This window comes from Dermochelys coriacea, chromosome 2 (genome assembly GCF_009764565.3).
Source record: "Dermochelys coriacea isolate rDerCor1 chromosome 2, rDerCor1.pri.v4, whole genome shotgun sequence".
Lineage (NCBI taxonomy): Eukaryota > Metazoa > Chordata > Testudines > Dermochelyidae > Dermochelys > Dermochelys coriacea.
In genome coordinates this window covers 271,356,322-271,492,313 of record NC_050069.1, presented here as the reverse complement: position 1 = coordinate 271,492,313, position 135,992 = coordinate 271,356,322, and the positions used below count along the sequence as shown (strand labels likewise).

At 58.7% G+C, this 135,992-nt stretch overlaps 7 protein-coding genes and 1 long non-coding RNA gene across 16 annotated transcripts; 2 read left to right on the top strand and 6 right to left on the bottom strand.

Moving 5' to 3' along the window:
• Positions 1 to 24,250: 24,250 nt before the first annotated feature.
• Positions 24,251 to 29,591, bottom strand: LOC119851587 (gastrula zinc finger protein XlCGF71.1-like). Of its 2 annotated transcripts, XM_038391660.2 has the most exons (3): positions 29,503 to 29,591; positions 26,451 to 26,698; positions 24,251 to 25,469 (listed from the first exon to the last, which is right to left on the bottom strand). In XM_038391660.2, exon 3 carries the CDS (start codon positions 25,240 to 25,242, stop codon positions 24,448 to 24,450), a length of 795 nt encoding a protein of 264 aa, XP_038247588.1. In that variant the 5' UTR covers positions 25,243 to 25,469; positions 26,451 to 26,698; positions 29,503 to 29,591; the 3' UTR covers positions 24,251 to 24,447. The 2 variants fall into 2 exon arrangements, with proteins under 2 accessions (XP_038247588.1, XP_043363036.1); XM_043507101.1 differs by lacking the exon at positions 29,503 to 29,591 and having other exon boundaries at positions 24,251 to 25,558.
• A 1,761-nt stretch (positions 29,592 to 31,352) lies between these two features.
• LOC122458454 (protein ZNF783-like) lies at positions 31,353 to 43,201 on the bottom strand. Its single transcript, XM_043507102.1, has 4 exons — positions 43,093 to 43,201; positions 41,248 to 41,374; positions 40,770 to 40,883; positions 31,353 to 32,046 (listed from the first exon to the last, which is right to left on the bottom strand). The coding sequence occupies exons 1-4, from the start codon at positions 43,114 to 43,116 to the stop codon at positions 31,883 to 31,885; spliced, it is 429 nt and encodes a 142-aa protein (XP_043363037.1). The 5' UTR covers positions 43,117 to 43,201; the 3' UTR covers positions 31,353 to 31,882.
• A 2,452-nt stretch (positions 43,202 to 45,653) lies between these two features.
• Positions 45,654 to 60,236, bottom strand: LOC119852248 (tigger transposable element-derived protein 3-like). The gene is made up of 5 exons (XM_043507100.1): positions 59,768 to 60,236; positions 59,548 to 59,692; positions 58,005 to 58,131; positions 56,752 to 56,865; positions 45,654 to 51,406 (listed from the first exon to the last, which is right to left on the bottom strand). The coding sequence occupies exons 2-5, from the start codon at positions 59,569 to 59,571 to the stop codon at positions 49,809 to 49,811; spliced, it is 1,863 nt and encodes a 620-aa protein (XP_043363035.1). The 5' UTR covers positions 59,572 to 59,692; positions 59,768 to 60,236; the 3' UTR covers positions 45,654 to 49,808.
• Positions 60,237 to 60,932: 696 nt separating this feature from the next.
• On the bottom strand, positions 60,933 to 62,883 carry LOC122458453. The gene is made up of 3 exons (XR_006278507.1): positions 62,622 to 62,883; positions 62,361 to 62,362; positions 60,933 to 60,975 (listed from the first exon to the last, which is right to left on the bottom strand). It is a non-coding gene; the product is annotated as an uncharacterized LOC122458453 (long non-coding RNA).
• A 3,562-nt stretch (positions 62,884 to 66,445) lies between these two features.
• On the bottom strand, positions 66,446 to 78,980 carry LOC119850719 (zinc finger protein 773-like). Its single transcript, XM_043507145.1, is given in 10 exon segments — positions 66,446 to 67,621; positions 67,624 to 67,933; positions 69,907 to 70,109; positions 70,933 to 71,031; positions 71,962 to 72,073; positions 72,570 to 72,719; positions 75,120 to 75,615; positions 77,462 to 77,528; positions 77,531 to 77,552; positions 78,852 to 78,980. Coding segments are annotated over 10 exon segments (2,169 nt in total). The 3' UTR covers positions 66,446 to 67,040.
• A 4,540-nt stretch (positions 78,981 to 83,520) lies between these two features.
• LOC119852063 (transmembrane protein 176A-like) lies at positions 83,521 to 89,121 on the bottom strand. Its single transcript, XM_043507144.1, has 5 exons — positions 88,885 to 89,121; positions 87,404 to 87,514; positions 86,796 to 86,852; positions 84,303 to 84,622; positions 83,521 to 83,867 (listed from the first exon to the last, which is right to left on the bottom strand). The coding sequence occupies exons 1-5, from the start codon at positions 89,086 to 89,088 to the stop codon at positions 83,744 to 83,746; spliced, it is 816 nt and encodes a 271-aa protein (XP_043363079.1). The 5' UTR covers positions 89,089 to 89,121; the 3' UTR covers positions 83,521 to 83,743.
• A 21,516-nt stretch (positions 89,122 to 110,637) lies between these two features.
• On the top strand, positions 110,638 to 118,253 carry LOC119852218 (zinc finger protein 92 homolog). Of its 5 annotated transcripts, XR_006278506.1 has the most exons (9): positions 110,638 to 111,200; positions 112,307 to 112,433; positions 113,484 to 113,617; positions 114,430 to 114,556; positions 114,819 to 114,917; positions 115,210 to 115,338; positions 115,577 to 115,710; positions 115,747 to 116,782; positions 117,872 to 118,253. XR_006278506.1 is itself a non-coding variant. In XM_043507096.1 (8 exons), the coding sequence occupies exons 1-8, from the start codon at positions 110,853 to 110,855 to the stop codon at positions 116,677 to 116,679; spliced, it is 2,031 nt and encodes a 676-aa protein (XP_043363031.1). In that variant the 5' UTR covers positions 110,638 to 110,852; the 3' UTR covers positions 116,680 to 118,253. The 5 variants fall into 5 exon arrangements, 4 of the variants coding, with proteins under 4 accessions (XP_043363031.1, XP_043363032.1, XP_043363033.1 ...); XM_043507096.1 differs by having other exon boundaries at positions 115,577 to 115,712; positions 115,749 to 118,253; XM_043507097.1 differs by having other exon boundaries at positions 110,639 to 111,200; positions 115,213 to 115,338; positions 115,747 to 118,253.
• Positions 118,254 to 119,977: 1,724 nt separating this feature from the next.
• On the top strand, positions 119,978 to 125,237 carry LOC119851652 (oocyte zinc finger protein XlCOF26-like). 4 transcript variants are annotated; one of them, XM_038391837.2, is made up of 4 exons: positions 119,978 to 120,098; positions 122,239 to 122,365; positions 122,976 to 123,089; positions 123,809 to 125,237. In XM_038391837.2, exons 1-4 carry the CDS (start codon positions 120,075 to 120,077, stop codon positions 124,804 to 124,806), a joined length of 1,263 nt encoding a protein of 420 aa, XP_038247765.1. In that variant the 5' UTR covers positions 119,978 to 120,074; the 3' UTR covers positions 124,807 to 125,237. The 4 variants fall into 4 exon arrangements, with proteins under 4 accessions (XP_038247765.1, XP_038247767.1, XP_038247771.1 ...); XM_038391839.2 differs by lacking the exon at positions 119,978 to 120,098 and adding an exon at positions 120,122 to 121,406; XM_038391843.2 differs by lacking the exon at positions 119,978 to 120,098 and having other exon boundaries at positions 122,235 to 122,365; positions 122,933 to 123,089.
• The last annotated feature ends 10,755 nt before the right edge of the window (positions 125,238 to 135,992 follow it).

Here is a 135,992-nt window from a genome sequence, read left to right as displayed (position 1 = left end):
CTGGGCAATTTATTCCACTGCTCAACCACCCTGACAGGTCGGAGGTTTTTCCTAATCTCCACCATGCTGCAATTTAAGCCCATTGCGTCTTGTCCTGTCCTCAGAGGTTAAGAAAAACAATTTTTCTCTTTCCTCCTTGTAACAACATTTTAGGTACTTGAAAACTGTTATGTCCCCCCTCAGTCTTCTCTGCTCCAGACCCAGTGTTTTCAATCTTCCCACACAGGTCATGTTTCCTAGACCTTTCATCCTTTTTGTTGCTCTTCTCTGGACTCTCTCTAATTTCCTGAAACGTGGGGCCCAGAACTGGACACACTGCTCCAGTTGAGGTCTAATCAGCGCAGAGCAGAGCGGAAGAATTACTTCTTGTGTCTTGCTTACAACACTCCTGCTAAGACGTCCCAGAATGATGTTTGCTATTTTTGCAACAGCATTACACTGTTGACTCATCTTTAGCTTGTGATCCACTGTGACCCCAGATCCCTTTCCGCAGGACTCCTTCCTAGGCAGTCATTTCCCATTGTGTATGTGTGCAACTGATTGTTCCTTCCTAAGTGGAGGGCTTTGCATTTGTCCCTATTGAATTTCATCCAGTTTACTTCAGTCCATTTCTCCAGTTTGTCCAGATCTGTTTGAATTTTAAGCCTGTCCTCCAAAGCACTGGCACGTTGCCCTGCCTGAGTGCTGGGGATGGGACTGGCTGACCTACGGAGGTCCCTTCCAGTCCCACACATCTGCAATTCTGTGCCCCCTGCCAGGCCCTGCCCTACAGCCCAGATACTTGCTGTCAGGATTATCCACACAGTGCGGCCCGGGCTTGCTAGTAGTACAGCAGCCAACAGAGAGGAGCCCAGGGCTGGGCTAGCAGGGGCTGCAGGTCGGGAGTGAGGGGCTGTGACGAAGCGGGACTGTTCTTAATGTTTCCTCTGAATATTGTGGGGGTGCCTCAGTTTCCCCTATGCAGTTCTTAAGTATGTAGGTGGTGAGATAAGGGTGTATGATCGTTGCAGAGCCCTCGAGGGCAGGTGTGTGCAGGGGTCTGGACATAGAGAATGGCCGACACCCTGTTTCCTGGCACCTGATGGCCTGGGCCCTTCCCCCCCTGCAAGGTGAGAGCTAAAGGGTTAAAGACAAAGAGATCCGGTGACCTCCTGGCCCGGGAAAGGGACAAAGCCCAGAAGAGGGGTGGGCTGGAGAGAGTCAGTTTGGGGCTGGCTGGGGACGAGGAGTAAAGTGCAGATGTGGTTGTCTGGCTCACTGCCCCCCAAAATGGACCCAGCTGAGGGGTCCTGTTCTCTGCACCTACAAGCTCTGTGTTAGACCATGTTCCTGTCGGCTAATAAACCTTCTGTTTTACTGGCTGGCTGAGAGTCACGTCTGACTGCAGAGTTGGGGGGCAGGACCCTCTGGCTTCCCCAGGACCCCGCCTGGACGGACTCGCTGTGGGAAGCGCACGGAGGGCAGAGGATGCTGGATGCTCCGAGGTCAGACCCAGGAAGGGGGGAGCCGGGTGAGCTGTGTGTCCTGCAGACAGGCTGCTCCCAGAGAGGAGACTCCCCCAGAGTCCTGACTGGCTTCGTAGGGAGCAGGTCCAGAGCATCCCCCGGGGACTCCGGGACAGGGGCACTGGCAGAGCTTGGGGCTTCACAGGGCAGCTGTACCCAGAACCCTGCAGGGTGCTGAGCAGCAGAGCTCCCATGCCCCCCAGCTGGATCCCCACAGCCTCCAGACTCACCCCTCTGGAGCTGCTGGCAGCATTAGCCAGCCCCTGCCCCCACCCAGCTCAGCCCTGAGACTCCCCATGTGGCCAGTGCCAGGGGCACAGGCAAGTAAATGCCCAGAGCTGCCTGGCCCGGGGGCACCTGCTGGGGGACCCTCTGCCTGCCCCTTCTGGGCTCCAGCCCCCCAGCCAGTGTAGCTCCCCCTGTGTCCCTCCCGTCCCCCTGCCAAAGATCTCAATCCCACTGCACCCCCAGCCCATGGGCATCTTCTACCCTGTGCACCCCCTCCTCACCCCCATGCACCCCCTTACCCGTGCACCCCCCATGGACCCTCCCAGCCCAGCCTGTGTTGCTCACCTGCAGTCCCTGCCCTGCTCTGGCTCTGTGGCTGAGGCACCCACTCGGCTCAGTGCCCCACTCCGCCCACAGCCTCCCCCCCCCCACAGCAGGGCCGAGGGATGCCATTGGCTGGCTTGGGAGGGGGGTGCGGCAGCTCCTGGCCCAGAGCCTGGGTTGGGCGGGGGGTCCAGGCCCCCCCCCCCCAAAAGGGGAGAGGAGATAATGATGATCTCAAAGAAAGCGGGTATGGAGGGGAGGAAAATACCCACCCTGGGCTTCTGACAGTGTCCCGGTCCCCAAGCCCCAGGCCTGTGCCTTGCCCTGCCCTGGCCTTCCCTGGCACACTGTGCCCTGCCCTGCCCTGGCACACTGCGCCCACCCCTGCCATGCTCTGTCCTGCCCTTTCCTGGCATGCTATGCCCACCCCTGCCCTGGCACACTGCGCCCGGCCATTTCACATCTTTAACCCTTTGTTCACAGAGGCTCCAGCCTTGGGCCCCACACAGCAGCTGCCCCCATGGCTCTGTGCCCCATTTGTTACCCTAGAGGGCAGATCCCAAGGACCCTGCGTCTGACCCACCCCCCGCCTCCCCCCGTCTCCGAGGGGTCTGTGCTGGTGAGTTCGAGGCCAGGGCTCTGGCACATGGCCCCAGCACCAGCCCTGCCCCCAGCCTTGGGCCCCCAGCCCTGCCCCCCCCCCCAAATGAGAGCCGCTGTCCCCAGGGCTGCTCAGCCAGGGCAGCCAGCATGGCCTCAGGGTCTCCATTGCCCACTGTGCAGCAGGGGCTCCAGGGGAAGGGCACCAGCCCCTGCCAGAGAGGCCAGCGGGCACCACAGGCCCTGCCCAGCCCCCACGGCCAGGACCCCCCCTTCAGGCAGAGTCACGGGCTCTGGGCAGAGAGGGGGGCATGGGTGCCCCTAGGGGTCACTCCCCCTCCCTGCCCGGGTTAATGGGTAACCCGCTGGAGCCAGGCAGTGATGCGGCCCCTATGCTGGGATTGGCGAGTCCTGCCCGCAGGGAGGCTCTGGCCCCACGGCCATTGTCCTCACCCCATGGGGAAAGTGTTAAGCTGGTCCCTGCCAGCAATGCGCTGCCCCAGCTGCTCTGACCCCTCGATCAAACTCCAGGGCCACCCAGTGCTGCTGGGAACAGGCCCCGAGCCTGCTGGTATGGGTGGCCAGCGAGGCCAATCCTGCCTGGGGCCTGGGCTCATTCCAGCCCCGGCCACCCCTCAGGTGATAGAGGCACGAAAAGCCTTCCCCTGCTGTGGCCCCGCAAGCCTGTGCCCCATCCCCTCAGGGCCCCTGCCCCCTCCAGAGCCTGGGGTCCTGCACCCCCTCCCCAAGGGCACAGCCCTTGCAATCCCACAGGCAAGGAGACCTGGTGCCCGGGGTCACTGTGTTCCCTGGCCAGGGAGCCTGGATTGGTGGCTCTGGATGTCGGTCACCAGGTTTGACACATGCCAGGTGCTTGTTGGGTGGCCACTTGGTGCCTGCCCTGGCTTGCCAGCGTTACCTGCAGCAACCTGGGTTTTACCACCTTGCTTTGGCCACGCTGCTCACTGGGGGCTTAGCGGGGGTGGGGGAAGGGGGTCACCAAGCTGCTTGGCCCCGGCCCCACTGAGCCGAGGGGCGTGTTCTGGTTGCCTGTACCAGGCTTGCAAGCCGGCAGAGGTGGGAGCCCAGGCAGGCAGCACCATTATCCCGTTAGCCTGCCAGACACTCTCCACTGCCACCCAGCAGCTGCTCGGCGTGACACTGAGCCATCTCTGCCCAGGAAGGGACGCATGAGCCAGAGCAAGAGAGGGTAGCTGGGGTCTCCCCGAATACCAGGGCCCCCAAGACCCCCTGATTCTTGTGTTGCTTGGAGGGACTAAGGACCCTGCTCGTCCCCACAGGTAAGCCCTGAGCTGTGCCAAGCCCTGGTGCCTGCACCCTGCCAGCAACACCCAAGCTGGGGTTTAAACCCAGCCTCTCTGGGCACCCAAGAGCCGTACCCTTCGCAGCTGGCAGGCGCCTGCTCCTTGAGCGGGCATTAATGGGCACAGGCCTGGCATCACTGTCCCTAATGCACCAGGGCAGCCCTGTCTCAAAGCCAGCCAGTCTTGTGGGCCCATTGTCTGTGCCCACCACCAGTGGGTGCCCCGCAGTCCTGATGGACTCACCAGCAGCAGTGTCCAGCTCACTGGCTGGCACCCACCTGGTCAGCCCTGGCATGGTACCTGTGTGGCGCAGTCTCCCTCCTGCACATGCTCTGGCCCCACGCTGCTCCCAGTAGGTCTGCCGCCTCCTGCCGGTGCTCTGAGCCGTGGACGGTCAGCCCAGGCCTGGGTGCTGAGGTGAGCCCAGCAGCATGCGCTTTGGCCAGTCTGCAGGGGGAACCTGCAGCGAGGGTGCCAGGCCCGTCTGTAACGAGGCTGGTTCTGGCGGGACCCAACTGAGAGTGCCAATCCAGGACAAATTGCTTAAAGCAGAGTAGTTACAGCCCAAGGCTGGGGTTTCTGTGCACACCAAGGCAAACCAAACCAGCCAAACAGAGAAGACTTTGGTCTCACCCCACTGGCTGACCACAAGTCACACAAGCAATTCCCTCAGACTCTCCAGTTTCCCAGTATCATCACCAGTGCCACTCGTTATGGGGACAGATGGTTATGAAAACCAATACCCCAGTAAAAGAAGAAAGGTTCTCTCGATCCCAAAGGACCAAGTCCAAGACCCAGGTCAATATACAAATCAAATCTTACACACACATCATGCTGTTGCCAATCCTTTAGAATCTAAAATCTAAAGGTTTATTCGTAAAAGGAAAGAAATATAGATGAGAGCTAGAATTGGTTCAACGGAATCAATGACATACAGTCATGGCAAAGTTCTTGGTTCAGGCTTGCAGCAATGATAGAATAAACGGCAGGTTCAAATCAAGTCTCTGGAGAACATCCCCAGCTGGGATGGGTCTTTCAGTCCTTGGTTCAAAGCTTCAGTGCAGCAAAGTCCCTCCAGAGGTCAGAAGCAGGATTGAAGACAAGATGGAGGAGCTGCCACAGCTTTTTATGGTCTCTTGCCGTGTGGTCTCTGCTTTCTTTGTCCCAAAGACAAGCTGCCCATCTCATGGCCTGGAAACCTTGCTGAGTCCCTAGGGGTGTCTGCCTTCTCTCAGTGGGTCAGTTGTGTAGGTGATGGTCCTTAATGGGCCATCAAGCAGGCTAGGCTGAGTTGACACCAACTTGTCTGGCGTGTCACCCAGAAGCATAGCACAAGTTTGAAATACAGACAGTATAGAGCCAATATTCATAACTTCAACTATAAAAATGATACCCACACACAGACAGCATCATCATAACCAGCCAACCATAACCTTGTCTGAGACACCTCATTTGACCCCCTTTATATAAGATTTGGTGCCACTACAGGACCTTGGTTGCAACGATGATCTATAAGGTCCCAGATTATGTCAATAATGTCACATCATCCCTGAGAGCCGCCACGCCCTTTGAAAGGGCAGAAATGACCGCTTGCACCGGGGCGGGCGTGAGCAGGGGAAGCTCCTTCAATGCCAGTCCACGAGCAGGGTAGCAGCGCCGGGGTCCTCGGCTGATGTGATGGGAGGCGAGGAACGCTTCACCCCCGGTTTTGGGGTGGGCAGATTAGTTCTCCCACAATATACCAAGCCCGAGAGTGACTCCAGCTAGGGAGGCGCTAATGACCCTGTCAGGCAGAGCATGACTCCAGGAAGGGTTTTGATACTGTCCCAAGTGAGTTTCTCAGAAACAAAGGCAGGAGCTCCAGCCTGGGCAAACTACTGCAAGGTGGGTGGAGAACTGGTTGGAAAACCGTTCCCAGAGTGTAGTTATCAGTAGGTCACAGTCAGGCTGGAAGGGCAGAACAAGTGGGGTCCCACGGCAATCAGTTTTGGGTCTGGTTCTGTTCAATATCTTCACTGATTTAGATAACGGCATAGAGAGTACACCAAACTGGAGAAATGGTCTGAAGTAAAGAGGATGAAATTCAATAAGGACAAATTCAAAGTACTCCACTGAGGAAGGAACAGTTAGTTGCACACGTACACAATGGGCAATGACTGCCTAGGAAGGAGTACTAGAGAGACAAAGTGGGGAAGGTGATATCTTTTACTGGACCAGTTTCTGTTGGTGAGAGAGAGACAAACTTTAAAGCTACACAGAACTCGTCTTCAGGTCATATCCTGGGACCAACACGGCTGCAACAACACCACATATAGAAAGGAGTTCAGCATAAAAGGATCTGGGGGTTATAGTTAGGGCCCTAACAAATTCACGACCGTGAAAAATATGTCAGGGACTGTGAAACCTGGTCTTTTGTGTGCTTTTACCCTCTACGATACAGATTTCACAGAGGAGAGCCACATTTCTCAAACTGGGGATCCCGACCCTAAAGAGGGTTGTGGGGGCTTGCAAGGTTATTGTAGGGGGGTCGCGGTATTGCCACCTTTACTTCTGCGCTGCCTTCAGAGCTGGGCGGCTGGAGAGCGGCGGCTGCTGCCTGAGGGCACAGCTCTGCAGGCCGCAGCTCAGAAGTACGGGTGGCAACACCAGACCCTGCCATGCTGACTTCTTCACTGCTGCTGCTGGTGTCTCTGCCTTCAGAGCTGGGCTCCCAGCCAGCAGCCGCCACTCTCCAGCTGCCCAGCTCTGAAGGCAGCACCTCTGCCAGCAGCGCAGAAGTGAGGGTGACAATACTGTGATCCCTCTACACTAACCTTGCAACCCCCCCCTCACTCCCCCTTGTGGGTCAGGATCCTACAATAACAACACCGTGACATTTCAGAGTTAAATGGCTGAAATCATGACATTTATGATTTTTAAAATCCTATGACTATGAAATTGACCAAAATGGATGTGACTTTGGCAGGGCCCTAGTCACAGTGGATCACAAGCTAAATGTGAGTCAACAGTGTAACAAAAGGCAGAAAAAGCAAACATCATTCTGGGCTGTATTAGCACAGGGGTGGGCCATGAATGCTCACGAAATTGGAGTTGGGGTGCGGGGCAGGGGTGAGGGCTCTGGCTAGAGGTGCAGGCTCCAGAGTGGGGCCAGAAATAAGGAGATCAGAGTTCGGGAGGGGACTCTGGGCTGAGGCAGGGTGGGGTTCGATGCGGTGGGTGGGGTGAGGGCTCTGGCTGGGGGTGCGGGTTCTGGGGTGGAGCTGGGTGAGGGGTTGGGGTGCAGGAGGGTGCTCCAGGCTGGAACCAAGGGGTTTGGAGGGTGGGAGGGGGATCAGAGCTGGGGCAGGGGGTTGTGGTGCAGAAGGGGTTCAGGGGTGCAGGCTCTGGGCAGCACTTACCTCAAGCAGCTCCCGGAAGCAACGGCATGTCCCCCCTCTGGCTCCTACATGGAGGCGTGGCCAGGTGGCTCTGCACTCTGCTCCGTCCGCAGGTGCCGCACCTGCAGCTCCCATTGGCTGCAGTTCCTGGCCAATAGGAGCCACAGGGGTAGAGCTTGGGGTGGGGGCAGCGTGTGGAGCAGAGTTCCCTGGCTGCCCCTACGCATAGGAGGTGGAAGGAGAACATGTTGCTGCTACTGGGAGCCAACAGAGGAGCCCCTGACCCTGCTCCCCAGCTGGAGCGCCAGAGCGGGGCAAGCCCCAGACCCTGCTCCCTGGCAGGAGCTCAAGGGCTGGATTAAAACATCTGTTGAGCCAAATGCGGCCTGCGGGCTGTAGTTTGTCCACCCCCGTATTAGCAGGAGTGTTGTAAGCAAGACCCGAGAAGTAATTCTTCCACTCTACTCTGGTCTGATTAGGCCTCAGTTGAAGTATTGTGTCCAGTTCTGGGCACCACATTTCAGGAAAGATGTGGACAAATTGAAGAAAGTCCAGAGAAGAGCAACAAAACGGATGAAAGGTCTAGAAAACAGGACCTGTGCGGGAAGATGGAAAAAAATGGGTTTGTTTAGTCTGGAGCAGAGAAGACTGAGAGGGGACACAAGAACAGTTTTCAAGTACAAAAAAAGTTGTTACAAAGAGGGAGAAAAATTGTCCTTCTTAACCTCTGAGGACAGGACAAGAAGCAATGGGTTAAAATTGCAGGTTTTAAAATTGCAAGGGAGGTTAAGGTTGGACATTAGGAAAAAATTCCTGTCAAGGTGGTTAAGCACTGGAATAAATTGCCCAGGGAGGTTGTGGAATCTCCATCATTGGGGATTTTTAAGAGCAAGTTGGACAAACACCTGTCAGGGATGGTCTAGAGAATACTTAGTCCTGCCTTGAGTGCAGGGGACCAGATTAGGTGACTGTGAAAGAATACACCTGTGTGATCACACACTACACACTACTGTAATAATCTTTGCACAAGGCATGTCTTGTACAGTAGCATTTGAAAACTCATGACTTGCTGGTCAGTATTGCCTGGTAAAATGTGGGGAAACATCTAATGTGAAGTGATGAGTCCCCTGTGGGGTGCATTACCACGCTCCAAAGTCCAGAGCCCCAGGAATGTGTGCTTGCCTTGATTTGCATTTGGGCAGTGAACAGAGTCCTCGAGCAGCAAAGAGAGACAAAGGAAGCCCAAACAGGAGGAAAAATCTGGCAGGGAACAGCCTTCCACACAGACTTTGTCTCCTGGTGCCCAGCTGCCATGGGTGGGGTGGGGGGGGGGACTATAAAAGGGAGGGATAAGCACCCCAAGGCCCCCTTCTCTCCCTGCCCATCACATTCACTGCACCTGAGGAGAGAAAAGGAAGCAGCTGCTGGACTCTGGGGAGGGTTGTGACCTGCAGCGTTTGGCCAGAAATCTGCTGGAATGTGTGGTGAGAACCTGTGTTTGAATCGGATCTGGCTGGTTAAGTTGGGCACCAGTAACCGGCTTGTCTTTATTGTCTTTGTAACCATTTCTGACTCTCATGCCTCAGGGCTTGGACTCACTTGAAATCTCTCTTTGTAGGTAACACACTGGTGTTACTGTTCTAGCTAATCCAGGATGTTTGAAATGAAGTGTCTTAATAGCTATTTGAGATCAGAATTGGCATATTATTCCCTTAAAGGCATAACAGACTTAACACCTCTGGACTGTACGGGCGAGGGTTGGGCATCCAGGACATACAGTTCTGGGGGTGATCTGGGACTGGGGGTGTGCTGTGGTCACCCTGCTGTATAACCCAGGCTGGTGAGAGCCAGGGTGTGGCTGGCGGGGGTGCTGTCAGCCTTTGTGCGAGCAGCCCAGCTGGGAGCTATTTCAGCATGGCATGGTGAGGCTCCCCAGGCTGCAGGGCAGGGGAGACACAGCCCCCCAGTCTGCTGGCTCGTGCTGGCATGGAGCCCTGGGTGGGGTCCTGGAGCCTCCAAGAACGGTGGAGCTGGAGGGCGCCTGGCCTTGCACTGTGCCCAGAATGTCGCCCACATGGCAGTTTCTTGCCAAATGGCTGAGCCCAAAGGAGGGAAACGGGCCCGTCAGTGCATGGCCTCGGCGCTAACCTCCCAGCTCTTTTTGTGAATGCCTGAACAGCTGTTAGCGGAAATGCTAGACATGGGTGGACCCTCCGCCTGCTTGTCTGCTTCGAGCTGCCAGGCCACCGTGTCAGGCTGGGGGCAGTTCGCTCCCTGCTTTGCCAGGTCAACGCCCAGGCTAAGTTCAGGCCTGCGAGGGGAATGCAGGCATTGGCGGGTTACAGACCAGGGATGGTTGTTAGGTCACTGGGCCTGCCAGGCCGGTGCCCAGACCCCAGCTATGCTGTTGTCTCTGGTGGATGCCCTGGGTTCTGTCCGTGTCTGCGGTCTGGGGACGCCTCTCGCCAGGAACAAGGGGAGTTCCCAGGCTGCCCACTCTGGCTGGCGGGCCCCAAGGTTCCCAGAGGCCCTGACTCTGACCCAGCTTGGCTGACTCTTGGGTCAGTAACAGGAAGCGGCCGGTTCTGGGGAGATGCTGACTGGATTTGATGGTTGCCCTTTTATAGACTTGCCGTAAAAGCCACAGATATTCCAGGCAGCTGCTCTGAAAGCAAACCCAAGCCCCGCCGCTCGGCCGCAGGAGAAGGGTGTAATGATGCTGCCTGTGGTGGGCCACTTCTGAGAGCACCAATTCAGGACAAATTGCTTCAGGCAGGGCAGTTACAGCCCAAGGCTGAGGTTTCTCCACCTTTAAGGCAAACCAAACCAGCCAGACAGAAAGGACTTTGGTTTTACCCCACTGGCAAACCACAAGTCACCCAAGCAATTCCCTTAGACACTCCAGTTTACCAGTATCACCACCAGGGCCACTCGTTATGGGGACAGATGGTTATGGAAACCAATACCCCAGTAAAAGAAAAGAGGTTCCCTCGATGCCAAAGGACCAAGCCCCAGAGCCAGGTCAATACACAAATCAGATCTTACCCACAAATCACGCTCTTGCCCATCGTTTAGAATCTAAAATCTAAAGGTTTATTCGTAAAAGGAAAAAGATGTAGATGAGAGCTAGAATTGGTTACATGGAATCAATGACATACAGTAATGGCAAAGTTCTTGGTTCAGGCTTGCAGCAGTGATGGAATAAACGGCAGGTTCAAATTAAGTCTCTGGAGAACATCCCCAGCTGGGATGGGTGTAGCAAAGTCCAGAGGTCAGAAGCAGGACTTAAGACAAGATGGAGGGGCTTCCAGGGTCCTTTATATTCTCTGCCAGGTGGAAGGCCACCCCTTTGTTCTTACTGCAGAAAATCATAGCAGCAAGATGGAGTCTGGAGTCACATGGGCAAGTCACATGTCCATGCATGACTCAGTTTGCAGGCTAACACCATTCATAAAATCATAGAATATCAGGGTTGGAAGGGACCTCAGGAGGTATCTAGTCCAACCCCCTGCCCAAAGCAGGACCAATCCCCAACTAAATCATCCCAGCCAGGGCTTTGTCAAGCCTGACCTTAAAAACTTCTAAGGAAGGAGATTCCACCACCACCTCCCTAGGTAACACATTCCAGTGTTTCACCACCCTCCTACTGAAAAAGTTTTTCCTAATATCCAACCTAAACCTCCCCCACTGCAACGTGAGACCATTGCTCCTCGTTCTGTCATCTGCCACCACTGAGAACAGTCTAGATCCATCCTCTTTGGAACCCCCTTTCAGGTAGTTGAAAGCAGCTATCAAATCCCCTCTCATTCTTCTCTTCCGCAGACTAAACAATCCCAGTTCCCTCAGCCTCTCCTCATAAGTCATGTGCTCCAGCCCCCTCATCATTTTTGTTGCCCTCCGCTGGACTCCTTCCAATTTGTCCACATCCTTCTTGTAGTGTGGGGCCCAAAACTGGACACAGGACTCCAGATGAGGCCTCACCAATGTCGAATAGAGGGGAACGATCACATCCCTCGATCTGCTGGCAATGCCCCTACTTATACTTATCCCAGCAGCTGGGACACCCCCACATTACATCACACCGTGCCAGCCAATCAGCACACCCACGTGGCAGCCCCTCCCAGCTAAGGGTAGTCCTGCCCAGGGCAGGGCTGAGGGTCCGTGTTCGAATGGCGCCGTCTCCTCATGGGCTTGGCACAGGGCTAGGTGTAGGGCAGTGCCCCCGCCCACCTCTCAGCAGTTCCGCTGGCCCCACTCCTCATTGCTGACAAACACCAGGTTGCTCTGGTCACCCCCTGGCCGGAGGCCTGAGCCGGGTGAGCTCTGGGAGCCCCGGAACGTCTTCATGCAGCACCCGGCAGCTGGCGCCTGCCCAGCACCCTGCAGCCACAACAGAAGGAGGCATCAGGCCCTGCCCTGGGCAGGCCCCTGCCTCATTGCTCCAGGCACTGGCCATCGCATGCCCTGCCCCCCACTGTGTGTGTGTGGGGGGGGGAAGCTGGTCCCAGCCCTGCCCCTCTGAGAGCGGCTGCCCCAGGGCCATGCTGCCAGACAGGGCCCAGCGCCAGGCTGGTGCTGCTGGGGCAGGGCAGAGATGGCACCCAGGTGCCATCTGCGGGGAACACAGGAAAGGGGCAGCCCTGGCACTGGGGCAGGGGAGCTTCCCCTGAGCCCAGCCTGCCCCCCCACGCTTGCCCCAAGGGGTTGGTGCTGACTCAGCGCAGGGCTCCCCAGTGCCAGAGCTGGTGCCAGGCCCCCGCCCAGGGCTCACCCCACCCGCACTCACCAGGCTCAGCCTGTCCCCGCAGCAGGGACGCGCCCGGCTCCCGGGGCCGAGCTCCGGGATCTCCACCTCCTCCAGGGGCCGTGGGGGGCGCACCCGGGGCAGGCTCAGCTGCTGGGGCTGGAAGGGCGGCACAACCGGCTCTGCCAGGCTGAGGCTCTGCACCAGGGCCCTGGCTCTCCTGAGAGGAGAAGGGGGTTACCAGGCCAGCTGCCCCCCCAGGAACCCCATCTGTCCCCCAGCCCTCCCAGGTGCAGGCCAGAGACCCCAGCCATCTCCAGGGGTCCTCCCACCACTGAGTGGGGCACAGCAGGGTTTGCTCTGCCCCTTCCCCAGCCCTACTGCCCCATAGCACCCACCCATCCCAAGGTCATGGGAAGAGGGTGGGCCCCAGCCCTGAGCCACGGGGGCTGGCACCCGCAGGCAGAAAAAGCCGTGCGGGGTGTGTGTGTGGGGGGAGGGGCGGCCTGAGGAGGGCAGGGGCAGGAGAATCTGCCCCAGCCCGTGGCCCCTGGCCAGCGGCAGTGTCAGCATAGGGCACCGCACCCCTGGAGCAATGGCGCCAGCCAGTCCAAAGTGCCAGCTCACGGCTGACTGAGCCGCCAGGGCCCTGCACCCCCCAGGAATGCTGCCCCCCTCACCCACATGCCCTGTCGCCCCCATGCACTGCCCCCCCCACCCTGCCCCAATCACCCCCAAGGACAGCCCCCCACTTGGGCTCTGCCCCCAAGTACCCCCCAACCCCCAACGCCACCCTGCACCCCCACGCCCAAGTCTCCCCCCCCACCCTCATGCTCTGAGCAAGGTGGCAGGGGGAGGGGGAACAGCCTCACCCCGGGACAGGAGTCAGGCTGCGCCTTGGCCTAGGGGCTGGTGCCCTCTAGTGGCTGCTCCACACCAGAGCCAGCCGCTCTCCCAGCGCTCTGCGGGTGGGGGGAGGGACCGGTGCCAATTCAGCTACTGATGGGAGAGGGGGGGCCAATTCCATCCCCCCCAAGCAGGGTCCTGGCTTGTCCCCCCTACAGATCTGCCGCTGCCCCTCACTCCCGACCTGCAGCCCTGGCTCCCCCCGCACAGGTGGGGCACCTGTCTGCCCCTGCATCAGGGGGTGTTTGCACGGCAGCCGTCTTACCCCAGAAGCAGCAGCAGGACACTCCCCGTGCAGGACACCCCGACCAGTGCCAGCAGCAAGGCTGCGGGACAGAGCTGTCAGCAGAGCTGGTAGGGCCGGCGCCCGCCATGGGGCTGCCCCCCCAGCACCAAGTGCTGCCCTGGGTCTGGGCCCAAGCAGAGACCACCCCCCCCCAGCTTCCATCCCAGCGCCCTGCCAGCTGGGATCAGAGCCACATCCTCCCCCGCACCTCCAGCTGCTGCCCCAGGGCTCGCAGCCTGAGGGCTCCATCCCAGACCCACGTCTGGCCCTAGGACCTCCCAGAGCCCCCCATTTGCTGTGGGGCAACTAGCCAGGCTGAGCAGCCCCAGCCCCACCACGGGCCAAGCCCCAGACGGACATTCACGCTCCACACACTGGAAGCCACCAAAGCCAAACGGACACCTGCAGAGACCGAGACTGGGGTTCAGTGCACGTCCCGGCAGCAAACCCTGCCCATCCTCGCCCCCCCCGTACCTCTCCTCCAGCCCCATGGACCAGGCTGCCTGTCAGGGGGCAACGCTCATGCAGGCTGGTGTGAGCCCCCCAAACCCAAGGGTAACCCCCTCACTCCCCCGTATACAGGGAGTGTCTGAAGAGCCTGTCCTGCTCCAGCCACTAGGCCACCTGCCCCTGTCACGCAGGCAGCCGCCAGCAAAGCCATGGGGGAACTGAGGCCCTGGGGTGGCACCGGGTCCCCCTGACGAGGGGCTCAGCCAGGAGCTGATGCCCCCAGCTGCACGGCCCCAGTGAATGCACACGCGTTGCTCCCAGCGCGTGGGTGCTCCCCCCGGCTGTGAGCAGCCTCCCATGGGACTCCAGGGCTCACCTGGCACAGACGTCATCCCGCAGCCAGAAACCGCTGCCGCAGGCTGCAGGGAGAGACACAGTGAGATGCCTGCAGGCCAGGCAAGGCCCTGGCTGCTCCCCGGACACAGCCCGGCCTTGGCACACAGCCTCAGGTCTGTGCAGGGGGCACAGCTGGGGACAGCCTGGCACTGGGACCAAGACCGCTGCACTCCCTGCACCCTGCCCATACCCCATCCCCCCAGCCTGGCACTAGTAGGGTTCCCATATTTGAACATTAAAAAAAAAAAAAAAAAAAAAAAAAAGACACTCCCGGGGGGGGGGGGGATTTGCTTGTGCCATCCCGCCCCAACTCCACCCCCTCCCTGCCCCATTGGACCCCTTCCCCAAATCCCTGCCCCGGCCCTGCCTCCTCCCCTGAGCGCACTGCATTCCCCCTCCTCCCCCTCCGTCCCAGCCACGTGAAACAGCTGTTTTGCGGCGCACTCGCTGGGAGCTGGGGGGAAAAGCGGGCACGGTCATGAGCGATCACCGTTTACTCTCTTTCTCGAATGGTCAACTCTTCTCTGGGGAAAAATAATGGCGGCAAAATCCCAGACGTTTTTAAATATTTAAAAATTCCTCCCGGACGGCGATTTAAGAACCCAAAAGCCAGACGTGTCCGGGAAAATGCGGGCATATGGTAATCCTAGGCACTAGGGACACTGTGCGGGGGGCTGCAAGGATGCTGGGCGTGTTGCTGCCTGGGTCAATGGGGCTCCGGCCTGGGGGCGGCCTGGCTCACGCTGCCCCTCCCATAGCAGATCAGCCTTGAGCCGCCGGGCCAGGCAGGGCAGCTCGGGGGGGAGCACAGGGAAGCTACTTTTTGGGGTGACCCAGTGGCACAGGAGGAGTTTCCTGGGTGCTGAGCTCTGCAAGCTGCTCCCTGCCCAGCCCCTGGCACCCTGGCCCTTGGGCCACTTGGGGGGCAAGTACCATCTTCCCACTCCTGCTGAAAGCCTTCCCCCTCCCCCACCCAGCCAGCCCCATGGAGCCTCCTGCCCCACCTGTGCAGGCCAGGCCCATGCCAGGGGCGGGGTGGTATCCCAGCTGGCAGGGGCACTGGGCCAGCCCGTCCTGGAACATGCAGGCTGTGGAGATGGGGTCGCAGGGCTGCAGCTCACAGGGACTCAGGCCTTGGGGGGGGGAGGGGGGAAGAGAGAGAGGGAACATAGACAGGTCAGAGTCCCCCCCCATCACAGCCACCTCCTACCCATGCCCAGCCTGAGACATCCCCCAACCTGGCCTAAGCCCCTCCAGAGATACCCTGCCCAGCTCCGTACCAGCCACCCCCACCACCCCAGTCAGAGCCTGCCATAAAGTGGGGAATTTTCTTGATGCTTTGTATGAGAGCTGTGCACGCCTCAGTTTCCCTGTGTGCTGAGGGGGTGGGAGGAGGGTTTGCTGTTGCAGGGGACCAGGTGTGACCTCAAAGAGCAGCCAGGACCCCGGACAATGGTCTGGAGATGGGGGACCCAGCGACTGGTGACAGGGAGCAGCCGGTTCTGGCTGGGAGGACAAAAGGCTGAGGAGAGAGGGGCCGAGTGACCTGATCAGCTGGTTTGAGGGTGGGGAGGGGGACAAAGGACAGAAAAGAGAGGGGGCTCCACGGGCCCTGGGATGGAAGACAAAGCGGGGAGGGGACACAGGATCAGCTGGATGGAGGGGGCTGGGCTGGGACAGGGAGCAGCCTGGGCCCATGGGGACGGGGACAGACCCAGCTGGACGGGGTGAGACAGGCCAGGCCGAGGGCCTCCGGTGTGAGGCTGGCCGAGAGTCGCTCCCTCTGGCATGGGGAGATCGGGGAAGGCCCGCTTGGGGGCACAGCTGGGTTCCTCCCGCCCCAGGCTGCAGGGAGAGGAGGGAGTGGAGCAGGGATTTGGGGCGCTCACTTCCCAGGCACATCTCTTTGGGGGCAGGGATCTGCCCCCCCTTCCTGCCCCGGGCCCTGCCCAGGAGAGCCCCCCATGCTCACTCTGGTAGGAGACGGTGTCCCGCAGGAAGCTGCAGGCGGGGTTGCTGGCCTGGCACCGCACCCAGAACCCCACGATGGCCCCATCCACCTGCTGGGCCGTGACGGACGAGAGCACCGAGAAGCTGTGCAGGACGGCCACTGCTGGGGGCCCCACGTCTCCGGTCAGTGCCCAGGGCAGGCAGCGCCCCGGCCGAGCAGGACTCCCCGGGCACAACCGCATGCAAACCCAGCGCCCCGTTCCCACCATCCCCGACAGCCCTTCCCAGGTTACCCGTACCCTGCTCTGGCAAGGCCCAGTCCCCTTCTGACCAGCCGCCCCGGCCAGCCCCGGCACTCACTGCAGGTCCAGGACGGACGAGGACAGGTATGCATCCAGTTGCCCCAGGATAGGCTGGAACTGGGGGCAGACAGAGCGCTGGGTGAGGGGCTGGTGTGAGGAGCCCCCCGGCCCTACCCAGGCAGCCGAGGAGAGAAACCAGAGCCAGGGGGCTGCACAGAGCACGGCCCCCTAGGGCAGAGAGGGGGCTCCTGGGCCAGGCCTGCCCAGGACCCCCCTCCCCCATGCACATGCCTGGGGTCTGGCAGAGGAGCCCAGAGCCAGGACCCAGGTGGGGGGCGGGGAGCCCTCAGGGTAGGGTTGCCAACTTTCTACTGGCACAAAACCGAACACTTGCCCTGCCCCTGCGCCTGCCCCCTCCCTCTGTTGCTCCCTGTCCCCACCGGGCTGGCTGAGGGCTCGGGCTGGGGCTGCAGGCTCTGGGGTGGGGGCAGGGATGAGTTCAGGGTGCAGGAGGGGGCTCCAGGCTGAGGCAGTGGGTTGGGATGCAGACGGGTCAGGCGGAAGGGAGGGGGTGCCAGCTGCTCCCCAAGGAGTTACCCTTCCCACCGCAGCCCATCTACCCAGGGGTCAGCAGGGCCCATCCCCCACCCCCAGGTCATTAGCAGGGCCCCACTCCCAGCACCCACTGCCCACCAGCGGGTGTCAGCTGGGCCCCCCGCACATACCAGGCTCTCCAGCTGGGCGATGATCCTGAGCAGGTCTGCAGGTGGCAGGGGGTCTGGGGGCCCCAGGCCGGGGGCCCACAGGGAGAGGTACCCTGGGAACATCCTGGCTTCAAACACGCAGGAGGCTGGGGAAAGACGGGACAAGGGGTCTCAGAGCTGGTAGGGCCAGGGGCTGCCCACAGGGTACCCCCAGCCAGACTCCCTCCCTGCCCTGAACAGAGCCCAGGTGCAAGGACCCCTCCCTTCCCCCACATACTATACACTCCCCCGCTCCTCCAGCCCAGCCACCCCGTCCCAGAGAACCTGCACCCTCAGCACCAGCCTGAGGGGGCTCTGGCCAGGCAGCTGCTCCCTTGTCCCAGAGCCCCCCTCTGCCAGCAAGAGGCCCAACGGGGGTCAGCGTGGGACATGGGGGGGGGAAGAGTCACAGGCAGAATGGAAACTGGGGCCCCAGTGGGAGCAGAGGGCTCAGCCCAGCAAGGCGGGGGCTACATGGCAGCGTGTGACACAGGGACCTCCCCCCCAACCGTGCTGTGGGACCAGCCTCGCCAGCAGCATTCTGGCTATGGGGTGAGAAGGACACAGGCAGCCAGTGCCAGCCCTGGCCCCTCCCCCTCACCGGGCATTGCCAGGGCCTGGTGGGCCTGGGGGCAAAGTAAAGAGAGACAGAGCCCCTAGGGGGGCCCACTCAGTGTGACGGGGCAGGTACCCCCATGCAGCAATGGCAGGGGTCCAGGGCAGGGGCATGGGACCCCCCCTTCCCCCAGGCCCAGGGGAGCAGCCCCCTTACCTGGCACACAGCCCATGGTCCGGCTGAGATAGAAGCCCAGGGTGCAGCAGCAGGAGAAGGGCCCAGCCCAGGACACGCAGGTGCTCCAAGGGGGGCAGGGCTGCCCCCTGCCACAGCTGGGCACATCTGGGGGAACAGTCCCCCCTCCCGAGTGAGCAAACCTGAGCTGAGACTCCGACCCGGGGAGGAACCTGGACAGCACATACCCAGGGCAGGAGGAGTGACCCAGCACTGGCATAGCAGGGGCTGCGGGTCGGGAGTGAGGGGCACTGGCAGACCAGGGGGTTGGAAGAGTGATTGAGGGGCCAGGGCTGAACTGGGCCCTGCAGCTGAGTTGGGCCATACCTGGTGCGGTGGCCCCCTCTGATGATTTAACTGGGACTTGGTCCTGCTTTGAGCAGGGGGTTGGACTAGATGACCTTCTGGGGTCCCTTCCAACCCTGATATTCTATGATTCTATGATTCTATGATTCTGTGGGGGTGCCAGTCCCTGCTGGCATCTCAGTGCTTGTAGCCCAGGTGTGAGGGGTGGGGTCAGATGCTGGACCCTAGAATACAAGAGGGTTGGGTAGCCAGAGGGTCACCCCCATTGAGTGGGGATGCCAGCGGGGGAGTCAGCTCTGCTCTGGCTCAGCTGGCTGGGTGCAGGTCCCTGGCATGTCCCTGGCAGGGCCGGCCCCTGGGGCCTCATCTTCCCTGCTCGCAGCTTTGACCTCCGTGGCTAACAGAGGAGCCCCCGGCGAACAGCTGCTCTGAGTTCTGCCGCCGGGGGGCGCCGCACCTCCACCTGGGGCCACCCCAGCGCGGTCACCACCCAGCAGAGCTGGAGCCAGTCCGGGGGGGGCAGCACCCAGAGCCCCCCCCCCTTTGCTACAGACAGCACCTCTCCTGGGGCCACCTCCTAGGCCAGGCCAGGAGGGGAAAAGGAGGCATCTGCATCCCCCCCTTTGTTTGCTCCTAGCTGGGGCACGGGGAGCCGGGCGCATTGGCTGGGAGCATGGGGAGGGGCAGCCGTGAACTCACCATGCACAGGGAGCCTGAAGCTGCAGCAGGAGCCCAAGGAGGCAGCCCCTCCCCATCCTGCCAGGCCTGGGCTGGGCCCCAGCTGCTCTCAGCCTCCAAGGGGCAGGGAGGGGAGCTGGGCTCCACCTGCGCTGGGTTGAGAGCGATCCAGGGGCTTGTTAATGATTCCTGGGTGGGGGCAGCTGTCAAGGGTCCAGGCAGCCCCTGAGGAGCCCCTGTGCTGGGTGGCTCGGAGGTGCCCAGCTGGCACCCGTTACCCCAGGCAAGGCTGGTCCCCAGGGCCCAGCCCCAGCCGCTCTGGCCAAGGAGGACAAAGTCCAAAGCACAGCAGGTGGGGGGTGCTGTTCCCAGGACTCTGGGCAGCTGGACCCATGCTAGGGGCTGCCCGGAGCTGAGCAGCAACAGAACAGCCCCGCTCAGGCCAGGCTGCCGACAGAGGCTCCTCCAGTGCTGAGATCTGCCCCTCTGGGGTGGGGTGGGGGGCTGGATGTGGGAATTCTTTGTAAAATTTTCATGAAGCCTGGTGTGCCTCAGTTTCCCCTACATGCTGTCTTGTTATCCGGCGGGTGGGAAAGGTCTGTCTGCTCTCTGGGCAGGCTGAGACACAGGTGTGAACGGCACCTGCCTGCCTTCGGCCCTAGGCCCCTCATCGATGGAGCTCTTGAGAAGACGTTGGCAAACGCAGTGGCTGGGACTTTCACACCCAGCAACCCTTGACCAGAGAGATCTGGACCCCCTGACCCCGTGTTCTGCATCTCCCCAGCTCAGGAACAAAGGACTGTGGGGGCTGTGGGAGGCAGTCGGGGCTCACCTGGGAGTCTGACAAGACAGCTGATGGACGGACAGACAGACCTGTATAGTCTGAGGCCTTTCTCTGCAGCCACATTAGGACAGCAGCACCATGTGCTAAGAATCCTTCACATCCTCACTTGCCACCTAAACTGCATTAAACCCATGTAATACTGGGCCCTTGAAAGCGATCCTGTCCTAACAGCACCCACCACCCCCAGAGAAAGAAACGGAGCTTCACTGGTTACCGCAGACCTTGGTTGATTGAATCTGTCTGGCAAGAAATCACTTATCAACAGTTGTGGGTGTGAAATCTTGACTTCTATTGTTGTGCCTTTATGGTCCCCTCTGCTCTAAGGTTTATCTGTCTGGTTCTTTGATTGTTTCTGTTACATAAGTAATTTTGCTAGGTGTAAATCAATTAAGGTGGTGGGCTCTGATTGGTTAAAGAATTGTTTTACAATATGCTAGGATTGGTTAGAGAATTGGTTAGTAAATGATTGGTTAAGGTACAGCTAAGCAGGACTCAAGTTGCACTATATAAATGCATCCGATGAAGTGAGCTGTAGCTCACGAAAGCTTATGCTCTAATAAATTTGTTAGTCTCTAAGGTGCCACAAGTCCTCCTTTTCTTTTTATATAAATAAAGGGAAGTTCTTTGGAAACCAACTCCAGGACCCAGCCCCAAGATCAGAGCTGCCAGACCTCAACACCCTGCCAACCACACCGTGCAGAAGCTGGAGTCCCCCAGATGACCTGATCCTGACTGGCCCGCAGGAAGATTGTCTGTCTTATTGGGAGTGGTGAGCATTGTAGGCTTAGCATGTGCAGTCTGTTTTGGTAACTGTTAATAAATAAAAAGAAAAGGAGGACTTGTGGCACCTTAGAGTAACAAATTTATTAGAGCATAAGCTTTCGTGAGCTACAGCTCACTTCATCGGATGCATTTGGTGGAAAAAACAGAGGGGAGATTGATACACACACACAGAGAACATGAAACAATGGGTTTATCATACATACTGTAAGGAGAGTGATCACTTAAGAGTGTTTTTTCCACCAAATGCATCCGATGAAGTGAGCTGTAGCTCACGAAAGCTTATGCTCCAATAAATTTGTTAGTCTCTAAGGTGCCACAAGTCCTCCTTTTCTTTTTGCGAATACAGACTAACACGGCTGCTACTCTGAAACCTGTTAATAAATAGAGGATAAAGATTTTACCGTGTAAGGCTCTTTCACTGGGAAAAGGCCCTGCAAACCACAGAAAATTACACCCTGAGCCCTAGGAACAGGGTAAGGGTGGGTGCCTAAATTAACTGGGTCATGCCTTGACCGCACAGAAGATGCGTGCCCTAGAGTGTGCGGGTAACAGAACTTGACCCAAGGGTTCCCCAGTCGCGCTGGGCTTGGGGCTGGCCAGGATGGACCCTGCTTCACCCTTCCTTGCCCCAGGCTACCCTAAGGCGCCCCTAGGCTGGGTGCCAGGTGACTACTAACCCGGCTTTGCCCACGTGGCTGCATACCCCTGCGGACACTGGCAGCGGTGCGTTGCTCCTCAAAATTGCACAAGTCTCCCTCAGGGGCTGTCTCTGTGGAAGTCTCTGCTCGGAGCCCATGGGTGGAGCAGGGGGGCTGCAGGTCCAGAGGGCTCACTCTGGGGGAAGAGCGAGACCCCCTGGGGGTCTGGCACAGTGAAGACCAGAGATCATCCCAAAGCTAGGGGTGCAGACCCTGTGGGTCCATGACACTGTGCTGCAGCCATAACCCAGGCTGCCCCACAGCTGGGAGTTCTGATTGTGCTGGCCACCGTGGCTCCCTGCAGGGCTAACGGGACATGGACTGCCGCTGACGGGCTGCAAAGCAAATACCAGTCCCATGTTCACCTGGGTGCACCGAGACAATCGGTGATCTTGCAATAAACCCCACAGCCTGCTTGACTGTAGATCGATACCCTCCCTCCCAGCACTGCTCACTCCAGAGCTCTCGCTGGCCAAGCCCCTGGGAAATCAGTTTTTGCCCCGGCCCTGGGCAGCCATCCAGCTTCGGGACTCCTGTTCCCTGCCTGGGCCGGAGGTCTGGCCCTGCCAGTGAGGAACGGACCTGGCCAAAGCTGGGTGGAAGTGGTGTCACCTCAGCCCCAGGGCTGAATGTCCTGCACCTCAGCAGCTGAGGAGCCAACCTCCCCATGACGCTCTCCCAAGAATCCCACCCGCCTCTCCCTGCCCATAGGGCCTGCAGGTCCATCCGGCCCCCTGGCACTAAGGGCAGCCTGAGCCGTGATGGACGGGGGCTTCTGGCTGTGCCACCGCACAAGGGAAACTGCCTTGTGGAATTCCTGCGCCAGGCCCCGCAGAGCAGCTGGCTTGGCCCCGAGAAAAACTGCTTCCCCGGAGCCGCAGCCGGGAAGCTCAGACGGCACCTCCCTGCCTCAGTGCCCAGGGCAGCCCCTGCTCCCAGCTGGCTGGGGTGAGGCTCCTGCGGAGACACCAGCCCTGATCACTGGAACCAGACTGGAAGCAAACGCAGCACAAATTGCCCCGATCACACGTCTGGCCAGCTCCAGCTCCTGACCCCCATGCAGCCGGGGCCAGACCCAGCACCAGGCAGACACAGATGGGGGCAGCTGCAGCCCCGTGCTGGCATTTTCTGCATCTCCCATGACCCAACCTGGTACCGGGACCAGGCTCCCTCATTCCCTTGCTGCCATGGGAGCCTCCCAGGGTGACCCCCGGGGCATGATGAAAATTGCTGGAGTCTGGGCACCACAAGTGTATATAACTTGCCGCCCCTGCCCAGCCTTGGGGTTCCCTTCGTTTCCCCAGTCCACTCCCAACTCAAACCCCCTCCAGCTGACTCCCCCTGACTCCTGCTTCCGCCTTTGTCCAGCTTCCCGGGCAAAAGATGTCACCTGGCCCCAACCCCCCTCCTGGCTCAGGTATCGTCCCTCCAGTGAAGCCCCCCGCTGACAGGCCCCAGTAAAACTCCCCTGCAACACCCCTGGGTCAATCCGCCCCACCCTCCACCACCGAGCCGGGGTTGCCCCGGCCCTGGCCTCCCAGCCTGGCTCTGCTGGCTGTAGGTCAGCCCGCGGGCGGCAGGAGCGGGGGCGGGGCCTCGGGGGAAGGGGCGGGGCAGGGGGCAGGACATTCGGAAATTGGCCACCCTCGCCAGGTTTCATGGGGATGGGACGGGCCACCGGACCGGGACCGGGACCGGGACCCGCAGAGGGCAGGCAGGGCAGCTCCTGGCGATTCAACAGGCAGGGGAAATCCACGCCCGGCCGGGAACAGCGCCCAAGGCAGCACCACGGCCCCGGCTGCTCGGGTTCAGCGTGGGGCTGCAACAACTCGTGCCCACCTCTTTGCTCCTGGGAGGGCTCTCCCCCGCAGTGGAACGGCTACCGTGCACCCCCTTTTAGGGAGCCCACCCCGCAGGCCTTTCTCTTCCCCACCCCCAGTAGGTTTTGCCTTGGCTCCCACTCATTTCTTTTTTGGGGTCTCTTGCTTCTTGATTAACCCCACCTCCTACCGCTCCCTGTGCCAATGAGCGGCTGCCACCTCCCATTGGCACTCGCCCACCCGGGCATTCAGGAAGGGGCAAGCAGAGATCTCCAACCAGGAGACACTGAGGCAGTAGCTCACCCTGTGTAGGAGGGGATCAGGAGCTGCCCAGCTGCCTTGAGTACTAGGGTTGCCAACTTCCTAATCACACAAAACCGAACACCCTTGCCCCACCCCCTGCCCCTTCTCCGAGGCCCCACCCCTGCCCCATCTCTGAAGCCCTGCCCCCACTCACTCCATCCCCCTCCACTGCTCTCTCTCCCCCACCCTCACTCACTTTCACTGGGCTGGGGGAGGGGGTGAGGGCTCTGTGGTGGGGCTGGGGATGAGAGGTTTGGGGTGTAGGAGGGGACTGCGGCCTGGAGCCAATGGGTTCTGAGTGTGGGAGCAGGCTCAGGGCAGGGGGTTGAGGTGCAGGAGGGGTTGCGGGCTCCAGGAGGGAGTTAGGGTGCAGGAGGGGGTTCAGAGTGCGGGCTCCAGCTGGGTGGCGCTTATCTCAGGCGGCTCCCAGACAGCGGTGCTGTGGGGCTAAGGTACCTGCCTGCCCTGGCTCTGTGCAGCTCCTGGAAGCAGCCAGCCAATGGGAGCTGTGGAGCTGGCGTTCGGAGTGGGGACAGTGCGCAGAGCCTCCCTGGCTAGCCCTGTGCCTAGGGGCCACAGGAACATGCTGGCTGCTTCCGGGAGCCACGCAGAGCCAGGGAAGGCAGGGAGGCTGCCTTAGCCCTGTTTCGCCGCCAGCCGGATGTTTAACAGGCCAGTCAGCGGTGCTGACTGGAGCCGCCAGGGTTCCTTTTTGACCGGGCGTTCCAGTCGAAACCCAGATGCCTGGCAACCCTACTGAGTACTTATGTAGGGTCAGTTGTCAGCATGAGTTGGCGTGGGGCCTGGGCCGGGCCAGGCCCTGGGCAGCCTCTGGGCTGTGTCACGTCCTCTGGCGGCCAGAGGCTAACACACAATGCCAGGCAGGCTGGGGTGTGGGGAATGGTTTATTTCAGAGCACTCTGAAGCCAGTGTGGGGCACAATGCCCGAGGCTCAGGGAGTGGCTGCGCCCAGCCACACCAGCCTAAAGTAGAGCACAAAGCAAGCATGCCCCGCCCAACCCTGTGGCCTTTCACTTGTGGCTAGCAAGTCCCGTGGTCAGGTGCTCCCTCGGTGCCCTGTGCTCCAAGCTACTCCCTGTCGAGAGCGAGGGCTAGGTGTGGAGGGGGGCACATGGCTTTCCCTGGCCTAGCTGCCTGCTTTGTGCTAGCTCTGGCAGGCGCTGGGCAATGGATCCACTGGTGGATGATAAGGAAGCCATGCTTCTTGAATCCTTTGCCGCACTCAGCACACACGAAGGGCTGGTCGGCCATGTGGGCTCTCTCCCTCTCTCGCCGCCTGGCTGCCGGCGGCACCCGTGGCCCCTGCTGTTGCCAGGCGCCCTGCCTGTCGTGGGTGATCTGGTGCATGATGAGGTTGGTGCTGCAGGTGAAGCTCTTGCTGCACTGCGGGCAGGGGTAGGGGCGCTCGTCGGTGTGCATGCGCTGGTGGATCAGCAGGTTGGTCTTGTACTTAAAATGCCGGCCGCACTCAGAGCAGGGGAAGGGGCGCTCGCCGGTGTGTGCGCGCTGATGGATGGCCAGGCTCGACTTGTAGCGGAAGCGCCGGCCACACTCGGAGCAGGGGAAGGGACTCTCCTTGCTGTGCACGCACTGGTGCACCGTCAAGTCTCGCTTCTGCAGGAAGCTCTTGCTGCACTGGGCGCACGCGTAGGGCCGCACGCGGGTGTGCACGCGCTGGTGCACCACCAGATAGGTCTTGTTCTTGAAGCTCTTCCTGCAGGAGGGGCACATGAAGGGGCGCTCGCCCATGTGGGCACGCAGGTGCACCCCCAGGCTGGTCTTGTAGCTGAAGGTGCGGCCACACTGCGGGCAGATGTAGGGCTTCTGCAGCATCTCCCCGCTGTGCAGGCGCTGGTGCAGCATGAAGCTGTTGGGGCAGGAGAAGCTCCGGCCGCACTCCGTGCAAATCAGCAGCACTTTCTGCTCGTGGGTCTGCTTGTGTGCCAGCAGCTCGGCCCGCTGGTGAAAGCTCTCCTCACACCTTGTGCACTCCTTGTCCTGCTCCACCTTCACCTCCCTGGGCAGAGGGAGTCAGCACATGGCGCACTCCTCCTCCGATGGCTCCTCTTTGACTGGCTGCTCTGCAGCTGCTGTTGGGACAGAGTCAGGAATGAGCCCCTGAGATGCCAGCTCCCCCACTGCTGGGGCTGAGTCACGCGAGTCCCACTGATCCTGGCCCCTGTGTGCAGGAATAACTGTAGGTACGTGTGTGCGTGCATGGAGAGACCCCAGGAGAAAAAACTCCTGATCCTACCTAGCTTTTACTGGCACTTTCCAACACAGAGCTCAAAGCCTTGTACAAAGCGCCTTTCCTAGATTGCGGAAATGAAGGCAGAGGGAGATGACTTGCCCAAGGCAGGGCTGGGAACAGATGCTACTTCTCCCAAGCCCCAGTCCAGTGCTCTGGCCGCGAGGTCTCACCTAGGTCAGTTTCATCTAGTCCAGAGACAAAGTGGAACACGTTAATCATAGCCCATGATTACTGCACAGCTCCACTCCGGGGCTCTCTGGGTGTCCCTACATTAGCATGCTTGGATTTCAGGCAGGGGTTTGTAGTACCTGGTGTGGGGAAAACAACATCATGCTGGGGTGGATTTCACCCTGCATTACCGATACGTGCTCTCAAGCTGAGCTCCAGCTTAATGCAAGTTTTCTCTGGGGGTTTAACAGCATTTTCCATGCCTGTACTGGGAGCTCTGGGGCACACCCTGCACACGCTGGATGGCTTCACACCCAGCCCCAGGACACCCTGGTGCCGGAGGAGTGCCTGCACATGCACAGACAGAGGTGGGTCATGGCACATCATACCCAGCAGAAATCACACGCAGCATGAGGCTCCCATGTTCTCTTATGCATTGCCACCAACTGGGCACAGCCTGCCCAGGCCTGGTCCTCTGGGGTGCCAAGTCCCTCAACTCCCAATGAAGTCCACAAGGGACAAGGGTGCCCAGCAGGATGAGGCCCCATTGATCGCTTTGCACTGGGAGGTGTCACTCTTTCCAAAGCAGCAGGCAAATGCCTTTCCTGCGTCCTGCCCCATGCCCGCCTCCGAGCAAAGGATCAGGCCGTACCTGCGAGAGCCTTGGCTGCTCTCGTGGTCTCCTTGGGCAGGTTGTAGTAGTGGCGCCGCGCTGCGCGTTTCTTCCGTGCATTGAAGTGGCCTCTCCGTCGCATGGCTGCAGCTGGTCGTTACAGTGCAGCGTGGGAACAGCAGAAAGCAGAGCACCCCAGCTCCCTGAGCAAAAGCTAGGAGACTCCCTGGAACGGCAGGCTGGGGCTGCCTGTGGGTCCAGAGCAGCTTTCAGTCTCACTGAACATCCTGTAAACAAACCAAACATTCCCAATGATCCCTTACGCCAGAAACAAACAGCCATGAACTGGCCCCCCTTCAGCACACGACGAGCTCCAAGGATGAGGAGCTAACCGCTGCAGTCTGCTCCTGGGGGCACAGGGGAGAGTGGCTGGTGTAGCAGGGGAACGGGTTCCTGGGATCAAGGACTGGGGTTGGGCAGGCTTGCTTTGAGTTGCTCCCTTTGGAAGCTTGGATCCAGCAGCCCTGGCTCTCCCCTGCTCCTGAAGGGTCTCAGCTGCCTGCCTCCTCCACACCCTGCAGAGGCTGCTGGCTGCCCCGCTCCTAGAATCTCCACAGCCTGTGCCTTCCTGGTACAAACCACTTGGGAAGGGGGGGAGGAGGAGGAGGCCTGGGTTGTGTCTCACACCTACACTCTGTGAGCAGGGCTGGATTAAGGCATAGGCAGTATAGGCCCTTGCCTCAGGGTCTGGTTCCCGGAGTCACACGCTGGCATCAGAATCATGGCTGGTTGTTTGTGTGTTTGGCTGGTTTTTTAAATTGTGTTCCTAGCCCTCACTGTTGTGAAGAAAAGCTTGAAAACATGAAGAGTGTAGCTGGTCCAAATGTCTGCCTGAGCCTGCAGACAGCCTCCAGAAGGGGGAGGAGTCGCTGATGCGTGCTGGGGAGGGAACCATGGGCCTCACCACCATCACCAGGGCTGAGCAGGCTCCTGCTGACGGGCTTGGACCAGGTCTTCTTGTATATGAGGGACTCCCAGGAGGAGATGGGCTGAGGGCCCCGGAGTGCCTTAAGCCAGCCCCATTGGTGCGGGAATGTCAATCAGGTGAGAATGGTGGCAAGGACTAAGGGACCTAATTGCATGGTTTCTGCCTTACTGGCTCCAGTGGGTTTTGTGGCACTCGGGCAGGGTTTTGAAAGACTCCTGATTCTTCTAGCACAAACAGCGATGGGTTTTGTGTGAAGGGGATTTTCCATCTTCCTCCAATAACAAGACACCCTCTACTAGTCCAATAACATTTCTCCCTATGTAAAAATGTTACAAGCTGCTTTGTGTTGCCTCCCACTGGTGGCAAACTCTCCAGAGCAGGCGTGGGGTGCTTGGAATCAGACACCCCGTATCCCAGGGAGGCCCTGATCTGTACTGAAGTGTTATAGGATGCTCACACCCTGCTGCAGAGCACCATCTTGGCCAGTTACACATACCCACAACAATGCTATTTTAACCAGTAACAATGGAGTTAAAAGTACAGAATATTTCACCAATGATACAGAAAGACCTGGGAGGGAGAGGAGTTATTTAAGTTAAGCGCCAATGTGGACATAAGAATAAATGAATACTAACTGGGCATCAATAAGTTTAGGCTTGAAATTAAATGAAGGTTTCTGACCATCAGAGGAGTGAAGTTCTGGAGCAGACTCCCCAGGGGAGCACTGAGGGCAAAAAACAGAACTGCCTTCAAGACTGAGCTTGGTAAGTTTATGGAGGGGACAGTATGATGAGACTGCCTACAATGGCATGGAGCCGATCTGCAACTGCTAGCAGCAAATATCTCCAACAGCCAGTGACGGGACACTAGTTGGCAAGGGCTGAGTTACTACCAAGAATTCTCTCCCACATGTCTGGCTGGTGGGTCTTGCCCACATGCTCAGAGTCTAACTGATCACAGTATTTGGTGTCAGGAAGGAATTTTCCCCTAGGTCAGATTGGCAGAGACCCTGGAGGGTTTTCACCTTCCTCTGCAGCATGGGGCCCAGGTCACTTGCAGTTATAAACTAGTGTAAATGGTGGATTCTCTGTAACTTGAAGTCTTTAAATCATGATGTGAGGACGTCAGTAACTCAGCCAGAGGTTAGGGGTCTATTACAAGAGCGGGTGGGCGAGGTTCTGCGGCCTGCAATGTTCAGGTCAGAGTAGATGATCATGATAGTCCCCTCTGGACTTAGAGTCTATAAAAAGTGTCAGGTGCATTCCCTGAATTGCTGTTTGCCATCTGCAGTGATCACACTGACTTTACCTGGACATAACACGCTGCCTTCCAATTTAATCAGAATTGTTCTCAACTTCAGCTCCAAGCAAAATACAGTTCTTTCCCCTGAGCTAGTATCTGCTCTGGGCAATACCCACTTTGCAGGGTATGCACTGGGCAAGGTCTCTGCAGCCACATGACTGATCAGTGCGGTGACACTTCCGCTGTATGCTGGGTCTGCCGCCCACCTCGTTGTGGGGTTTCAACGCACATGTCTAGGGTGCCTGTAGTGGCTAATCTCACGTCACCCTGTGGAGCAAGGCGGGGGCTCAACCCCTGAAGTTGTCGCCCTTGGTGCCCCTGGAGCTGGGCTGGTGTGGGCAGAATCTCCAAGATGACCCAGTGGTGGGGCCCTGGGGGATACAGAACTGGGCCAGGCAGTCGCCATGACAGCACCCCGGGGAGACGCTGCACATGGGGGTAGGGCCCGGATGGCTCCACGACAGCACCTTGCAGGGAGAGCCAGGACGACTCGGAGTGATCAGCTGGAGCCCTGTCCCCATGGCAACGCCCCAGGCGGCCCCCCACCCGAGCGCCCCCCGTCCCCATGGCAACGCCCCAGGCGCCCCCCCACCCGAGCGCCCCCCGTCCCCATGGCAACGCCCCAGGCGGCCCCCCACCCGAGCGCCCCCCGTCCCCATGGCAACGCCCCAGGCGCCGCCTCACCCGAGCGCCCCCCGTCCCCATGGCAACGCCCCAGGGCTCTGCTCGCCCCCAGGGTTCCCCAGCGCTCGCGCAGGGTCTCGCGCTGCCGCGGGTCGGAGCCCCGACCCGCCAACCGACCTCGGATCCCGGGCGGCCCCTCTAGCCCGCCCAGCGCCGCTCTATGGCTCGGCGCCGCTCTGCTCCCTGGCGGAGCCCGCGCTCTATGGCCGTTCAGGCCGCGGCCCAGGCGCCACGTGCCCGGCCCCTCCCGCCCCGCCCCCAGCCCCTGCGCCGGGCCCCGCTCCCGGGCCCCCCCTTCCCCCCCGACGGGACGGGCAGCCCGCGGGGGGGCCCCGCTCCCGGGCCCCCCCTTCCGCCCGACGGGACGGGCAGCCCGCGGGGGGGCCCAGGTCCCGGGCCCCCCTTCCCCCCCCGACGGGACAGGCAGCCCGCGGGGGGGCCCCGCTCCCGGGCCCCCCCTTCCCCCCCCGACGGGACAGGCAGCCCGCGGGGGGGCCCCGCTCCCGGGCCCCCCCTTCCCCCCCCGACGGGACAGGCAGCCCGCGGGGGGGCCCCGCTCCCGGGCCCCCCCTTCCCCCCCGACGGGACAGGCAGCCCGCGGGGGGGCCCCGCTCCCGGGCCCCCCTTCCCCCCCCGACGGGACAGGCAGCCCGCGGGGGGGCCCCGCTCCCGGGCCCCCCTTCCCCCCCCGACGGGACAGGCAGCCCGCGGGGGGGCCCCGCTCCCGGGCCCCCCCTTCCGCCCGACGGGACGGGCAGCCCGCGGGGGGGCCCAGGTCCCGGGCCCCCCTTCCCCCCCCGACGGGACAGGCAGCCCGCGGGGGGGCCCCGCTCCCGGGCCCCCCCTTCCCCCCCCGACGGGACAGGCAGCCCGCGGGGGGGCCCCGCTCCCGGGCCCCCCTTCCCCCCCCGACGGGACAGGCAGCCCGCGGGGGGGCCCCGCTCCCGGGCCCCCCTTCCCCCCCCGACGGGACAGGCAGCCCGCGGGGGGGCCCCGCTCCCGGGCCCCCCCTTCCGCCCGACGGGACGGGCAGCCCGCGGGGGGGCCCAGGTCCCGGGCCCCCCTTCCCCCCCCGACGGGACAGGCAGCCCGCGGGGGGGCCCCGCTCCCGGGCCCCCCTTCCCCCCCCGACGGGACAGGCAGCCCGCGGGGGGGCCCCGCTCCCGGGCCCCCCTTCCCCCCCCGACGGGACAGGCAGCCCGCGGGGGGGCCCCGCTCCCGGGCCCCCCCTTCCGCCCGACGGGACGGGCAGCCCGCGGCGGGGCCCAGGGCTTGGCCGGTGTCACCCCGCCCCTACCCAGCCCGGGGGGTGTTACGCCGAGGCTGGAGGTGTTTCTAACAGCTCTGCTCTGGGAAGCGTCCTGGGGCAGGTCTCTGAAGTCAGACGTGAGGGTCCCTTGGAGGCTGACGTTACAGTCGGCGCATTTTCCGCTACCCGCCGTTTCCGTCGCCAGTCCTCTCCAATAAATTTGCTCTAATAAATTTGTTAGTCTCTAAGGTGCCACAAGTCCTCCTTTTCTTTTTTCATAGAGCAGCGTGGCTCTAGACACATTTGGAAGCCCCCTGGAATACTCGGCAGTGTTTGTGAACCGTGTTTGCTCTGTGCTGCTGAGACTCAGTTTAGAATTGATGTGAAACCGAGATTGCTCAGCTGGGCCTAGCGCAGGGAAATCATGAGGGATTGAACCAGAGGGTGGAAAGAACCTGTGTAGGGACAGAGGGGCTGGCTGGCTTTCACCAGACCCCTCAGTCTTAGGCCTTCTCTACACGACAGAGTTAGGTCGACATAAGGCAGCTTATTTCAGCCTAACTGTGTACATGTCTACACTAAAATATTTCTCTTGCCACTTTATCTCGTCTGCGACACCAACCTAATAAATCCACCTCCAGGAGAGGCGCAGTGCTTAGGTCCACACAGTGGCAGTGTAGACACTGTGTTGCTTACGTTGACTTTAATGGCCTCCAGGAAGTGTCCCACAATGCCCCACCATGACTGTTCTCGTCACAGTTTTGAACTCCACTGCCCGGCAGCCAGGTACACAGGTATATACCCCTCCCCTTTTAAAGCCCTGAGAATTTTTGAAATTCCATTTCCTTTGTGCTCGGTCTGGAAAGCTCACATCCCAATGGCCCAGCCAACCATGCCGACTCCACATGGCAGACACGCTCCTGCCCAGAGAATATGGCAGATGTGGATCTCCTGGGTCTGTGGAGAGAGGAGGCTGTGTCGGCACAGATCCGACCCAGCCAGAAGAACTTTGACATCTACAGCCAGATGGCTCGGGGCATGAAGGAGGACGACGATAGGGACACACAGCAGTGTCGCATGAAAATCAAGAAGCTGCAGCAGGTATACCAGAAGGCCAGGGAAGCAAATAGTCGTTCTGATGCAGAGTTGCAGACATGCCGCTTCTACAAGGAGCTGCATGTCATCCTCAGGGGAGGCCCCACCACCACCACCACCAAATGCCCTGGGCATACTTCGGGGGAGATGGAGTCACAGGCCACCTGAGTGAACCCTGAGGATGAGGTGTTGGACGAGGAAGAGCAGGAGGAGTATGGAGGACAGGCGACAGGGGGATCCAGTGTCATGGCAAGCCAGGATCTCTTTTTTGACTCCTAGGCAGTCGAGCTGCTTCCAGGAGTCCAGCATTGGTGAGCCTGATACAAGGGAGGGAGCCTCTGGTGAGTACTCAGGCTATGTCTACATAACAGAGTTAACACAAGTTGCACTGATGATCATAAACCGCTATAATTACACAGCTTGTGCATGTTCACACCTCGCTCCTTATGTTAGTGGGACGCGTCCACAGTTGGTGCTCTAGCACCAACAGTGAAAGGTCGTGCACTGTGGGTAGCTATCCCACTGTGCAACTCGCCACCTTCTGCAGCTAGGAGTTGTGAGAAGGCAGAGTGGATTGCAGTGCGTCATAGGTGTGGGCTCAAAACCCCATGATGCAGTTTTTTCTGTCCCATCTTTCCATTGGCTTCTGACTACGCTTTGTGCCATTTTTCAACAGTCCCTGTATACTGTGCACCAGCTATCTCTGCCTGAAAGCATGGATCCTGCACTGCTCTCTACTCTTGTAGTCAGTGTTATGAACACAATGTGGCTGATCATGCAGTATCTCATGAGCTTCAAATCTGAATAGGAATCCATGGTGCCTGTCCTGCTGTGTGCTATGAAAAGAAACAACACCAGATTACTTTTGGCATTCACAGAGCAGCTGCACACAGTGGACCATTGCTATTGAGCCCAGGAAACAAGCACTGAGTGGTGGGATTGCATCGTTATGCAGGTCTGGGATGCAGAGCTTTCGGATGCGGAAAGCCACCTTCCAGGCACTGTGTTGCAGAGCTCACCCCAGCCCTGCGGCGTAAGGACACCAAAATGAGAGCTGCCCTCTCGATGGAGAAGCATGTGGCGATTGCCGTGTGGAAGCTGGCAACTCCAGGCTGATATTGGTCAGTTGTGAATCAGTTTGAGTCAGGAAGTCCACCGTGGGCATTGCGTTCACATAAGTGTACAGGGCCATTCATTGTATCCTGCTACAAAGGACCGTGACTCTTGGAAATGTACATGACATAGCAGATGGCTTTGCAGCAATAGGATTCCCTAACTGTAGCGGGGCAACAGACGGAATGCATATCCCAATTTTGGCCCCAAACCATCTTGCGATGGAGTACATCAATAGAAAAGGCTACTTCTCTACAGTATTGCAGGTGCTTGTGAATCACCAAGGTTGTTTCACTAACATCAATGCGGAGTGGTCCAGGAAGGTCATGTCACATGCATCTTCAGGAACGCTGGCTTGAACAGAAAGCTGCAAGCAGGGACTTTTTTTCCAGACCAGAAGATTCCAATGGGGGATGTTGAAATGTCCATGTGATCCTGGGAGACCCAGCGTACCCCTTACTCCCAGGGCTCATGAAGCCTGACAAGGGAAACCTGGACAGCAGCAAGGAGCACTTCAAGAATAGTCTGAACAGGTACAGAATGACTACTGAATGTGCATTTGGCAGATTAAAAGCTTGCTGACGCTGCCTTTATGGCAGATTAGACCTAAATGAGGAAAATATTCCCATGGTCACAGCAGCCTCTGTGCGCTGCATAACATTTATGAGGCTAAGGGTGAAAATTTCCCCCTGGGGTGGAGTGTGGAGGCGGATCGCCTGGTAGCTGATTTTGAGCTGCCAGATACCCAGGCTATTAGAGGGGCACAATGGGAGGTGGCGCTATTGGAATCAGGGAGGCTTTGAGGCACCATTTTGACAATGAGCTCCAGTAATGTGTCTTTCTATAAAGCATTCTGCCATGCTTTGTTAACTTTCTGCCTTCAATGAAAATGTTGATGATTGCTTTCTGACCACGATGTGTAGTCTGCAAATGTGCCAGTTGCCAGTGTGTATTAATTCCAGCAGCAACCACAGTGTGTAGGAGACACATAAAGATTGATTATCTTTCAGAGAGTACTTTTTTTCTTAAACCGTAATAACCAACACAGAGAAAAAGCTTTGTTGAAAAGGATATAACACTGAGAGGAGCACTCTTGTGATGGAGACTCTCATAGCTGTGTGTAACTATAACTATCATTTGGGAAGCTGTCCGAAGGGGTGGTGCGAAAGAGGTACTGCGATGGGCAGGGAAGATGTAAGGAATATGTGGGAGGAGTTTGGGGAGGACATAGCAAGTGGTTCTGTATGTTTTGCAGGGTGTGTGTGTCTGAACACGCATGTGTTCTGCCTGTTGCGCGATTAGGGACTTCAGCGTCTCCTTTTGCTCCTACATCACACTCCATCTGCTCCTGAACCACTAAAATTTGCTCCTGGCCCTGCATCCTCTCCTGCCTATCTATTTTTAAATTTTCATTAATTGTCTCTTTCCACGCCCTGTATTCTTGATCTGCAGTATCAGAGGATTGGAGCACCTCCAAAAACATGTCCTCCTTGCTCTTCCTGGATTGCTTACTTATCTGGCAGAGTCGCTCCGTCAGTATGTAGGGGGTTCCCCTAAAGGCCACATCTGCAGAAGCACAATAAACATAGGCATGACTGGTAGTGCACTCACAGCATTGAATCATAGTAGTAAAATACACCTCTTTCTCATTGTCCCTTGGCAAGCACGCAACTGAGAGAATGCCCTAAACCTGATGAGTTCGGCCTGGGGGGAGGGAGAAGGCGATCAAGATGGGGCAAAAGGTCTAGGTAGTTTAAGGGGATCATAGCAAACGACTAGGGATAACATTGTAAATTCTTCCACCATTTTGCATAGGCGGGGTCATTGATGCCAATATCGCACTTCTGAGGGTAAGCAAGGATGCATCTCCTGCATGCGGCTTCACACTGGGTCCCTATGCTGCTCACCTATGTGCTGCTTTGGTCCCTACACAAGTTATTGCCAATTGGTGTGGGTAAGTTTCCTACAGTGGGGGAAGGAACAAAGCAGCTCTGCCAAGGAACCTTCCGCAGAGGACTGGCAAGTACCTCCACAAAAGTTTCCTGAAGATCTCTCTGGAGGATTCCCGTGAAATCTCTGTGTGCATTAACACAGTGTTCCACAGGGCCCCCACTGCGTAGCTTCACGGGGGACAATGAAGCAGATGCCAACACAGCTAGTTTTGTATATTTCTATCCCTTAACCCACTTCTAGCATATTACGACACAAAGGACAGCTCTACCTCATGTAACCAAACAGTATCAACTCAAAATTAGCACTTACCAGAGCTCCCCTCTTCTGCATCATGAGCGCCGGAGTGCTGGGACTGAATCATCCAGGGCTGAGAAGAGGTCCTGGCTCACCATGGTACTGGACAACTCTGTCACCCATCCCATCATCCTCCAACTCCGCTTCCTTGTCCACCAGTTCATCCTCAGGGTTGTGTCCACTGGCCACTGTCTCCAGCCCCCTTAAAGTATCCATTGGGCTCTTGATGGTGGAGGTGGGGTTGCTGCCGAGGATGGCATTCAGCTCCTTATAGAAGTGGCAGATCTTTGGCGCAGTGCCAGAGTGACTGTTTGACTCCTTTGCCATCAGGTACACCTGCTTCAGCTCCTTGATCTTCGCATAGGACTGATGCACATCCTGTTCATAACCCTTCTCCAACATGCCATGAGAAATCTGACTGTAGGTACTGAAGTTCCTATGGCTGGAGTGGAGCTGGGACTGCACAGCCTCCTCTCCCCACAGAGCCAGCAGATCCAACAAAACTGGTGTACTCCATTGGGAGATTGTTTAGTGCATGGAGCCTCCATGGTCAGCTGGGAAGTTGCGATGTGAGCAGTCCACGCCAAGCAAACAGGAAGTGGAATTTCAAAAAATCCTGGTCCTTTAAAGGGGGAGGAGTGGATGCCTGCGTACCTGGGTACTGGGCAGTGGAGTTCGAATGGCTGACCGGAGCAGTGAGGATGAGCATTGGAGAGTTAAATTAGTGGGAGGAGCATTGTAGAGTGTACACCTCCAGTGTTTTGTCGACAAAACTGCGTAGCGTTGTTTGTTTCAGTATTGCAGGGATACATCTGCTCATGTACTAGAGATAGTGAAATATCCAAGAGAGATAGAGTTGCTATCTGCTTCTCATTCCCCTGTACAGTTAGGCAGAGGGCGTCCTGCAGAATAGTTTGTGCGCACCAGGGTGTGCCATGAAGTGGCAATTACTTCAGCAGGCACCATTGCAGCACACAGGCTAGCAGCGTATGGACCCCATCTGCAGCCGAACACGTGCAGGAGCTGTTCCTTTTCAGCCTCCGTTACCCTCAGGAGCGAGATATCAGCTAAAATCACCACCTACTGTGGGACACACTGCCAGTATTCAGTTCAATTGCCCTAGCCACATATACTAATACCTGTTAGCTACCCCACTTATTGCTCCAACTAGCCCCTCTACTCCAGGCTGAACTCACCATGACTGGGACTGCTGCCATGCTCTCTGCATCCCAAGGGGAAGTGAGAATGTTATGCTTGTGCCTTGTGTGGATCAAGGGGATGAATGCACTCACAACAGAACCTCCGTGTCTTCAGCAGCTGCAAATTGGCCTTGAGGGTCTCTCCATCCACACCAGTGGTGTGCCTAGGCCAGATAAAGAGAAGATAGAAGAGGACAAGGGAAGACATGTTCCTGGATGTCCTGCAAGCCTCTGGTGCTTTGGATTGAGAGCAGAGGGCTTGGAGGATGACGCTCGATGACAAAATGCAGAGGGATAGCAAGGACAGGAGAAACGGGACGCAGGAGATAATAGCGCTTCTCAGGGAGCAAACAGACATGCTGCAGTCTCCGACTGAACTTCAGGCTGAAGACATCCGTGCTCACCTTCCCCTGCAGCCCATAGAGAACTGCATTCCAGGGCCTCCCTACACCGCCCCATTCCACGTATCTTTCCGGCCCACAGCAGTACCCCTACCACTACACCCCTCAGGAGAGTAAACACAAGGAAAGCCACAAGTATACTGACCTGTGAGAGACATGGTTGGTGTGTGTGTTTGTGAAATCACTGTTCTTTCCCCTTTAAAGATACAGTAGAACCTGAGAGTTACAAATGCCTCAGGAATGGAGGTTGTTTGTAACTCTGAACAAAATATTAGGATTGTTTTTTCAAAAGTTTACAACTGAACATTGATTTGATACAGCTTTGAAACTTTACTGTGCAGCAGAAAAATGCTGTTTTCCCTTTATTTTTTTAATAGTTTTTGTTTAATACAGTACAGTAAAAGCTTTGTTATCCAGCATGTTGGGAGGATGGGGGGTGCCGGTAAGTAAAAAAATTCCAGTTAATTAAGAGGGAGGGAGTTTGCGTGTGGGAGGGGGTTCAGGGTAGAGGATTGGGGTACAGGAGGGAGTGCGTGGTGCCGAATCTGGGTGGTACTCACCTTGGGCAGCTCCCGGCTAATGGGAGCTGTGGAGCCAGAGCTCAGGGTGAGGCGGGGGCAGCGCGCAGAGCTGCCTAGCCCCGCCTCCACCTAGGATCAACAGGGACATGTCACTGCTTGCGGTGAGCCGCCCGAGGTAAGCCCCGCCTGGATCCAACACCCCGCACCCAGTTCAGTGCCCCAACCCCTGCCCCGAGCCCCCTCCCGCACCCAAACTCACTCATCCGCACCACGCACCCGCTCCCCCATTCTGAACCCCTCGTGGCTGTTCCTCCATCTAGGAGGAGCAGGGACATATTGCCGCTTCCGGGGAGCCATGTGGAGCCAGGTAGGGAGCCTACTGGCCCTGCGCCAACCAGACTATAAACTTGACTTTCAATGAAGATCAGAAATGCTGGTTGTCACGGAGTCCCTGGGCGATACTCTGGAACTACTTCATACCAAGCCAGTCAGGACTCTGGGGAAGCCTCCTTTCTGTGAGCAGACTGTCTCCAGGGCAAGAAGCTTACACAGCTTTGACCTTCCTGAGTCTGACTGCAGAGCATTTGGCATCCTCTTCTCACACCGTGCGCTTCCCACAGAAAGTCCGCCCAGGCGGGGCTCCTTGGGGGGCCAGAGGGCCCTACACCCCAACTCTGCAGTCAGGTGTGACTCTCAACCAGCCAGTAAAACAAGGTTTATTAGATGACAGGAACATGGTCTAAAACAGAGCTTGTAGGTACAGAGAACAGGACCCCTCAGTCAGGTCTGTCTTGGGTGGCAGGGAGGCCAGAGCCCCATCTGGGCCTCCCTCCATTTCCCCAGCCAGCTCCAAACTGAAACCCCCTCCAGCAGTCTCACCCAGCCTCTCCCCGACTCCTCCTCCAATCTTTGTCCAGTTTTCCAGGCTGAAGGTGGGGTCACCTGGCTTCATCCCCATCCTGGGCTCAGGTTACCTGCTCAGGTATCATCCCTCAAGTAAAGTCACCCCCTGATATCCCATCACCAATGCAGACAGTACCAGTGAAACTCCCCCTCAACATCCCCAGGTCAATCCTTCCCACGCCGTCACTCTGCTTTATAGAGCTTTCCAGTTGGTAAAGTGCCAGATAACACAGCTTTTCCTGTACTATACTGTATTTGCTTTTTTATTTCTTATTTTGTCTCTGCTACTGCCTGATTGTGTACTTCCAGTTCCAAATGAGGCGTGTGGTTGACTGGTCAGTTCGTAACTCTGGTGTTCGTCACTAAGGTTCTACTGTACTTTTCCCTGTTTCTTTCGGGTTTTAATAGGTATGTTTGCATGGCTGTGAAATGAAAGTCCATTTATGGAAACTTAATTCATCTTTATTTGTCTATGACATAACAGTGGCTACAGCTAACATTCATAGATAATAGCCATAGGTGCATTTGCAATGTTATATTAGCACACACAGCTAATATAACATTGCAAAGTTACAATGTCCATTATAAGGTTCATAGGAGGGTGCAAAAAAACTATGCTAGGCACAGCACAGTACAGTACCACAAATTACCATGGTTCATTGTTAAAATGCTCCTTCAAAGCCTCCCTGAAATGTATAGCTCCCTGTTGAGCTCTTCCTATAGCTGTGGTATCTGACTGTTCAAAATCAGCAGACAGCCGATCCACCTTTGCACTCCACCCCTGTGGAAACTTTTCTCTTTTTGCTTCACAGATATTATGAAGTACACAGCAGGCAGCTATGACCGTGAGAATATTGTCTTCACTGAGATTTATTCTCGTGAGTATACAGCACCAGCGCCCTTTCAAACAGGCGAAGGCACATTCAACAGTCATTCTGCAGGATCCATGATTCTCACAGAGATGGCAGATGCACAGGCTTGCGGGGCTTTTGGAAAGAAGTGTGAAACATAAGAACATTTGGAAAGAAGGAGAAACATTTTGGAAAGAAGGAGAAAACTGCATTGTGGGATGCTGAATCCATATTCCAAGTCGCCCCTGCTGAGCCTGTTGTTGAACCACTCTTTGCTGCTGTCAAGGTGGCCAGTGTATGGCTTTGTGAGCCACAGGAGTAAGGGGTAGGCTGGGTCTCCCAGGATCACTACTGGTATTTCCACGTCCCCAGTGGTAATCCTCTGGTCTGGAATAAAAGTCTCTGCTTGAAGCTTTCTGTATGAGCCTGTGTTCCTAAAGATGTGTGCATCATGCACCTTCCCTGACCAGCCCGCACTGATCTCGGTGAAACGACCCCAGCGACCCACCAGCGCTTGTAATACCACGGAAATGTATCCCTTTCTGTTGATGTACTCTGTTGCAAGGCAGTCTGGGGCAACATAGGGATATGTGTGCCATCTATAGCCTCCCCTGCAGTTTGGGAACCCCATTGCTGCAAAACCATCCACTATTTCCTGCACATTGCCCAGAGTTACTACCCTGCATAGCAGGATGTGATTAATGGTCCTGCACACTTTCATCACAGCAACACCCATGGTGGATTTTCCAACTCCAAACTGATTCCCAACTGATCGGTAGCATTCTGGCATTGCAAGCTTCCACATTCGCCACTCGCTTTTCCACTGAGAGTGCTGCTCTCATTTTGGTGTCACTGAGCTGGAGGGCTGGGGCAAGCTCCGCACCTAGTTCCAGGAATTTGGCCTTGCGCATCCAAAAGTTCTGCAGCCACTGCTTGTCATCCCATATCTTCTGAACAATGTGATCCCACCAGTCACTACTTTTTTCTCGGGTCCAGAACCGACGGTCTACCATGTGCAACTGCTCTGTAAATGCCAACAGCAATCTTGAATTGTTTCTTTCCGTGGTGCACAGCAAGGCAGCCTGCAAGGAACTGTCATATTCCTCGCAGGTCTGGAAATACTGTAGGATCAGACATGTTGTGCTCATAACGCTCAGCACAATACTGAAGAGCAGTGCAGGATCCATGATTCTCACAGAGATGGTGGACTCACAGGCTTGCGGGGCTTTTGGAAAGAAGTGTGAAATGTAACAGGATACTCATGGAATGACGGGATGAAGAAAACTGCATCATGGGATGCTGAACCCATATTACAAGTCGTCCCTGCATGACTGTTTTTTGCCCAGGAGGCATTGCAAACCCTTCCCAAAAGACCACGCACTAGATGGTGATGAGTAGCGCAATGGGATAGTCACTCACAGTGCACTGCTCTCTGTGTCGATGCAAGCACTGCTAGCGTGGATGTGCACTGCCGACATGAGGAGTGTACTGTGGACATACAACAGCCATTTAATTACTGCAGTGGCTGTACATTGACATAACTTAAGTTGACTTAATTTTGTAGTGTAGACAAGGTCTTATTCCCCTTTAACTCTTCCCATAGGAACAACCCAGTTTTGGAAGCTCTCTCTAACCTGCTTAGACCCCTTGCCACCTTCACTGCCCTTTCCAAGTGGTCACAACTGCATCCAGGGCCCCGGAAGCCCAGCCATTGTTTGAAACATTCTTTGACCTGGAGTGGTTTCCCTGGGGTTTCGGCCCATCCCTCCATCTCTCCCCCAGCTCTTGGCATTTTCATGACTCACCCGAGCAGGGGTTCTGGGCTGTGCTTCTTTCTTTCCAGCTCCAGGGATCCCCTACATATGGCTCTTCCCCTCGCTCCATCTGGAAGATGATCTCAGGTTTGGCACCAAGATGCCCTGTGCAGGGGAGAGAGAATTGCAGCCTGGTGAATGACGAACGCCAGATGAGTTGGGTTCCTGGCTGCCTGTTCACCCTGGCTTATGAAGAGCAGTTTGCGATCAGGTCTGTGGGCCTGATTCTGCAGTACCTTTTCTCCACAAGTAGCCCACCGAGTGAGCGCAGAACCCAGAGAATCTCTGCTGTCCAACACAAACCCTTCTAGCTACAGGGCCAAGAGCTCTCAGCGGGGTGCAGGGCGCAGCATTTCCAGGGTCTGAGATTCTTCTGAGCCTCAGTGAAATGTGCGCTGACCTGCTCTGACATCTTCGGGCTCTGTCCCATACCCCCGGCCCTGAGCGAAGAGTGGGAAAGGAGCCTCACCCAATGAGGCCACTAGCTCGTAATTCTCCTTCATCACAGCCTGGTACAGCTCCCTCTGCCATTCCACTAACGCTGCCCACTCCTCCGGGGAGAAATAGACTGCGACGCCCTCAAATGCCACCGGCACCTGCAACAACATTGCAAATCCCCTTAGTGAAGCACTGGGAGAGCTACTGGCGAAAAGCACGAGATGGATGCTAAGTATTACATTAGGTTATAGCACACAGCCCTAGCTCAGGAACCATACACCCAGAACTCACACTGGTTCCAAACCCCTTTAAAGTCACATCCTCACTCTGCCTGCACAGGGGCCCACTGAGCCCCATTTATTTTGGTTTCTGGATTTAAATCTAATGCATTTAATAATTATTATTAATAATTAGCGGTCATGGCTTAGTCCTCTGAATGACCAGCTTGGACAAAGCGCTGTGGGTAAAGCTCAGCTCAGATTCCCAGGACGGAAGGACCCTTTTCATCCCTGGCTAATGCTGCTGGGAGTCACACAACTACCCGAGCCTGCCCTCTCCACCGCTTGGGAAATTCCTCCTTGGTGCGCAAGAAGGTGGCGTGTGCCCCAGGTGAATGCGGAGTGGAGCCAGCGCGTTGTGCGGGGGTAGAGCTGGTGAGAGAGGAGACTCACACTTGGGTTGTGCTGGTTTGGGATGTGGACCAGCATCCACCAGGGGCTGGTGCCAGACTCCTGAACTGGTTTTGTTTGTGCCCAGAGCTGGAGCCTGATCTCAGGAGAGGAGAAATCCAGCGCTCGTCCATTCCACTCCCTCCCTGTCCCAGCGCCCCCGGGCTGCTTCCCGCAGGCAAGGCCGCAGCAAAGGCCTCAGTGACAGCGGCCAGAGCCGGCAGGCCCCAAGCCAGGAGAGGTTAAAAACATCCTGCCTGGGGGCATCTCGCTGTCGGGGGCTCTGGGGTCAGGCCATTCTCCCCAAAGCCGGGGTCTGCCCAGACACAGATCCAGGAGCTGGGGATGTCAGACAAACCCAAGTGTCCTGAGACAGGCGCTGAGAGCAGAGAGAACCACCAGCCCCCTGGACCCCCAGAGACCAGCCTGGCCTCAGGGGCTGCCTGGGCTCCTCCGGCCGGGGGCGGGGGCAATTCCCCCCGATCTCCACTCCCCTGGGCCTGGGGGTTTTCTTCAAACTGACCGGTCAGGGGGCCTCCTCCTGTGTCCCCTCCCACTCTCCTGCCTCCCCCTGCCCCTCCTGGATACCCCCCTCACCGTTCCTGCCTCCCCTCCTGGGTGCCCTCCCGTGCTCCTGCCCCACCCGGATACCCCCACACACACTGTTCCTGCCTCCCCCTCCCGGGTGCCCCCCACTCTCCTGCCCCCCCGGATACCCTCCCCCACACTGTTCCTGCCTCCCCTTCCCAGGTGCGCCCCCGCTCTCCTGCCTCCCCGTCCCAGGTGCCCTCCCCCCCGCTCTTGCCCCCACTCCCGTGGGGGGCGGGGGCTGCCCTAATAAAGATGGTGGGCTGCCCCCAGGGAAGATGGTGGCCGCGGGGTGGCCAGGGGAGAGGCCCGGGACCCCCCGAGCTGAGCGGGGAGCCCCAGGGCGGACAATGGCCCCTCCCAGCCGGTGGGGCCCCGGGACTGCGGGGGGGATTGGGCCGCAGTGTCTGTCTGCAGCGCTGGGGGCAGGGATTGGGGTCTCTGTCCCCCCCACTTCACCTGCCCCCCCCCGGACACGTGGGCTGGGAGCATGGATCAGGGTCACGGTGTCCTCCCCCTGGACACATGGGCTGGGGACAGGGATCGGGGTCACTGTTTCCCCCCCATTCACCTGCCCCTCCCCGGACACCTGGGCTGGGGCTGCCAGGGGCCAGCGCTACCTGAGCAGAGCCGCCTGCGGCCATCGCCCTGGCCTCGGGCCTGGGCCCCGCCCTCCAGCTCCCGCTGCCCGGCCGGGTCGGGGTTTGTCTCCGCCGCTCCCAGCGCCTCCTCCGGCAGGAAGGGGCGGGCCGGGGAGGGGGTCGCTGAGCGGAGTCGGAGCCAGCCGCATCGGGCTCTGGGACCAGGCTAGTGACCCCGCCCTCCCCATGCCTCGGCCGGGTCAAACCCGCTGCAGTGTGACTGGGGGAAGGAGACCCCCGTACCCGGGCACTGCCCACACACTCCTCCTGCAGGCAGGGGATGGCCTGGGCATGGATTTACACTGCCCCGCGTGTGCTGCTCAGGAGTCACTGGTGCGCTCCACCCCAGAGCTGGCTGCTTTTCAGCAGGGCACCACTGGGCTTGCAAAGTGCTTCGGGTAAAAAGCCTCCCCACCTCCACTGTACAAAGCAAGCAGAGATGCACCATCTCTGCCCGCAAGACAGGGCCTGCACCATGCCTGCAGGATCACGGAGACCTTTGTTGCCTAAAAAGGGGGAATGGCTGGAACCGGTCGACTTGCACCAAGTGAGGCTGTAGCTGCCCATCCTGCAGCTGCTGCCCTCATCCTCCCTCCCCTGGGGTCTTTGGGTCACCCCCTGGGGGCATGTGCTGTGTGGCTAGGAGCTAAGCAGCAGGCCTCAGGGCAGGGTGAGTGGGTGAAGTTAGGCAGGAGTCAGACTGGATGATCTGTTGATCCCAGCTAGTCCTAAATTCAGGCAGCAGAGCTGGCTAGGCAATCTGGGGGGTTGTAGGATCAGGGCCTTAGATCATAAGTTCTTCAGAGCAGAGACTGTCTCCTTCTGTCTTTGGGCTGGAGGCAGGACACTGGGGTCAAAGCCAGACTGGACCCACTGAGGGCTCCTCCAACATCACTGCTACCCGTGTTATCACTGTAGCCCCACCGCATACACCAATATTAATAACCAGCAGGGGCATCTCTCTCCGCTTCCTGCCCCAGCTGCCTGGGACACGGGACACAGCAGGTATTAGAGTGGAACCTGCCTGTTCCCATCCTCGTCTGGGCAAAGCGCTGGGCGCACACGTCCCTGTGAACAAATGCAACTCGCAAAGAAGGACGATGCATCACAAAGCAACACAGGGCCCAGGGAGTCAATGGAGGAAATAGGGGACTTTAAGACAGCCCTGTAGACTTAGTGGCTGATCCAAGCAGGACCACGAGCTGTGTCTGCTCTGAGGGCAGGATCCCTGCACCGGCACCACTTTGGATACAGGCTGCAGATTTCTGTTCCCCAGCAGCTGAGTCCAGCAGCGATGAACGCAAGGCTGGAATGCTGCTGGGGGCCAGCACCAGGTGTCCAGGTGAGCGACACTGCAGGCTATGGCGTCCCTACAGAGACCGAGACCTCATCTCCACGAGGAGATCCCAGGGGAATGCGCGTCCTGCAGGCAGAAGGGTTCGGTTGAAACTGTGCATTCAGTATCTGTAAGAGTGACACAGTGGAGAGGTTTGTATAAAGACCAGTAGATTTACTGCCTAATAGCCTTTATCTAAACATTATTAATACATATTCCAAGTACTGCTGACACGGCCAGGGTCATGCAGGATGGGTCCTGGGCTGCTGGGCAGGACAGGATTAGCTGTGGCACATGCTCTCCACCGTGTAGCCCAGCCCCATTCTCAGCCCAAAGCTCAGGTGCCAGGCAGGGAAATAGTCCTGGTGGGCTCTGGAGCTCCGTCCACACAGCACAGGGCAGCGACTCAGAGCCCAACTGGACAGCGCTAAAAACAGCCGTCGATGTTGGGGCTTGGGCTGGAGCTCGGGTTCTGAAGCCCACCTGCTCCCCCAAGCTTCAGCGCCTGCCCTGCAGCCCGCCATCTCCACAGTTAGTTTTAACACCGCAGCGTGAGCCCTGCAAGCCCCAGCCTGTTGGCCCAGACTCTGAGTCGCTGCTGCTCAGGGTACACACACCCGGGTTTCTCCTCGAGGGATACGGATGATGGGCCAGGCTCCCTCCGGGAACATGCTGGCCCGAGCCTGCTTGGCTGCAGTGTGAATGGAGGAGCCGGGTTCTGCTGTGGTGTTAATGCAGCAGCAATCAGCGCTGCCGTGGGGGTGAGGAGATCGGGAAAGGGTCCTTGCACCTACAAAGTCCAGGGCATGGAAAGGAACAGGCGGCTTCTCGGTGCTGTTTATTGGATCGGCCAGGGTGTGGATGGGGAATCCCCCGCCCGGCCGTATCCATGTGGAGGAGCTGCCTCTGCCTCACCATTGTGGGGAACCAAGACTCCCACTGAACCCTGTCACGGCATCCCCCGTGATGCTCTGGACCTGCTCCCTATGAAGCCAGGCAGGACTCTGGGGGAGTCTCCTCTCTGGGAGCAGCCTGTCTGCAGGACACACAGCTCACCCGGCTCCCCCCTTCCTGGGTCTGACCTCGGAGCATTCAGCATCCTCTGTCCCTCCGTGCGCTTCCCATAGCGTGTGCACCCAGGCGGGCTCCTGGGGAAGCCAGAGGGTCCTGCCCCCCAACTCCGCGGTCAGACGTGACTCTCAGCCAGTGTAAAATGGAAAGTTTATTAGTCGACAGGAACACAGCATAGAACAGAGCTTGTTAGCACAGAAATCAGTGACTTTCATCCAAGTCCATCTTGGAGAATCCCAGGCCAGACACCTTGACCTCCCTTCTCCAGTCCCCTACAGCAGACTGCCCTGGACCCAGCTGCCTGGCCTCCCTCCGGTCTTTGTCCTGCTTCCTGAGCAGAGTATGACCTGGTCACATTCCCCTCCTGGGTCCCAGGTTACGAAGGGCACCGTAGCCATAGCCCACATGCAGGCAGCTGGAACCACCTCACCTGCCCCAAGGGCCTCAGCAAAAGTCACACACCCAATTCCCACCACCTAGGCATTGGTGCAGCAGACAGGGAAACTGAGGAACGCACCGTATTAGTACAGTACGGCAAGACTTACATGCAACACAAGGTGAAAAATCTCACTTTGTCACACCCCAACTGTTGTCTGGCTGCCTCCCCCCCACCCCCATTTGTCTAACTTTGTGAGCCCTGGGCTGACCCCGGGGCAGGGACTGCCTTTGTTCCCACTCTGTCCAGTGCCTAGTCCAACAGGCCCAGGGGCTCAGCTGGACTGGGCACTGCCGCCATGTGGATAATGAGCACCACTGCTGTGTACGCACTGATCTGGGTCTTCAGCCTTGTGGGTAGCTGCTCCCCTTGCCCCCCGGGACCAGTCTCTGCCAACTCCCAACCGTGACCAGCATGTGCACTCATAACAGCTGCTGAGTCGCAGGTTCCCCCTTTGGCAAAACAGCCAGAGCTGTGAGAAAAGGGGCTTCCCTTCTCCACCCCGCAGGGGAGTGTCACTGGTTGCGGGCAGCCGTACTACTCAGCCAGCATGGTGACGGGACCAGCGAAGAACCCAGAGAACCAGGCCGCAAGGGGCACCCCCAGAAACCAGGCACCCAAAATCACTCAAAGGCCAAGAGGCCAGAGTGACTGAGTGTAAATGAACCCCAGAAAAGCCTCAACAGGCAGAACCCCCCCATCAGAGCGTATCGCCCACCCCTTGGGGCCCAATCCTGCTAGGCTGGGACAGGCCCAGTCTCACAGCCTGGCTCTTGCTGGCAGACGGTAACTGAAGCCGACAGGGACCAGGTGGGACGCTGGAGGGAAACAGAAGAGTTTCAACAGACATGAAACCCACTAAGCGCAGGAGCCCGATCAGGAAAAGAGGGTGTTGAACCAAAGCATGAACTATGCCCACTGCAGTCATCCTCTGCAAAGCCAGCTGCAAACCTGCACTGGGATCTCAGACTGCATGGGCAGAAGGACCATTGTGATCGTCTAGTCTGACCTCCTGCACAACGCAGGCCACAGAACCTCCCCCACCCACGTCTGTAACAGCCCCTGACCTCTGGCTGAGTTACTGACGTCCTCACCTCACGGTTTAAAGACTTCAAGTTCACTTTCAAGTTTAAACTAACCTGTGCCCCACGCTGCAGAGAAAGGTGAAATCCCACCAGGGTCTCTGCTAATCTGACCTGGGGGGAAATGCCTTCCTGACCCCAAATACCGTGATCAGTGAGACACTGAGCGTATGGGCAAGACCCACCAGCCAGACACCTGGGAGAGAATTCAAGGTAGTAACTCAGAGCCCTCCCCAGCTAGTGTCGTCACCGGCCGGAGGCTGTGGTGTCTGACTCTGCAGTGTTGCAGGATCAGAACCAAGCAAAGATACAGGCCTAGGACAAGCTGCCACTGGGCTCTTGGCTAGGCAATGCTCAGACACCTCTGCAGTAAGGTGCAGCAAGTTAAACAGAGAGCAATGCAACACACCGCACTGGCTGTGTCCAACAGCTCTGCTTTATTTCACTGTTACAGTTCCATGTTTCTGGTCTACGGTCACACGCACACACGAGTCAGGCTAGGCGGCAGATACCCTGTTCCCAGCGACTCATGCTGCATAACCAAGAAGGGCAGAAATCCACGTGGGATTTTGGCCAAGGCAACGGGGATAGCGGCATTCGAGTCTACACGAGGGTTATATTTGAACACTAGATGTCATAGGACAGACGAAAGGGTCAATGGATACATTAGTTTAGCAGGATGAACAACCTCCACCCTGCAGAATCAAAACCCCAAGCCCCAGGGCAGGTGTCCCGTAGGGCTGGAAGGACATACCTGACATCCCTTTTTCTTCCACACTGGGAGAGCAGGCAGCAATCAGCCCCAATGCCAAATCACTGGGTGACTATTTTACTTTACACAGTTGACGCTCACAGCCATACTCCCCCTGGACAGCCAGCCAAAGCAGGGGCCTCGCTGCAGGGGACTGGGATGTTTCTCATTGGAGGAGCAGCAGATAAAGGGTTAAACGTGCTTCTGTAACCACCATGCACCTCCGTCTGCTCTCAGACCCAGTTTAGCTCTCGAAGACTCAGAACACGTCAGGGCCATGTGCTGCCGAGCCTGCCCCTGCCCCTCCCCCCCGCCCGCTACGGGCAGGGCTAGGAACCAGGTCTGCCTCACTCAGGGGTTTTCAACCTTCTTTCATTTGCAGACCCTACAAAGTTCCGAATGGAGGGGCAGCCCCCTTGGAAATCCTAGACAGTCTGAGGACCCCCAGGTGTCTGCAGCCCACAACCTGAAAGCCCCTGGCTTAGGGCTGTGATGCCGCTGAGGACAAAGGCGATCGGACTCAGCCCAACTTGCCCTTCCATGGCTGGCTCACAGCACGAGAGCTTCCAGAGCCGCTGCATTGGGGAGCCACAGCCCAGGCAGAGCCCAGCGCGATAGGCAGCGCTTGGGCAGCTCTCCGATCCAGCGGGGCCAAGCCGGGCGTGCTTAGTGCAGCCCAGCTCCGTGCCACAGCCCAGCCACACAGGCCCCCAGCCTGGCTGCTGGCACCCGGTCATACGGGCGGGGGGGAAGGATCTCAGCTCCTGGGCTGGGCTGTGATGTTCCCCTCGCAACCAGAGACCGGCCACTGGCCAGGGATTTCCGTCAGCCTGGCCGGGAACTAAGGGACGCCTGTTCACGGCTGCTCTATGGTTGTAGTGCTTAGCAGCTTTGATGACAGGTAACGAGACCACAGACGCTGCCCGAGCCCAGGCTCAGTCGCCTGGACCATGCAAAGGGTGTGTCAGCAGCTACCTCCACCCTGCACACGGGAACTGGCATTCCCAGACAGCTCGGGGGGGCAGCCTCACCCCAGGGTCCAGCCCAGCTGAGATCTGCAGCCACCCCCAAGCTCCCGCCTGGCCTGGAGTCTGCTGTTAGCCCCAGTTCTACTGGCCAGGCCACCTGCACATCTCTCCGCTGGGCGACGCCTGGGAGCCCGGGGGGCAGCGGGTGGGATTCCCCTGGAACAGGGCTGCAAGGGGAGCTGGGGGCGGTGGAACTCCCAGCAGAGCCCTGGCACTGACCTGCGGGAGTGGGGCAGAGGAAGGAGAGATGCCAAGGGCAGAAACAGCCCCCCACAGGGCAACCCCTGCCCCTTAGAGCCAGAGCCAGCTGTGTGGGTGTAAGGGGACGCCAGTGGCTCCTTAGGCAGAGGGAGCGCTCGGAGCAGAGACACCATCACGTGACAGGCTCTGTGTCCAGACAAAGTCCATGGCCAGCGCTGGCAGAGGGGTTAAACCCGCCAGCAGGGCACCATGGAGCAGCCAGGAGCCACAGAGGGCATGGGAAGAGCCAGCCAGTCACAGGCACGAAGATATCTCCTCCAAGGACAGACCTGCCGGGGGAAACCATCTTACAGGAGAGACCCAGCGCTGGGCCACCCTACTGGGGGAGGGGAATTTGTCCCTGGGGCACCCTACAGGGGGAGACTGAGAGTGGAGCGAGACCCATCCCTGGGGCACCTGGCCACCGTACTGGGGATGTGGGGAGGGAGACCCGTCCCTTGGGAATGACCAGACCACTAGAAGCCTCGTCTCTCCCCCACACCATGCTGTCTGTCCTCTCCTCCTCACTCCTCCCCCCCTCTGCTCCACACCCCCAGCCCCGGTGCCCCCCCAGCCTGATCTACCGGCAGTCTAGACACTGAGCCCTGGAGAACCCCCGGCCCCTCCCCTCCCTGCACTGCGGGCAGCCTGCGGCACTGGGCTCGCCCTGCCATGCGGCCCCTGCTGCCGGAGCCCCCCGTGCCCCCCGGGGGAAGGGTGGGGTGTGGGTCAGAGGGCAGCACTGCAGGGGTCAGAGCAGGGCCGAGCCCAGCCCGGGCGGAGCCGGCAGCCCCACGCCGGGCACATGGCGGGAGCAGCCAGGGGCCCGGCTCTGGCTGGGCTCGGCCACGGCGGCCATTTGCATGGCGCTCTCCGTCTCCAGCAGTCTCTCCCAGTGGTAGACCAGGCCATGCAGCTGGCACCACTTCATGGCGGCAGACAGACCGGCCAGGGCCTCAGCAGTGGTGACACGGCTCCCCGGGTCCAGGTCCCCGTCCTCCTCCGAGCACTCGGTGGCCTCGGCCCACTGGCTCCTCTGGGCCAGCGCCCACTCCTCGCTGGTCATCTCGCCCACGGCCGGCTCCTCCGCGTCCATGCCGACGAACTCGCTGAAGTCCTGCTCGCTCATGAAGGCCGGCCGGGGCACGTCAGCCAACGGCAGCAGGTCCAGCTCCTCCCGCTCAAAGGGCGCCAGGTGGAAGCCGGCCTTCCGGAAGCAGCTCTGCACCGTGGCCGGCCGGACCAGGCTCCACGCCTGGTGCAGCATGTAAACGGCGTCCAGCAGCGTGACCCGCCCGGCGATCTCGGCCGCCCGCCCTGCCCGCCCCTGCTCCGGGCTCAGCAGGGCCTTGGCCGCCACCAGCGCCCGGTAGTGCCCCTTCAGGTTGCGGGTGACACCCATGTCCATGGGCTGGATGATGCTGCTGGTGTTGGGGGGGAAGAAAGCCAGCTTGATGTGATGCAGCTTGGCCTGCAGCTCGTGGGGGTGGGCGCTGCTGTGGGCCAGGAAGAGCAGGACCTTGCGCTGGTCACGCCGCAGCTCCTGGTCCCACTGCAGCGCCCACTCCTGGAAGACGTGCGCGGTCACCCAGGCGTTGGCCGAGCTGGCGTAGATGACGGGCAGGGCGCGCAGGTCCTTGGGCAGGCACCGCGGCCGCTGGCTCTTGCCCACCACCAGCAGGCGCCTCTTCTCCGTGCCAGCATGGTTGGCGCAGCAGAGGACGGAGACCCGGTCCTTGGCCTTCTTGCTGCCCAGGAGCGGCGGGTCCCGGTCAGGGTAGCCGCGGTAGAGCAGCCCGGTCTCATCGGCACTGAAGACGTTCTCGGCACTGTAGCCGGCCAGCAGGGAGGGCAGCACCTCGATCACCCAGCTCTGGGTGCTGCCGACGTCCGTATCCTGCTTCTCGCTGTGCTGCCGCTTGAAGACGATGTTGTGGCGGGTCTTCCACCGGCAGAGCCAGCCGTCCGTGGCCTCGAACTCCCGGCCTGCGTGCAGGGCCAGCTCCTGGGCCTTGGCCTTCAGGATCGGGCCTGAGAGCCTCTCCCCCCTGGCCAGGGCCTGCTGGAACCAGAGGAACAGCGCGTCCTCCACCTCCCCTCCCTTGCCCTCCCGCTTGCGCTTCCGCAGCGGGTTGGCGTTGGTGCGCCAGTCAGCCAGAATCTGCTCCCGGCTGCGGCCGATCCGGCCTGCCTGGCTCTTGGAGATCCCAAACAGCTTGGCCACGCTGGACAGGGAGGCGGTGGGTGACTCCAGGGCCTGCAGCAGCTTGACGCGGTCAGCCAGCGAGAGCTCCTTCCTCTTGGAAATGACCGTGGTCGTGCAGCACGAGATCCGGCGCTTGGAAGGGTCTGCAGGGAAAGAAAGACCCGTCAGCTCTCCACAGCCCGCCCAGCACCTCTCCCTCGTTCCCAGGGCAGCCCTCAGCGGCTGGACCCCACACACCCCGCATCTTCCTTGAGCAGTCGCACCCCCTCCAACCCCAGGCACTGAGCCTCGCAGCCCTCCTGGGAGAAAAGATCATCCCCAGCTACCAATGGGGAAACTGAGGCTGTGACTTGCCCAAGGTCTCAAAGCATATCACTGGCAGATCTCGGAACAGATCCCAGGCATCCTGGCTCCCAACCTCCCAGCAGATCCCATTCCCCTCCCAGAGCTGGGAATAAGAACCCAGGAGTCCCAGCTCCCAGTCCCACTGGAAACCCTCCATGTGCAGCCCTGAATGAGTCACCTGCCATGAGCGTCTGTGACCCAGGAGTGGGGGAGCCCACCCCCTTCTCAACCCCTGCTCTAGTATCTGGGCTCCCTCCCAACCTGGGGGTTTGAGCAATAGGAAACCAGGAGACCAGAGCACATGCCCAGACCATGGTGCTGCAGTGCCCGCCGCCCGGCCGGGAGTTCCTATTAAAGATCTGTCAGTCCCAGCACGTCACACACGTGGGGCTCTTCTGGACAGAGTTCGGGTGCCCCCTGCTGGGTCATGGGCACTAAACCCTGGGTGGGGAATCGATCAAGAGCTGCGCACAGAGCGCGTGGGACACGTTCCCCAGCAGTGGGGAAGAGGCGCAGGGAGATCGACAGGAGCAAGGACGGAGAGATGGGTCAGACAAGCTAACAGGACATGTGATTACGTGAGGCGCAGGGCGGAGAACAAACTGTGAGCACTAGTGCAGAGACAGCGTTTGCACGTGTGATAACTGGACATGCCCATTACACCGGTTACAGAGGGACCTGGTCATTCACACCTGCGGTCACTACAGCTGTGCCTGGGCAGGCTAGAAACTATGGGCCTGGAAGTCTCCAGGCCTGTGTGACGAAGCGGGACTGTTCTTAATGTTTCCTCTGAATATTGTGGCGGTGCCTCAGTTTCCCCTATGCAGTTCTGAAGTATCTAGGGGGTGGGATAAGGGTGTATGATCGTTGCAGAGCCCACAGGTGTGCGCAGGGGTCTGGACACAGAGTATGGCCAACACCCTGTTTCCTGGCAACTGATGGCCTGGACCTTCCCCCCTGCAAGGTGAGAGCTAAAGGGTTGGAGAACAAAGGAATCCGGTGCCCTCCTGGCCCGGGAAAGGGACAAAGCCCAGAGGAGGAGGGGGCTGGAGAGGATTTCAGTTTGGGGCTGGCTGGGGACATGGAGTGAAGTGCAGACGGGGTTGACTGGCTCACTGCCCCCCATAATGGGCCCAGCTGAGGGGTCCTGTTCTCTGCACCTACAAGCTCTGTGTTAGACCATGTTCCTGTCGTTTAATAAACCTTCTGTTTTACTGGCTGGCTGAGAGTCCCGTCTGACTGCGGAGTTGGGGGGCAGGACCCTCTGGCTTCCCCAGGACCCCACCTGGGCAGACTCGCTGTGGGAAGTGCACGGACGGGCAGAGGATGCTGAATGCTCCGAGGTCAGACCCAGGAAGGGGGGAGCCGGGTGAGCTGTGTGTCCTGCAGACAGGCTGCTCCCAGACAGGAGACTCCCCCAGAGTCCTGACTGGCTTCATAGGGAGCAGCTCCAGAGCATCCCCCGGGACTCTGTGACAACTGGTGGCAGGGGTGGGATGTACTGCACCCTGTGGATGACACTTCCTGCAGTAAGTGACTGGGGAGCAGAAAAACAAAGGGGGATTGACAAGGACCAGGCGTGCTGAAGGCTCAGAGAGGAGCGGTTTCGGGGGGCGGTTAACCCCTGGGAGTGTGTGACCAGCAAGAAGGACTGTGCAGTAATGGGGCCCCCCTGAGGACTGCGGTGAGCAGTCTCAGGGGTGGAGGAGCCTGCGGCTTGGCCCGGGAAGAGAGAAGGACTTTTGCAGTAACAAGGTTCCCCTGGGGATTGCAGCAAGCGGTCCCAGGGGCGGAGGAGTCTGCAGCTCGACCCTGGCAAAGAGGTGGTGACCTCGAGAAGGGCTGGCACATAGGGGTTCTCCCTGGAAACCGTGGAGAGCTGAGAGCACACAGGCCTGCGAGTCCACAACAACTCGGGAATAGCGGAGTGATGGCCTGTCACCATCTCCTTAAGAAGGACATTGTAACCCTGTGCAAAAAGAGAGGGTTGCACATTGGAAAGTTCCCCAAAGCACAGTGGGAGCAGGTGGTGATGGTCAATGGGGAGACATTCCTGGGGTGGCGAGATCCTGGGACACAGAGACCTGTTGTCAGGCCCCTGGTGGTGCAGCCTCAGATGCTGAGGGGCTGTGTGAGGGTCCCAGGGATGAAGCCCCTCGCCCTGCCTATGGCCCAGATCCCTGTGCAGACCCAGGAGGGGTGGGTCTGGCTGGTCATTGGGGTTCTCCAGGATATCAGCTGTGAGACCCTGTTGGGGGGTGACTGTGTCTTTTTGGGACAGGATCCAGGCCTGCTCCTGTAACTGCCAAGGGTTTGAATTTGAATCCAGGGAACCAATCGGCGGAGAGGGAAATGGTCAGTGAAAATGCAGATGACCTGGCTGGCAGCGGGGAGGAGCTGTTAGGCTCAGGCTACCTGCCTGCCTGTAACCAAACCTCTGGGGCTGGGTGGGACAAAGAGATGCTCCCCACCCCCTTACACACCGGAGAGGGGGCTCACGCTGGCTCTGATGCAGTGAGGAAGGCAGAGAGCTCACTGCCTACCCCCACTGGGACAGCAAGGGCAGCGCTGAGCACAGTGGGAGCTGAGACCCCAGCTGAGTGGGGGGAGACACAGGCAGGGCAGGGGATCTGTTGGGAGTGGCAAGGTGCTTTGTAAGGAAAGTTTGGATGAGCCTAGGCAGCCTTGTGAGCTGATGGCTGTGTCTAGTCAGCAGGGTGGGAAGGTGAGGAGAGTGGAAGGTGAGTGTCCCTGCACCTTACCTGTTAGCTGGGTGGAGAATTGGGACAGGGAAGGAAACATGCCTGTGTCTGTCAGGGGTATTGACTTGCCTATGGAGGGAGCTACCCCGGTCTCCAAGCCGTTGTCTGTGAACAGCCCTGGGGCTGGGACCAGGGGCATGAGATCCCGAGCTGTGTGTCTGGGAAAGGAGAAAGTGTCTCCGGCTCTTCTTTGTCTGTGGAGCGGACAGAATGGGCCTTTCAGCCTGTGATGGTTGAGAATAGTGCAGTTGTCTCAGAGTTGGTTCTGGATTCAGCTAAAGCCCAGGAAGGGAATGGTCCTAAGTTTGTGTCTGCTCGGGAGAATGGCCCTGTAACTAGGTTGCATCCAGTTACTGTCTTAACAAAATCCCAGAGACCAGACAATTCTGGTGCTTGTATTTTGCCCGTTGCTAGTGTGTGGCTGAGAAAGGGTGAAGCAGCTTTGTCTAATCAGGGTGAGATCCTAGCCAGGGCACAAGGAGAGCAGAAAGGTGATTTGATTGTGTTACCTACTGATGGTGTGGAAACCTGTAGCAAGAAGGAAAAGATTCCTGAACTTGTGTGTGGCAAAGGGAAGGAGAAGGCTTCCAACCTTTTATCTAGGGAGTCTGTTAGTTTGCCTGAAAGGGGATTGTGTAGGAATCCGCCTGATGGACCAGACGTGATTCTGGATGTAAGTGAGACCCAGAAAGAGTCTGTTGTTGCTCAGGAAAGTGTTCCTCTAGAGCAAGCCCTAGGTGAAGAGGGTAAGGGCAGAATTTCTGTGAAGGGTGAATTGTTGCATAGAAAAGCCCCAGGGAAAGGAATCCTCCTGGAGTCTTTGCAAGCAGTTTACTGCAACTGAAGGGTGTGAAAGTGATTTAATCAAGAAAGTTTCAGTTCCTAACAGCCAGAAAGTTTCTGTTGTGAATGAAGCCACTGACTTTCCTGTTGGAGGATCCAGTGTGGATAGCTTTGAGAAGGTCTCAGATGGAGTGAAAGCTGTTAAAGTTAAACAGTCCTCTAACCAAGTGGCTGTGTTTGGCCAGTTTGTTGGGGAGACAAGGTTGTTGAGAAAGGGATGTCTCCATGCTAGTTCTGTAAATGAACAGTCTGTGGCCCAGGTCAAGATGGGGTTTTTTTAACCAAGAGAGCCCGAATTGCAGGCCTCCAGACTGGAGCGCTGGGAGAAGACCCGCTCCCAATTTGACCCCCAGGGGTTTTGGGGTGGCAAAAGGGCACAGGCCGCATAAACCTTCCCATGTGTGGCATGCGAGTGCTATCGACCACCCCCGACCTAAGGGAGGGTGTGAAACTGGAAGGGCCTGGTGTAACTCCCACCAAGGAACGGGAGAGATGCTGGGGCATCCATGGGAATGTTGGTGGCTTCGAACTTCCCCAGGTCACCAGCTAAAGTGACCCCGCTCAGTTCGGTCTCGAAGGGGGGAGAGGTGTGATGAAGCGGGACTGTTCTTAATGTTTCCTCTGAATATTGTGGGGGTGCCTCAGTTTCCTCTATGCAGTTCTTAAGAATCTAGGGGGTGGGATAAGGCTGTATGATCCTTGCAGAGCCCTAGCGGGCGGGTGTGTGCAGGGGTCTGGACACAGAGAATGGCCGACACCCTGTTTCCTGGCAACTGATGGCCTGGGCCCTTCCCCTCTGCAAGGTGAGAGCTAAAGGGTTGGAGAACAAAGGAATCCGGTGCCCTCCTGGCCCGGGAAAGGCACAAAGCCCAGAGGAGGGGGAGTTGGAGAGGGTTTCAGTTTGGGGCTGGCTGGGGACATGGAGTGAAGTGCAGATGTGGTTGTCTGGCTCACTGCCCCCCAAATTGAACCCAGTTGAGGGGTCCTGTTCTCTGCACCTACAAGCTCTGTGTTAGACCATGTTCCTGTCGTCTAATAAATCTTCTGCTTTACTGGCTGGCTGAGAGTCACGTCTGACTGTGGAATTGGGGGGCAGGACCCTCTGGCCTCCCCCAGGACCCTGCCTGGGCGGACTCGCTGTGGGAAGCGCAGGGAGGGGCAGAGGATGCTGAATGCTCTGAGGTCAGACCCAGGAAGGGGGAGCCGGGTGAGCTGTGGGTCCTGCAGACAGGCTGCTCCCAGAGAGGAGACTCCCCCAGAGTCCTGCCTGGCTTCGTAGGGAGCAGTTCCAGAGCATCGCCCGGGGACTCCGGGACAGCCTGATTCTCTCATCTCGGGCCGTGTGTTGCTGTTTGCACCTGGGCCATCGTATGCCCATGCTGCCCAGCCATCAGTGACAACCCGGGGCAAAGCGGGGGAAGGAGGGGGCAGGGCCTCGGAGCGGGCAGGAGCTAGGAACACCCAGAGGCGGCATATCAGGCCATCCAGTTCTGGTCCAGACTGGGAACTGGGTCTGCAAAGGCGTCTGCATCACTCACCTGGGACGGGGCCTTTGGGGCTCTCCCTCGCTTGCAGGTCCTGGCCGTCCCCGGCAGGCGGCTCTTCCCCTCGTTCCAGCTTCGAGACGAGCTCAGGTTTGGGGCTTGCACAGCCTGGGTCCGGGGGAGAAGCACAGTTGGTTTCTGGCACTGTCCCAGGACCCTCGCTCAGGCTCTCCTGGGCTGCTCTGGTGGGGGGGGGGGTGTCAGGTGTGAATCAGTCATCAGAGTTGGCGCTAAAGGCCCTTCCTGTGTGAGGCAGTCAGAGCGGTAAATTCCCTCAGGGGCCAGACAGCATCTCCCCCACCAGGGCTCCCCACTCCAACAGCGCCTCAAGCCCTCGGACAAGCCTGCACAAACAATGCATTGACCAGGGCTACGAGGCCAGACCTGGGCATAAGCCATTCCCCGGGGGGGCTCAGTGCGGGCACCAGGCACAACCGGGGTGAAACAGAGACAGGGACCGAGTGAGACCCACAAGGGCACAAGGGGTCAGCAGGGATATCGCAGGTCACAGATGAAGTGCACGGACAGGAGCTTATGCAGCCCCACATACCCTGCCCATGCCTCGCCCGCCCTGGTCCCATGCTTTTCCCACCCCGGTGCCCACCCCAGCTCACCCTGCTGCCAGCCCACCCCAGTGCCCACCCCATGCCTCACCTTTCCCAGCCCACCCTGGTGCCCACCCCACGCTTCACCTTTCCCAGCCTGCCCTGGTGCCAGCCTGCCCCAGTGCCCACCCCACGCCTCACCCACCGCATGCTTTGCCCACCCTGGTGCCCACCCCAGCCTGTCCGGGTCCCAGCCCATCCCAGTGCCTACCCCATGCCTCACCTTTCCCAGCCCAGACTGGTCCCAGCCCACCCCAGGCCTCACCTTTCCCAGCCTGCCCTGGTGCCAGCCCACCCCACGCCTCGCCCACCCCATGCTTTGCCCACCCTGGTACCCACCCCAGCCTGTCCTGGTCCCAGCCCACCCCAGTGCCCACCCCACGCCTCACCTTTCCCAGCCTGCCCTGGTGCCAGCCCACCCCAGTGCCCATCCAACGCCTCGCCCGCCCCAGCTCACCCTGGTCCCATGCTTTGCCCACCCCGGTGCCCACCCCAGCCCACCCTGTCCCAGCCCACCCCACCCCACACCTCGCCCTCCCCACACGGTTCCATGATTGTCACTTTCAATCAGATTTCCCTACAGCAGGAATGTCTGAGTTGGGGGCTGCTGCCCACGGGGGACGGGATGGCTGAGGAGCTCACCCAGAGAGACCACCAGCTGGTAATTCTCCATCATCACGTGGCGGTACATCTCCCGCTGCCATCCTGCCAGTTTCTTCCACTCCTCCTTGGTGAAATAGACCGCAACGTCCTCAAAGGTCACGGGCCCCTGGGAAACAAAGCGCCTGCTCAGCACCACCTGCTTCGGCGGCCTGCGGACACTCGGAGCCCAGACTCACTTCGACAACGTCGCCCCCTCTTCACGGCCCTCCACTGGCTCCTTCTCTGCTAGTCTGTCCATCCCCACCCACCTGCCATCTCTTCCTCCTGCTACATTGCAAACAAGCCCCTCGGAGCCGCCACAAAATGACAGGATTATGCACCTTCACAAGCCGCAAGGCTGCAACGGCGCGCTGGGCCCGCTGCCTGCCATGCTCAGCACCGCCGCATTGTCCCCGTGCTCCCCCGTCCACCCGTCTGTCTCTTGGCTGGTACCTACATTATCAGCGCCTGGGCTCCCGGGGCCACAACGTGAACGCTAGCAACAACGACCGAGCCGAGGCAGGCCGGTTCCTGCGGCCCCGCCGCGGTGTAACTCCCAGGAGGCAATATGTGATTCCAGCATCCCAGGATCTCTGCCCCCTTCACACCAAGCCCCGCTGGGCTCCACGGGAGGATGCAGGAGTCACCCTTTTCTGCTGAAGGGAAGTGAGCCAGGGACAAGCCTCGCTGGCTTGGCTGTTCCAAGCGGGGTGTGCTGGGGAGCCCCTGCTCCGGAATGGCAGGGACTGCAGCCGGGGGCGGAGGCCTCTGCAGAGGTGGGGAGCAGTAGGGTTTGAATGGCAGCAATGCTGCCAGGTGCGCTGGACTGAGATGCCTTGATGGGGGAGGGGAGAAAATTACCCCTTATCTGTCTGCACTGCCCGGGACCGTGTGCAGTTATTCACTTATCCCCATTTTACGGAGGGGAAACTAGGGCATAGAGACAGGCAAGGACTAAGAGAGATCCCACAGCAAGTCAGGAACAAAACCCAAAGCCCTAACTCCCAGCCCCTGGCCCCTCATCCACTAGGCCCCATTCTTCTCCCAGAGCTGGGGATGGAACCCAGGAGTCCTGGCTTCCCCCGGGCCCAGCTGCAGCACAAACGAAGCAGCAAGCGGCTGGTGGCTGGAAGCTCCACTAACCCTCGGTGCCTCCCCATGGCACCGCTCCTCCCTTCCCGAGGGCCCCCTGGGAGCACAGGAGCAGGATCGGGTCCCCCGGCGGAAACGCCCGGCCCGGCCGTGCGCCCCCCAGAGCCCCCCGGCCTGGCCGTGCGTCCCCCAGAGCCCCCCGTGCACCCCAGAGCGCCCCCCCAGCCGGCCCGGCTGTGCGCCCCCCAGACCCCCCCCCGGCCCGGCCGTGCGTCCTCCAGAGCCCCCCGCCATACGCCCCCCAGAGCCCCCGCCGGCCCGATCGTGCGCCCCAGAGCCCCCCGCCGTGCGCCCCCCAGAGCCCCCCCTCGCCCGACCGTGCGCCCCAGAGCCCCCCGCCGTGCGCCCCAGAGCCCCCGTGCACCCGAGGTCCCCCCTGGCCCGGCCCTACCTGCGCCGAAGCCCCTGCAGCCATTTTCCCCGCTCTCCCTGCGTGCGATGGCGCCGCGGCTCCCCAGCGGGCACATGCCCGAGCCCGGCCCCGCGGTGCAGCGTCCGGCCCCTCGCCGGGGTCCCCCGGCCCCGCTGGCGGCCGCCTCTCCGCGCTCTGCGCCGGCTGCAGGCGGGGCGGGCGGGCCGCGGGGCCCAGCCCGGCAGGCAGAGAGATGCGCCGGCACTGCCCGGCTTAGACCCAAACCTGCCCCCGGGCGCAGCCGGCTCCTGGCGCACGCTGGGGGCTGTAGTCCCGGCCCAGCCTCGCCTTTGTGCCTCGGCAACACCGGCAAGCGGCAGCCTCGCCCCGCCCCGCCCTGGGTCCCGGGGGTCCGCGCAGCCCGGCCCCGCCCGCCGGCTGGGAGAGGCGGTTGCGGCCGGCCCCCCTGCCCTGTCTTCGGGGCTCGCAACCCGCCTGTTCCAGCCCCAGCAGCCAGGGCAGGGTTACAGATAGCTCCGGCCACCATTCAAGCTGAAATTCACAACCGTGCCCAGGCCTGGAGCCCGCTGGTTCATCTAGCGCCATCCCTGAGCGCAGCGCTCGGAGCCGGGCAGCTGCTGCCGGCTGGGCAGGCAGGAAATAGCCGAGCCGCTGGAAGTCACTGGCCAGGCCCCTGGACCCAGAGTTGCGGAAGGGGTCGCCCAGCTTCGGACAGCAGCAGCCTCTTGCAGGTTAGGTAGCGAGAGAATATTTGTTCACGTCTGGCGCAGTGAGTTCAGTGCCTCGCTCGCGTTAAGAAACCGGAGGGGAGTTGAAAAAGCAGGAAAGTTTATTTTCCTCTTGCCGTCTACGAACCACAAGGTGTGAGAGGAACAGCCCTGGTGGTGCCAACTCCGGGAGGACCGACACGGTGACCCGGTCACTAACTCCAGCTAATGCGAGCTGCGTTTAATCAAGCAGCTACCGCTACATGCAAAACATCTTTTATTAATGTTTTCTTATGTATCCAGCCCATTTAATAAAATAAATAAAATGCTGGTTTTGTGCATTTTCAATTGAATTTGAATCAAGGACAGCTTGATCCAAATCGAAAATACGTGATTCATCGAGTAAGTCAGGAATGTTTTCTTCACCAGTTTCTAATAAAAATGTAAAATGCAAGAATCTGAATAAATGTAAATCAAGCTCTATAACTGCTTCAGTAAATGTGTGTAGACGCAGTGTATCCTGGGGTAGCGGAAAGCATCACCAAATTTAGCGTAAAGGCCACATGCAGTTGGAAATCAGCAGTTACCAACCAGCGAGACTCAACCTGCCTTTGGGCATAAGCTTTCGTGAGCTACAGCTCACTTATGCTCAAATAAATTTGTTAGTCTCTAAGGTGCCACAAGTCCTCCTTTTCTTTTTGCGAATACAGACTAACACGGCTGCTACTCTGAAACCTGTCTTTAGGAAAAGGACTAAAAAGGACAATGCAAGAGGACTAAATTGGTGGTTTAAGCTGAGGGTTAAATCAAGGTTTCCTATCTGCTGATTTCAAGCATGATTTAAATTGATGATTTCAATTGCTCTGATTTAAATCAATTCACCCAGAGAGCGACAGCTGCCCCTCACCCCCGGCCTGACAGCTCCCGGGGCATCTCCATTTTGACAGGTGTGGAGGCAGATACAAGTCAGTTTCCCCCTCACATGCTCTTCCTACTCTGGTTTCTCCCCCCTTCTCGCAATGGTTGCTTTCCCTGTAATTAACTGCGAGCCTCGCCAGGGCCAGCATTGGGTGTGCAGGGCACTGAAGAGCAAGGGCCTCACACCTTGTTCAAAATTCCTTCCAACCTAGGGGAAGGTGCAGTGGGCTGGGAGCCTGGAGACGGAGTTCAAAGCTCCTCTTCCATTGGGTGGTGGTAGCAATTCTGTGCTATTCACAACCAATCAGTGACCAGATCCTCATCCCCCTACCTTAGGAGGCAGCAACCATCATTCCCACGGGGTAATGGAGAAATGGCACTAGGTCACTTCTGGCAGTTGGGGGACTAGAACCGCTGTCCCCAGCAATGCAGTGTGATGCTCCCCAGGGGCACCCAAGGTTGGGCGGCACCTCCCCACCAACTGCCCTTAGCATGAAGGAGTCTTGTCTGGTCCTGCTGTGGATCAGCTCCCTGAACCCACCAGCCTCTGACGGCACAATCACTGCCTGCCAGGCCCCCACAGGCCTTGACCTCTCTGTATGGGTAACACCAGGCCCACACCAACCCCGAGTCCTCAGAGCGTTCCCCGCCATGTCCAGCCCCTGGCCCCCCTCAGACTGACCAGGCCGGCTGTTCCCTGAAGGACCAGGACAACCCAGCTGAACACGCAGCCCTTCGATACGTTACTAGTGAAAACAAGGGCACGTTTATCATCAGAGATTCAGGGGATGGTGATAAGAACCCTGGAAACAAATGGTTACGTGTAAAACAAACTGTAAGGTGCTTTCTAAAAAGACTGAGCCTAGCAGGTTATGCACTCCCTGAAGAAGTTCATCTCACCCCAAATCCTCTGCCGTCTTTTCAAGCCAGGCTGGCTGAGACCCTGCTTCCAAATGCGCTTCCATCCCTGTCATGGGTGCAGAACCCCCGTGTGTCTCCTCTGCCTTTGAGACACACACCCCAAGCTCACGGTTTTACCCACAGCCCAGATAAGCCCCTGGGCCAGGTGTTTCCTGCGTGCTCCATTCCTACTGACCTCGGGTCTCCTCAGTAACATTTGACTTCGTATGTGAATGGGCAGAATTTACAGCCCAGCAGAGAGACAGGAGCCTCACCTCCTGCCCAGAGGTGGCACCTTTTGGAGACCACTTTGACCTCGCCGGCTTAAAAGCACAATTGGCTGGCCCAGACCCCTACTTCCTGCGCCGTGCATGTGAGACACTTCACAGGGATGTTGACCAGCATAACCCCGGCTTTCGTGTGAGACCACGCGTGACATTCTTCCATGCCCCAGAATGTTCACGCCTGATGCAGGAGCTCTCAGTAAGCCCCCCCACCCCCTTGTCAGTTGGGCTAAGAGGTTTTTGGGTCACAGGCTGACCCTAGCACCAGACACAATCACGCTACTAAGGAATCTTAGCAACCCCCTCAAGCAGGAGAGCCGGTGAATGGCCCCGGCGTGGCCCCCAGAGCAGCAGGGGATAGAGCCGACTGTAACTGACTATCTAGTGGCATCGTGGCCCAGCTGTGAGAGGAGAGGTAGGACATGGAGCTTCCCTGCAGCTCTCCTGCCCTCCCTGTGCCAGCAGGGCTGGGTCGCGTCAGGGCTAGCTGTTCTCCCCAACAGGCCGGGACAGAGGGAGGACCTTTCCCGGTGCTGCCTGTGAGCATGTAATGCCCCTATAATTACTCACCGTCCTCGATGCCTACCAGATCCGAGAGCTACTGCGATCCAGCAGCTGGTTCCAGGGGACACGCAGCAGCCAGACGACTGTGGATCGCTGGCTTTGCAGCAGGAATCGCAGCTGGAAAAGTCCCTCGGACAGGAGAACAGACAGCCAGAGTGCACCGCCCACACTCTCGTTATTGGGTGTGTTTATCAGCCCAGCAGCCAGGCCCAGCAACCCGAGATGGCTGCCGTGACTTGTTATTTCGGGCCCGTGGTGGGTCCCGTTCAGAGGAAGGCAAAGCAGGGAGGCAGGCTTGGAGCAGTCAGCACAGGGGAGAGGGGCCGTGTCAAACCTGCAGAGAACAGCTGGGGACACCAGGGTTCCCAGTTGCTGGCAGCTGCCAGGCTGGCTTCACCCAGGGGCCAGCGCCTCCTTGCGGGTTCATTCCCACAGGCTGCATGGCTGGGGGAGGCAGCACCCTGGTCCTAGCACACTGAGGGCTGGGTCTCCCATACACCATGCTGGGGAATGCTGGGGGGACACAGCCCACACGGGCTAGTACAGTATCTACTTAAGCAGCTTCTGCAGCTACTGGGCCGGCTTCAGCCCTGCTCCCAGGCTCGGGCAGCTCACAGCTCTGCTAACACCTTTGCAAACCAACCCTTGGCTTCGGGCCCTGCAGTCAGGAGAACGGTGATGAAATACGCTGGCTTTCTGCTTCCTGTTCCTCACGGCCATGCAGGTGCTGGCTGGAGGGCATCTTCCTGCCCCAGCAGACTCCGCACACACCCCTTGGAAGCAAGACCTCTATCCTGTCCCCGCCCCAGGGGGTTTGGTGGAGTGGAACACGCGCCCAGGAGGCCTTGCTCGGGCATGCTGGTTTAGACAGTGTCGGCGAGCGCACATTTCCCATACCACCCAACAGGGTCGCTCTTGGATTGCTGCAGCAGCACTGCCACCACTTACCATGTGAGCACAAATCATGCAATATCTGCTTGTGATGAAGTGGGACTGTTCTTCATGTTTCCTCTGAATATTGTGGGGGGTGCCTCAGTTTCCCCTATGCAGTTCTGAAGTATCTAGGGGGTGGGATAAGGGTGTTTGATCATTGCAGAGCCCTAGAGGGCAGGTGTGGGCAGGGGTCTGAACACAGAGAATGGCCGACACCCTGTTTCCTGGCCACTGATGGTCTGGGCCCTTCCCCCCTGCAAGGTGAGAGCTAAAGGGTTGGAGAACAAAGGAATCAGGTGCCCTCCTGGCCTGGGAAAGGGACAAAGCCCAGAGGAGGAGGGGCTGGAGAGAGTTTCAGTTTGGGGCTGGCTGGGGACATGGAGTGAAGTGCAGACGGGGTTGTCTGGCTCACTGCCCCCCAAAATGGACCCAGCTCAGGGGTCCTGCTCTCTGCACCTACAAGCTCTGTGTTAGATCGTGTTCCTGTCGTCTAATAAACCTTCTGTTTTCCTGGCTGGCTGAGAGTCCCGTCTGACTGCGGAGTTGGGGGGCAGGACCCTCTGGCTTCCCCAGGACCCCGCCTGGGCGGACTCGCTGTGGGAAGCACAGGGAGGGGCAGAGGATGCTGAATGCTCCGAGGTCAGACCGAGGAAGGGGGAAGCCGGGTGAGCTGTGTGTCCTGCAGACAGGCTGCTCCCAGAGAGGAGACTTCCCCAGAGTCCTGCCTGGCTTCGTAGGGAGCAGTTCCAGAGCATCGCCCAGGAACTCCGTGACACTGGTGTTTTACATAAAGCCCCAGCTCCTGGAGTCATGTGAATACATGGGAAGCACAGGATCATTGAACTGCAGGACTGGAGGGGTCCTCGATAGGTCATCCAGTCCAGCTTCAGTGCTGAGGCAGGACTAAGTATTACCTACACCATCCCTGACAGTGTTTATCCAACCTGCTCTTAAAAACCTCCAGTGATAGAAACTCCACAACCTCCCTGGGCAATTTACAGGCAGTCCTCAACTTTATGACGTTCAACTTACAACAAACAGCATATATGTTTCTAAATGGACACCCTGATTTGACTTATGACAATGGTTTCGACCTGACCATGCCCGGTCCCACAATGGAGTTGATTGAGGTTCCCAGTTACAACATTTTGACTTACAACACAATTTTCAGGAACCGATTGTGTCATAAGTCCGAGGATTGCCTGTATTCCCGTCCTTAACCACCCTGGCAGGTCGGGAGTTTTTCCTAATGTCCAACCTAAACTGCCCTGGCTGCAATTTAAGCCCATTGCATCTTGTCCTGTCCTCAGAGGTTAAGAATATTTTTTCTCCCTCCTCCTTTTACGTACTTGAAGACTGTGATCATGTCCCCTCTCAGTCTTCTCTTCTCCAGACTAAACAAACCCAATTTTTTAATCTTCCCTCGTAGGTCATCTTTTTTGGGACCAACCTTCGGTGCCTTCAGCACCCCTTTATCACACCATGAGCCCCCGGCAGGGAATCCCCCTGGACTGGATGCCTGGGAAGGACTTACACACCCAGGAGAATAATGCACATCCCAACTTCCGTAGACTGGAGTGACTCTCAGCCAGTGCTGTAAAACAGAAGGGTTTATTAGATGTCTGGAACACAGTGTAGGAAGTTCTTAGTTCACACACAGAGTTACAGCATAGTCCATCCAGGCCAGTCCTGAGCCCTCTGACCTCCAGCCCAGAAGAAGGAATCCTGCTTCCAGCCCACACGTAACAACTCAACTGACCCCTCCTCCATCCTTTGCTCTCCAGTTGGTCACTACTGGCTGGCTTCCCGCAGAGGGTGGGCCATCCATGGTTGTTAGTTGCCAGGTACCAAAGGGCTAGACAGCTGGAGTGGCCATTGTCCTCTCCAGGCCCCAGACAACCAGGCGTCAGCCACACCTCGATCTCCGCAAAGAGTAAACCTTCCCCCCCCAACTCATTAACCATGCAGCACATGGGGGAAGCTGAGGCACACACACTATTCATCCAAAATAGTATGACAAACTCCCACTCTGTCACAACATCCCAGAATGTTTGGGGTTTTTTGCACCAGTATTGTATTATTGACTCCTGTTTAGTTGGAGGTCCACTGGCACCCCCAGATCCCTTCCTGCAGCACTGCTTTCACGGCAGTCATTGCCCAGTGTGTGTGTGCAGCTGTCCGCTCCTACCTAAGGGGGCACTTTGCATTTGTCCTTATTGAATTTCAGCCTATTTACTTCAGACCATTTCTCCAGACTGTCCAGATGCTTTTGAATTCCAATTCCGTCCTCCAAAGAACCTGTAACCCCTCCCAGCTTGGTAACATCCGCAAACTTTATCAGCGTTCTCTCACTGTCACTAGCCAAATCATTGATGACAATATTCACTAGACCAAGCCCAGTGCAGATCCCTGCGGGACCCCACTCGCTATGCGATTCTAGCTTGACTGTGACTCATTGGCACCGACTCTCAGGGAGCGGTTCTCCAGCCAGTCCTGTGTCCGGAGGCTCCTGGAGGCTGTTTCCCTCGTGTGCTATGAGGGCCTGGGAGACACGTCACAAACAGCACTCAAGCCAAGCTCCGTCACTTCCCCCCACAGCCTTGGGACACCCGCACATGGCCCCTGACGCCCGGGGCTGGTGATCCCCAGTGCGAGGCTGCGGAGCCTGACCCAGAGCCCCACAGGCCCCGGGCGAGAGATGCCCCGGTCGTTACAGCAGATCAGAGTCAGTCGGATGGGAGATGACAGCAGGGAGGGCTGTATTCCCAGCCGCCTGGGGAACGTCCTGGTGTTGCCATTTCCCTGCGGTTTGGGCTCTCACACCGTCCCCGGGCTGCACGGCAGGGCTGGGCGTCGCAGGCAGGGTGCCGGGGACTCATTTGAGATCAGAATGGCCACACAGGGTTGGAGCAAAAGTCCAGCCAGCCTAGGAGCCTGGCTTCCGAAAGTGGCCAGCGCCAGGTGCCCCAGAGGAAATGGACAAGGGACCCATCAAAGAGGAGCCCCCCAGGGCAGGCCACGGAAGCCGTCTGAGCCCACTCACGCAGGCTGCCTGGACCCCTCTCCACAGCGAGGCCGAGCTCCAAAGCAGTCCCCATGGCTCCCCCCAGCGAGAGCTCTCCGCTCTCTAATGCACGTCTCCGCACAATGCCACAGACACCGACCAGGCCTCGTGCCCTCTCCACCGGGAGCAGCACCATTCACCCTATTTCGCAGGTGAGGACACCATGGCCCAGGCTGGTGAGGTGCCTGGCCCAAGATCGCCTGCGGAAGGGGTGGCAGGGCCAGGCGTGGGGCCCAGCTCTCCGGTGGGGCAGGCCTCTCTCGGCGCCTGGTGGAGGTGCTGGTGCCGTTCCAGCTGCAGGCAGAAGCGGTGGCCGCACTGGGGGCAGGTGAGGAGAGTGGGGCCCGCGTGCAGCCACTGGTGCACCATGTACCTGTGCTTGCACCCGAAGCCCTTCCCACACTTGGCGCACGTGAACAGCTTCTGGCGCTCGTGCTCCAGCCGGTGGGCGGCCCAGGCCTCCCTGGAACCGAAGGCCTGTCCGCACTCCCGGCAGGGCCTGTCTGGCGCGTGGGCCTGCTGGCGTGCCAGCAGCACCAGCTTGCTGCCGAAGCGCTGGCTGCACTGGGCACAGGGGTGCGGTGGCGGGTGCACGTGGGCGCAGAGGTGGGCGGCCAGGGAGCCGCGCCGGGGAAAGTGCCGCCCGCACTGCGCGCAGGGGAACGACTGCTCTGGCGCGTGGCTCTCCCGGCGCTCCTTCCAGGTGCACTCGGCGCAGGGAGGGATGCCTCCCCGGTGTGCAGCAGCTGGTGGCGCTGCAGGAGGTAGATGTAGGGGAAAACCTTGGGGCAGTGGGAGTAGGGGAAGGGGCCCCTCCCATGCTCCGCCGGCAGCTCCACCATCAGGATGATCCTGTCGCTGCACTTGGTGCATTTGAAGGGCTTCCCTCCGGCCAGCTCCATGCGCATCTTGTCCACCAGGTGCTCGCTGTAGACGACGCTGCGCGTGCAGGCCACGCAGGTGAACATCCGGTCCCGCAGGTGGGCTCTCTGGTGCGCCGCCAGCCTGCCCTGCCCGGATAAGATCTTCCCGCACTCCCTGTGACGCAGCAGGGAGGGGGGAGTGTTGACCTGGGAATGTGGCAGGGGGGTTTCACTGCGGATGGGAGACCTGAGAGCCTGTAACCTGAGCCAGGAGGGGGAGAGGGAGGCAACACCTCTGCCCTGGGAATGTGGACAAAAGGCTGCAGAAGGGAGCCTGCTGGGGGGGGGGGGGGTTAGTTTCCGTTTGGGGCTGGGTGGTGGAACGCAGGGAACCCCAGGGCCGGGGTCTAAGCTCCCTGCCCCCCGGAAGGACTTGACTGAGGGGTCTTGGTTGTACCACCAAGCTCTGTTTAGACTGTGTTCCTATTGTCCAATAAACCTTCCGTTTTACTGGCTGGCTGAGAGTCACAGTGAATCCCAGGAAGAGGGGTGCAGCCCCAGACTCCCCCACACTCCATGACATCTTTATCAACCAAATTTGTAATCTCCTTAAAGAATGAAATCAGGTTTGTTTGACGACAAAGGCTGGAGGAATAGCTGGGGGGAGGAGGAGTGAGACTGCAGGAGGGGGGCTGATGGCAGCGGTGGGATCTACTGCCTGGGGTCTTTACCACTGTCCGGCAGTATTGCCGATCCTGTGACCCGTCAGAGGGTGGGGAAGGCCCGGGACAAGGGGAAAGCGGCTTTGAGACCTTTGCCCATCAAAAAGGAACCTTTCCAGAAGGTGGCCATGGACATAGCGGGGACTTTCAGCAAGACGACCCGGTCGGGGAAGAAATACATTCTGGTGGTGGTAGATTTCGCCACCTGTTACTCCAAGGCAGTGCCCTGAGCTTCCACTGAAGCAGACACCGTGGCAGATGCGCACATGGCAGGTGGGGATGGCTGAAGTATCTTACCTGGGCCATCAGGTGGGGAGCGGCCGCCTAAAGCCGGAACCAGCTAAAGTGGAGATGATCAGCGACTGGCCCACTCCCCAAACCAAAAAGCAGGTCCAGGCCTTTATTGGGTTGGCAGGATACTATTGGAGATTCATGCCCCACTTTAGTGCCATACCCGCCCCTATCACCGAGCTATGCAAGAAGGGGAAGCCAGACACGGTGGTCTGGACTGAGCAGTGCCAGGAGGCTTTCCGGGCGCTGAAGAAGGCTTTGGTCAGTGGCCCAGTTCTGGCAAACCCAGACTTTGACAAGCCCTTTATGGTGTTCACTGAAGCCTCAGACATGGGGCTGGGGGCGGTGTTAATGCAGGAAGATGAAAAGGGGGAGAGACACCCCATTGCTCTTGCTCTTACCTGAGCAAGAAGTTGCTACCCCGGGAACAACACTACGCGGCCATCGAGAAGGCCTGCCTGGCCATGGCGTGGGTCCTCTAGAAACTAGAGCCATATCTCTTCGGGCGACACTTCACCGTGTGCACCGACCACTCTCCCTGACCTGGCTGCACCAGATGAAAGGAGCCAACGCCAAACTCCTGAGGTGGAGCCTGCTCCTGCAGGATTAGGACATGGACGTGGTCCATGTGAAGGGAAGTGCCAACGTGATAGTGGATGTGTTGTCCCGGAGAGGGGGCCCTGAACTTCCCCAGGTCACTGGTCAGAGTGACCCCGCTCAGTTCAGTCTCGAAGCGGGGAGAGATGTGACGCAGCAGGGAGGGGGGAGTGTTGACCTGGGAATGCGGCAGGGGGGTTTCACTGGGGATGGGAGACCTGAGCCAGGAGGGGGAGGGGGAGGTAACACCTCTGCCCTGGGAATGTGGACAAAGGCTGCAGGGGAGAGCCTGCTGGGGGGTGGTTTGGTTTCAGTTGGGTGCTGGGTGGTGGAATGCAGGGAACCCCAGGGCTGGGTCTAAGCTCACTGCTCCCCTAGAAGGACTTGACTGAGGGGTCCTGGTTGTACCCCCAAACTCTGTTTTAGACTGTGTTCCTATTGTCCAATAAACCTTCCATTTTACTGGCTGGCTGAGAGTCACAGTGAATCCCAGGAAGAGGGGTGCAGGCCCCGGACTCCCCCACACTCCGTGACATCCCTGCAGAGCAGGTTTCACTCCCCGAGATGGGTCCTCAGCACGTGCACGATGAGGAGGCCCCGCTCCGAGAAGCTTTGCCCACAGTCCTTGCAGGTATTCGGTGCCTTCCCCTGGGGCGCTGGGAGGGCAGCTGCTCCTCCCAGGGACTTCTGGGCTCCCCACGGCTTCTCCTCAGCCCCAGCCCAGATTCCATCACCTGCTGGGCACAAAGAGAGAGACCGGCCGTTACTGCCAGCGCTGTGAGAGGGAAGGATCCTGGGTCCACAGCAGATTATTGGGGGGGGAGTTTAGCTAGGAGGAGAAGGGGCAGGCGAGATTTCCCATCCAGGATGTCACAGAGAGAACGGCCAGTGCAGTGCAGCCAGTAACTAGCCAGCAGCGATGAGGTCTGCACTGTGGCTGTGGTGGGGAGCTTGAGCCCAGCCCCAGACGCTGTCTCAGGGAACGAGACAGCCAAGGAGAGAGTCTAGCACGAGAGGGAGCGGGGCGGAGGGATCAGGGTGGGGGGCAGGAGGCAGAGGGATCAGGGTGGGGGCAGGGGGGCAGCGCCGGAGGAACGGGGGTGTGGGGCCGGCGCCGAGGGAGCTGGGGGGCGGCGCCGGCACTGAAGACGGAGGTTCAAACATTGTGCACAAGAACCACGGCAGGATCCCGAGGGACACGGGCAGGGAGCGGGCGGGGGCGGCCTGAGGAGGCAGCCAGGGCTGGGCCGTGGCTCGGTGCAAGGGGTGAGTTTTAGAGACCTTGGGGGGGAGACGGGAGAGAATCTGACGGGGGGGCCCCCGGAGGCAGCTCACACTCCTGGAAGGACGGAGCTGCAGCCACCACGAGACAGAAGGAAGCCGAAGGGAGAGGAAATACCATCAGTGGAGGACAGGTGACAGCCCGACGGGCAGGGGAGACCAAAGCCCACCCCACTGAGAAACAGGAAAGTTCTTGTACCCCACGTCCACCCTCAGCCCCAGCCCCTCCCAGCCTCCCCTGACCCGAGCCTTTCTGGGGGAGCCCCTGGCATCACTCACCCGTGCTGGGGGGCTCAGGAATCGCTCTCTCCTGCCCCTGCTGGGGCTCTTCCCCTTGCTCCAGTTCACCGCTGCTCTTTGGCTTGGGGGCCGCAGAGCCTGTGCGTGGAGGGGAGTCACAGGCATGAGGGGCGTTGAGACGTGTCAGGCCCCAGACACGCTGAGCAGGACATCTGGAAACAGCCCCTTGGCCCCCGTCCTGGCAAGGCAGAGCCAGGCGTCGCCCTGGATTTCTGGGGCAGGATCATGCCTGCAGGACTCACTACAGCCGCGGGTATCACGGGCAGTGCAGAGCCGGTGCCTGTGTCTCTCTGGGAGCCGGTCCTGGGGCTCTGAGGACACAGGGCCCATGGACAGCTGGGGATTTGGCTAGAGGTGTAGTCTGGGACCCAGGCATCGACCCCCCCCGAGCTGCTCAGAGCCCCAGCCCCAGCGGATGTTGCTCTAGGGCTGCTCCCAGGCCAGGGCCCCCCGGGGCAGCCGGGCTAATGCCCCGGAGGCACGGGAACGACAGAGCTGGTGAACCAAGCTCCCGGCTCTGTCCCCATGCTCAGGCCACGATGGGAGGTGGAACGGGCACTACCTCACATTTAGCGACTGGGTACAGGAGCTCCCTGGGGCCCCCGGGGAACCGTGACAAGATGCTCCTGGCGGGGAGTGCCCAGGAAGCACCGGGGAGAAGGAGGTCACGGTCTCTGCCATGGCAGAACCTTTCAACCTGCTCACGGATCCCGGGCCTATGGGCGCCAACGGTCGCCTAGCCAGGAGGCCAGGCGGCAAGCCGGACTCCAGGGGGGAGCACTGGCCAGGCCCAGCCAGAGATGGGGCAGTGGCCGGGGGGGCTTGGAGCGGTGCCCAAGCCTGGGGCTGACGGACGCTGCTGAACCCTGCATGGGGTGGGAGGGGAGGACCGACTGTCGGGCCCTTCACTCAGTCATGGGCCCCCTGCCAGGAGTTCGGAGTGGGGGCCAGGACAGGGGGTAATTGGCTATTTGTGCTGCTGCTAAAGAGATGGACTCGGAGCCTCACCCAGCGAGGTGACCAGCTCGAAATTCTCCCTCATCACGGCCCAGTACAGCTCCCGCTGCCATGCTGCCCACGCCGCCGGGGAGAAACCGACCGCCACGTCCTCCAATGCCATCTGCAGCCCAAGCTGCCCCCCACAGCACCTCCTGGATAGCCGCGCCCAGGCCCTGCACGGTCACCACCCTCCGAGGGAGGCAGCCAGAGGGGCCCAGCTCCATTCCCCATCCCCATCTTAGAGCTCACCCCGGGCCCTCAGGAGGGAGAGGCCCCTGGGAAGGGGGGCAGCCGTGGGAGCGGCGCAGGGGTGCTGGAGCCAGACGGTTTCATGGCACTGGCCTCTTGCTCCCCTGCAGTCAAGCCGACAGCAGATGCCCTGGCAAGGGAAGGCCGAGTCTCACGACAGGCTGCCCTGCATGGCAGAATGAGCCAGCAGCTGGGACTGTGGACTGGGACGGAGAATCGAGGCAGCCAGACACCGGCCTGGAACTTGGCTCCGCCTGCATTTCCAAGGCGACACTTGGGATGCTCATGGGGTGGGGGAGCCCTTGGAGCCACCAGCCCAGGGCACTGCCAGGAGCATCTGTCCCAGGCACCTGCCCCTCGCCCCTTACCCGCGCTGGTCGCAGGTCGCTCTGCGTCTCGCACACCTGTCCCCAGTGCAGGAGGACCCTGGAGACCCGAGGAGCCCAGACAAACCGACCATCCCCGACACACGGCCCGGCTCGGTGACTCGCTGCAACCCAACCGTCCGTCGTTGGAGCCTACGGGTGGGGCAGAGAACGGCACTGCGTTATCCGAGCGCGCGGGAGAGGCCACCTGGACGGAGCGAAGGCGCGAGCTCTGCATGGTGACACCGCTCGCAGCGGATGGGGAAGGGCCAGGTGCATCTAGCCCACCTTGTACAACACCGGAAGGGGCTGCAGAGGCCAGGCTCCCCAGGGGCACGACCGCCCCGCTGCTGAAGGGTGTGAAAAGCCCCCACAGCCAGCAACAGAACAGGCTGCTCCAGGCCGGGCTGCGGGACACCAGAGCAGCTGCCTGCCAGGGAACACCAGGCCTGGAATAGTGGGGGCTGTGGGTCAGGAGAGAGGGATGTCAGCAGAGCTGGGGGGAAGCCCAGGGCTGGGCTAGCAGGGGGCTGTGGGTCAGGGGCACGTTCAGAGCTGGCGGGGATCCCAAGGCTGGAATAGCGGGGGGCTGTGGGTCAGGATTGGGGGGTGTCTACAGAACTGTGGCAAGAGGAGCCCAGGGCTGGAATAGTGGGGGGCTGTGGGTCAGGGGTGAGGGGCTCTGACAGAGCTGTGTGGGGGAGGGAACCCAGGGCTGGGCTAGCGGGGGCTGCGGGTTTGGAGCGAGGGGCGCCGGCAGGGCTGTGGGGGGAGCCCAGGGCTGGTCTAGTGGGGGCTGCGGGTCGGGAGTGAGGGGCACAGGCAGAGCTGTGGGGGCAGGGCTGGGCTGGCAGGGGCTGTGAGTCAGGAGTCTGGGGCACCGGCAGAGCTGGGGGGGCAGGGCTGGGCTGGCAGGGGCTGTGGGTTGGGAGTGAGGGGCACCGGTGGAGCTGGGGGGGCAGGGCTGGGCTGGGCTGGCAGAGGCTGTGGGTTGGGAGTGAGGGGCACAGGCAGGGCTGTGGGGGCAGCCAAGGGCTGGGCTAGCGGGGGCTGCGGGTCGGGAGTGAGGGGGGCCGGCAGGGCTGTGGGGGGAGCCGAGGTCTGGGCTAGCGGGGGCTGCGGGTCGGGAGTGAGGGGCGCCGGCAGGGCTGTGGGGGCAGCCCAGGGCTGGTCTAGCGGGGGCTGCGGGTCGGGAGTGAGGGGCGCCGGCAGGGCTGTGGGGGGAGCCGAGGTCTGGGCTAGCAGGGGCCACGGGTCGGGAGTGAGGGGCGCCGGCAGGGCTGTGGGGAGCAGGGCTGGTCTAGTGGGGGCTGCGGGTCGGGAGTGAGGGGCACAGGCAGGGCTGTGGGGGCAGCCCAGGGCTGGGCTAGCGGGGGCTGCGGGTCGGGAGTGAGGGGCGCCGGCAGGGCTGTGGGGAGCCCAGGGCTGGGCTAGCGGGGGCTGCGGGTCGGGAGTGAGGGGCACCGGCAGGGCTGTGGGGGCAGCCCAGGGCTGGTCTAGCGGGGGCTGCGGGTCGGGAGTGAGGGGCGCCGGCAGGGCTGTGGGGGGAGCCGTGGTCTGGGCTAGCAGGGGCTGCGGGTCGGGAGTGCGGGGCACCGGCAGAGCCATGTGCTGATCCAGGACTGGCTAGTACGTTAATCCACAGGTCACCAGGGCTAACGAAGTGGCCGTCACAGGTGACTGAGGTGAGGCAAACCCGCAGCAGGACTCACGTCTCCCGCAGAGCAGCGGTGACCCAGGCCGCCGGCACGCGGCAGCAGCCGATCCCAGGACAAGGCCAGGTCCCTCAAGGGGTGCTGGGCTCCGCCTGCGTGGGGCAAGCTTAGCTCCCAGCCCACGTGCAGTCACATCTCAGGCAGGCCTCGCCAGTGGGGTCTTGCCCACTGGGGCAGAGACAAAACAGAAGCCGCTGGAGGGCCCCGAGTGAGACTCTATTGCTGGGCTGGAATCCAGCTGTTGGTGGGCCGGGGACGCCGACGTGCACCTCTGCCCAGCGAGAGAACAGGCACCTCGGAGATCACTGGGTCCCTGCCCGGGCAGCCCCAAGGCAGCCCCTTCAGCTACCCCCGGGGGCGCCCAGCCAGCCGGCACAGAGCACAGGGCCCCAGGGCTTTGCCTCCTCATCCTCCACCACTACTGAAGTGCCATGGGGGCCTTTCACAGGCAGCTTTGCTGTAGCTGGCCCTGAGAACATGGAGACCTGGGCCAGTGTCTGTGGAGCTGGGAACAGCGTCCAGGAGCCCCGCTGGGTCCCACGGGGCAGCAAGGCTGTGACTGAACGGCACACACCCGTCTCCACTGGGAGGTGCCCTCCCCACTCTAGCCGTGCCCCCTGGCGGGCTGGCCCAGACGAACGGGACACTGAACCCACCAGGTTTGCAGCGCACACAGTGCCTGACGCAGAGCAGACATTCCCCGCGTCCCCGCAGAGAGCAGGGCTGGGGCGGTGGCTGCGAACTGCCAGCAGCGCGGCTCACACAGAGCATCCTCCCGCCGAGGGGCCCAAGGCAGCTGCCCGGCAGCAGTCTGAGTGGCTCAGGTGCTGGAGGGGACCAGCCTGACTCCTCGCCGGCACAGAACCCGACACACCAAGGAGTTATCTGCAGGCCTCCCCGCTCCATAACAGAGCAGCTCAGGGGTGGGCTCAGCATCACTCCCCCGCTTCCCCTGGGGACCCCTGACGTTTGGCTCTTCGTCTTTATCCGCCTTCCAGGCGACCTCCACTGCGGTTCCTGCAGAGCCTGTGTGGGGGAAGAGAATCACAGGCTGGGTTTCCTGTGGCCATTGCGGGCTGGGACGGGGGCCACATGGGGAGACAGGAGGACAAGTGTTCCCTTCCGTCCTATGGAACAGGCTGCCGGGCCGTGCGATGGTCCAAGGAGCTCTCTGCCAACTGTGGGGTGCCATTTCTCTTGCCCCCCAAGCCCCGGGGCTATTCATGGCGCAGTCTTGCTCTCTCCTGCCCTGGGGACCCCTTCTTGTGTGCAGACAAAAGCAGAGCGCTCCCCGGATGCAGAGCGCACTGCGGGGAGGCCCAGCTATGCTCTGCCTTTATTCCAAGGCTCACCACAGCGGGATTTCCACTACCCCTTCCCCAGAACCAGCCCCTTTGACAGGCTTGCCCTGGAGGGAAAGGGGGGCTGCTGAATTCCCATGCGCACAGACAGGCCCAGGCGGGGGAACAGATTCATAGATTCATAGATACTAAGGTCAGAAGGGACCATTCTGATCATCTAGTCCGACCTCCTGCACAGTGCAGGCCACAGAATCTCACCCACCCACTCCTACGAAAAACCTCACTTATGTCTGAGCTATTGAAGTCCTCAAATCATGGTTTAAAGACTTCAAGGAGCAGAGAAGCCTCCCTCAAGTGACCCATGCCCCATGCTCCAGAGGAAGGTGAAAAACCTCCAGGGCCTCTTCCAATCTGCCTTGGAGGAAAATTCCTTCCCGACCCCAAATATGGTGATCAGCTGAACCCTGAGCATATGGGCAAGATTCACCAGCCAGATACTACAGAAAATTCTTTCCTGGGTAACTCAGATCCCATCCATCTAATATCCCATCTCAGGGGATTTGGCCTATTTACCCTGAATATTTAAAGATCAATTACTTACCAAAATCCCATTATCCCATCATACCATCTCCTCCATAAACTTATCGAGTAGAATCTTAAAGCCAGATAGATCTTTTGCCCCCACTGCTTCCCTTGGAAGGCTATTCCAAAACTTCACTCCTCTGATGGTTAGAAACCTTCGTCTGATTTCAAGTCTAAACTTCCTGGTGGCCAGTTTATACCCATTTGTTCTTGTGTCCACATTGGTGCTGAGCTGAAATAATTCCTCTCCCTCTCCTGTATTTATCCCTCTGATATATTTATAGAGAGCAATCCTATCTCTCCTCAACCTTCTTTTAGTTAGGCTAAACAAGCAAAGCTCCTTAAGTCTCCTTTCATAAGACAAGTTTTCCATTCCTCGGATCATCCTAGTAGCCCTTCTCTGTACCTGCTCCAGTTTGAATTCATCCTTTTTAAACATGGGAGACCAGAACTGCACACAGTATTCTAGGTGAGGTCTCACCAGTGCCATGAATAATGGTACTAAAACCTCTTTATCCCTTCTGGAAATGCCTCTCCTGATGCATCCCAAAACCGCATTAGCTTTTTTCACAGCCATATCACATTGGCAGCTCATAGTCATCCTATGATCAATCAATACTCCAAGGTCCTTCTCCTCTTCCGTTACTTCTAATTGATGCGTCCCCAACTTATAACTAAAATTCTTGTTATTAATCCCTAAATGCATAACCTTACACTTCTCACTATTCAATTTCATCCTATTACTATTACTCCAGTTTACAAGGACTTCCAGATCCTCCTGTATAATATCCCGATCCTTCTCTGAATTGGCAATACCTCCCAGCTTTGTGGCAGATCAGGCAGTGGGACGAGGACACTGCACAGAGACTGGGGCCAGCAAGAATCAGAGCCCAGGCCTGAAAGTCCCAGCTCCCGGGTTAACGCACCGGGACGGTTGCAGAGCAGGAGACGAAGCCAAGGCAGCCGAGAGGGACACGTTACTGTTACCAGCAGGACTTTCTGGGTGGTGGCTCAGCCCGGTTCGTGCCCCCAGGCAAACCCCTTGATGCAGGAGCTTCCTTGCCCGGGGAGCCAGGGGCAGCCGCTATGGGGGGTCCCAGTCCTGCTGCTCCCTCCAGCGCCCAGTGGAAGTGGCTGCCCCAGACCCTGGTCAGCCCAGCTGGGAGCAGCTAATGCGGAGGCCTTGTGGGTACAAGCTTGGAGACCAGGAGTCTCTCCATTTTCAGGCCAATCTCATGATTTCTGGGGTCTGCCTGGTGGTTTCTGAACTTCTGGGGCTGGCGATTCTGGGCCACACCCTGCCAGGACCCCATCCCGCTGCCATGCCACCCACGCCGCCCACGCCTCCGGGGAGAAACTGACACCACGTCCTCAAACGCCACCGGCACCTGCAACAACATGCGGCCCCGTCTCGGCACCGCCGGGCTCCACGGGATTGAGGGACTCTAAGGGACTGAGAATATTGATGCTGCTCCTCAAACAGCAACGATTTTTGGTCTCTAACTAAAGGAAGCCCACGGGACCCAGGACCCGTTAGAGGGGAAAAGCCCTATCCCCTGCCCTCCTGAGCCAGCCATTCCCCGACCCTGGGGCGAGCTCAGAGCTGGCGCTCCCTAGAGGGGAAAGGACCCCCGCTCCCCAGGTTACACCGGGCCCGGCAGGTTCTGGGACAGCTGGGCAGAGAGGAGCTGCAGGAGGGGCCGGCAGGGGCTGTTCCCTTCCATCTCGGGAGAGGGGAGCGATGACTCGGGCAATGCAGGAGAAACCAGGGGCCTGTGAGCCACAGAGAGGCCAGCGGCCTGGCCTAAGGAATGGGGCCATGTTGCTGCACCCGAGGCCCACAGCCCACGCCTGGCACACAGGATGGGAAGGGCTGGGGAGGGGCAGCCGGGGGCCGTCCCAGGGAGGGAGCGAGGGAGCAGTCAGGGCCAAGTGGGGGCAGGAGCAGGTTCGGGGCAGGGAGAGCTGGGCAGGGCCCTGGTGGCGGCTGGGGTGACTCTACCAAGGGGAGCTGGGCGACACCGAGCACACTAGATACAGGAGGAAAGAAATGGGCACAAAGTGACCCCCGCTTGTGAAGCGTCTTCTGGTTATTCTGGACCCTGGGATGTTAGCGGCCTGCCAACTCCCAGCCCGACGCAGCCCAGTGGTCACCCTGCCCAGCCCTGGCACTGCCCAGCCCTGGCACTGCCCAGCCCTGGCTCCCACCTGTCTCTGGCACTGCCCAGCCCCGGCACTGCCTAGCCCTGGCTCCAGCCTGTCTCTGGCACTGCCCAGCCCCGGCACAGCCTAGCCCTGGCTCCAGCCTGTCTCTGGCACTGCCCAGTCCTGGCACTGCCCAGCCCTAGCTCCCGCCTGTCTCTGGCACTGCCCAGCCCCGGCTCCTGTCTGTCTCTGGCACTGCCCAGCCCCAGCACTGCCCAGCCCCGGCTCCTGCCTGTCTCTGGCCTTCACTCACCCCGCACCATGGGACTTGAGCTACATCTGCACCAAGCTGTCGGGGTAGGGCCCAGCCGCGGGGGGCCCCGATCCCCGCAGGGACCAGGACACACAGCACCGGGGCGTGTGAACAGGGGCGGGAGCGCTCCCGCAAAGCGGCTCTGCCCAAGCTCCGGCTGCTCCTGCGGGGCCTCCCCAGCCCGTGAGCGGGTCTGCGAGGGCGGGTCCCTCCCTGCCCAGGGCCCTACCCGGGCGCAGAGCCGTGGACCCCATTTCCCAGCTGCCCTGCGCGCTGGGGACGGAGCTGCCCAAGAGCGCAGGGCCCGGGGCGCCTCCGGGAAGAACAGGCGGTGCGGCCCCGCTTGTGCTCGGGGCATGCCGGGAGCTGTGATCCAGTCTGGTCCGGTCGGCTGTGTCTTGGGAAGGAGCGGAACAACCCCCCCGAGTTCCCATGGAAATAGATGTTGGGTTTTCAGCGACCCCAAATTAACAAGTCACCGCCCCCGCCCCCAGGTTCTTTCCTTACCAGGTTTTTGTTTTTTTAAAAAATGTGTTTTGGTTAAAAAAAAGTCAATTTTCAAAAGCCTGACCTCGTCCCTGCGAGCAGCACGTGAGAACCCGGACCGTGGGGCTGGACACATTCGCTTGCCAGTTTTTCATTTAAAACAAGCATCAGAAACTTTCTCCCCTCATGAAATGGGGCTGGAAAGCGGTCCTGTGGGGGGAACTCCCGCTGGGTTTTCATTGGAAACACGATTGTACCACACAAAGCCGGCAGCCCCCCTGTGCCAGGCCTTCCTTCGACGCCCTGCCCTGAGCTCGGGCTTCCCTAGGCTGCCAGAGCGAAACAGGCTCCATGGCCAGGATCCAGCCAAGATTTGGCTTCCAAGCCCCAGGGGTTTCTACCCCCTGGACCTCATTCCCACTGGGCCTTGAGCCTGGCACTCACTGACTCCTGTGCCAAATGGGCGCCAAATGCTACTTCCCATCTTGCTTCAAAATCTTGTGGTGGCAAGTTCCACTGGTTAACTACACTGCCTTTACTCGGGTTTAAACAGGCTGCCTCTGATTTCCACTGGGTGTCTGTCTCCCTTCGGGTTTTCTATCACATCCATCAGTTGTGAAATGAACGGCCATTCAGTCCCATCGGAGTGATTTCCCTGCCCTCCTCCCCTGCCAGCATCACATCACATGCTAATTTGGGGTCACCGTGGTGGATGTCGGTAACTTCTTGATCTGCCCAAATGCCTTGTTGAGTTCTGCAGTCCCACACTCACTGCAGCCCCGTTTTAGCGATACTGGATTGTTTGGTTTATTCCTGTAACAAGTTAGGTAGAAATGTTCCTTGTTAATAAGCCAAAGCTAAAAAGGACCCATTTCAGGGGTTCTTAACCAGGGGTCCGAGCACACTGGCCTTCCCTGCTGCTGGGAAAAGAGGGTCATGCAGGACCCCCATCTAGTCCGGTGACCTGGTGCCTAGCACACTGCCAGTGTTAATCACAGTGCCAGGCACAAGAGTCTCTGTGTCAGAGCTTTCCCCATCCAACAACCACCCCCGAGTCAGATGCTGGGGTTTGTGAAACACTCATTTCTCTGTTTCTTTCTGCAGTCCAACCGCTGCAGCGATCAGCCTCTGAAAGGCCACAGCTGCCAGCTGTCCAAAATGCACCACCTGGCTCCTAGCCTGTGAGACAGCAGCAGTCCCTGATGCGTGTTCCTAGTGTAACCCACACACCTCCTGGGGGTGGCGTCTGTCCCCTTTAGTTGCACCGAGACCACTTAGAGATTAATGAGTCTGCTCCAGCCTTAGTTAAGGGCCATATGGTTTTTAGCTCATTGGCTCATGCATTTAGCACCAGAGGTCCCAGATTCGATCCTGCCTGACGGTGACCAAGGTCTGTTGGCGTTACACTAGGAAGGTGTTTTTGTGGCTCACCCAGCAGCCCTTTTGTGCTGCTAAACGCTGTTTCATAAACTGTGGGCCCCCTTTTTAATTATGCAACCATCAGCCTAGTGTCCGAGGCTCCATGGTGATCCATGTCCACCCCGGGGTGGGTTACTGCACCTCAGACTCACTGCAACATAGGAATTGCCAGATGGGATCAGCATGAGGTACATCTAGCCGGGTCCCATCTTTGACAGTGGCCAGAACTAGGTGCCTCACAGGAAGGTGTCGAAACCCCACAGCAGCAGGTGTGGGATAATCTGCCCTGCACATGGATCTGATCCTGTCTCTAATAGCTAAAGCTTGGCTTGAGCCCAGAAGCTGGAGGTCTAGCGTCCCTGCCAACATTTTCACCATTATTTCATTCACTGCTCTGGCTATTCTTGTTATCCAGAGAAATGTCCAAACCCTTCTTGAATCGTGCTCAATTCTTAGCCTCAACTAGGTCCTGTGTCAGTGAGTTCTGCAGGCTAGTTATGTCTCCAGTAAACAAGTATTTCCACTGATCAGTTCTGAATGTCTCAACTTTTAATTTCACACAAAGTCCCGTCATCCTTGAGTGAGGAGATGAGGGGACAAGGGGACAGCAGCCCCCAACCTCCCTTGTCTAGGCCAATCATTATTTTATAGACTTTGGTCACGTCCCCTCTCCTGTGTCTGCTTGCTGTGGTAACCATCCGAGTCGGTTCAATCTCTTTGCAGGAGAGTTTTTCCTTTGATCCCTCTCGCTGCCCTTGGCTGTCCCCCTCTCGTTCTGCCCTAGGCTGGCTACAAAGGGAGCCCCGGGCTGACACAGGATCCAGGGATTGGCAGCACCACTGATCGACATGAAGGGAGTCGAATATTCCTGTCCATCCCAGGCATATTGAATCTTGACATCACACGAGTGTTTCTGAACCCCGGCGGCGCGTGGAGCAGAGATCTCTGTCGAGCTGTCTGCGGGGACGCCCAGGCCCTGTCTGGGGCCGAGCCTGGTCATTTGGACCGCCAAAGGCGGACGGAGAGGTGCTCTTTCCCCGTCTAGCGTGTCTTACTCTGCATTCAATGAGTGCGGGTTCCCTGTGTGCCCGTTCGCCCAGCGGGGTCTGGGATCTCTGAGCCCCTCACGGCCCCTTCTGCACCTAAATAGCCTCCACACCTTTGTGTCACTGGCAAACGTTGCTGCTCCCATGCCCTACCCCCAAATCACTGGTTAATATACTAGCCACAAGCCCCGGTACAGAGCCCACAAGCCCCGCTGGTACCCTTCTGTCAGGAGGAAAGCCGGCCACTCCTTCCGACACCGAAGACACGGACACGCCAGCCTGTCCTGAACACATGGCCTGGCGCTCCCCTGCCCTTTGCTCTAGGACCTCCCTCACCCTGGGCACTGTGGGCTCCAGATCAGAAAGCACCAGGCCCCTCTTGCCACTCGTGTAGGTGGCTGCACAAGGAGCAAGACAAGGAAGCACCAGCCTCCGGGTACCGAATGTGCCACGGCTGACAGGGAGTCTGGGTGACTGTCTCCTCGAGCAGCAATCCGCACGCACAGGTCCTGGTCTGGGTTCTGTGGGGCACCAGTGCATAGGCCTGGTCACAGCCCCCATTACCCAGCTGCAGGCCGTGCAGCCCGACAGCCCGAGCACAGGAGAGCTGGTGCCTCCGTTTCTCGCCTGCAAGCCCCTGAGTTTGGGCACCGTGTTCCTGCTGCAGGAGCTGATGGCATCGCCAGCCACGGGGCAGGGGCAAGCTGGCAGCTCCCCACGTGGTTTGAGCAGTGGTAGCGGGTGGGGGGGGAAGGTTTCAGGACCATCACTGGGACGGGGACGAGGAGGAGGGGGAAAAGGGTAACAACCTGTGGTGTGGGGGGGCACTTCCTTGCTGCTGACTGCTGCCATAAGCCCTGCCCTTCCCAGCCAGCCCCCTCCCCATCTCCCCCCTTGCCCCGGATCTCACTGCCTGCTTGCACTAGGAGAGCGCACGTTAGTGGGACAGGTGCTGGCTGGCTCCAGGGGCCCCATGGGAAGCCCAGCACCCCAGGAACAGGGTCTGGAAACGGGCAGCGTGGTGCAGTCCCCATCCCCAGCCGGCCCCGCGGGGCTGGCGAGCTGTGCCCTGCCAGAAAGCACAGGCATGATGACCATTGCACAGGGGCGTAGCAGAGAGCAAGACCCCTGTCCTTCAGTGAGGCTCTGACCCCATTGGTATCCCATACACCCTGCCAGCCGTGCTGCTCTGTGCCGGTCAGCAGCCACGCGGCTCAGACACACCCTCACGGCACGCTCCCAAGGCAGCCTGGCACAGGGGGTTCAGTCCCTTCTGCGGTTTGCAGTGACATGGGCCTGACCCCTTGGGAACACTCGCTGCACCCCCAGCCAAGCCACTTCTCAGCCACACGCCGCTCGCCTCGTTCGATCTCCAGAGCCATCTTGCTTTCCCTGTATCCTTCACGCATCATCCCAGGACAGTGCCTGGAACCCGGCCCTGGGCAAGCGCTAACAGGAGCTGCCCACTGGGGACCCCTTCCAACCCCCTTAGTCCAGGCTCAGCTTGTGCCCCCCAGCAGGGGGGCTCAGAGCCCTTCCCCCTCTCTGCCCTTCAACCCACTTTGACGTAACCCGGCTGGCGAGGGCCCTCTGGGGGCATCAGTGCGTATCGTGGGTGTATTTTTCTGGGAAGGGAGTGGGGTCCACTGGTTAGAGCTGGTGGGGCACAGGAGCCTGAACTCCTGGGTTCTATTATGGCTCTGGGAGGGGAATGGGGTCTAGTGGTTAGAGCAGGAGGGTGTGGGGGACTGGGAGCCAGGACTTCTGGGTTCTATTCCTCTATTTGCAGCGTCATCAGTCACTCCGCGTGGCCTTTTTGGCATTCGTTTTCTCCCCCGCTGCGAAGATAGGAGGCGATGTGCAGCCTGTGTATGGGGTGGAGGGCTCCTGTTCACACACAGTTCACTCCCTGCAAGCGCCAGAGATCCAGTGGGACTAGCAAAGACAGACACTCATGAGAGACTGTTTATTTCCAAGCAGCTGGCTGCCCTATTCAGAGCAGGGCCTGGGAAGACCCTCGCCCTAGTACATGGCTACAGTTAGTACAGGAGAGGGACCAGTGGGATGCCCCTGCTCCAGAGCCAGGACAGGGAAGCGGGGCGGTGTGGGAGGGATGCGGGCTGTGCAGAGCGGTTACCCGGCAGAGCGAAGCTGGAGCCTGGCTGGGAGCTCAGACATCCTGGCCAACCTGGGCTTTCTCCTTGTCCGGCGGGAGGATGGAGTCAGAGGACAGTAGCGGCTCCTCGCTCCCCACTGCCTCGGCCCAGCTCTGAAAGTAGGGCAGAGGTTTAAGGCTTCAGCGGGCTCAGGGCTCCAGCGCCGAATAGCGCGGCCAGCTGAGGGCGATGGCACCCGTAGCTTTGCACTGCCACAGCGCACACTGCCTGGGCAAGCTTCTGCCCCCCTGCACCCCACTGGGCTGGCGCAGGCCCCCCTGGGCAAAGAGGAGAGTCCTACCACGGCCTGGGCCCTTCTGCTGAGGAGAAGCCAGTGAGCAGATGGGTCCTGACCCCTTCTCGCTCTGCCCCCGCAAGATTCCCGGGGCACTGAGGGTCTCTGAGCTCGGGGGGCTGAGTGTGCACGCCCCAGGGGCTCAGCTGACACGCAGGCCGGTGGGAGCAGGTGGTTGGCAAACCGGCAGGTCACAGCCCCTGCAGAGGCTCCAGTCCCTGTGGGACCTGTGCAGAGCTGCGGCGGGCGGGGTCTCCCACCGGGCACAGTGTGTGCACCTCTGCCGACCGGGGCGAGGGACCGCCCAGCTCCATGCTGGCTCCTGCAGAGAGGGGTCCCGTTGCTGCAGCATGGGGGGGGTCTGGGGCACTGTGGTCACCGCGCCAGGGGGGCTGCTCACCTCAAACCTCCTGAACTCTAGCCTGCAGTTCTGCTGTCTCCAGAACTCTTTGGAGCCCGAGGGCAACGGTGAGGGCGAGTCACACAGGTAAGAGCCTTCGGTGAAGGTGAAAGACCATGTCATATCCCGCGCCCCGATGATCACAGCCACGGTCGCCGAGACAACGCTGGCCAGGGTGAGCAGCAAGGCTAGCCAGACCTGCGGGGAAGGGACCCACCGGGTGAGGCACAGACGCACAGGCTTCCCCGCCCTGCCCTGCCTGTGCAGGGCCATGGTCCAGCCCCAGGGCTCGGCAGGGGCACGCGGCCTGCAGCTGCAGGGACGGAGGGGACACTGCAGGGCAGGGGGCTGCCCAGCCCCACCCACCGGCAGGTGGGGCGCTACTAAGGGAGCATGGCACATGGGGGGGGGCTATTGGAGCCTCCAGAGGGTAGGTGTACAGAAGTGTGAAAAGAGGGTGGGGGCATCAGTGCAGTAAGACTGGTCCCCCGACACACAGGAGAAGGGATTTTGTAGATTCCTGGCACCAGGACCATTCTGCCCACCCGGTTTGGCCTCCCGCATTGGGCCCAGCCCCGCTGGCTGAGTTAGAGTGGAGCTCTTAGAGCCACGCGTGGCCTCGATTCACTGGCTCCTTACTCTCAGCCGGGACGGGTCTAGTTCAGCTCCAGCCAGCGGTTCTTGTCCGGGCCCTGCCTGTCAGAGCCAAGGGCCATCTGCCGCAGAGTCCCCTCCCCTGCATAGACTGGGCCCCGAGCACCCGCAGACGGCGCTCACCGCACCGCCGACCCCTCCCCTGCACAGACGGGGCTCCGGGCACCCGCAGACGGCGCTCACGGCACCGCCGACCCCTCCCCTGCACAGACTGGGCCCCGAGCACCCGCAGACGGCGTTCACCGCACCGCCGACCCCTCCCCTGCACAGACGGGGCTCCGGGCACCCGCAGACGGCGCTCACGGCACCGCCGACCCCTCCCCTGCACAGACGGGGCTCCGGGCATCCGCAGACGGCGCTCACGGCACCGCCGACCCCTCCCCTGCACAGACGGGGCTCCGGGCACCCGCAGACGGCGCTCACGGCACCGCCGACCCCTCCCCTGCACAGACTGGGCCCCGAGCACCCGCAGACGGCGTTCACCGCACCGCCGACCCCTCCCCTGCACAGACGGGGCTCCGGGCACCCGCAGACGGCGCTCACGGCACCGCCGACCCCTCCCCTGCACAGACGGGGCTCCGGGCATCCGCAGACGGCGCTCACGGCACCGCCGACCCCTCCCCTGCACAGACGGGGCTCCGGGCACCCGCAGACAGCGCTCACGGCACCGCCGACCCCTCCCCTGCACAGACTGGGCCCCGAGCACCCGCAGACGGCGTTCACCGCACCGCCGACCCCTCCCCTGCACAGACAGGGCTCCGGGCACCCGCAGACGGCGCTCACGGCACCGCCGACCCCTCCCCTGCACAGACTGGGCCCCGAGCACCCGCAGAAGGCGCTCACCGCACCGCCGACCCCTCCCCTGCACAGACGGGGCTCCGGGCACCCGCAGACAGCGCTCACGGCACCGCCAACCCCTCCCCTGCACAGACGGGGCTCCGGGCACCCGCAGACGGCGCTCACGGCACCGCCGACCCCTCCCCTGCACAGACGGGGCTCCGGGCATCCGCAGACGGCGCTCACCACACCGCCGACCCCTCCCCTGCATAGACTGGGCTCCGGGCACCCGCAGACGGCGCTCACGGCACTGCCGACCCCTCCCCTGCACAGACGGGGCTCCGGGCACCCGCAGACGGCGCTCACGGCACCGCTGACCCCTCCCCTGCACAGACGGGGCTCAGGGCACCTGCAGACGGTGCTCACCACACCGCCGACCCCTCCCCTGCATAGACTGGGCTCCGGGCACCCGCAGACGGCGCTCACGGCATCGCCGACCCCTCCCCTGCACAGACGGGGCTCCGGGCACCCTCAAACGGCGCTCACGGCACCGCCGACCCCTCCCCTGCACAGACAGGGCTCAGGGCACCTGCAGACGGCGCTCACGGCACCGTTGACCTGTCCCCTGGAGACACTAACCCAGCGAGCTCTGGCAACCCCTCATGGGAGGCAGATTTCCCAGCCCTCAGCTCATCCCTGTGGCTCCTTTCTGACCCTTTCCCATTTGTCACCATCCTTCCGGAAGTGGCAAGACCAGTCCGGCATGCTCCCCCCCACCCGGGCGTCAGGGCACAGACAGTGCGGCTGCCCCCCTGGGGAAAAGGGGGCAGGCTGGGAGTAGCCGGTCGCTGGGACCCACACCCAGGGCACTTCCCTTCAGTACAAAGCAGAGCCGCCTGGAGCCAGCAGCCAGTGCCCAGCACCCTGGGCACGCACTCACGCAGCAGCCGGTGCCACGCTTCTCGCTCACAATGCAAAAGACTCCGGAGATGATGAGCTGTGGAAGGGAAGCCAGGGTGAGCGCCGTGTGGGCTGGAGCATTGCCAGGAGCGAGACCTCACCCCCAGCACCCACCCCAAGATCCCCAGCAAAGGTGCAGGGGGTCGCTGTGTGGATGGTAGCCCTGGGGCTTCCTCTGGGACTGCCTGGGCCAGGCGCGTGCCAGCTGACTGTCCCTGGGGCCCACGGGAGCACAACGTGGTGGGGATCAGGACAGACAGCGGACTGGCCCAGGCCAGAGGAGACTGGAAAACAGGTCACTCGCTGACCGGCCATGTCCCTCTAACGAGCCCCAACAGCCACTGGAGCCTGAGAACTGCAGCTGCTTTGGGCATTACAGAGAGACCCCCCAGAATCCCAGCCTGAGAGCTCACGCCAGGGGAGAGAGGTCCAGCTTTGGACCGAGGAGCAGCTGCAGAAATCCCGCCCCACGGGCTCTTCGTTTGCCAGAGAGCGTTGCCAGGAACAGGCCCGAGTGGTGTCTGGAGCAGGGGAGCCAGTGACTGGACCAAGCTGCTGCTCCGAGCGGCAGGGCTACGTGTGACTCACCAGAGCACCTGTCCAGAACGGGGATCCCGACCAGAGCTCCTGCGTGTGCGGCGCGAAGCAGAGCATCACGCCAATGGCCCCGCACACGATCCCGAGCAGGACCTGGCAGGCCTGCAAGATCAGCCCACAGGACTCAGCAGATGGACACAGCAGCCTGCCTTGCCCATCCCTCTGCCGCCCATCCCCCCTCCCACCCACAGCTGGAAACAGTTCTCACGGAGGCAGGACCGAGTAAGCCCAGCCCAGCCCTGACAAGGGTTTGTCCAGCCTGTTCTTGAACATCTCCAGTGACAGGGATCCCACATCCTCCCGTGGGTGCCTGGTCCAGAGCTGAGCTCCCCTGAGAGCTAGAACGATTCACCACTGTGGAGCCGAACGCCCCCTTGCTGCAGATGAACCCACGGCTGCCTGTCCGACCTTCAGTGCCCATGGAGAACAATTGATCCCTGTCCTCTTTCTAACCCTAACCCAACCCCAACCCCAACCGCCCTGCACATATTTAAAGGCTCCCGTCTTTATCTTCTTTTCTCAAGACTAAACAGACCCAGATTTCTAAACCTTTGATCGTTTTTGTTGCTCTTCTCTGGACTCTCTCCAATTTGGCCACATCTTTCCTGAAGTGCAGCGCCCAGAACGGGACCCTGCACTCCAGCTGAGACCTCACCAGTGCTGAACATAGCGGAACAGTGACTTCCCATGTCTTACATACGACACTCCCATTAATATGCCCTAGAATGAGGTTAGCCTTTTCCACCCCGGAATCACGCTGCTGAGGATATTCAATTTGTGATCCTCTCTAACCGCCAGCTCCCCCCAGCCAGGTGTTCCCCATTTTGTGCCTAGGCATCTGTTTTTTCCCTCCCAAGTGAAGTACTTCGCACTTGCCCTTATTGAATTTCATCAGTTTGAATTCAGACCAGTTCTCCAATTTGTCAAGTCATTTGGAAGTGTCATCCTGTCCTCCAAAGTGCCTGCGGCCCCTGCCAGCTTGGGGTCATCCACAAGTGTGGTAAGTAAATACTCTCCATGTTATTAATGAGAATATGGACTCATAGCCGCCCCAGGACTGACCCCTGTGGGACCCCACTACATGTGCCCTCCCAGTTTCACAGAGAGCCACCGACAGCTACGCTCTCAGTCTTTCAACCCCTTGATGGTAATTTCATCTCAACATCTCCCTAGCTCGCTTATGAGGGCATCATGTGAGACAGTGTCAAAGTCTTGCAAAATCAACATCTATCATGTCTACTGTGTCCCCCACCCTGTCCCAGAAGGAAATTCGGCTGATTTGGGATAATTTATCCATGACAAACCCAGGCTGGCTGTTCCTTAGACCCTATTTTCCTTGAGGTCTTACAAACAGATTGCAAGGCGCACTCCCGCTCTAGACATGCTCCTGCTCACTGGGCTCTCCCCACTATGCATCTGCGTGTCCTTGCGACGCCCCGATCTCAGCCCTGGCCTGCCATGCTGGCACTTACTCCCAGCACTTTCTGCTCCCCGCGGTAGCAGCCCTTGGCAAGGCCCTGGCTGGCAGGTGCCCAAGGCTTGGCCCTTCCCTGGAGCATGGACCTGACCAGGAAGGCAAGCCAAGACTCCTGGCTGACGGTGATGTTGATGACTGTCTTGTCCGAGCCCTCAGTGGAAACCTCCATATCATTCACCTTCACCACGCTGGTCGGCATCCTGACCCCGCTCTGAAACAGGGAAGGGAGTGGGAGTGAGAGCAGCGCCCAACCTACTCAGTCCCCGTGCCAACACACCCCCTAGAATAGGAGGTTCCCCTAATACAGCCCCAGACCACTCTGCCCCACTGAGCACAGCAATGCCAACACCTCCTGGCCACCTGGGAAGAGGCCATTTCTAAGACCCCTTTTCAAAGAGGTCCAACGGCTGCTGGATGTCATAGGGCTTGCCAGGCGGGATCAGCTCTGGGCCCATCTCCAGCAGCGGCAGGGAAGGGGCTGCAACCCCTGCAATGGGCAGTGACGGGATAACCTGAGCTGGGATCACCTCACAGGGTCAGCTCCTTCCTTTCCCCCATTGTTAGGGGTCAATTTATGCCCTGAAGCAGGCAGGTTCATAGCCCTTCCTGCACTAATCCTCACTACACTAACTCTGGATGTTCTCATTATCCATAAATACAGCCAGTCTATTCCCAATCACACTAAATTCGGCCTCAGTTAGATCCCGTGGCATTGAGTTCCACAGGCTAGCTTGTGTGGTGTGAAAAACTATTTCCTTTCATTCACCCCCTCTCAGCACTATCTTATTTTCTTTCCATTGTGCCAGCAAATTTCTAATCACACTTACAAATGACCAAGATATTATTACTGATTTGGTATGTATCCTGTGGACACTCGAAGTGCCAGGACCCCAGTGTGTAAGGTACAAACACAGAACAAAGAGAACGTCCTCACCCCAAGGAGCTGACAACCTAAGTATAAGACAAGAAATGGACGGGGAGCACAAGGAAACAGTGACCAGATGGGATTCACTCAAGAGTTCGGAAGGAACTCAAATGTGAAGTTGCAGAACTACTAACTCTATTATGTAACTGTGACATAGCCAGGGCAAGATCCAGACCAACGACTAGTTGTGTCCCTTGCCCTCTAACCTGGGGTGCCTTTTTCACTGCTGTAGCCACCCGCAGCCTCCAGCAGGTAAGTCACTCCCAGCGAGGTCTGGGTGAATTGCAGCCAGCCTGACTCACGCTGGCTTTTCTATTGCAGGGTGACCCCAACACACTCCCAGTCCCAGATTTCCCCCCAGAAATACACGTCTCGTAGAGGCCAGCCATTTCCGGGACAATAGCGCTGATACAAAGTTTGTCATTTAATTCATAAAAATGAGAAGCACATTCTTACTGTCCCAAATGGAGTTTCCCCAAACACTGCACTTCAAAGACAGGATTAGATAAAACAATAAAACAAGTTTATTAACGACCGAGAGAGAGATTTTACAGGAGTAAAAGTAATGAGGCATAAAAGTCAGAACCAGTTACAAGAAAAAGAAAAGTGAAATGCAACCCCTGCCTAACTTAGCCACCCAGGGTACTCTGAAGCCAAGTTGCTCTCACCATGTTTCGGCAGTTCTGCGGGTGAACTTCTTTCAGTCAGGATCCCTCCCCCATTCCAGTGCTGCTTCCTTTGTTCTCCAAGTGTCATGAATGCCGGGCAGAGAGAAAGGGAAGAAAACTTTGGTGTGTCTGCCCCTCTGGTTTATAGTTCCATCCCTCTTTGAGTAACATTTCCAGCTGAGATTCAGGAGACAGAAAGTCTACGTGGAGTCTATAGTCCAAAGTCCACACGCTTGTTGACCCCTTCAAAGAATTCTAGTAGATTGTTGAGGCATGATTTCCCTTTACAAGAGCTGTGTTAACTCTGCTGCAACAAATCTTGTTAGTCTCTGATTCTAATCATTCTGTTCTTTACTATAGTTTCAATCGGTCTGCCCGGTACTGAAGTCAGGCTTACCGACCTGCAATTGCCAGGGTCACCTCTGGAGCCCTTTTTAAAAATCGGCTTCACATTAGCTCTCCTCCAGTCATCTTGCACCGAGGCTGAATTAAATGATAGGTTACAAACCACAGTTTATCCTCCTGCTGATAAGGACTCCTTGTTTTTGCTGATACAGACTAACACGGCTACCACTGAAACCACAGTTCATAGTTCTGGAATTTCACATTTGAGTTCCTTCAGAACTCTTGGGTGAATACCGTCTGGTCCTGGTGACTTATTGCTGTTTAGTGTATCAATTTGTTCCAAAACCTCCTCTAATGACACCTTAATCTGGGACAGTTCCTCAGATTTGTCACCTGAAAAGAATGGCTTAAGTGTAGGAACCTTCCTCACATCCTCTGCAGTGAAGACTGACACAAAGAATTCATTTAGTTTCTCCTCAATGGCCTTGTCTTCCCTGAGTGCTCCTTTAGCACTTGGATCGTCCACTGGGCCCCGGATTGTTTAGCAGGCTTCCTGCTGCTCATGTACTTAAAAAAACCTGTTGTTAGTTTTTGAGTCTTTTGCTAGTTGCTCTTCAAATTCTTTTTTGGCCTGCCTAATTATACTTTGACATTTGAATGGGCCATCAATGGCTATTAGCCAAGATAGTCAAGGATGCAACCCCAATGCTTTGGGTGTCCCTAAACCTCTTAGTACCGGAAGCTGGGAGTGAATGATAGGGGATGGATCACTCACTAATTGCCCTGTTCTGTTCACTCCCTCTGTAAGCACCTGGCACTGGCCACAGGAGACTGGGTGTCCCGGTGTCCCCGGGCGATGCCCTGGAGCTGCTCCCTGCGAAGCCAGTCAGGACTCTGGGGAAGTCTCCTCTCTGGGAGCAGCCTGTCTGCAGGACACACAGCTCACCCGGCTCCCCCTTCCTGGGTCTGACCTCAGAGCATCCAGCATCCTCTGCCCTCCGTGCGCTTCCCACAGCAAGTCCACCCAGGCGGGGTCCTGGGGGAGGCCAGAGGGTCCTGCCCCCCAACTCCGCAGTCAGACGGGACTCTCAGCCAGCCAGTACAACAGAAGGTTTATTAGAAAACAGGAATAGGGTCTAACACAGAGCTTGTAGGTGCAGAGAACAGGACCCCTCAGCTGGGTCCATTTTGGGAGGCTGTGAGCCAGACAACCCCGTCTGCACTTCACTCCATGTCCCCAGCCAGCCCCAAACTGAAACTCTCTCCACCTCTCGGCTTTGTCCCTTTCCCAGGCCAGGAGGGCACCTGATTCCTTTGTTCTCCAACCCTTTAGCTCTCACCTTGCAGGGGGGAAAGGCCCAGGCCATCAGTTGCCAGGAAACAGGGTGTCGGCCATTCTCTGTGTCCAGACCCATGCACACACCTGCCCGCTAGGGCTCTGCAATGATCAAACACCCTTATCCCACCATCTGCCTAGGGGAAACTGAGGCACCCCACAATATTCAGAGGAAACATTAACAGTCCTATCTTTGGTCTGACCCAGTCTGGCTGCTCTCATGTTCTTAATGAGCCAGTGCTGGGCGGTCTCTGCACATCAGCTGCCTACCCACAGTTACTTCACCCATTCAGCCGTTTACACGTGCAGAGATCTTTACACTCATTCTATTAGGGTGACCAGATGTCCTGATTTTATTGGGACAATCCTGATTTTTGAGTCTTTTTCTTATATAGGCTCCTATTACCCCCCCTCCCCTTTCCCAATCTTTCATATTTGCTGTCTGGTCACCCTACATTCTCTAGCAATATTTTTCAGAATAGCCATTCCACACAGAATGCCAAAAGGACAGCTCGGCCATGCATTTTAACATGGAAGTAGCCGAAAGCTGTTAGTGGTTCCTCATTGTTAACATGTTTCAACTAGCTGGGCCCTTGTCCCTCTCAAAGGCAGCAGTACAGCTCCTGGCAATGTCATATCTCCTGCATGCAAGGATCTTTTCCCCAGCCCCACATCCTGACGGCTGCTCTTTAGAAATGCTTTCAGAGTAGCAGCCGTGTTAGTCTGTATTCGCAAAAAAGAAAAGGAGGACTTGTGGCACCTTAGAGACTAACAAATTTATTTGAGCATAAGCTTTCTTGATCTACAGCTCACTTCATCGGATGAAATGGACATTGCACGGTCCCAGCCGGACACTCCGGGTTTGCTTCCTGATACACCCACACACATCCAATTGCAGGTTTGGGTCCCTGGAGTTCAGTGGCACCAAGCCTGTCCCCTCCAGACGTACTGCTCAGCTCGTATGGCCCAGCCTTCAGGCAAGCAGGGCTGGGGCGCTGTGCAGCAGCCAGAAGCAAACAGAGCTCTGCAGTGGGAAAGCCCCAGAGGCCTCTTGCAGCTTCCCGTCCAGTCCCGCTCCTCCCTCTGGCAATCCCCGGCCCTGGACCCCAGCCCAGCTGTCGCAACTCTCCCCAGTCCCCTGCCTTGCTCCCAGGCCAGCGCCTAGAGCCCCCCTGATGCCTAGAGCCCTGCCCCCCTCCGGCCAGCGCCCCTGGGTGGGGTCAGCAGGGCGCAGGCAGGCCTGGCAGGACTGTCCAGGGGCGTTACAGCCGGGGGTCACGTTACACCTGCCCCAAGGACTCTGTTCCCCGCTCTCAGCAGCAGCCGGAGCCAGGCAGGTCCCTGCCCCCCGGAGCGGCCAGGCTGAGACAGGGGCGCAGACAGACAGGGGGACTCGGGGCCGACGGGCCCCCCGCTCGCAGCGGGAGAGGAGGGTGTGGAGGGGATGGAGCAGCGTTGGGGCTTTGTGGGGAGCCGCCCCCGCAGATCAGACGTGGGGGGTCGCCCGGGGAGGGCAGGGAGCGGCTGGAAGTTGCAAGCCCCCCGTGGCAGATCCCCCAAAGCGGAGTCAAAGCCAGCGGCTGAAAAGACAAGCCCGGCCCCGGGCCCGCCCCGCACTCGCCCCCGGCCTCCCCGCGACGGCCCTGGCTGCGTAGTGCCGCGATCCGCCCTGTCTCGGAGAGCGCGGCACAGAGCATGCGCAATTCGTCCGCTGACGCCCCTGCCCGTCTCACCCGTCGGGTTCTGCGGGCGGCTCTTGATCCGGCGGCGAATCGAAGCAGGGGGGCTGGGTCTGAGCGGGGGCGGACATGGACTGGGGGGGTCCAGCAGCGGGAGGCAGGGTTAGGGGAGGGGAGGGGAGGCAGGAGGCGAACCCCGGCCCAGGCAGGGGCATGGGGGGAACAGTGACCCCGTGTTTGCAGAAATGGGGGGGAGCAAAGGGGCTTGTTTATTTCCCCTCCCCCAGACAGCAGCGCCCAGCATGGGTGGCCCCGGGCTCCCCATGCCCCGTCCCTGCAGCTCCTCTCTGGCTGATCCACCCCGCTGCGGCTGCGTCTACACGACAACGTTCAAAGCGCTGCCGTGGGTGCCCATGCTCCTGGCCATCCCCCTGGCCGCGGGGATTTGCTGGAGCACTGGGGCCGAGCCTGTCCACACTAGGGCATTAAAGCGCTCAAACTTGCTGAACTGGGGGGGATGATTTTTCACACCCCTGAGCCAGCAAGTTAGAGCACTTTAACTTGCCAGTGCAGATAATCCCTGAGATTTAATTCAGTGAAATGTTTTACATATATCCCCTCAGAAACAAAGAATCCCTTATCACGTGTCTGAATGCATAGAGTCTCTGAGCAGTTTCCCACATTCTCTTATCTGCTGCTGGGATTCCCTGGTTTCAGAGTAGCAGCCGTGTTAGTCTGTATTTGCAAAAAGAAAAGGAGTACTTGTGGCACCTTAGAGACTAACAAATTTATTAGAGCATAAGTTTTCGTGATCTACAGCTCACTTCATCGTGTGAGCTGTAGCTCACGAAAGCTTGTGCTCTAATAAATTTGTTAGTCTCTAAGGTGCCACAAGTACTCCTTTTCTTTTTGGAATTCCCTGAATTCCCTGAATTTTTAATTCTAATTTTTTGAGCAGATATTTATTCTGTTGGATCATCTGACTTCCACTCTGACTGAATTTCTGGCCTAGTGTCAAAACTTTGTTTTGAGTCAGTCCACCAATGGGGATTGCATTTTTGCAACTGTTATTTTGCCTCTCAGTCTAGCCCTTAGTGTTTTTCCATATGCCATTGTGTACAACTTGATTCTCAAATATTCAATAAAGGCCGTATACTATCTCCTATAACATCTTTCTCCCTGGAAAAAAATCTATTGTAATTTTTGCAGACAATTAGAACTGCCATCGTGGGTCAGACCAATAGTCTGCCTAATCTAGTATCCTGTTTTGTAACAGTGGCCAATGCCAGGTGCTTCTAAGGGAATGATCAGACCAGGCAATGACTCAGTGAACCATCCCATTGTCCACTCCCAACATCTAGCAGTCAAAGGATGGTTTAGGGACATGCAGAGCTTGGGCCTGCATCTCTGATTATCTTGGCTAATAGCCAATGTACTTATCCTGAGGGACTGATCTAATTCTTTGTTCAACCCATTCATAGTTTTGCCTTTCAGAATATAATGAACACACATCTACAACCCCAGAATACCTTTACAACCACAAGAATTCTAAAATCATGAGTTATACACCCTCGAGTCAAGACATTGTAATAAATAAATGATGTCCTTTTTTTATGTGCGTCTTTGTTCCTGAGCCTGTAGGGTGCAGTAAGGCCAGTTCCAATGCCTTGACCCTAAACACCTGAATGAATCTTAGTCTACCCTCGTACTCTCAAACATTTCATATACCTAAGGCCATTTCTGCACTTTAAGTGTGGGTTAACTCAAGTTATGTCAACATAGAGTCACCACTGTGGGTTTTAGCCCACAAAAGCTTATGCCCAAATGTAGGGGACTGTGGAAGACTTTGTTATGGCCTAGCTAGGGAATTTCTGCTTTCTCGAGCTGAAAGGTTACTGTAAAATATAAATAGTTACTATAAAACACAGAAACATAAATAGCTACTGAAAGACACAGGAAAGCAGCTGGGACCGGTCCCCTCTTTAAAAAGTACCTAATTCTATATTCATGAGCTGTTTTTGTGTAGTACTTATTAATGCTGATTGTCTGCCCCTCTGTTGGACTCCGTCCCAGGCACAGCTCCGGTGTGCTGGGGTCCCCGCCTCCGTGACTGCAACGCTTGGAGTCCCCGTTGCGGGTGGGTCACTAACCTTCAATAAAGCCAATAACTCACAGCTGTGTGTAAGCCTCGTTTTTCTCAGAGTGCTCCTGCCGGATCTGTGGTGCTTCGAGCACCTTGGCCCAGAACACCAAATAAATTTGTTAGTCTCTAAGGTGCCACAAGGACTCCTGCTCTTTTTGCTGATACAGATTAACACATTGTTACTCTGCAATATGTCACTTGTGTGCATGCCTCCTGGACTCCTTGTCTCAGCAGTCAGGGTACTCACCAGAAGCACGTAGAATCATAGAATCATAGAATATCAGGGTTGGAAGGGACCCCAGAAGGTCATCTAGTCCAACCCCCTGCTCAAAGCAGGACCAAGTCCCAGTTAAATCATCCTAGCCAGGGCTTTGTCAAGCCTGACCTTAAAAACCTCTAAGGAAGGAGATTCTACCACCTCCCTAGGTAACGCATTCCAGTGTTTCACCACCCTCTTAGTGAAAAAGTTTTTCCTAATATCCAATCTAAACTTCCCCCATTGCAACTTGAGACCATTACTCCTCGTTCTGTCATCTGCTACCATTGAGAACAGTCTAGAGCCATCCTCTTTGAAACCCCCTTTCAGGTAGTTGAAAGCAGCTATCAAATCCCCCCTCATTCTTCTCTTCTGCAGACTAAACAATCCCAGCTCCCTCAGCCTCTCCTCGTAAGTCATGTGCTCTAGACCCCTAATCATTTTTGTTGCCCTTCGCTGTACTCTTTCCAATTTATCCACATCCTTCTTGTAGTGTGGGGCCCAAAACTGGACACAGTACTCCAGATGAGGCCTCACCAGTGTCGAATAGAGGGGAACGATCACGTCCCTCGATCTGCTCGCTATGCCCCTACTTATACATCCCAAAATGCCATTGGCCTTCTTGGCAACAAGGGCACACTGCTGACTCATATCCAGCTTCTCGTCCACTGTCACCCCTAGGTCCTTTTCCGCAGAACTGCTGCCGAGCCATTCGGTCCCTAGTCTGTAGCGGTGCATTGGATTCTTCCATCCTAAGTGCAGGACCCTGCACTTATCCTTATTGAACCTCATTAGATTTCTTTTGGCCCAATCTTCCAATTTGTCTAGGTCCTTCTGTATCCTATCCCTCCCCTCCAGCGTATCTACCACTCCTCCCAGTTTAGTATCATCCGCAAATTTGCTGAGAGTGCAATCCACACCATCCTCCAGATCATTTATGAAGATATTGAACAAAACGGGCCCCAGGACCGACCCCTGGGGCACTCCACTTGACACCGGCTGCCAACTAGACATGGAGCCATTGATCACTACCCGTTGAGCCCGACAATCTAGCCAGCTTTCTACCCACCTTATAGTGCATTCATCCAGCCCATACTTCCTTAACTTGCTGACAAGAATGCTGTGGGAGACCGTGTCAAAAGCTTTGCTAAAGTCAAGAAACAATACATCCACTGCTTTCCCTTCATCCACAGAACCAGTAATCTCATCATAAAAGGCGATTAGATTAGTCAGGCATGACCTTCCCTTGGTGAATCCATGCTGACTGTTCCTGATCACTTTCCTCTCCTCTAAGTGCTTCAGGATTGATTCTTTGAGGACCTGCTCCATGATTTTTCCAGGGACTGAGGTGAGGCTGACCGGCCTGTAGTTCCCAGGATCCTCCTTCTTCCCTTTTTTAAAGATGGGCACTACATTAGCCTTTTTCCAGTCATCCGGGACTTCCCCCGTTCGCCACGAGTTTTCAAAGATAATGGCCAAGGGCTCTGCAATCACAGCCGCCAATTCCCTCAGCACTCTCGGATGCAATTCGTCCGGCCCCATGGACTTGTGCACGTCCAGCTTTTCTAAATAGTCCCTAACCACCTCTATCTCTACAGAGGGCTGGCCATCTCTTCCCCATTTTGTGTTGCCCAGCACAGCTGTCTGGGAGCTGACCTTGTTAGTGAAAACAGAGGCAAAAAAAGCATTGAGTACATTAGCTTTTTCCACATCCTCTGTCACTAGCTTGCCTCCCTCATTCAGTAAGGGGCCCACACTTTCCTTGGCTTTCTTCTTGTTGCCAACATACCTGAAGAAACCCTTCTTGTTACTCTTGACATCTCTTGCTAGCTGCAGCTCCAGGTGCGATTTGGCCCTCCTGATATCTTTCCTACATGCCCGAGCAATATTTTTATACTCTTCCCTGGTCATATGTCCAACCTTCCACTTCTTGTAAGCTTCTTTTTTATGTTTAAGATCCGCTAAGATTTCACCATTAAGCCAAGCTGGTCGCCTGCCATATTTACTATTCTTTCGACTCATCGGGATGGTTTGTCCCTGTAACCTCAACAGGGATTCCTTGAAATACAGCCAGCTCTCCTGGACTCCCTTCCCTTTCATGTTAGTCCCCCAGGGGATCCTGGCCATCTGTTCCCTGAGGGAGTCAAAGTCTGCTTTCCTGAAGTCCAGGGTCCGTATCCTGCTGCTTACCTTTCTTCCCTGCGTCAGGATCCTGAACTCAACCAACTCATGGTCACTGCCTCCCAGATTCCCATCCACTTTTGCTTCCCCCACTAATTCTACCCGGTTTGTGAGCAGCAGGTCAAGAAAAGCGCTCCCCCTAGTTGGCTCCCCTAGCACTTGCACCAGGAAATTGTCCCCTACGCTTTCCAAAAACTTCCTGGATTGTCTATGCACCGCTGTATTGCTCTCCCAGCAGATATCAGGAAAATTAAAGTCACCCATGAGAATCAGGGCATGCGATCTAGTAGCTTCCGTGAGTTGCCGGAAGAAAGCCTCATCCACCTCATCCCCCTGGTCCGGTGGTCTATAGCAGACTCCCACCATGACATCACTCTTGTTGCACACACTTCTAAACTTAATCCAGAGACACTCAGGTTTTTCCACAGTTTCGTACCGGAGCTCTGAGCAGTCATACTGCTCCCTTACATACAGTGCTACTCCCCCACCTTTTCTGCCCTGCCTGTCCTTCCTGAACAGTTTATAACCATCCATGACTGTACTGCAGTCATGTGAGTTATCCCACCAAGTCTCTGTTATTCCAATCACGTCATAATTCCTTGACATCACCAGGACCTCCAGTTCTCCCTGCTTGTTTCCAAGGCTTTGTGCATTTGTATATAAGCACTTGAGATAACCTGTTGATCGCCCCTCATTCCCAGTATGAGGCAGGAGCCCTACGTGTATAGCTTCAGAGTGAGGTGCACCATGAATAGATATCCCACTGTCCATCCATTGTATTTTGGGAAGTTTTGGTTTGGCAGTGTATGGTGGGTACCATACAGGTCAGACAGGGGTGGTTGTGGCCATGGGATCCAACTTCTTATAATGCATTGTTAGCCATCCATTCATTTTACATGTATCCCATACATAAACTTGTACATAATGTTTACACATTTTTTTCTAAACCTACTATCCTGCCTGGCCCTCCTCACTGTCTGCCATCTCACACAGAATCATGGAGCTTGCACGGCTCTGCGCTATTGTCACCCAAAGGTGCATGCTCCTTTACTATTTGCAGATTAACAAACATACATGTGGGGTGTGACATTATACTCTACATTCTTTATGAAACTATGCTTATGTTACGGATATGACATAGGTAATATATACTTTATGCAAGATGGCTGATGTGGGGTAGCTTCATCACATTGCAGTATTACAGGTAGCACATCCATATCGTTTGCAGTTTCATTCATGTGTGTGTGTGTGAAAATGCTGCCTGTAGGACTGTGCTGCCTGCAGCAGCGATAGGTCCTACTTTGCTGAAAAAGGTATTTCAAGCAGTCTCACATGTAAAACCAACCGGATAGCTTTCTTTATCGAACAGTGGAACAAGCCTACAAGCGATAGATGTGGTATATCTTGCCTTTAGTAAGGCTTTAGATACTGTCTCCCATGACCTTCTCATAAACAAACTATGGAAATGAAACCTAGATGGAGCTAAAATAGGATGGGTATAACGAGTGGGGTTCTCCAGGGATCAGTTCTGGACATGCTTCGATTCACAATCTTAACAGCTGAGATAATGGCACATAGAGTACACTTATACAGTTTGTGAAAATGTAAGGTCTAGAAAACATGACCTATGAGGGAAGACTGAAACATGACAATAGTTTTCAAGTATGTACAAATAAAGTAGCATCTTTTTGCAAAAGCTGTTTCTTACAATCTGGACATATCACTAACTGCTACAGAAGCACATTTCTACACATAGCAATTTCACCTACATTATAGTGCAAGAAACTGCTATCTGTACGCATTTGCTACATCAGGTAGTGGTTTACCACAATAGCAGTTTCTTACAATCTATACTTATCAATAAGTGCTACTGGGCCCTGCCCCAGCTTGCCTTGGCTCGTTCCCAGGCTGCAGGGGGCGGGCTCGGGGTGGTGCAAAGCTCTGCATCTCTGCCGGGGTTCACCCTGGGGTGGCCCTGGCCGTGGGCCCCCTCTGGAAGCTGAGTGAGCCCCAGGATTGTACCGCATGCGGGGGGCTCAGCTACCCAGAGGCTGCCCCGCAAGAAACCCACAGCCCAGGTCCAGTTGGGCTCGCTTCCTCCCAGGAGAGCTCCCGGCAGGGTGGACAGGGCTGTGGGGGCTGCCCGGATCGGGTGTGGGGAGCCTGGTGCAGAGAGGCAAGGTGGGGAGCTGGGGGTGCAGCCCTGGCGGTGGTGGTGGGGTTTACCCCCTGCACCTGGGGATCATGAGCCTCCCTGGCCCACGCCAGACCACGGGCCACCCTGGACACAGGCCACTGTGGTTTGCAACCCAGGACGGTGCAGGCCTGTACTGACTCCCCAGGGTGCAGGGCAGAGGCGAATGGGGCGAAGCTGGGGGAAGGTGAGAGCCGGTGGGGGACCCTGGCGCATCCTTCTGGATAAAGTTAGGGTCTGATGGGTCTCTCATGGATTGATCACTAGTAGAGGGATGGTTTCTGCTGGAGTTTTCGCATGGGAAGCCCCATTTTCCCGCTCTGGGCACCCCCTTTCTATAATGAGATTCTGCCTATTCCCACATTCTCCACATGTGCATGAAAGTGTCAGCTCTCTTTTTTTCTTCTTGATCTGGTGTCCCCTAAAGACATAAGGGACCCCAATTTCTATAGGCTGTGTGGGTTCTCTTTATTCTCATTAGCACTGATGCACAACCTGCATCCAGTGGTGAGCTGGAGCCGGTTCCCATTGGTTCATGGGAACCGGTTGTTAAATTTAGAAGCAGTTTTAGAACCGGTTGTTAGGGCTTCCTGAGTTCCAGGCCGAGGAGACTCCCCTGGCCCCTCCCCCGCCTTCCCCCCTCTTGCAGAGCCTCAGGGTGCCACGCCACCGGCGCCAGCGCTCTGGATTGCTCCTGGGCAGCTCTGCAGCACCTGCCGCGTTGAGCAGCATGGTGAGGGGAGGCTGCGAGCTCCAGCGGGCCGCGTGGCATCCAGACACGCTGCCCTGAGCAGCATGGTAAGGGGGCTGGGCCGGGGCTGGGAGGAGGGGTTGGATAAGGGGCAGGGAGCGGTTGGAGGGGGCGGAGGTTCTGGGGGGGTGGTCAGGGGATGGGGAACGGGGCGCCCCTGGGGCACCCCCCAGGCCAAGAGGGCCCCGACTCGTGGAGCTAGGGAGGGTACATGGTGTAGGGCTCAGTGTTATAGAAGGGGGCTGTTGGAGACAGGGCCGGATCTAGGCACCAGCAAAACAAGCAGGTGCTTTGGGTGGCACATTTCTGGGGCGGCATTCCGGCTCTGGCCATGCTGCCCCTCAAAATGTGCCCCCACTGCCCCAGCTCATCCCTGCCTGCTCCCCTGAGCGCGCCGCCGCCGGTCCACTTCTCCCCTCTCCCTCCCTCCCAGGTTTGCTGTGCGCCAAACAGCTGTTTGGCGCGGCAAGCCTGGGAGGGAGGAGGAGAAGCGGAGAGGTGGTGTGGTCGAGGGAGCAGGTGGAGCGGAGGTGAGCTAGGGCAGGGGGTGTCAGGGGGGAGCCTTAGGAAGCAATGTGGGGGGGGAAATGTGGCACGCCTGGGGGAGGAGGTGGGGCCGGCGATTTGGGGAAGGGGTTGGGAAGGGGCAGAGCCGGGGGCGGGGGGGCATGAAAAAAAAGCGGGGGCGGCCAAAAATTGTTTTGCTTGTGGCAGCAGAAATCCTGGAGCTGGCCCTGGCTGGAGAAGGGGCTTGGTGCTAGAGGGGGGTGCATGGAGCAGCACTGTTTGCGGGGCGCGAGGCTATGGAAGAGCTGCAGGGCCCCATGTCCTGTCTTGGGGCAGGGGCCACGCTGCGGCTGGTACCTGCACTGCGCAGCCCTCCGGGCAGCCGCTCCGGGACCCCGCGGACAGAGGCCGATCCGATGTCGCCTCGCTCATCAGCCGTGGCCAAGCTCCATGCTGCTTCCTGCCCGGCCCAGGAAGCACGATCAGCTGCACTGGGCAGGGAGATCATGCACCATGTGACTGGGCGCCGCGTAGGGCCGGGGAGCCAGGCCCCTGGCAGCAGCAGCCTCCTCTGCCTTGGAAGTGCTGGGGCGAGCCCCCCCCCCGAGTCTCTCCCGCTGCTGCGCTGTGGGGCTGCCCAGCCTCTGCTGCTCAGGGGCGCTCACATCCCGCGGTGGGAGTCGGGCAGCCTTTGCCTGCAGGGAGCCGCCGCCCCACATGCCGGGAGCGACCCCACTGATGCAAGGGCTGCAGGACTCCTGCGCCACCAGCAGGCACCTGGGATGGAGAACGGTCCTGGGGAGGGCAGGGGGGCAGGACAGAGCCTGGGAGACAGGATGGAGCCGGAGGGGGGGTGGGAGGGGGCAGGACAGAGGCACATCCCTTAAATCAGAACTTTTTATAGGGAACTGGTTGTTAAGATTTTGGCAGCTCATCACTGCCTGCATCCCATAGTTCAGGCACATGGTGGAGACAGATGCGCCCCAACAACATTTTTTCAATTAAAATTAATCTTCCGGCTGATTTTTTCACAATATCACCACTTGGTTCCTCTTTTCCCCCGACCTCAGGGCATCGGGTCATTCTTCGGTCACTTACTTCTGTTGGCATTTCTTAGCTCCAACTCCTAAAATAGTGAAGCTAAATTCTTGCAGCCTCAGCCTACAGGCCTTGCGTTTCATCCCTGCTCACTCAGCCCTGGTCGACGCTATGGGATTAGGTCGAATTTAGCCGTGTTAGGCCTATTTAAAAATGACTGCGTCCACACAACCAACCCCCTTCCGTCGACCAAAAGGGCTCTTAAAATCGACTTCTGTACTCCTTCCCGATGAGGGGAGAAGCACTAAAATCAACCTTGCTGGGTCGAATTTGGGGTCGTGCCGATGCAAATCGACGGTATTGGCCTTTGGGAGCTATCCCAGAGTGCTCCATTGTGACCGCTCTGGACAGCACTTTGAACTCCGATGCTGTCAAGGTTCCTTCCCCACTCTGAACTCTAGGGTATAGATGTCGGGACCTGCATGAAAAAACCCCTAAGCTTATTCTTACCAGCTTAAGTTAAAAACTTCCCCAAGGTACAAACTTTGCCTTGTCCTTGAACCCTATGCTGCCACCACCAAGCGTGTTAAACAAAGAACAGGGAAAGAGCCCACTTGGAGACTGTTTCCCCTAAAATATCCCCCCAAGCCCTACACCCCCTTCCTGGGGAAGGCTTGATAAAAATCCTCACCCATTTGTACAGGTGAACACAGACCCAAACCCTTGGATCTTGAGAACAATGAAAAATCAATCACGTTCTTAAAAGAGGAATTTTAATTAAAGAAAAAGTAAAAGAATCATCTCTGTAAAATCAGGATGGTAAATACCTTACAGGATAATTAGATTCAAAACAGAGAATCCCTCTAGGCAAAACCTTAAGTTACAAAAAGAGGAATATACATTCCCTCCAGCACAGCTTATTTTACCAGCCATTAAACAAAAGAAAATCTAATGCATTTTCTAGCTAGATTACTTACTAACTTAACGGGAGTTGGAAGGCTTACATTCCTGATCTGTTCCCGGCAAAAGCATCACACAGACAGACGACCCTTTGTTCCCTCCCACTCCAGATTTGAAAGTATCTTGTCCCCTCATTGGTCATTTTGGTCAGGTGCCAGTGGGGTTACCTTAGCTTCTTAAACCTTTACAGGTGAAAGGGTTTTGCCTCTGGCCAGGAGGGATTTTATAGCACTGTATACAGAATGGTGGTTACCCTTCCTTTTATATTTATGACAGATGCACTAGCCAGCTACATAGGAAAAGCCCTGGGAACTTTTGAATTTCATTTCCTGTTTGGTTAGTGTGGGAACTCAGCAGCACTCAGCAGCACAGGTGACCGTGCAGTCCCCCCAGAATCGTAGAGCGTAGAATATTTCTACGCTCCCCCATCATCTCCATCCCTGAGGTTATCACAGATTAGAAGGCAAAAAAAACCTCACTCGCAATTACATGTTTTCCAAGCTCATGCAGTCCTCCCACACTGATAGGGCACAGCCTAATGCCTGGAGGCATTCAGTGGCAGAGGCCAGGAAAGAATTAAGTGAGCGTGAAGAGGAGAGGTAGGATGTGATGCTGAGGCTAACGGGGAAGCAAATGGACATGATGAAGCATCTGTTGGAGCTACAGGAAAGCCATCAAGAGCACAGACCCCAGTGGCATCCATTGTATAACCACCTACGCTCTTCCCCATGTTCCATAGCCTCCTCACCCAGACGCGCAAGAATGCAGGGGGGAGGCTCCAAGCACCCAGCCACTCCACTCCAGAGGATGGCTGAAGCAACAGAAGGCTGTCATTCAAACAGCTTGATTTTTAGTGTGGCTACAATAAGCAATGTGGTCTTGTCCTTCCCTCCTCCCCCACCCCACTCAGGCTACCTTGTCCATTATCTCAATTTTTTAAAAAAAATTAATAAAGAAAGAATGCATGGTTTCAAAACAGTAGTTACTTTATTTCAAAGCGGGGAGGGTGGTTGGCTTACAGGGAATTAAAATCAACAAAGGGGGCATGTTTGCATCAAGGAGAAACACACACAACTGTCACACCGAAGCCTGCCCAGTCATGAAACTGGTTTTCAAAGCCTCTCTGATGTGTAGCGTGCCTTGCTGTGCTTTTCTAATCGCCCTGGTGTCTGGCTGCTCAATATCAGACACCAGTCGATTTGCCTCAACCTCCTACCCCGCATTAAACGTCTCCCCCTTACTCTCACGGGTATTATGGAGCACACAGCAAGCAGCAATAACAGTGGGAATGTTGGTTGCACTGAGGTCTGACCAACAGCGCCAGCGAGCTTTTAAACATCTAAAGGCACATTCTACCACCATTCTGCACTTGCTCAGCCTATAGCTGAACTGCTCCTTACTTCTGTCCAGGCTTCATGAGCCATGAGAGCAAGAGGTAGGCTGGGGTAGGTGCGACCATGCGGTGCTGCTGTCTGGGAGAGCAGCCTGAGGCAGGAGCCTCCAGTTCGCAGGAGAGCAGAGTTGCAGCAGAAGCGGTGGAGCTGTACACCATGCCCTGGAGGTTGCTAGGAGCCAGGCAGGGAAGACGTTCCCAGAACCCCTGGCCAAGCTACATGTCCGACGAGAACGGCTACCAGTCCTACTGCACCGTTTGCTGCAAAGGCACCAGGAGCACCTGCTGTGTAGCAATGCCAGCTGCTGCAGGTGCTTCTGTGTCAAATGCTTGGAGGTCCTGGTGGGGCAAGGTACCTAGGCCCAGGCAAAAGAGCAAGAGCCCTGGAGCTGTTACATGTGTCAACCACAGAAGTGCTATGGGGTGTTACGGCGCCAGCTGGACTGGAATGTACAGCTGCAAGACTTCTTCACCAGCGACAAAGGACAGGAATATGATACACCTAAAATCTAAAAAGGCCCGCACATTTCCCAGAGTCACTACCCTTGATAACGAAACATCAATGATTTTATAGCATTGGCTACTTGGATCACAGCAGCCCCCACAGTAGACTTGCCCACAACAGCAGCAGTGACGGTGAGCTGAGTGGGCTCCGTGCTTGCCGTGGTATGGCGTCTGCATGGGTAACCCAGGAAAAAAGGCATGAAACGATTGTCTGCCGTGGCTTCCATGGAGAGGGGAGTGACTGACGACATGTACCCAAAACCACCCGCGACAATGTTTTTGCCCCATCAGGCATTGGGAGCTTAACCCAGAGTTCCAATGGGCAGTGGAGACTGCGGGAACTGTGGGATAGCTACCCACAGGGCACCGCTCCATAAATAGATGCTAGCCATGGGAGTGAGGATGCACTCCGCCGTCTTAATGCGCTTAGTGTGGACATACACAATTGACTGTATAAAATTGAATTCTAAAAATCGACCTAATTTAATAGTGTAGACATACAGATACCTAATACATACTTATCCCTTCCAACGACTGATCAGTCTTATACTTCTGTACGTAAGAGCAGCCATGCCGGGTCAGACCAAAGGTCCATTGAGCCATAGGCACTGACTCTGTGGGTTGGAGCACCCACAGGGAAAAATTAGTGGGTGCTCTGCACCCACCGGCAGCCAAGCTCCCCCTACCCCCACCCCATCCTCCTCCCCTGAGCGCGCCTTGTTCCCACTCCTCCGCCCACCTCCCAGCGCTTCCCGCCCAGCTACCGCCAAACAGCTGTTTGGCAGCGTTAGCACGCTCTGGGAGGGATGGGGAACATGGTGTGCTCAGGGGAAGAGGTGGGGCCAGGGCAGGGATTTGGGGAAGGAGTTGGAATATTGGCAGGGAGGGGGCAGAGTTGGGGTGAGGACTTTGGGGTGGGAAGAGGCAGGGCAGGGGTGGAGCCTCATGGAAGGGGTAGAAGAAGGGCAGGGCCAGGAACAGAAGGGGATTGAGCACCCATGGGAAAGAGGGGAAGTCGGTGCCTATGCCTCTAGCCCAGTACCCTGTCTTCTGACAGTGGCCAATGCCAGGTGCCCCAGAGGGAATGAACAGAACAGGGAATCATCCAGTGATCCATTCCCTGTCGCCCATTCCCAGCTTCTGGCAAACAGAGGCTAGGGACACCATCCTGGCTAATAGCCATTGATGGACCTATCCTCCATGAACTTATCTAATTCTTTTTTGAACCCTGTTATAATCTCGGCATTCACAACATCCTCTGGCAAGGAGTTCCACAGGTTGACTGTGCGCTGTGTGAAAAAATACTTCCTTTGTTTGTTTTAAACCTGCTGCCTATTAATTTCATTGGGTGGCCCCTAGTTCTTGTGTTATGAGGAGTAAATTACACTTCCTTCTTTACTTTCTCCACACCAGTCATGATTTTATAGACCTCTATCGTATCCCCCCTTAGTCGCCTCTTTTCCAAGCTGAAAAATCCCAGTTTTATTAATCTCTCCTCATACAGCAGCCGTTCCAGACCCCTCATCATTTTTGTTGCCCTTCTCTGAACCTTTTCCAATTCCAATATATCTTTAATGAGATGGGGCGACCACATCTGCACACAGTATTCAAGGTGTGGGCGTACCATGGATTTATATAGAGACAATATGATATTTTCTGTCTTATTATGTATCCCCTTCCTAACGATTCCCAACATTGTTTGCTTTTTTGACTGCCGCTGCACATTAAGTGGATGTTTTCAGAGAACTATCCACACTGACTCCAAGGTCTCTTTCTCGAGCGGTAACAGCTAATTTAGACCCCATTATTTTATACGTATAGCTGGGATTATGTTTTCCAAGGTGCATTACTTTGCATTTATCAACTTTGAATTTCATCTGCCATTTTGTTGCCCACTCACCCAGTTTGGAGAGATCCTTTTGTAGCTCTTCGCAGTCTGCCTGGGACTTAACGATCTTGAGTAGTTTTGTATCCTCTGAAAATTTTGCCACCTCACTGTTCACCCCATTTTCCAGACCATTTATGAATATGTTAAATAGGACTGGGCCCAGTACAGACCCCTGGGGGACACCACTATTTACCTCTCTCCTACAGCTGAACTTTATTTAGCATACAATGATTCTACATGACATGTTAATTAATCAGAACAGCACACAATAAATGAACGATAATCCTGTAGCCAATGATTTTAGTTTAAGGTGTGTGCGTTTGGGGGTCCCAGACCAATCCCCCCATCCCTGCAGGAGGCCAGCCCACGAGAGTGCATGGGCAGTGGGACTGCAGCTGTTCCAGCAGCTCCTAGTGCCCTCCCTGTGCTCCCCCAGCTCCAGCGACATGTTCACACTGGGTGTGAGCCAGAGACGGTGCTAGCCAGGGCAGAGACCCCTGTTGGTTCCAGGGGGCCCTAGGTGAGGCCCTGAGATGCTAGCAGGGTTCTGCGTTACCCAGCCTCATTGGCAGCACAAGAGATGTTGACGGGGGCAGGGCTCCACCTGTTCGGGTGGAGATGGCTACTGTGGCCAGGTGTGTAGACCAAAGACTCATCTGAAATGCACAGGGCCAGTAACTTGGGGGTTGGGGGAGATCTCAATTATCCTGGCAAAGGGGATGAGATCCCAGTGGAGCCAGTGCGCTGGGTGACAGCAGGGCCCAGTTATTGAGGGTTCAAGACCCCTGGGATCTCATAGCTGAGAGTCCTCAAGGCCTGGTTGCCCCGAGGTTTTGGGGGAATCTGGGGCAAAATCTGAAACTGAGCCCCCCCACGCACCCTCCTAAAATGTGACCACTGAAGGGAGGCCCTGGGGTCAGGGGCTTGGAGATTGAATCCCCTGCACAGCTGTGGCTCCTGACCTGTGGGGCTGGGTCCAACTCCCCACTCTGAGCATCGCAGCCTGGTTTCATAGAATCATAGAATATCAGGGCTGGAAGGGACCTCAGGAGGTCATCTAGTCCAGCCTCCAGGACCAATCCCCAATTTTTGCCCCAGATCCCTAAATGGCCCCCTCAAGGACTGAACTCACAACCCTGGGTTTAATAGGCCAATGCTGCACCAGGGCACAGTGGTTGGGGGCTCTTTCAACTGGGGGGCTCAGGGCAAACTGTCCCTTTGCCCTCCCCCCGTCTGGGTGGCCCTGGTAGTCCTGGGGGGAGGAGTAAGACATGACTTTGCTCCTCGTCAGGTAGGGAGGAAAGACCACAGTTCCCAGCAGGCCATAGTACAGGGTCGGAGCTCGGTCCCCCCGTGTCTAGAGCTGGCCACACCTTTTTCATCTAAGCTTTTTCCAAGGAAAAACGAGGTTTGACTCCATGGCGACGGTCGTGTCGTCGTTGCAAGGCCAGTGCTGGGAAGCGTACGCACAAAACATTCCACTTTGCAGCTGCCAAAAAACCTTCTTGTTTTTGACAAAACCTCCACAAATTCCCAAGAAATGTTTGACTGAAATGTAGAATGTTCCCAGGAAAGCCCCATCCGGAACAGCGCTACTGTCCAGCTGGTAGCTGGAGCGCGTCAGCGTTCCCACCAACTGGCTCAACCCGGCTCCCACACCCAGCAGTATTTCTGTCCCTGGTGCTAAGTCTAAGTCAGCGGCTGCACTTATGGGGACAGGTCTCTTGTTCCCTTCTCCCAAAGCCATGCCAGCTCCTCTCTCGGCCTGTAGGCAGCTCATTGCATCGCTGTGTGGGACCGGCTCACCCCACACAGTTCTACATGCTGACCTGGGGGGCAGGCCCCGTCTCTGTGCCCGCCTCTCCTGGCACCGTTCATTGAGCCCTTCCCCCACAGCTCCCTGGAGGCCGTGTCTCCCTGGGCCCTGTTTGCGTCCCAGACCCTGTCTCCTTCAGGGGCCCTGCCCAGGCCGTGTGCGTTTCGGTGCTGGCCTGTCCTTGGCTCCTGCTGCGTTCTCGGGGGGGAGAGCGTCTCTGATCCCCAAGTGCAGCAGGCTGGGGGGCGGGTCTCTTCTAGGGCAGGTATGGGCCCGGGATCGCCGGGATTTGGATTAGCAGGCGGCTCGTGTAGGGTGACCAGGTGTCCGGAACACCTGGTCAAAAAGGGACCCTGGCGGCTCCGGTCAGCACCGCCGACTGGGCGGTTAAAAGTCTGGTTGGTGGCGCTGCGGCAGGCTAGTCTCTGCCTGTCCTGGCACCGCGCTGCGCCCCAGAAACGGCCAGCAGGTCCGTCTCCTAGGCAGGAGCTGCCCGAGGTAAACCCGTGCCCCAACCCTCTGCCCCAGCCCGGTGCCCCCCCAAACCCAAACTACCCTCCTGCACCCCAAACCTTGCACCCCCAGCCCCACCCCAGAGCCTGCACCCCCAGCCCAGAGCCCTCACCCCCCTGCAGCCTGCACCCCAACCTCTGCCCCAGCCCAGAGCCCCCTCCCACACCCTGAACCCCTCATCCCTGGCCCCACCCCAGACTCAACACCCCCAGCCCAGAGCCTTCACCCCCTCCCACACCCCAACCCGCAGCCCCCTCCTGCACTCCAAATCCCTCGGCCCCACCCCCTAGCCTGGGGCCACGGGGAGGGGGCGGGGCTAGGATGTCTGGGTTTTCTGGCCTAGAAAACTGGCAACCCTAAGCTGAGGGAAAGGAGGACTGGTGGCACCTTAGAGACTAACAAATTTATTAGAGCATAAGCTTTCGTGAGCTACAGCTCACTTCATCGGATGCATTTGGTGGAAAAAACAGATGAAGTGAGCTGTAGCTCACGAAAGCTTATGCTCTAATAAATTTGTTAGTCTCTAAGGTGCCACAAGTCCTCCTTTTCTTTTTGCGAATACAGACTAACAGGGCTGCTACTCTGAAACCTAAGCTGAGGGTGGCCGGAATGGGGGGGTGGGGAGGAGGGAGGGATCTGTGGAGCTGCAGCTTTCCCTGGGCTGCAGGCTTTATTACTATGATTTCTCTGTATTCCCCTAGCGCCAGGAACCCAGTCACGGGTCGGCCCCGCTGCGCCCGGCGCTGCACACACACGCCCGGAGACGGTCCCTTTCCCGGGGGCTCCCGGAGACGAGACTCCAGCTGGAGCCGGGCGGCGGGGAGAGCGGTCGGGGCGCTGGCCGGGGTCTCCCCGCGCACTGGGGGATGCTGGGAGATGTAGTTCTGCCCTTCCCACTGAGCAGGAACAAAGCCCCAGCAGCGAGCCGCGCTACAGCTCCCGGCTGCGGGCTCCGGAGCGCCCCGGAACCGGTCCCCCACGCGCTGGCTCCCGGGGCCCAGCCCGTCTGCCGGGCCCACCGCTTCCCGCCCCGCTGCCCGGAGCGGGGACCGACCGACCGACCGACCCCCACCCCGCCGGGCAGCCGCCTCCCCCGGCCCGGTCCGGCCCGGCCCCTGCGCCCTCCCGTGCGCCCAGGGCGCGCCGCCATTCGGGGCGCGTCGCGGCTGGGAGCGGAGCCAGCCGAAGGCAGCGGGCGGGCCATGCCGGCGCAGGTAGGGCTGGGGCTGGGGCTGGGCCGGAGGCGGCGGCTGGGCTCCCCCCGCGCCAGGGGACGTGGGGCTGGAAGGAGCCGAGCCCGGGATGCGGGGACCGGGTGAGCCCGGCGCCCTGTGCGCGCTCGGCCCCCAGCCCGGCCCGTGGATGGTCCCTGGTGTGGCCGGCGGCCCCGGCACCTCTCGCCCTGCCTCGCTTGGTCCATCTCCAGCCCCGGGCGGTCACGCCGCGGCCGGGCGAGAATCAGGCCTTGGGCCTGACCTGGCTGCTTTGCTTGTCCCTGCCCGGGAGCAGCTGGCAGGTTTGTTATTGTAGGGTAGCGTGGAAGCGCTGGGGCTGTGGGAGCCGCAGCAGGTGTGAATATCGGGCCCCACCCTTGTCTTTAGGGGGAGGGTCCCCCCTGCCTGCAGGGCCAGCCCAGCCTGGCAGAGTCTCTCTGGGAGTGGAGCGAGGAGCCACCTGAGAAGTCTCACCTCCAGGGGCTTCTGGCAACCACAAGGCAAAATACAAAGGGCAGACGCTGGTGCTAGGGGGTGGGATCCCACTACACAACTCAGGGCAGCCCCAGAGCTGCTTCTCTGGGATCCTGCCTGGCCAGACACACAGAGGGAGGGAGCCAGACCCTCTAACAGATGAGCAGGCTCTCCAGTGGCGAGACACACCCATGCAGAGGCACCTGCACCTCCTCAGGGGTGGGTCTGCAGCAGCAGTAAGATGTGTTTTGTCTGGAGGTGCTCCTTGTGCATCAGTGTAAATCCAGGGGACCCACAGTCCTATCCCCCTCCCCCACTCCGGGTCAGCCCCAGCCCTTGGGCATTCCATGCCTTGGGGCATGTAGCCAGGACTACGGGCTTGTTAGCCTGACTAGCCTTGTGTGAAAGGGGCTAATATAAAATGAAGCTGAAGCCTGCACTTGGGTCAAAATGCCCCCCACAGCACTGACGTCCCTGGGAGCTTAGCCTGACCCAGGCACCAAGCTGGGATCATTGTTATTATAACATAAGCTGTAAGTCGTGAGAGGTTAGATACATGCCTGGGGTAGTCTGTGCGTGTCTAACCCCTGCTTCTGCCTGGCTGGACTGGAGCCAACACGGTTGCATTTCAGGTGCCGGTGACGTTTGAGGACGTGGCGGTCTATTTCTCCCCGGAGGAGTGGGCAGAGTTAGAGGAATGGCAGAGGGAGCTATATCGGGACGTGATGATGGAGAATTACGAGCTGGTGGCATCTTTGGGTGAGGATCCCTTTATTAGCAGGAGCAGCAGCATCTTGGACACCACAAGATCTCACATTGCCTGGGGACCCTGGCACTGATGTATGTGGGGAATGCGTGGCGTGTGGCTGAACATTGGAGACTTCTCACCTGACAAGGGCCTGCAGTGCCATACTCCATGGTGGGACGTGTTCTGGGTCCAGGGCGCTGGTGTATCTGGGCAGTAGATCCAGTGCTTTCAGCCCCCCGTTTGTTGGTGCCATCCCAGCAGGGGTATGCTGATAGCCAGGGGTGCCTCCTAATGGAGGGCATGTCCCCCCACCCTCTGGCATTAGAGTGCCTAGCCTTGCTGTCGGTGCTTAATGTGTAATGAAAGACAAGCTAGCGCTGAGCCCCAGCACAAACTAAGCACTGGCTGGGTGGCCGGAGGGCGGCTGCTGGCCGAATGCCCAGCTCCGAAGGCAGCGCTGCTGCCAGCAGCAGTGCAGAAGGAAAGGTGGTATGGGGTGCGATATCGCCACCCTTCCTTCTGCACTGCTGCTGGCAATGGGGCTGCCTTCAGGGCTGGGCAGCCACAGAGAGGCAGCTGCTGCCTGGGAGCCAAAGGTGCCAGGGCTATGAACTGCCAAGCCTGGAGGTGCTGGGGCACAGCTTGCTGTCCCATTGGACCCAGCTCCTGGAGTCTCAGGATCAGCTAGTGAGAACTGTTCCCAGTGATCCAGGTTCCTGTGACCTCACGGCTGGGTTACTGCCAAGCTGCCTCCGTGCAGTTCCCAGGGGCTCGAGCTGGTGAAGGATGCAGTAGCAGCAGACGTGAGCATGTACCCTGTGCCCTGCACCAACTGCCTATTCACTCCCAAGTGCAATCAAAGGGGCTGGGTGCTGTCTGTGGGCACTAGATGGCCCGGGACACAGCTGTCTGAAAGGCAGCCAGTATCCTATCACAGGAAATACTAGCCTGGGGGCTGCTCTCAGGAGAAATTCCTGTTGCAGACATTGGCTAGCACAGTGAGTGTTGGCAAGGCCCTTGGAACTGCAGGACACAGCAAGTGTTCTCTTGCCCATGAACAGGCTCTGTGGGCCTCAAGCCCAAGGCACCGGCTAGAAAAGCAAAGCGAGAGAAGGCACCATGTGTCTGGGACCATCAGTACTCGAGAGCAAAAGTCCTGATGCTTCCAGCACAGGGGAACGACACCCCTAACCAGGTGAGACCCGCTCCGGTAAGGAGAATGAAGTGCTGGAAACTCAGAGGCTCTGGGCAAGAGGGGACCAAGAGAAAGGCCCCAGAGTTTGCCAAGGGGTGGGGCATCAGAGAGAGATGCCAGCACAATGCCAGCTAGGTTTTAGGCCTTTGGGTAGCGGAAAACCGTTTTTAACAGCGGCAGGCAGCCTAATGCCCCTGTCAGTGCCTGTGGCTTCCTGTCTCCGAAGAGCTTCCCTGATTTCTGCTTTATGAGCACCGTTAATTGCTGGCTCATAAGCATGTAAACTTGTATCCGGGTATCCGGGCTGTTCCCTCTCTGCTCTGGCAGCCGGGCCCGTGGTGCTGCACAGGCTCTGGTGCAGGCTGGGCCCTGCGTTCTGTGCCAAGGCGTTGGCAGGCGAGCAGTGAACTGGGGACGTGCTGAGCCCGTGCTGCTTGTTAGGAGAGGGTGATCCCTGGGGGGAAAGGCTGGTGGGAAGCACTGCGTGCTGTGGACTCTCTGGCTGTGGAGGGCGGGCGCCGCTCTGACTCTCTGCCCCATTGCAGGGACATTGCAGGCGATGTGAGGCGCTTGCTGGCATCCTGTTCTGGGAGAGAAGGAATTCAGGTGTCTCCATGCCCAAGAGCCCTCAGGCTCCAGCTCTTAAAGCAGCAGCCTCCCTAAGGTGACTTTCCCTCCTTTAGCAATTGGCTAAGACGGCTCAGGGCCTTTCCCTTCCAGGCGGCCAGCTGCCCTGCCACGGGGGTGAGAGCAGAGGGTTACTGCGTCCAGCAGTCTGGGGAGTGGCTTAGCCGGGCTGTTCTGTGTTGCAGGAGCCGGTGACCTTCGAGGAGGTGGCGGTCTATCTCACCACCGAGGAGTGGAAGGAGCTGAAGGACTGGCAGCGGGAGCTGTATCAGGACGTGATGAAGGAGAATTACGAGCTGGTCACTTCTGTGGGTAAAGATCCCTTTATTGGGGCAGTGGCCCTGCCTGTTACCCCTGGGCTGGCTTCGTAGCCTGCTCTCCTGGAACGTGGGCAGAACGTGCCCCGATTATTCTCAATTAGGCAGTGAGACTTGGTGGCTTCCTAAGCCAGGTGTGTCATAAACACACCAGCCCTGACAGAAGCCAGCCAGTGTGCACGTTCGACTCCTGTCAGTGGGCTGGCTAGCTGAGCCATTTGACAGGCACGTAACAAACCTCGCCTTCCATCGAACAGGAGACACCGTGGAGAAACCGGAGATTGTCTCTAGGCTAGAGCGTGGGGAAGAGCCATACAACCTCAGAGAGACACACGTTCCTGGTCCCCATGGCACGGGTGAGTGAGGCCAGCAAAGCTCCTAGAGTCGGGGTCCCAGTGCTGGCTCCTGGCACGTGGTTGTGTTGGACACAGTGGTGCCCAGTTCGTGAACATTTCCGGCCCTGCGAGTGTGGTGCCCGGCGCTGAGGAGGGCATGGGCCTGAGCTTCAAGCGGCGGGTCAGTCAGTGCGTTTGTCGTTGCCGGGGCAGACCCCCTGGGGTCCCTCTGCGCCCTCCGGCCAGTGCCAGCAGGGGGGACCATTCCTGTGGGAGATACAGACAGAACTGGGAGGAATTTCCCTCTCTCCAGCAGACGCCGTCACGCTGAGACCGTCACTGCAAGGCAGGCAGAGGCTGGAGCCTGCAGGCCCTGGGGAGTTCCCAGGGGGCCAGACCGGGGGAAGTCTGGCTAGCAAGGACACAACAGGACCTTACCTTGGTAAATAGTGGGTGTGGGTGAGACACACCCGAGGGCAGGGACAGCGCATGTGGGAGGACCCGGGGGCAGGCTGTGAACTGGCAATGCTGTAGACACTGGTCCCGGGGGAGTTTCCACAGGAGTTTGCCCACAGAGAGGCCCTGGGGGCTGTAGCTGTGCCCCCAGGCTCGGCTTTACCCCCAGGATCCCCCAACTCACCGGCACATGGAATAACGCCTGGATGCTCCTCTCCCGGCAGGTGGTGGGACCCGGGGGGCTGAGGAGGAGGGGATGCGTCGTGAGGAAGAGCCGGCAGGGCTGGACCAGAGCGAGATGCTAACGGAGCGAGACACAGCGAGAGTTTCCCTGGGCTTGGCCGGGACCGGAGCCAGCGCGAGTCGGAGTCAGTGCAAAGGGTGCCCGGGCCAGGGGAGGCCTGTGAGGAACGGACACTATGAACCCGCGTGGGGCGAGAGGCGGGTCAGGGACTCCCCAGCCAGCGCTGAGCCCCAGAGCAACGGGGCCCCAGGCAGATCCCGCCCAGCACCTGAGAGCCAGGGGGGCAGCGTGGGGACGGGAGCCGTGACTGTAACCCCCATCGCAGAGGGGCCGTGTGGGGGGAGCACTGGGCAGTGGGGGAAGCCAACAGAGGAGCACGCTACCCCCGTGGGAGGGAGGCCCTACGAGCGTGGGGAGGACTTTGGCAGCCAGGCCTCCCTAGCCAAGCACGCCAGGGCGGGCGCCTTTCCCTGCAGCCAGTGTGGCAAAGCCTTCAGCAGCAAGGGCAGCGTCCTGCGGCATCTGAAGCTGCACAGTGAGGAGAAGCCCCATGGCTGCGCCGAATGTGGGCGGCGCTTCCGCACCAAGCAGACCTTCCTGTCGCACCAGCGCGTGCACACCGGGGAGAGGCCCTTTGCCTGCCACCAGTGCGGGCGGAGCTTCACACGCAAGGAGAACCTCGTGCGCCACCAGGAGACCCACGTGCACAAAGAGCCCCACACTTGCCCCGAGTGCGGCAAGAGCTTCCTGCACGAGGGTTCGTTGCTCCTGCACCGCCGTGCCCACTCCGGGGCCCGGCCCTTCCCCTGTGCCCACTGTGGCAAGAGCTTCAACTGGAAGACTAACCTCACCACCCACCTGCGCAGCCATGCCGAGGAGCAGCCCTCCGCCTGCAGCCAGTGCGGCCAGGTTTTCAGCGACCGCGGAGACCTGCTGCGGCACCAGAGAGCCCACGCGGGCGGTGGGCTGCCAACGGCCTACGGCAATGGGGAGACCTTCAGCGAGTTCCTCCAGATCCACGAGATGCTGATCTCCCGCACACATGCCCGCAAGCCTCTGGGCGCCCTCACCAAGTACAAATGAAACCTGGCTGCAGGGCCCGGGCAGCTCTGCCAGCATGGGGCAGGGGAGAACGCCCAGCCCCGTCTCCCAGCACGTGGCAGGGTAGATGACCCTGCCAATGCAGGTACGCCAGCGGGGTTACAGCCCGGCCAGGGAGTGCGGCCCTGGTGCGGGGAGCACTCTCCAGAGCTCTGGCTCCTCGGTGCAAGCTCTTCCCCCAGGATTTTTCCTTTGGATGGTGGTTGGTTCCCGTCCAGCTAGTTCCAGGTGCTGCTGCTGCCAGATGTAGGGTGGCTGTTGCCCCCTGGGATGCACTAGTCCCATTGTTTAGGCCCCGACTCCTGGTGATGAAGTCCCGCAGCACGTTCACAACCAGGGCTGCTCTCTGAGCTCTGATGTTGCCGACCCTTGCAGGAGAGGCTGCTCAGACATGCCCCGATAGCCAGTAGCTAGCAGAGAAGAGCAGGGCCTAGGAGAAATCTTCCGGGTCAGCCCCGGGTAGCACGCATGGCTCCGGTGCGCTGGCCAAGGGGTCCCGAATGGTAGATCTCGCTGCAGCGAAGCCCGCGTCTGGGAGAAAAGGCAGCATTGTGGAGGAGGCACAGACTGGCTTGCTGAGTCCAGGGAGAGGTTTCAGGGGAGTGCATGGTGACAGCAAGCTGCGTTAGCCGGGGGCTGGAGAGCCAGAGAGAACCAGAGAGTCTGTCCAGCAGCCTCAGTCCGGAGTCTCCGCAGTACATGGGTTGCCGAGAGCAGCCTGGCTTGCTGGTAAGGGCCTGTAGCCGCACTGGTGAAAGCCTGGCTAGAGGCGCCATTGACTGGTCTCTGGTCTCATTAACCAGCCAGGATTGACTCACCAGTGAGTGCCTGTGATCCCAGCTGCCTGCTGGCATGTCTTAGCTGCATTGCTAGCCTTGCACGTCCAGCCTAAGGTCACACCATTCCGATTACCCTCTTGCCTTGTATAGAGCTATTGAAATGCTGGGCTAGAAGGGACCTCAAGAGGTCACCGAGTCCAGACCCCGGCGCTGAGGCGGGACCAAGAAAACCCAGCCTGGTCCTGACAGGTGTTTGTCCAACAGGTTCTTAAAAATCTCCAGTGACGGGGACTCCATGACCTCCCTTGGGAGACTGTGCCAGAGCTTCACTGCCCTGAGAGTTTCTTCTACTATCTAACCAAAATCTTCCTCTTGTTCCCCACTTCAGTTTGAAGCTGGCTTTAGCTGCAGCTCTCTCAGCTGGACTAGAGCCTGAGCCATTGCTGGGTCCCCTCTGAAATCGGGGAACACCACATTTTGCAGGGTCTAGCTGTGTTCCCCTCTGGGCTGGGCTGGTGGCTCCAATGATGCTGGAGTTCAAGTGAGCAAGGAGGGACGGCCGAGGCGTGTTATCAGCACGAACGGGGTCCTGTTTAAAGAACATTTTCTTTACTAAGACTAAATCACCAGCTCAGGTGAGAAATGTGCCACCACGCAGGAAGGGAACGGCTGGCTGACCGAGCAGTGTATGCACTGAAATTCTCTGCGCGGTACATAAATACACTTCCGCTGTCAGACCAAGTGTCTAATAAACCAGCCCAGTTGTCGCTCGCTGCCGCTGAGGTGTAGCTAGCACGTTTGTGAAACTGATGAGTCCCCTGGGGGCATAGGAGAACTTGGTGCAACACAGGCTGTGAGCCGGTTGTGTTGTGCACGAAGCTTTGCTGGGTTCTCCACCTCCCAGGCAAGTGTCAATCGGATTTGCTCCAGTTCGTGCTGTATTTCCGTAGGGCGGTGCCCCTATCCAGGTCGCTCCATGCATCCTGTGCATGACCCACCCCTCCTGGGAGCTCTGTGCTTCTCTGCTGTCCTGGGGTAATGGTACAGAATTGCTGAAAGAATAGCTTTCCACCAGCACAGGCCAGGGAACTGTCTGAGAAAGGGCTCTTCGCGCGGCCAGCAACTCAGCCTTCCACGGACGGTGAAGCAGGGGATGCAGATGTGCACTGCCTGCTCAGTAACCCGGGCTCCCTGGCTGCCCAAGCCTTTATTCCCCTGCCCCGTTACACCTGCAGGGCTAGGCGAGGGAGAGCCGGGGTCTGGCCCCGTAAGCCCTGCAGGGCTGGTGGTGCCTGGGGATAAGGGCGGGTCTGTCCCCGGGGGGAGCCCTGCGGGGTTGGCCCAGCTAAGGGAGGAGGCCCCGGGGAGCCCTGTGGAGCCAGGCTGGCTAAGAGAGGGGAGCTGGGGTCTGTCACTGGGGAGCCCTGTGGGGCTGGGGTCTGTCCTGGGGAGTCCTGCGGGTCTGGGCTGGCTAAGGGAGGGGATCCTAGGGTGCCCTGCAGGGCTGGACCAGCTAAGGGAGGGGGAGCTGGGTCTGTTCCAGGGAGCCCCATGGGGCTGGGCTGGCTAAGGGAGGGGATCCTGGGGCCTGTCACCAGTGAGCCCTGTGGGGCCGGGCTGGCTAAGGGAGGGGAGCCAGGGTCTGTCACTGGTGAGCCCTGTGGGGCCGGGGTCTGTCCTGGGGAGCGCTGCAGGGACAGCCCAGCTAAAGGAGGGGAGCTGGTGTCTGTCACCGGCAAGGCCTGCGGGGCCGGGTTGGCTAAGGGAGGGGATCCCAGGGAGCCCTGCGGGGCTGGACTGGCTAAGGGAGGGGGAGCTGGGGTCTGTTCCAGGGAACCCCGTGGGGCTGGGCTGGCTAAGGGAGGGGACCCAGAGAGCCCTGCAGGGCCGGCCCGGCGAAGGGAGGGGGAGCCAAAGTCTCTTCCAAGGAGCCCTGCGGTGCTGGCGTCTGTCCTGGGGAGTCCTGCGGGTCTGAGCTGGCTAAGGGAGGGGATCCCGGGGTGCCCTGCGGGGCTGGACCGGCTAAGGGAAGCTGGGGTCTGTTCCAGGGAGCCCCGTGGGGCCGGGCCAGCTAAGGGACGGGATCCCGGGGCCTGTCACCAGCGAGCCCTGCAGGGCCGGCCGGGCTAAGGGAGCGGGGAGCCAGGGAGCACTTCGGGGTTCGGCCTGGGTAAGGGAGGGGAGCTGGGGTTTGTTCCAGGAAGCCCCGCGGGGCTGGGCTGGCAAAGGGAGGGGATCCCGTGGGGCCGGGCCGGCTGAGGGGGGGGACCCCGGGATCTTTGCACCCGCAGCAGGTTCGGTGCCCGAGGTCCCCGGCCAAGGCCGAGTTTGGGGACCCCGGACCGGGCCTGGGCAGAGCCGAGCCCCGCTGCAGCCTCGGGCCGGGTGGAGGGAACCGGCTCGTCGCCAGCAAGCCCCGGGCCGGTCCCGGGCTGCTCCTTCCCAGCGCGGGGCCGGGCCCTGTGAGCGGCTCCTCCCCCGTCCCCGCCCGCCTCCTTCCGGCCCCGGCCCCGGCCCCGGCCCGGCGGAGGAAGCGCAGCGGGAGGCCCCGGCGAGCCCAGCCGAGCGGCGCGCAGAGCCCCGGGCCGCGCAGGGGGCATGGCCGCCGGGAGCGCTGCTCAGGTAGGGGCGGCGCCGGCGCCGGTGGGCTCGGGGCGCCTGCAGGCGGGGGTTCCCCGGCGGCACCTTCCCCTCCCCGCCCGGCTGCGGGGCCAGCCCCAGCGGCCAGGGACCGTTCGATGATCTAGGCTGAGCTCCGGTGCATCCCCTGGAAACATCCCGGCGGCCCGGCACAGCCGGTGCCCGCAGGGGCCAGGGCCAGGGCCAGGGCCAGGCTCCTGCCCTGTGCATTGGGCTGCCCCCAGCATCCTTTTCCAGTGCCCGGGAGCCGCATCCCTGAGCCTCTGGCGGGTGAGCTCAGCGGGACTCCCGGAAATCGCCCCTCCTGCAGGCTGGGCCGGGCCCCGGAGCTGCTGGAGGGGCAGGAAACGGTGCGGCAGACACGGAGCCCCCCAGCATAGCCCCAGCCCTGGGCTACAGCAGCAGAAGGGGACGGTCCCTCAGGGCAGGAACCGGCCCAGCTCCGGCGACGGACACATTCTTCCATCCCCCCGGGACGCGGGCTGGTGGCACAGCTGGGGCGCGCAGGGGGTGTGGTGGCCTTTTCGCCCCCAACAGAGGTAGTCATGTCAACCTGCCTTTTAAGGGTAGACCGGGCCTTTGGGTGCCCAGCTGCTGGAGTCCCCCTCGCCTCCCCCCGCCATGGGGCCTCCAGGGTCGGGAAGCTCTCTGACATCCAGCCCTGCTCCCGGGACCCCTTGGACGTGGCGGCCACGGTCGGTTCGGATTGTGCATCGCGGAAAGCTCGGCCCATTGTGCTGCACGACTCGTCACGGCTAACGCGGGGATCCCACGGGCCGAGCTCGAAACGCCCTGAGTTCTTGGGGCTCTGCCTCTTCCCGGGGACCTGCGAATGCTCTTAAACCCCATTTGTTGTGGCCTCTGCGTCTTTATGATGCACAAAGGAGGTTTGGACGTTACCGTTCTGCTTGTTTTTCTATTGGAACGAGGGGCTGGTCTCCCTGGGACCTCTGGCTGACCTGAATGACTGTCCATGTGGGGTGAGCGTAGTGTAAGTAACCAGACAGACCTGCTAGACTGGGCACTAGAGGTGCCCTGCAAGTGAAGCCTGGCTAACGAAGCGGGCAAGTGACTGTTTAAAATGCGATGGAGTCTGTCTGTTTGTTTGTGGTGGCGGCACCTGTTTAACTCCAATGTCCAAGGAAGACTTGAGAGAAAAGCTCTCTGAGCTAAAGTTTGGCTCATCACCACCTGCCCTTCCAGGAAAGGCTGAGAAAGCTCATGCCACGTTTCTCAGTCCCCCCAGAGATCAGGGAAGAGGAGACTTGATATTCCTGATGTAGCTGTAAGGTAAAAAACAAGCAGACCCCCACCACAGTCCTGTTCTGGTCTGGTCTCTCTGGCCTTTATGCATCATGAGAGAGGGCAGAAGTCCAATGTTTTCGGCTTTGCAGATCACCTTTAAGTTTAGCCTAAGCGAGCCTGCTGCAAACTCGCTCCCCTGGGATCTCTCCCTCCTCTGTAGCCCCATGTTCTCAGCGAGACACCGGCCGGGCAGGTCTGAGTGCCAGCCGGGCGGGTCTGAGTGCTAGCTGGGTAGATCAGGGGCTACTCTCAGCCTGGCACAGACCAGGGCTGGATGCGGTAGTTGGCAGTATTATGGTGACACCCTAATGACCCTAGATCAGGGTCCCATTGTGGTGGGCTCTGGATATACCCAGAGTCAGAGACAGCCCCTGCCCCATGGTGCTTACAGGCAAATCTAAATAACACAGATGAAGGTAGGGAGGAGGTAAGTGTTAACCTCCCATTTGGCCACTGGAGATACTAAGTGATGTACCCAGGGTCACACAGGGAGTCTGTGGCAGAACCAGGAACTGCCTCAGGTCCCTTGAGCGCCAGCCCACCACTGTGCCTACCACACCAGCCTTCTTGAGCAGTCGCCCCACCCCTCATAGGACAAGCTCAGGACAACCCCAGGCTTGAAGCCATGTGGGGCTGATCAGCAGAAGATCAGAGACAAAACCTGTCTCGGGAAAGGTAAAGGGAGGTGACTCAACCGGCCGTGGGGCCCTAGGCTGGGCGGTGAGTGGGGCAGCTTGGAGGATGTGACCATGAGGAAGTTGGATAAAGATGCCACTGAATCAGTAGGTCCTGAATGAGGACCCTTCTTGTGTTTCAGGCCCTGGTGTCGTTCGAGGACGTGGCGGTCTATTTCTCCCTGGAAGAGTGGGCAGCATTAGCTGAATGGCAGCAGGAGTTGTACCAGGAGGTGATGATGGAGAATTACGAGCTCATCGCCTCACTGGGTGAGACTCAGGCCCTGTTAGAGTCTGTGAAAGGCCCTGGCCGGTGCCAGAGTGGGAGTGGGATGAAATCCACCCTGAGGGAGACCCTCTAGCCCACCGTAGCCAGCCGGAGCACGCGCCTCTCGGGCTGCGAGTGAGCTCTGTGCATGGTCCAGACACGGCCCAGTCCCACGCTAGCCCTTTCCAAGGGAACATTGAAATCCTGCAGGGCATCCAAATGTCTCTTCAGAAGAGCCTGGGAAACTGGCTGAACCGCTCCACCTGGGAGCATGTCCCCTCCATGGGGCCCAGGGGCTGCAGGTACCTGCCCATCCCTTGGCAGCTGCCTCTCCCAGCGGGGATGAGGAATTCCAACCTGCTCCAGGTACCGGTGGGCTGCACCTCGCAGGGGCGGTGCCAGTTCACACACTGCTGTTATGTATGGACACAGCCCTGTGGGAGCTGGGCCTACCCCAGGCAGTAGCCCCCCGTGTGTCCCTGACCCAAGAGGTTTGCAGTCGGAACAAAGAGCTCCTGTGACAGCATCTCCCACTCACATCCGACGCGTTTGCAAATCACTTCCTGCAGCGGACACAGGAAACCCAGACTGTGGGTCTCTCCCCGTGCCCAGGTTCTGCAGGCCCCAAACCGGAAATGATCTGTAAAATGGAGCGAGGGGAAGAGCCACACGATGCAGCTCCCCAGAGGGAGAGGGACCAAGGAATCCTGGATGCCCCCAGCACAGGTGAGTGGCACCGATTCCCCTTCCCTGCAAACTGCTCAGAGACAAAAGAGCAGAAACTTTGTGCAACGTTCAGTCACTGTCCCAGGGGGAGATGAGCAGAGGGGGACTCAGGCCTGCGCTGGCCGATCAGTATCCCCAAGAGATATTCATGCAGCAGTGGCCTGGGCATGGCCCCTCTGCTAGGGCTAAGACAGGGCTTGGGGGTAGAACTGCCTGTGCCAGCTCTCTGCTCCTCAGGACGGCTGTCTGCCTGCACTGTGCTGCTAAGGTGGGTCCCAGCCTCTGGCCCCTGATCTCCCTGGGTTCCTTGCTCTGCAATGAGATCCGCAGCAAGGCAGTTCCTGCAGGGAGATAGGGCACATGGTGAGGGAGCTCATCGATCTACCATTTGTTACCCCCGCCCTGCGTGCCAGTCCAGGTCGTATTCCCGAAGGGGAGTGCGCCGTAACCTAGCACACACACGACAGCCCGTGCCCAGGATCTCTGCCCGCATTTCCTGCACAGCAGGCACCAGCAGAGACGCTGTGTCTCTACAGCCCAGCCCCTCCCAGACTCCCTCCACAGCGTGCCGCGGGGGCAGAGGTGTGGCTCTAGGCGCCGTGTGGGCCCGAGGCTGATGGGAATTGGCAAAGGCGTGTGGCTCTTTGGCATGAGTGGAGCGTCTGGCCTTCCCCAGCCCCTTCCCAGCGTGTAACTGCTTGGCTTGGTCTGTCCAACAGCTGGCTGGGGCAGGCGTGTCAAGGAGGAGCTGTTGGTGGAAGGCTACAACGACCAGTGGGTGGCACACACATCGCTGGCCGGGGGAGCCGAGGGGTTTGTGCTGGAATATCCTGCCCTGTGGTGCGAAGTGAAGCCGAGGAACCTGGCGGGAGTCGCCCCCCAGCAATCCCCGGAGTGGGAGGGAAGGGACGGCACATTCCTGGGCGGCCCGTTGGCCATGATCCACCCGGCGAGTGAGGGCCCCCTCATCTGCTGCGAGTGCGGGAAGAGCTTTGATGACGAGGCCTCATTGAGTGCCCACCAGCGCCTACACCCGGGTGCCGGGCCCCATGAGTGCCGGGCCTGCGGGAAGAGCTTCCGCCACCGCCGCAGCCTCCTGACCCACAAGAAACGGCGGGGGAAGAGCCGGCACGCTTGCACCGAGTGCGGGAAAGGCTTCTGCCTCAAGGGCGACCTGCTGCGGCACCGGGCGGGGCACGCGGGCGAGGGCGGCCACACCTGCAGCCTGTGCGGGGAGAGCTTCCGCCGCAAGAGGAACCTGCTGGCCCACAGGAAGGAGCACGTCGGGGACACGCCCCACCGCTGCCCCGAGTGCGGGCAGAGCTTCGGCGGCCCGGCCAGCCTGGCCCAGCACGAGGCAGCGCACCGCGAGGAGAGGCCCTTCGTGTGCGCCCGCTGTGACCGCAGCTTCAGCTGGAAGGAGAGCCTGATGATCCACCAGCGGAGCCACCCGCAGGAGCGCTCCCACAAGTGCGCCGACTGCGGCCGAAGCTTCAGGCGCAACGGGAACCTCCTCATGCACCAGCGGGTGCACACCGGGGAGCGGCCCTACGCCTGCCCCGAGTGCGACCGCAGCTTCTGCAACAAGGCCAACCTCATGGCCCACAGGAAGCTGCACCGGCGGTTCAAGCCGTACGCCTGCGCCCAGTGCGGGAGGAGCTTCCGCTTCAAGACCAAGCTGCTGCTCCATCAGAGGGCCCACGGGGACGAGCAGTAGCCCCCTGCCGCTCTGTCTCCTGGAGGCTGCAGCTGGGCCTGGCAGGCCGCGGGGGCTCTGGTGTTGCTAAGGACCGGGGGCCGAAACTCGCCCCCGGGCAGAGGGCTGGGGCAAGGCCTAGGTGTTGCCTCAGCCTGGGGGTCCCCTGGGCTATGGAGCAAGACCCCAGCCTTTGAGGGGAAGCTCTGCTGTCTTGCAGAGGCCTGCTTAGGTCACTCTGGGGGGGTTCTGCCATTGCTCAGGATAGGGGGTGAAATTCACCCCAGGGCTGAGGGCTGGCGCACATGCGGGACTCGAGCGGTGCCGAGGCCTTGCCAGCCAGCCTTCTCCCCGGGGGGAATTTCACTGGTCATCAATATACTGCCGTGTGTCCTCTGTAAGGCATCAGACTTGCCCTGGGCCTGGCTGCCCTGAGAGCTACATTCCCCTCCTCAAATGGCAGTCCCCCGGCCCACCAATGTGCGTCCTGAGCCCCCCCACAGTTACCTAACCCACCTGTAGGTGGTGACGGTCTTAGAGAGTCATAGCAGCGAAGGCCAGAAGAGATTGTTCTGACCATCCGGTCTGGCCTCCTGCTTCACCCAGGGCAGAGACTCTCATGCTGGGGGCTCCTGCAGCCCCCTCAGAAGGACCATTGGGCAGTTTCTGAGAGAGGTCAGGGCACTAGCTGAAGCCTTGGGTTCATGTCCCTGCTCTGCTACAGATTTCTGTGTGGCCTTGGGCATGTCTCTTAGCTACTCAGGACCTCGCTGCCCCAGCTGTACAATGGGGATATCAGCCTGTCCTGCCCATGGGGGGTGGAGTGGGGATAAATACAGTAATGCTTGTGAGACGCCCAGATACCATGGTGATGGTAGCCAGATAAATGGATGGATTGTCTGGTTGGCCCCCGGCATAGCCCGGGCTGTAGAAGTTCCCACGGTTGAGCGTGAGGCTCCTCTAGCTGCTGTTCCCAATGTGACTGTTCTCCCCATAGAAACGGTCCTGTGGGGCATTTCAAAGTGCGCTGGCTGCACTGTGCGGGACACCTGCCCTGGTGGTTTCACCACAGCATCGAAGGGGTGCCCTGTACCCGGGTCCACTCACATTATAACTGCGCCGGGATTTTGGAAATGCTCCACAGCTCCAGAGCTGTTCAGGGCTGCCCCCAGTCGCAGCAGAGGGGGGTGTGGGGAGGGTTCCCCGCTGGTGGGGGAGGAGACGGTGAACTCTGTGCAGAGTTCAGGGCAGATATAATCCCTCCAGGCCAGGCTGCAGTAGTGCAGCGAGGTGACCCATGTTCCTAGTGCCCACCCTCCTCCAGGGAGAAACTGCACAGCATTGAGAGTGTCCTGGCTGTGTGCCCCCCGAATGTGCAGAGCTTTCCTGAGGCCCTGTGGAGCAGAAGCGGCCATCTGCCTTCCAGAATCCCCCCCGGAGACGGCCCAGCGATGGGGACCAGCACTGCAAGTCAGGCTGAAATTGCTAGGGCAATTCCCATTCTGCGGGGAACCCATTCCTGGCAGGATGCCATTTCTGCTGAGCAGCAGCACTGTGAGAACTGAATCTAGGTGACCTCCATGGTGCTGGGGACACAAATTCCTGTTTCTTTCAACGGACAGAACGTCTTGGGGACCTCGTGTAAATCTGGCTGCAGACAGACCATTACCTGGGGATTTGCAGGTCCTGCTGAAAATAGAGAGTTATTCCGTGCTTGGGGCTCTCCGCAGAATGCTATCTGCAAACTCTCCCCCAGCTTCTCCACTCTGGTCTCGTCATGTCAGCCTAAGGAGGTACTTCCCACAATGCACAGTCAAGCTGTGGAACTCCTTGCCAGGGGATGTTGTAAACGCCAAGACTATAACGGTTCAAAAAGAACTAGACCAGTTCCTGGAGGATGGGTCCATCAATGGCTATTAGCCAAGATGGTCAGGGATGCAACACCATGCTCCGAGTGTCCCTAAACCTCCATCTGCCAGCAGTTGGGAGTGGACGCCAAGGGATGGATCACTAATAAACTGCTCTGTTCTGTTTATTCCCTCTGAAGCACCTGGCATTGGCCACTGTTGGAAGACAGGATCCTGGGCTAGATGGACCATTGGTCTGACCCGGCATGGCTGTTTTGATGTCATCCCCTGCCCCTTCTGCCCCACCGATGATGCCAGCTTTGACTGCCTACTTGTCTGCTTCTCTGCCATTCTCACCTTGGCCTCCTACACGACTGCGACCCCCTCCCAGGACTGATCTCTGAGGCCACTCCCTCCTTTCCCCCTCCCCCCCGCATGTCCCTCCTCCAGGCCGGGTCATGCCTCCAGGATCTTGGCCAGCTAACAGTGGTGAGGGGGCAGGGGCAGTTGGGTATAGTCGATGTGTATTTATTCAGTTCCCCACCCTTTGTATGTTTACATGACGCCCTGAACTGTCCACTCCTTGGAGCTGGGCCTGCATCTCCCTGTCCATGTAGGTGATGCCTTGCAGGCTGTGGGACCTGCAGTAACCCAGATACTGCATTATAACAACTGCAGGGGCTCTGGCCCGGTGTCCTGGCTAGAGCTGAGCCTGCTGGGCTGGTGGCAGGGGGTACGTCTCTACGGGCCCAGTGTTGGCACAGTAGCTATTTCCTGTTACTGGGTGAGCTCAGGGTAAAGAATAAAGATGTTGTGAGTTGGGATCAGGTGCTGTACAGGTGACATTGGATTATTGGTTTCAAGCCCTAACTGCCTCTGTGCGGTTTAATCACAGATTCTTCGTTTCAAGAGCTCAAGTCAAACCATCAGTGATGAATTTTCCTGGGAAACTCACTCAGCAGCTCCTTCCACCTGCTCTTGTAGGTCAGGCCTCTTATTCCCCTGGGGATATTTAATTCATTAGGAATTGGCCCCTCTCCTTCGCAGGTTAACGGCAACCCTCTCCGGGTGCTAGAACTCCCTTCTGGAGAGCCCCCGACCCTAGGGTGACCATGCTTCCCTCTGCTGAATACGGGACACCCAGTAAAATTACTCGTATTCAAGCGAGTTCAATGGCAATCGATCAGAACTATGCAGGACAAACATTCACATTAACATCAAGTTGACTGAGACCCTTTTAAAATTTACCTTATTCTCTTTAAGACTTTAGGGTTCACATGGGAGGGGTGCTACCCCCCCACCCCACTCCACCTCACACACACACACACACACACACACACACAGAGGGAGAGGTGACACATACGCTCCCGTACACCTCTCTCACGGGGTGCAGGAGAGATGTGTGACCAACCAACCTGACCACCCCTGCCTGGTGCTCTCTGCCCTCCATGCCTGCCCGCCTGTCCTGGTTCCTGGCACCATATCTTCCCAAGGCAAGGTGTGTATGTGGGTGTGTGTGGGGGGGACAACACACAGGGTCACATGCCCCTTCCCCCTCCCATTTCTGCCAGGGTTCACACCAGAATGGGGCCAGCAGCAGCCTTTTGGCAGTGCGAGAAGGAAGGAGCCTGCCGGCCAGGTTGCAATGAGCTGAGCTCTCCACACAGGGCTGGAAATGGGACATGCCCTGCCGGGGTGGGGGGTGGGATATGGAGGAGCACTGGGACTGGGGATGTGTGTGAAGGGGCAAAGCAGGGAGAGGACAGTGAGGGGGGAGCACGTAAAGGGCTGATGTGTGGGCAGCAGAGGTGACACGTAACTGGCTGCTGCCTGGCGCCTGCCCACGCTCACCAGGCACCGTAGCTCACAGCCAGCGCTGGCTGGAAACGGGCCGGGGCGGGGTCCTGCTGGCCGAGAGCTGGCATGCAGCGGGGGGGCGGGAAGGGGGAGCGGCCGGCCCCTCACACTGCAGCTTGGCCCCGCCACCAGCCTGGCACACCCACCCCCATTGTCGGCCACGGGACTCCCCACTCACTGCTGGTGGGTGGCAGCTGGCGAGCAGGGACCCGGCCAGCAGCAGGACCTGCCGGTACTGATGCGGGGGAGACAGAAAATACGGGACAATTTGCCTGTTTTTAAGAAAAAGTCGGGACTCCTGCAGGGGGGCTTAAATACGGGACTGTCCCTTTAAAATCGGGACGTCTGGTCACCCTACTGACACCTGCTGCTGGTCCGACTCCTCTCTGTGGCTCACTGAGGAGCCTGGGCCGGGTGCGGGGCTGACTGCGTCTCGCTGCTGAGAGGCCAGCTGCCCTGCCGCCCCCGGGCGTGGCTGGATTCCCTCTGCGCGGAGCTGGCTGCTCCCCAGCCCTGTCGCTCTTAGGCAGGACAGGCCCCCTTGGGCCACAGGAATCTCGGGGCCTCTCAGATTCCCTGGGAAGCGGAGCCAGCGCCTGGCCATAGGCGCCTTTCTAATGCTGCCCTTCTGAGGACCCAGCAGGTTACAGCGAGAGAGAAAGAGTTGTAAGGACGCCTGGCTGCTGAGCCGTGTCCCCTGGGGACCCCTCTCCCCAGGGTAACATAGAGCCACTCGGGGGGTGTTAGAGCGAGGTCATCTCTGCACGCCGCAGGGCTCACAGCAGAGACTTGGTAAGAGCCAGAAAACCAGATCTCCATCCCTGGCCAGAACGCAAGTGCTACTAGTCAGTGCAAAACCCCCCTGGCATCAACGCAACGGTGAGACGGGCCCGGATTCGCGCAGGGAATTTCAGACGCACGCCGCCCTTCGCGTCCGGCTCAGACGTCTGCCGTGTGTTTGTGGCTGTGCAGGATCCTACATTGCAGGATGGGGGAGGAGCAGGAGGCAGCAGGCTGAGCCCAGAGCAGATCAGCAGGGAGGGGAAGGCTGCAGAGGGCCTGCCAGGCAGCTTGCGTCTGATTTCAGGGCCTGAAAGGACCATTATGAATGGTCGTCGGACCTGCATAGCACAGGCCCCGGAACCTCACCCAGCAATACCTGTGCATTGAGGCCAGCAACTTGGGGTTGAGCTAGTGGTTAGAAAGCGAGTCAGGCTTTGTCTACACTACACAGCGTTTAGTGACATGGCCAGGAAGTGTAAACGCTGTTTGTTGGCAATACTTCCACCCCCTATGAGCAGGGTTCATGTTGGCCACAGGAGAGTGCTCCTGCTGACAACGAGCTGGTCACACTGCCACTTGCCAAGCGGGGGGAACATTTTAAAGCACCTGTTAAGGTTCAATTGGCAGTGTAGACAAAGCCTAATAAGTCTCTACTGAGAGGCTCCAAGCGATGGGGACTCCAGCACACCCCTACCCATACTGGGGCAATGGCTAGCTGCCCTGGCTATTAAACGTTTGCATCTTATTGCCCGTTGGAATTCAGTGATTCCAGTGGAGAGACGCAGCGAGGGCGTGATATGGGCAGAGCAGCTGGCCGGGGGATGAGCTCACTGCTGTGTTTCCGTACTTGAAGCTGTGTTCTCTTGCCATACAGGGCTTGCCAGGCCAGCACCGTCAGAGCCAACTGCCAAGTGGAAACGTTCATGGCCCCAGGAGGGTCCCATGCTGTGGACCAGTAGTCTGATGATCCATTTCTCAACTGTCAGTTCTTCTTCCACCACTGATGGCTAAGGAAACAGCTAGTTCTGCTGGGTGGCTGGCCAGGTGTAAATCAGTTGGCACGTAACCCTCCAGAGACTAGCGCTAAGCTAGTGATTTCCTGTTCTCTAGAGGGGCTGGTTGTGATCCGTTCCCACTCGCGGGTTACAGAGCTCAGGGAGGTCTCTGTAGTTAGATACGTTGGGAAATTATTCATCAGCTTTCAAATAGCAACGGTCCCAGTCAGCATGAAAACCTCAGAAGGGAGGAGAGAGCTGAGCCTTGAGCTGGCTTCAGCGTCCTGGGTTTCATAAACCACTGGCCGCTCTTCTTGCCACAATCAGTGGCCCAGGCTTGCTCCCGCCCGGCAGAGTCCACGTGTAACACAATTCTCCTGGGATGGTTGTCCCTGGTAAATGGTGGAGCTTTATAAAATCATTCTGGAAGCAGACTGAAAAACACTGGGGCTTACTCTGCTGCCCCGTCACACTGTGTAGCACCTTGCAGCCTGACTAGCCCTGAAGCGCCAGCGACTAATAAGACTTGGGCAACACAGTGGTACGTGGCCATAGTAGGACGAGAGCCTGAGACCTAAGCCCTTGTACCACAGGTCTGGTCTGAGGCAGGCCCCACTCACAGAGTCTGGCAAGAACAGGGCGGATATTGCAGAAACACACATTGCTAAGAAGTCACCGAGTACTTATGCAAACACATCCCAAAAAAGCCACAAAAGTAAAAACTGAAGAATCTTGCACATAATGGCCATGGCAGTAATATGACTGAAACAAAATGCCACAATACTGGCCTGTATAGCCGGGATGTGGTCGTTGGGCAGTTTGCCAGCTGCCTGCGCAGGGCTGGGGTGGTACACAGAGGGGACACCCGCACGCAGCCAAACACCTATCAACCCCTAACCACAGGGACATGGGCAATGGCCTACTAAGGGCCCAGTGCATGCAGGGCCACATGTGCATCCGCCATGCCCGGCTCCGTCAGAGGCCGTGTGGATGCAGAGCCAACGCCGCTGAGGCTGGGGGTAAAGGTCGGCCTGAAACTGGCCAGGCGTGTGGTACTTGCTGTTGCCAACAGGAAGCGGAGGGCTCTGGACGGGATGCAGCGTGCGCTAGGCGGAGCCTTTGGTGCAGCACGATGCTCCCACACTCACTCCTTGCTACATAACTTAAAGCTGCTTTGGAGCAGCTCTGGACCCGCTGGGGAGAGCCTGCTGGCAGGCTTGAGCTCCTGTTGCCACCTTGACTTTCTCTTGCATGTGCCCAGCTGCAGTGCGGGTCCCCAGAGGCCACTTATCTTCACTGAAACCAAATTCAACTGAGAAACGAGGCACGCATTGCGCCCAGGGAGGGCGAGGATCCATCGGTGCACACTGCCAAGGGATGTGGGGGATTCTCCGACTCATGGCTGCCCGTCTGGGAGGTGCCTTAGCCAACACACGTTACTGGGCTCCGTACAGGTGACCCTGGCCTGGGCTGGACAGGTGGTCGGACGGGATAAGCTAATGGTCTCTTCTGGCTTTAATCTCAATCAATGACTGGCCGCTGCTTAGTGCAAATCACACTCCTTTTGCGGGGCAGTTGTGCACCTCACACCTTTTTCAGCGGCTTCACACCCTAGGATGGGAGGAGTTGGTTCAAAGGTTATAAATGCTGCCTTCTCCTGCTGCGGCCTCATCCCCGCTCCGACTTCCCCCGCTTGTGATTTAGACATTTTTAAGGTGGTTTAAATTATTCCTGACCACCAGGCTTCCAAACCCAAATCTGGTGGGTAGCAGAGGGTGATGCAGAGCCGCTGGGCATCAGGCGAGGAGAAGGGGCCCGCCCTGAGAGGTGGTGGTGCTCAGGGTGGCTGGAGGGTTCGTGACCATTCCCACTCACAGCCGCCGTGCCCTGCGATCTGTGGCTGTTGAGCCCCCTGGAGTATTGGCCCCAACCCCCTCCCAGGAACTGGGGCTCGGCGGTGCTGCTCTGTTACCACCTGGACAACGCTGTGATCAGGATCATCACAGGTAAGGGCCAGGCCTGGCCCAAGCACCTCCCACTGCTCGGCACTGGTGGCCAATGAGCCAGGAGGGCCGGAACGGTGGGGCCATGGATGCATCACTTTTTACTGGCCATAAGGGCAAGTGGGGGAGAGGGAGGTGGCGGATAGGAGCGAGCGGGAGGCAGGGTGTTAGGGGGAAGAGGCGGAGTGGGAGCAGGGTCTCAGGGTGGGGAATGGATTGCGCAAGGGTGGGGCACGGGGGTGAGGCCTCAGGGGCAATGGCAGCATGGGAGGCGGGGCCTCAGGGGGGAGGGGTGGTGCAGGGGCAGGGCCACGATTTGGGTGCCGGTGCTCCCCCCCTTTTAGGGGGGCTTCCTCCGCTCCTGCCCTGAGCCAGTCCCTCATTCCCAGGCAGGGGGTGCCTGTGAGGTGCACCAGAGTGCCGGGTGGGCAACTGAGGCAGGGCTGCCAGGTGATGAGCTCAAGGCACTCGGTGGACTACCCTGGCGGAAGGGGTCAGCGAGGGCTGGCTGTGGCACCTGCCTGGCCCCTTCGCTCTCTTGCTGGCCCAAGTCCCTGCTGAGCGAGGGGCGATGCATGCCCCATGGTGCCCCTCTCCCCAACGGACCCGTTAATAGTCAGCTGCAGTGCCTATTGCAGCTGCACCGGGGGGCCGCAGGGGAAAATGTTTGGGACCCCCTGGTCTAAATAACAGACCCCCTGCGCATCCATGCTCCTGTCGAGGCGAGACACAGAGCTGGCAGGGGCGAGAAAGGGCAGGACAGCCACAGACCTATCACGCTGCTGGGACCTGCGATAGTCCCTACAATAACAACGGATGCTGTGCAAAGCACTGCCATGGCCACCCCCCTTCCGCAAAGGCCGACAGCCCCCGGCATGCACGCCGAGTGGGAGGGCCGTGTCTAGCACCCCCTGCAGGGTCACTGGGGTAAGTATCCCATGGTCAGCTACAAGTGAAACCAGAGGGAGCGAGACCTGGGGTTCCTCACCCCAGAACCAGGGGGCTTGCTCTGAGTGACCCCGACATGCCCAGGGCGTGTGCTCAGGTATGGGCTTCCCAGGGAGCGCCAGGCGCGTTTCCATGGGGTGGAGGTGGGCTGACTGAGAGGCCTGGGGAATGGGCTGAATTCCACACGCACCAGCTGTCTCCAGTGGGACCGCCTGTGCCCGTGGGCTGGTACTAGCCCGCCGTTCGCCTGAATCGCACGCACTGTGTTCCTCTGCCATCGCCCAGGCCTGGCGCTGAAGTGCCCACCGTACAGCACCTGCTGTTCAAGGCCCTGCGTGGCACGTTACGCTGTGGGGCAGGGGCGCTGGCAGGCTGCTGCACTGCCCCTTCGCCGGCCCCACAGCCAGACCCATCCTCATTGGGCAGGAGCCCTTGGAGCGTTTCGTTTGGGAGGATGTTCTGCTGGCACGTGTACACATGCTGGGCCGGGGGCTAGTCAGGTCAGGCCCCATTGTGCTGGGTGCTGTGCTAAGAAATGCAGGTGCTGTCCACAGAGCTGATCTCTAAGACCAGGTGTTGCAGGGGGATGAGACACTTGTTACATCCCACCCCAGGTTTACATGGACAAGTGGTACCTGCTCTGGACTGAGGCTGAAGGGGGAAGCTGGTGCAGTGGAGAGCTGGGGCTGGCAGCACCCGGCCAGGCCTGGGGCTGGGGTTTGCAGAGGGGCATGTGGGTGTAACGGGACTATAACACCTCGAACACACTGCAGAGTGGCAGTTCCCCAGCTGCGCCTATGGGGGCCACCGGCTGACCTAACAAACGTTTTTCGTGCTGGCAACAGAGTAGAAATCCTTGAACAGGCGTAAGTGACCCTGCGACAATTCCAGAGGGTGGCGCGTGTGATCGTGTTGCCAGCTGGTGGGCGCGGAGCAGACCTTCCAACTGTCCCGCTTCAATGCTCGACCCCCCCCCGCCCCCGTTAAAGGACAGTTGGCTCTAGCCCCCCTACACTCCCTCTTCCCCCCGACTGAGAGCCCCCCCCCCAAACTGAGGGTTGTTGCAACCTGGTGCTGGGGGTTGCAGTGCCGGATTTGGCCAAGATGTTCCTCCATCTCCGGAGGGGTGGACGGGCTAAACCTGAGTGGCACTGCACCCCACTTTAGCCACTTTAAATGGTGGGAGGGATGCTGTAGCGGAGAGGGGAAAGCCCCCTATTAGTGATGGTTACTAGAGGTTCATCCCACCCGGCTGGGGGGCCAAGAGCATGTTATGAAGTGGATCTGTTCCTTGGGGGGGGGGTTGGGCTGGCGTTGTGATTTATCTGCGGCTGACAGCACTTGCTGTAACTCTTGCTGCTGGAGTCGGCGTGTTCTGACCCCGTCGTGTGACGTGGGGATGCACGAACATGCCCCTGCCCGGTGCCAGCCCTGGTGCGTGTCACACTCTTGTGCCAGTGGATGTCCCCTTCCCCTCTCACACAACGCTGCCGATTGCTCTGCTTTTGCTCAGCCCCGCACGCCCTGGGGCCGTACGGCGGCCGTTCCGGCTGGAGGGATTTTCCATTGAACAAGGTGGGATGCTAGCTCTCTTCCCAGGCAGCCCCTCGGCCCCCACTGCTGCCTCCAGAGCCTCCTGCTTTGCCTGCTGCTCCCACCCAGCAGGACGTGGGCCTGTGGCACTTCCCCGGCTCTCCCCTGGGCGTCACGGCAGTGCTGGGTGCTCAGCCCATCGGGCTCTCAGCCTCGGCCTCTGGCTTTCAGGCCTTTTCCCTACTGGGGGCTCTGGTTCTGGCCTGCTCTCTGGATCCTTGGCCTCTGCTGGGCTCTCTGGCGCAAGGCCTGCTCTGGCTCCTGCTCAGCCTCCTGGGGGTTCTGCTTTGGCCAGCTGCTGGGTGAGGCAGGGCTGGGCTCCGAGTCTCTCCCCCTTTCCCTGCCAGCCCGTTTGTGTCTCTGACCCCTCCACGTCTCCTCTCACAGGAACAAAGGACTGAAAGGGCCCCTGCCTCGGGAGGCCACCGCAGCAGCCCCTCCTGTTCAGGGTCCCTCTTACAGCCAGCGAGGTTTCTTGCCCCCGCTACTCCTAGTGGGAGGCTGTTCCAGAGCCTCGCTCCTCTGACTGACAGTTAGAAACCTTCTTCTCCTTTCCAGCCTGAACTCACCCCCATTTGTTCTGGTGCTAGCCTCCTCTTGGAGCGTCAACAGCTTTTCTCCAAGCCAAGCTCCCAGTCTCCTCTAGGTCCCTCTACGCCCCCAACCCGTCTCTGCAGCTGTCCCAGCTTGGACTCCTTTCTTGAACACCAGTGACCAGAACTGCATGCAGCACTGTCAAGGTTCCTTCCCCACTCTGAACTCTAGGGTACAGATGTGGGGACCTGCATGAAAGACCCCCTAAGCTTATTCTTACCATTTTAGGTTAAAACTTCCCCAAGGTACAAACTTTGCCTTGTCCTGGAACAGTATGCTACCACCACCAAGCATGTTAAACAAAGAACAGGGAAAGAGACCCTTGGAGACGTCTTCCCCCAAAATATCCCCCCAAGCCCTACACCCCCTTTCCTGGGGAAGACTTGATAAGAATCCTCACCAATTTGTACAGGTGAATACAGACCCAAACCCTTGGATCTTAAGAACAATGAAAAAGCATTCAGTTTCTTATAAAGAATTTTAATATAAGAAAAGGTAAAAAGATCACCTCTGTAAAATCAGGATAGTAAATACCTTACAGGGTAATCAGATTCGAAACATAGAGAATCCCTCTAGGCAAAACCTTA

Bases quoted from the DNA above. Each gene is read 5' to 3' on its own strand.
- LOC119852248 (XM_043507100.1), bottom strand. From the start codon at position 59,571: ATGGCTGCAGGGGCTTCGGCGCAG. The intron at 58,132-59,547 runs GTAGGGCCGGGC...TTTGTTTCCCAG, and splicing joins CTGCAGGGGCTTCGGCGCAG to GGGCCCGTGACCTTTGAGGA. The intron at 51,407-56,751 runs GTGAGTGATGCA...CTTTCCCTGCAG, and splicing joins CCCCAAAGGCCCCGTCCCAG to ACCCTTCCAAGCGCCGGATC.
- LOC119852063 (XM_043507144.1), bottom strand. From the start codon at position 89,088: ATGCCGACCAGCGTGGTGAAGGTGAATGATATGGAGGTTTCCACTGAG. The intron at 86,853-87,403 runs GTGAGTCACACG...TCCCTTCCACAG, and splicing joins CGTTCTGGACAGGTGCTCTG to CTCATCATCTCCGGAGTCTT. The intron at 84,623-86,795 runs GTGAGTGCGTGC...CCTTCCCCGCAG, and splicing joins AGCGTGGCACCGGCTGCTGC to GTCTGGCTAGCCTTGCTGCT.
- LOC119851652 (XM_038391837.2), top strand. From the start codon at position 120,075: ATGGCCGCCGGGAGCGCTGCTCAG. The intron at 122,366-122,975 runs GTGAGACTCAGG...CCCCGTGCCCAG, and splicing joins CGAGCTCATCGCCTCACTGG to GTTCTGCAGGCCCCAAACCG. The intron at 123,090-123,808 runs GTGAGTGGCACC...TCTGTCCAACAG, and splicing joins CCTGGATGCCCCCAGCACAG to CTGGCTGGGGCAGGCGTGTC.
- LOC119851587 (XM_038391660.2), bottom strand. From the start codon at position 25,242: ATGCTGCACCAGCGCCTGCACAGCGGGGAGATGCTGCAGAAGCCCTAC.
- LOC122458454 (XM_043507102.1), bottom strand. From the start codon at position 43,116: ATGGCCGCAGGCGGCTCTGCTCAG. The intron at 40,884-41,247 runs GTGAGGCTCCTT...TCCCCTGCACAG, and splicing joins CGAGCTAGTGGCCTCATTGG to GGCATCTTGGTGCCAAACCT. The intron at 32,047-40,769 runs GTGAGTCATGAA...CCCTTGTATCAG, and splicing joins AGCCCAGAACCCCTGCTCGG to GCTCACCAATGCTGGACTCC.
- LOC119852218 (XM_043507096.1), top strand. From the start codon at position 110,853: ATGCTGGGAGATGTAGTTCTGCCCTTCCCACTGAGCAGGAACAAAGCC. The intron at 112,434-113,483 runs GTGAGGATCCCT...GCCCATGAACAG, and splicing joins CGAGCTGGTGGCATCTTTGG to GCTCTGTGGGCCTCAAGCCC. The intron at 114,918-115,209 runs GTGAGTGAGGCC...CCCTCTCTCCAG, and splicing joins TCCTGGTCCCCATGGCACGG to CAGACGCCGTCACGCTGAGA.